At 39.9% G+C, this 144,179-nt stretch overlaps 2 protein-coding genes and 2 pseudogenes across 6 annotated transcripts; 2 read left to right on the top strand and 2 right to left on the bottom strand.

Annotated features, from left to right (window-relative positions):
• The first annotated feature begins 25,372 nt into the window (after positions 1-25,372).
• Positions 25,373-26,746, top strand: LOC122123133 (annotated as a pseudogene).
• Positions 26,747-30,388: 3,642 nt separating this feature from the next.
• Positions 30,389-40,659, bottom strand: LOC122123117 (integrator complex subunit 6-like). The gene is made up of 5 exons (XM_042697516.1): positions 40,590-40,659; positions 33,696-33,885; positions 31,794-31,919; positions 31,304-31,397; positions 30,389-30,665 (listed from the first exon to the last, which is right to left on the bottom strand). The coding sequence occupies exons 2-5, from the start codon at positions 33,877-33,879 to the stop codon at positions 30,575-30,577; spliced, it is 495 nt and encodes a 164-aa protein (XP_042553450.1). The 5' UTR covers positions 33,880-33,885; positions 40,590-40,659; the 3' UTR covers positions 30,389-30,574.
• Positions 40,660-43,787: 3,128 nt separating this feature from the next.
• On the top strand, positions 43,788-44,147 carry LOC122123118 (annotated as a pseudogene).
• Positions 44,148-50,908: 6,761 nt separating this feature from the next.
• Sage1 (sarcoma antigen 1) lies at positions 50,909-115,378 on the bottom strand. 5 transcript variants are annotated; one of them, XM_042697514.1, is made up of 19 exons: positions 115,356-115,378; positions 114,945-115,030; positions 114,737-114,814; positions 92,842-92,991; positions 91,983-92,072; positions 91,599-91,782; positions 90,973-91,101; positions 87,792-87,955; positions 85,169-85,321; positions 82,146-82,278; positions 75,702-75,796; positions 74,601-74,711; positions 72,172-72,390; positions 71,143-71,266; positions 68,700-68,842; positions 66,465-66,696; positions 62,581-62,952; positions 62,224-62,317; positions 60,914-61,870 (listed from the first exon to the last, which is right to left on the bottom strand). In XM_042697514.1, exons 2-19 carry the CDS (start codon positions 115,014-115,016, stop codon positions 61,771-61,773), a joined length of 2,643 nt encoding a protein of 880 aa, XP_042553448.1. In that variant the 5' UTR covers positions 115,017-115,030; positions 115,356-115,378; the 3' UTR covers positions 60,914-61,770. The 5 variants fall into 5 exon arrangements, with proteins under 5 accessions (XP_042553446.1, XP_042553448.1, XP_042553447.1 ...); XM_042697513.1 differs by lacking the exon at positions 115,356-115,378 and adding an exon at positions 115,314-115,330; XM_042697512.1 differs by lacking the exons at positions 60,914-61,870; positions 115,356-115,378 and adding an exon at positions 50,909-51,067 and having other exon boundaries at positions 114,945-115,267.
• Between the last annotated feature and the right edge of the window lie 28,801 nt (positions 115,379-144,179).

Here is a 144,179-nt window from a genome sequence, read left to right as displayed (position 1 = left end):
TAGTCAAAAAACACTTCCATAGGTGACTTTAATCTCTTATGAATTATAGAATGAGAAGAACTAAACAATCTGAGCAAGCTGCAGAGGTCAAATATCCATATAACCAAAACAGAGAGGGGGTAAGAGGAAAAAGACCGTAACTCCTGGTGTATGGGGAAGCTTTGATTAGATTAGATTAGCTTCAGACTTTCAGAAAGAAACCTTGGAAGTGAGATGGTAGGAATAAAAAAAAAAAAACCCTGCCAATCAAGAGTGTGGTATGTTGTAAGGTGAATCCAAGCAGTGAGATACAGAGAAGCCACATTTTGAGAAGTCTAATTAGGAGTCTTTATTAGAAAGCTGGCATCTGCAAGTGGACTATTGTCACAAAGTAATGTGGCCACGTGAATACACTCAACACTGTTAGAAAACTGAGCCATGAGCGCAGGAGAGGAAAAGAAGAGCAGAAAAACAATACCAACAACCCAGATCAACCCTAGTGAAGAGCTGAAGTGGAATGCCAGGATGACCAGAGTCTTGCCAGGAGACAGGACCCAGCACAGGAGGCCTGGAGTAAAGGCCTCTGCTTTTACTGATCTGACCCTAAAATCTGGTCAGCTCCGAGAGCAGGGTCACAGGAGTCTCCCAAGTTCTAGGTACTGGACTGACAGGCCCAGGAACCTATCATCCAAGCCCCTGCCTCTCAGGATTCAGGCACGCCCATTGCCTGGGAGGGGCTTTTCCCTGGGGCTTGGTACATTCACATATGCACTCTGGGTCTATCTGTAATTGAAAGGATGGCTTGTCTCCCCTCCAGGCCTTGGAAGCTGGGTGGGCATCCCCCATCACTTGGTTAGGGGCCAGGATGGCTGTGAAAACAACGTGACTTACTTAGACCAACTGGAAATTACTCAGGTAAACACAAACTGAGGACATTCATAGCCACTGCAATTTTTGTTCTTTAAAATTCTGGAAAAAAATTGAAAATAGAGAAAAAGATCTTAAAAGGCCTTCAAGTTGAGTCATGAATCTGACCTAGTGTACTGACTGTTCCTAAACCTGCCTAAGACTTTGTGTCCTTGACCTTGGAGTGAGAGTTACACTGCCCCTGAAATCACATACAAAGGCTGAGCCTTTTGACCAGAGCTACTAGGGCTGTATCTTGCAGTGGCCTTCTATGTGACTTTTCAGCCTCCATAGTCAAGGCAACTGTTTCCCTAAGTAAATCTCTCTTCATATCTCACTCTGTATACATTCCATGTAGTTCCTGTTTCTGGAGAAATGTGAGCAAAACAGAGAAAGCCAGCTTTCAAAGTGAATCTAATTGGCATGCTTACAATTTGAGCATTTGGGAAACTGAAGCAGGCGATTATAAATTCCAGGATCTTCTAGAATACAAAAAGAACAAAAATGAAAGGGGAAGGGAGAATGAGAGCATAGGAGTTGGAAGGGAGGAGAGGAGAAGGGAAGGGGTAAGGAGATGGGAAGGGAGGGGGAAAGGAGAATAGAAGATAAGAGAAGACTGGAGAGGAGAGGAAGAGTAAAGGAACAGGGATAGGGAAGGGAAATTGAATGAAAGGAAAGGAAGCAAGGAAAAGGATAGAAAAAGAAGATAAAGACAAATGAAAAGGAAAAAGAAAGGGTAAACTGGAGAGTAGAGCAGGGGAGAGGGGATGAAAAAATAAGAAAATAGACTTAAGCCCAGCGCTGGTGGCTCAAACCTATAATCCTAACTACTCAGGGGGCTGAGATCTAAGGATCACTGTTTGAAGCCAGTCTGGGCAGGAAAGTCCATGAGACTCTTACCTCCAATTAACCACCAGAATACTGGAAGTGGCACTGTGGCTCAAAGTGTTAGAGTACTAGCCTTGAGCAAAAAATGCTCAGGGATAGTGCCGAGGCCTGAATTCAAGCCCCAAGACCAGAAAAAAAGAAAAAGAAACAGAGGAAAAAAGCAGAGAAGAGAAAAAAAAAGAAAAGACACTTAAAGCAAATAAGATGAAAAAAGATAGTCTTGTACTGTTAGTTAAAAGAAATGAAAGGATAAAAGAAAGTAAAAAGAAAAAAATACCTGTTTTGCAGTTCATTAGTAATGTGAACTTGTCATAGACTTTGCTAAGCTCCTAGGAACCCCGTACCTCCTTAGATGCACCATTTTATCTCCTATGAAGTAATAGTACATTAAGTTGGGGAAATAGGTAAATAGAGGCCCAGAACATGAACTTATATTTGCCAAGACCAGTGCTGTCATAGTCATTGTCAACTCTCTGATCTGCCACAAGTATAGACACCATATTGAACACTCAGTATGGCACCATATGCCAAAATATGTAGTGAGCTTCCAGGAGGCAGGCAGAATATTTTGGTGTGTTTCCATTGGGAAAAGGGCACTTCTGTTTGAACTGAGTAGAACTGATTGTAGATATAAATTTTAAATGCTACCCGCTGTGCTTTGGGAGAATCTTTAGTAGTCTTAAGAAGGGCCATGATCACTAACATGGTATTCTGCGGGGACCCTAGGGGCTTACAAGAACTATGACTGGGCGTAGGAAGTATAAGTGCATGGAGAATGCCTGATCCCAGCAGATTGAGTGATTGCCTTACTTTAAGTAGCAATCCTACCAAAAGAAGGTACTTAGCACACTGCTTCTTGATATCCTGTTATCTCCACCTTCTTAATCTATCATAGGAACTGCCTCAGGCAAGTCCCTGTAACTCCTTAAAAGGAAATGGGAAAGACTCCTTCAGTTTAATCATGTTTGTCTAAATCATTCTTTGCCTCATGGTGGTATTAGAATAAATACGAATTAAAGATCTGACTGCATGGTCAATCCTTCATTTGTCATCACAGTATCTGCTGGATGAAACCCAAAGTATTCCACATTTATATCACTTCTAAACAGGACACTGTCTTCCAGGAAATTAAGTAGAACACTGGGTTTATACAAATACTTTCACCAACTTGTCATACAGTGGCATGGTTGTTTGAAGGTTCAATGATAGTTCTAGCTTTTTCAGGACTGGGGTCTGACCCCAACGCCTTATGCTTTTAGGTAAGTACTCGACCACTTGAACCACATCTCCAGCTTGTTCTAGTTTGTAATATAACTGCTTTTGACAGAATTACAACAATCTAGAATGTGTCCATGTTCTTACTATGCATCATGTGCAACTGCTTCTTTATAGTCCAGTTTGCATTTTTAGCAAAGAAGGGGTAATGTGCAAGTTTTCTTTCACTATTATTCTTTCATATTCAGTAGCAAAACTTTGGGTCCATTCTCAGAAACTTTGACTGTGGGCTCACAATTCCTTATATCAGGAGAAAGAGATTCAAGAGAAGTACAAATTACTTCACTAAGTGATAGCAATTTGAGGCCACTAGGGTAAAAAGGAATGTGAGAGTTCTCATCTCAATCAATGCCTGAGTATTTTGATGTGCCAAGCATCCCAGTAGGAAGGAAAGCACAATTGATGGGCAAAATTGGTATATAAATGCCATGGCCAATGACACAGGGAAGCATATCTGCAGGATCACATAGCAAGCCAGCCACGCTTAAAGGGAGATCTTCTCAGGAAAATAACCAATGCAAAGAGAAACTATAGGCATGGGAGGAAAAGAGTTCCTGCCTAGCAAGCACTAGGACTTGAAATGAGCCCATAGTACTATGGGGGAAAACATACCATCATAGTATTGGAACCAAGCAAATTTGGGTGTGACCTTAATCTAACATTCAGGAGGCTGAGGGAGGAAGATGGTGAGTTCATGGCCAGGGTGGGCTCCAAAGAAACTTCCATGTCAGCCTTGCCTCAACAGCAATACTAAGATTGGAAAGAAAACTATTGCACTAATAACTTTTCCTTACTCATAAGCAATTATAGGCAAAGTAATTTACTATACACTGCACTAATGACCTCTGGCTCTCAAAGGAATTGGGAACTCAGTACAAGGACAGAGAGTAGCATATCTGAAGCTTTTTAATGGAAAATTTCAGCAGCTCAATTCAGGCAGGACATGTAATGGCTTGGACCCTCCCATAAAAACTGAATAATTGCATTGTGCACTATGGCCTGCTGCGGGCATTAGTGGGGCAATGGGGATACCAATGGGAAGTCAGGCATGATGAATCACATTTATAATTACAGCACTTAAGAAGCAGAGGCAAGAGCAACATAGATTCCAAACTAGCAGTGACTATACATTGAGTTCAAGGTCAGTTGAGATACACAAGGAGAATTTTGTCTCAGGAATTACTAGAAAACGTCTCGCCTGTAAATCCTAATTATTCTGGAGGCTGAGATCTGAAGATTGCAGTTCCAAGCAAATCTAGGCAGGAAAGTCTTTGTTACTCATCTCAATCACCAAAAAGCTAGATATGGTGCTGTGGCTCAAGTGGTAGAGCATCAGCTTTGAGTGAAAAATCTAAGAAACAGCACCTAGTCCTTGAATTCAAGTCCTTATACCAACAATACACACACAAAAGTACTAGGAAAAAGTAATGATGTTGCCACATGCTGCAGAGATCAGTAAGATAATAAGTTTTCCCTTTAATACGTTGTCCCTAATAATTCCCCCAACACAGGTGATAAACAAAATACAACAAAAAGATGTCCTTTCAAGATAAACACATAGGGCCAAAGTAGAAATTCATTGCACTCCTAAAGGTCCACTCCTCTTTCTTATCTGCTAGAAGGTAATTCTCTTAATGATACCAGGCTTCAGCATTAACTTTCTATACTCTCTAGCAAAGCAATTAGGGGCTGGGAAGATGGCTCAGTGGTAGAGTGCTTGCCTTGCATGCCTGAGGCCCTGGGTTTAATTCCTCAGCACCACATAAGTAAAAAGTAAAAAGCTGGAAGTGGCGTTGTGGCTCAAGTGGTAGAGTGCTGAAGAGCTGAGGGACAGCGCCCAGGCCCAGAGTTCAGGCCCCACGACCGGACCCCCAAAAAAAATGGGGCTAGAAAGTTGGCTCAGTGGTAGACTGCTTGCCTCGCAAGCATGAGGCCCTGGGTTCGATTCCTCAGCACCACATAAGCAGAAAAAAGCCAGAAGTGGTGCTGTGGCTCGGTGGTAGAGCACTAGCCTTGAGCTGAAGAGCTGAGGGACAGTGCCCAGAGTTCAGGCCCCACAAAAACCCCCACAAAAAACCCCAACAAACAAAGAAATTAATTTATTGCTTCTAACTGGTCTATTTCATAACAAGATTATATATTTAAGATTCCATTTTCTTTGAGGCAGATGTCCACTTTTTCAGCTTTCTCAAGGCACCAAATTAAATTGCAATTTTCATCCTGAAAAAGAAAACAATCATTAACCAGACAATCAAAGAAACAATGATTTGGGGGTATTGTGAGAGACAGAGAAAGGAGATCACCATTTACATAGATGTAGTTAGATTATCTCCATAGTAAAATTCATTAAAGCAAGGGCAAAGACTGTCAACTGAAAATCAGTGCAGGGCTTGGTTTAAACTGCAGTGAGGTAAAAGGGTTGAATATCCCTGAAAAGCTGAGTCAGGCTCAGAAGACAGTAGCATAAACATCAGTGGAATCAGAACTTAACCATAAATGAGCATCAGGAATTGAGAAGCTAGTGGTAGGGGCTGTTCACGAACTCTCAATCCCATGCTTAGATAAGCCTGATGGCTAAAGAACATGGATAAATTCTAACAGCACCCACCTTTAGTGTATATTTATTCCTTTGTTGTTTCCAGAGTCTCTTCCAACTTGTCAAGTGACTGGAAGATCTTTTCATATCCTGCAAAGACAAAAATCCCTTAATGGTTCTCAAAAATGAAGAGAAAGTGGAGATTTGGCTGAAGCAATAGAGTACCAGCCTTGATTGAAGAAACAAAGCAACTGCACATGACCCAGAATTTAAGCTCCAGTACTGGTGCCAAAAAGTGAAGAACCATAAGTCAATCTTGGTGTATGCCTGTCTTAGTAACTATGCATCATAGCATAAAATGTTACATACTGTATGTGTGTGCATGTTAATTACTTTGAGATACTGGCCCACATCTAACAAGCAAATTCTTATAAATAATGATCAAGGAAGATTGTCACTGGGACACTTTAAGACCAGTAAAGAGAAACCTTCAAAAATTATGTAATATAATGAAATTCTGCAAAATATCTCCCTCTCATGATACAGTTGCAAGTATTCAACAGGATAAAATAAGAGTCACCCATGGTTTTTATCATTAGCCATTCTCCCCCTACTTACGCTGTTTCAACAGCTTAATTTCCTTCCAGAGCTCATGTTCTACCTCAGCATAGACTTCCTCAGACATTGCAGGAAACAAGCCAGCTACCCCAGGAGATGCAGGCATTGCTTCAACTTTGGAGTCGCTCACATCTTTGCCCTCAACAGTGTTATCATCAGGTGTGAGAAGCACCTCAGCTCCACAGCTAGCAGTCCAGTCTTCACCCACAGAATCCAGTGAGCCTGGAGAAGCACTGCATCCTGCCACCTGCATAACTTTTGACAAGTAGCCTACATGTGAACCCTGACCTTTCTCCATAATCTGTGCATGGGAGTCTTGACTGACAGCAGCATCTGCAAACCAAATTGAGAGGATAAACTGATGTGGGAGAGTATCTTTATTTCCTCATGTTACACAAACATCTGAGTACTTCTTACATGTTAATTTATTTCAGAACAAGAGGGTTTTCCAGAGTCAAATCAAGCTTGATAAATTGACCTCAGGCCATGGCAAAATAACTCCCTAGATACATAAAAATCAAACCAGGTTATAGAGAATTCTTTTCAGTTTCCCTTCTATGTCACAGTAGGGTGCTTTTGTTGCCAGTTTTGGGGGCTTAAACTCAGAACAATGTCCCTGAGCTCTTTTGCTCAAGGCTACTGCTCTATCACTTTGAGTTACGGTTTCACTGCTGGTTTTTGAGTAGTTAATTGGAGATAAGCATCTCATGGGGCTGGCTTCAAACCATGGTCCTCAGCCTTCTGAGAAGCTAGGAATTCAGGTGTGAGCAAATGGTGCCTGGCTAGTAGGGTGTTTTTTTGCTCGAAATATGACACCGCTGTGTCATTTAAACCTATTCTGTTTGTCTCTTTACAGGGTGAGAAACTGGGGATTAGCAGTGAGCCAGAAAAGAAATCACTACCTGCCCTTATTCAGTTTACATAGTCAGGGGAGGCCATCACACACTGACATACATAACTGGATTCATGCTGTTGAAAAGTAAGCTGGGATGTGAAAGGGAGCAGTAGAATGAATGTAAACACTTGCCATATAGTGCTGGGTCATACAGGAAGGTGTCCTCAAAGCAGAAAACAAGGAGACAGACCTAGTTTGAACACAATCAGAGGAAGAGTGCTTATGTGTGGTGAGGATAAGAATCAGAGATTACAGAGTACAGATCAGGATGAAAGAGAGGGATAAAGATTATTTGAAGCTTTGGTGTGGACAGCATGGTAGGCCCAGGAGATGCCCAGCCTATGGACCACAATGAAGATGAGGATTCAAATCATGTTGGTGACCTGTTGAGGTCATCAGCAGCAAGATGAGAGTAGAGTTGGGGCAGGGGCAGGAACTGAAATCAGATTTATTAGAAAAGGACTGTTCCAGCTAACTGGTGGTGATACGTCATGCCAGAGTGAGCAGAAAATAGAGAAAAATATGTGGTTCCAGAATGATTAAAATTAGGTTAGAGGAGAAGAGAAATGAAAGGCAGAAAAAGTCTGTGACATACATTTCTCAATAAAAAGAAAACAAGAAAATGGAAATCCTAGACAGTTGCCACTGAGGAAGACATGGACAGCTGAGCCAAACACTGCTGAGAAATGAATGGCGATGTCAGGTTAAACTGTGTGCCTTGACTATAACAGTGTGTGGAAAGAAGAGGCAGGATAAAGGATCCCCTGTATTATATCAGGAAGGAGAGGTGAGGTCGGGGGATGGTGAAGAATGAGGAATGAGATTGTACTGGCATCTCGTGTGAAAACTGTTCCTGGTCCTTATGAAGGAAGCTCTTTAGACATGCAGTAACTCACAACGCTTTCATCACTTCAGAGAGTTTTTCTTCCTTGCACACATGCAGGAGTCTGCTGACCTACCAAATACATGATTACCGTCTCTCATTTTCTCCGATGAGGTGTCAAAATTGGATTTGCCCCCTCCTGCTGCTTTCAGGACCTTATACTGCCTCTTCTTAGGTGGTGGTGAAGGATCCATGACTTCTTCATCTGAGTTCACTTCCCTTTTAAGCTTTTCAGAGTTCTCACCTGCATCATCAGCCATCATTTCCTGGAAAACAGCAATGAACCTTTTCCAGTCATGACAAAATTCAACCATCATAGAACTGCAAGTGAACTGAAATTTTCCATATCAACATGGAGAATGAAAAGTTTCCTCTCTATGGGTGCATTATTGAGCAGTCAGGAATCCAAAGAACCACACAACATGTTGTAGAGCAAGGCAAAGTCAATTGTTTGAAAGTCTGTAATTCCTGTTTAAGAGAATGCAGATAGATGCTTGGGCATAAAGAAGAAAAGAAGAAGAAAATTATATCAGTGGCAGGAAAATACATGGAAGTGGAGATCATCAGCTTAAGTGAAATAAGCCAGTTTTACAAAGAAAATTCTAAATATTTTCTCATATGTTCAGGAAATGGGTGAAACAAAAAGACATGAAACTAAAAGGGGAATTATCTGAGTTGTAGAAGGAAAAAGAACAAGAATAGGGTGCTATGCCTATGTGGAAATCACATCATTTAGTCTATTATAATGTAAAATTAATATACCCTGATTAATATCAGGGTATATTATGTATATGCTAGTATTAGGAAAATAGTCTGAACATTTTTTTTTTCTTTTTGGGTCCGGTCATGGAGCCTGAACTCCGGGGCTGGGCACTGTCCCTCAGCTCTTCAGCTCAAGGCTAGCGCTCTACCACTTGAGCCACAGCGCCATTTCCGGCTTTTTTCTTTTTGCTTATGTGGTGCTGAGGAATCGAACCCAGGGCCTCTGGCATGCAAGGCATGCGCTCTACCACTGAGCCACCTTCCCAGCCAGTCTGAACACTTTAATAAGCTCTGTGGTCTTAGGAATGCAGAATAAAAGCATAGCAAATCAAAACCCAAAGGAAACAAAAGGATGGAAATTCAATTTACTTTTGCAGATTCGCAGATTGCTGCATGTCGCTTGGTGTTTAATCCTTGGTCTACAATTTCATCCGAGTTACTTCTCACATGATGGTAAACTAATATGGTGATAGTAGCGTTAAGGACAAAGTTGGTCTGTGTGTGTGTATGTGTGTGTGTGCTGGTCCTAGGGCTTGAACTCAGGGTCCAAGTGCTTTCCCTGAGTATTTTACTCAAGGGTAGTATTCTACCACTGGAGCTGCAGCTCCACTTCTGGCTTTTTGATGATTAATTGGAGAAAATAGTCTCATGGACTTTCTTGCCCAGATTGGCTTTGAACCAAGATGCTGATTCTGAGATCTTAGCCTCCTGTGAATCTTGGATTACATATGTGAGCCACCAGTGCCTGAAAAAAGTTGGTCTTTTGAAATCTGAATTACCATTTGGCCAAAATTTTGGCAGAATAATCAAGGAAATTATTATCTGAAAATTAATAATATTAAGAATGAAAAGGAAGACATATAAGTAATCAAAGAGGTATAAATAAGGGAACAAAGTCTTAAGAAAAAGGATTGCTTTTGGTATAAAATTGGTCTAAAAGGTAGCGCAATAGTGACTTGTGGCTAAAATGCTAGCTACTCAGGAGGCTCATATATGAGAATGGAGGTTCAAAGTCATCCCAAATAAAACCCAGGAATGGAGGTGTGGCTCAAGTAGTAGAGCACATTATCAGCTAAAGGCCAGGGCCTAAAATTCAATACCTAAGACTGGCACAAACTAAAAGAAAATACTAACATAGATTAAAATATGAATTAAATATGAAATTTGTGGAGGTGAACAGAAAATCTGAATGTTCTTGCATCTGATCAAATATTTAACCCAAAGTAACAATGAAACTTTCTGAATCTCAAAGAAACCTATTGATGAACAGTAGGTTGGAGGACAGGAAGGTAAAAAAAGATAGGTATAATTTATGAAAATAAAATATATGCATGTCTGAAAGACCAAGTGGAAATAGAAACCATCCTTTCTTTTTTTTTTTTTTTTTTTTAATTTAATTTTATTTTATTTGTGAACATACTGTACAGAGGAGTTACAGTTACATGGGCAGGATAATGTGTACATTTCTTACCAAGCATTGCAGCCTCCTCCTTTGTTTATCCTTCACATCCCTTCCCAGCCTCCCCCCTCCCCCCCTAATCCCAATCCTTCTCCTTCCTCCCTCCCCCCAGCCCCCCCCCCCCACCAACATTGTAAAGTTCGTTTTGGACATGACAACTTGTACTTCTCATTGTTGCAACAGGTCCACCTGTATCCTTAAACAACTGGTTTTTCCCCATCTCCTCCACAAGTTATACTGACATCAAATATAGTGAAAGCAAGGGTTATACTGTGGGGGAGGGACATACAAAGCAACAAAGAGATAATCTTATAAATGTGTTAGAAACACATGCATGAAAGAAAAAAACATTAAAATACACATCTAAGGGTTCATTTTCCTGACATCACATTATCTGACCTTTTCCGCTTGACTCATACATATACTAGATATTACAAATAAGGGAAACCATGGGACCTACGTTTCTTTGGGCCTGGCTTACTTCACTTAATATAATTTTTTCCAAGTTTTTCCATTTCCTAACAAATGGGGCAATGTCATTCTTTCTGATGGAGGCATAGAATTCCATTGTGTATATATACCACATTTTCTTGATCCATTCATCTACTGAGGGGCATCTGGGTTGGTTCCATATCTTAGCTATGGTAAATAATGCTGCAATAAACATAGTTGTGCTGGTAGCTTTAGTGTGGTCTTGTTTGTAAACATTAGGGTAAATGCCCAAAAGTGGGATTGCTGGGTCATAGGGGAGCTCTATGTGGAGTCTTTTGAGGAACCTCCATACAGAAACCATCCTTTCTTGAAGACCTCTACTAGGAGCGTTGGAAATATTCAGGTCATGCACAAATTCCACCATGAGCCATAATGTGTACTGAAAGTAGAGACAAACACCTTGAAAAAAATAAATGACTCTGAAGGCAGTGGCACTGTAGCTCAAGTGGTAGAGTGCTCACCTTGAGCTGAAGAGCTGAGGGACAGCGCCCAGGCTCAGAGTTCAAGCCCCACGACCGACTGAAAAAAAAAAAAAAGGATAAATGATTCTCAAGCAGAAATCAAAGGGTAGATTTTGGGGGGAAAAAGCTGACAGATATGGTTCAGGCCTATAATCGTCAGGAGTCTGAGTTTGGGAAGATAGAATTTTGATGCAGATTTAGGTAAGCTTAGTTAACATTTGCAAGTCAATCAATCCAACTGAACCACATCCACAACAAAAGAAAGGAAATAACACCATTCTTTAGAAAAGAATGTCATTCGCATACACATACAAGAAGGCGGTCTGTTTGAGAAATTTCCATTATATGTCTAATATATTCCAATCACTTTCATAACCTCTATGCCTCTCACAATAACACTCTTTTTGAGGCTGGACCACAGTGTAACACCTTTTCTTGCCTTAAATAGAGCAGCAGCTTGAAAACGGAGGAAAGTGCCTCAACTTTCTAAAAATAAATTTGGAAGGCAAGTTTTTTTTGTTTTCCAATTTGGGGATTTGCACTCAGTACCTCATACTTGCTGGTCTCTCTGGCTCATTCATACCTGGCACTCTGCCACTTGAGCCAAGGCTTTATGCTGCTTATTTTAATGATTAGAGTCTTTCAGACCTTTTGGCTTCTAAACATAATCCTCTTGATGTCAGTCTTCAGAGAAACTCTGACAATAGGCATGAAACATGATGGTCTGGACCAAATAGGGGGGAAGTTGAAAAAACTATGACAAATGAAAAACAGGTAAAAATACTTAGCAAGCCTTTCCCCAAAATTTATTTAGTAAATGACATAGCGATAATAGTCTCCCCTTGCTGATACAGCCATTCCATCTTCCTGATTAATGCCACCTCAGGAGGCAGAATGACAGGCATATGCCACTAGGAACTGGCTGAATTCTTATAAAAAAATGACAAACCTATGTATATAATATCTGGAGAGATAGGCCTTGCACAGTGTCTCCCACCTGTGATCCCAGGTAGTGGAGAGGCACAGGTCAAAAGAATCACAGTTGAGGGCCGGGAAGGTGGCTTAGTGGTAGAGTGCTTGCCTTGCATGCCTGAGGCCCTGGGTTTGACTCCTCAGCACCACATAAGCAGAAAAAAGCCGGAAGTGGCACTGTGGCTCAAGAGGTAGAGCACTCGCCTTGAGCTGAAGAGCTGAGGGACAGCGTCCAGGCCCAGAATTCAGGCCCTATGACTGACAAAAAAAAGAAAAAAGGGAGAGAAAGAAAGAGAAAAAGAAGAATCACAGTTGAGCCAAAAAGGCAAACTTTCAGCCGGACTTCATCTCAGCCAATAATCATGGCAACACTAACATTGCTTATCTGACAGAAATAGTTATGAGAGCTTCAGTCTCAAATTCGAACCAGGAAAAAGTAAAAAAAAAAAACTCTCTGGAAAAAAAATAATGATAAAGTAAACAAGAAATAAGGCGGAAAGAGGATAGCTAAAGTGCTAAGAGCACCTGCATTGCAGTATTCAGGCCCTGAGATTAAAGGGCTCCACCCAAATAATCTGAAAAACATTAAAAAATGTCCAGTGTTAAACTAAACAGAAAAAAAAAGGCAATTCTTGTGCAATGACAGTGACCACTGGTTATCCAACACTGCCTGGTGAATCAGGTAAGCATGTGGAAGTGTCCATTGTTGCGGTTTCCATTCAAACCTAGGCTCCAGCATCATTGCAGAAATGTTGGCTTATGCCCTCAAGAAAGATGTGTTCTGTGGATGAGGCTAAGTCAAGGAAGCCAAGAAATAGCCACATCCAGGGCTGAGATAGACCCCGCCCACAACTGAGCCAATTTACCCCCAGGCTACAGGACTAGACTCACCTAAAACGCCCCTCTAAGTACACCCTAAAAACCTGGTCTCTGACCAGTGAGGCTGTGGAAGTCACATGTGGGTCTTCTCCAATGTAGCTGCCGCTTGAGAAAACATGCTCCCTTCCTCCACTGTCTCCTTGGAGACATTGCCAGGGAATTCCCTGACAAGATCAGAGAAAGGGAGCTCAACACCGAAGAAGCCCTTCAGTGCCAAATAACTCCAGTAGAGCAATAGCCTACTCGACCAGGAGAGAGCCGCTTCCTCCTAACTGGGTGAAACCCAGCCAGGTAAGGTATGAGGAAGAGCAAGCAAAAAGGACTCCCCCATGGTAGGTCACAATTGAGACATCTGGGACACTGGGTGTCCTCCATGATGGGCTAAGCCCCTACAGAATGTTCCCTCCAAGCAACCAAGGCATAAAGTTGGGAAAGACACACAGATTTGAGGACAGACCCTTTCCCCTCAACCACAGCCCCATGGCTTCCACAGCACAAACAATATTCACGGCCTACGCAAAAGTCTTCTTCTGGGCTGAGTGCAGCTACCGCAGAGACACCACAATATCTCCAGAGAGTAGGACCCTGACGCTGACTAGGAATACCTGAGACAGCCATACCTAATGCCTGGGTGACACCCCAGGAAGTAGGTTCTACCCCCCTCTACCCTCCCAAGTCTGAAATACCGATCCTTACTATGGAGCACATGAGCACCTCCAAAATGACAGGCCAGCTGTGTGAGTCTCCCACTGCGGGATTTCTAGGACCCGCCTCCACAGTGGAAGGTGAGGCCGCCCATGTCCTCCCTCTAGTGGAATGGAATGGAAGTGCAGGTCTACTATCTCTAGAGCTCTTTCCTACATCTAATGCGTGAGAATGAGGGGTCCTGGAATCTAGGCACTGCCAATAGCACCTGACTGGCCTCAGCTGACCAGGAGAAAGTTGAGACAGTATACCAAGATCTTGATATTCAAGAGGTTAATGAGCCTAGAGAGCCTCAGGAAGCTTAGCTATTGTCATTCACTCTGTCTGGTACCACCTTATAGGCATATGTACTCTGTTGTGACAACCAGCACAGATAGGTCTAGGTCTATATTTTGTGATGTAACCAAATGGTAGGGCTCTTGTCAGTATGTGCAAAGCCCTGTGTAGAATATACATCCCTCATGTGTGGAGGACCTTTAAATCAATCCAAGCCCCTTTCTTTTCTCCTCAACAAAACAAAGGGGGTAAATTGTGTCTGGCAGGAAATACAGCCTGCATATTACCAAAAAGGTACACTGATAGTCTTAATAAATGCCAAAACTATGTGATCAAATACCTTTACAATGTCTCTTATGAAAATCTGACCCAAACCTACAGTTTGCTTTGTTCCTAAGTGAGATCTCAGATTCTATTCAAATTTGCAATGTGAGGTTTCCTGGCTGTTATATACTAGTAATGGAGCTCTTTGAGGCCAACAACTGGAGCACAATTTTATTTTCTTTCTTTCTTTCTTTCTTTTTGTCAGTCGTGGGGCCTGAACTCTGGGCCTGGGTGCTGTCCCTCAGCTCTTCAGCTCAAGGCTAGTGCTCTACCACTTGAGCCAAAGCACCACTTCCAGCTTTTTCTGCTTATGTGGTGCTGAGGAATCAAACCCAGGGCCTCATGCATGCAAGGCAAGCGCTCTACCACTGAGCCACCTTCCCAGCCCCTGGAGTACAATTTTCCTGTGGACTGGAAACCTGAAATGTTCGAGGTGATTGCCTCTTCAATCACTGACAACAGTTCTGAAAGCATAGGCTACTTGTTTTTTCTTTTACTTCAAAAGATGTTTTGGGAGGTGTAGGCATGTTTGCTATATACTCTAGTATTATATATGAGACAACAACCTTACAAGGATGATCTTCAAATATTTTCTCAGGCCTAATTCATGTTAGAAATCATCTGTATGTGTCTCTAGCATTATATGTTATATTATATATGTTATATAACATATATGCAATATAAATAAATGCATGTATATATGCACACATGAGTGTATATATATATATGAGAATGCTTCATGTGGATTATATATATTCCTAAAACTTATAATGAAATGTTTATTAAAGCTTCCAATGTTTACAAAACTAGCTTTCTCGAAAACTCAGTTTTATAATATTGTAGTAATAACAGTCTTTACAGATCTTATTATTTTCTCCTACACCAGGAATTGTTCTTCTTTTGAACTGTTGACAATGTGTTGATTGAGAAAGAAGTAGGAGCTAATCTAGAAATATTATTAGAGTGTGTTAATTCGCATAAAAATTAAGGGTCTTGCAGCTTAGTGAAATTTTATTGGTCAAGTACTATCTGGGCACTTACAAGGAACTTGAGCAAGAGAGGCACATCCCAGCTTTTTTTATTAACCTGCAAAGAGGAACACAGGAAAGGGTAGTCTTCCTTAGGATTAGCGCACAGGTGCTGCTATGACTTATTTTCCAATGACTTAAGAAACCTGTTCATTGAGTGGAATTGAGAACACAAAAAACAGCCTGGCTAGACAATCAGGACACAGGTCCCCTCCCTTAGAGGTTCTGCATCCCTCACATGGTTTTGAGCAGTCTGTATACTGGCTAATAGACATCACATCCTCATGACCTTTAGTATCCCCTATATGGGGGCCCTCCAGGGCACCATATCATGACCTCATTGTCCCTGGACAGGAACAATGGATTGGAACCCAGAGTTGTATACTGAAACAGGAACTCAGGAGGGCTATATGATGCATGGAGAGTTCATGCAGACTGGATGAAGCTTTTGTGTCTTAAGACTGATAGGACCCTCAGGCTGTCCAATAATCTTGACAATCACATAGTCCTAGAGACCCAATGCACAATCAGCACATGTGGTGCCTTGTTACAGACCCCTCATTTTCAGCTCTGCATATCTTTTCTTCCATAAATCTTTACCATGTTATTTCTCCTTCAGTGTCCCTAGACTCATTCTTTGAGACCACAGGGAGATAGAACCCGATTCAGGTGTTGTTGTTTTTTGGTATCAGAGTCTAGAAACAAAAACCCCCTGAATATGTGCAAATGAACTCATAGGAAACCTCCTATGAGGCCTTAACAAGGAAAATAACATTGGGCCTGCATTGTAGCTGGGTCAGCAAAATGGGTAGGCATCACTTGTAGTTTTTTTTGTATTTCTGAATAATAATTACCACAAATTAAAATAATTACAAAACCAGACAGTGCAATTGGTATCTCTTCTGGTTCTGTTACAAGGACAAAGTGTCAAGAAGATGGGGGACTTTATCTAGAATCTGTGGGATAATCTACCTGGAAGCTCATCTTCAAAGTGGAAGTTTAATCAGACAGGAGCTGTTCTAAACTACCAAAGCCATACCTGTGGTTGCCCAGAAACACTGCTTTACCCTCAAAATGACCTACTGTATATCTTACTTCTTGCACTTTGACTCTGCAACCTCCTCTTCTGTTTCCTTGAGGAAAAGCAGTCTGCTTTGCAGGAATTCCGCTGAGGAGGGTCTATCTTATACACATCATCTCTATGGTTTTGAGCTAACTGATTTAGTAGCTATAATCCTGTCTTTTATTTTTGGTTTTTGTCGGTTGTGGGCTTGAACTCTGGGCCTGGGCGCTGTCCATCAGCGATTCAGCTCAAGGCTAGCGCTCTACCACAAGAGCCTGTGCCACTTAAGGTTTTCTGGTAGTTTATTTGAGATAAGCGTCTCACAAACTTTCCTGCCCCACTGGCTTTGAACTGTGATCCTCAAATCTCAGCCTCCTGAATAGCCAGGATTATAGACATGAGCCACCAGCACCCAGCTTGCTGTTTGGTTTTTACTGGGGGTCTGAACTAGGGGCCTTATGTTTACTAAGTAAATGCCATTGAAAATTCCATCTGAACCATGTCTCCAGATTGGTCTTGCTTTGGGGAAGTTCCTTTTGTGGCGGGACTGAAATAATCCATAAAGTGGCAATTCTGTCTCTTAAGCCTGCATCGTCTTCAGCAAGAAAAGTGCAATGTGGGAGACACCTTTCACTATTATTCTTCCATACATATCATGGAAGAATATCCTATTTGTTCCCAACACCTTTTTTTCTGTGTGATTATAGGTCTCTGTTTCAATGGGAAATTTTTCCAGCTGAGGACTTAAAATTACTCCATTTGGGAATGGTAATTTGAGGCCACTGAGGAAAAATGATGTTTATAAGACTCTATCTCAGTGAATTGCTGGGTGAAGTGTTGTACACTTGTTATTTGAAAAGGAGGAAGAACTGCTCTGCAAAGTGGGTTTTATCTGTCATCTCCAGTGACCCAGCACTGTAGGAGAATCTTTGCTTATGCTATCTCAGGCAAAAGCATGATCGTACCTTAAAAATAACCAATGTAAAAAAGGGGTGGAAATGTAGCTAGAGTGGTAGAGCACCTTCCAAATAAGCAGTACACTGAGTTCAACACCCACTATTGAAAAATATCACAATACACAGATGGAACCAGATGTAAAGTACATTGGTAAGCCAAGCATTAGAAACCAAGACACCAGGATTGTTACGTTCAATCTCAGCCTGGGCCTCATAACAAATTCTCCACCAGCATGAGTTGCATAGCAGGACTAAGTCTCGAAGAAGATGCCTGCAAATGTGGGGAAAGATGGAGAACTGAAAGAATTCACTATTTTTGCTACATGTGAAGGATCTAGTGATACAAAACTAAGCATAGTCTCAAGAGGGAAAATCATAAAGCTCTGAGTTCAGACTCCAGTTCTGACAAGTTGGAACTACCAGTGATGCTTCAAACAATCATGCTACTGTTTGTGGCAGCTGTTCCACGGGTACTTGGGAAATTATAAAGAAGACATCCAAGTAGGAGAAAAGGTACACGTAGTTTAGTAAAAGCAAACACCTTCCTTGGCTAAGGGTAGGGTATTGAGAACAGCAGCACCACAGAAAACTACATGTTGCTGCCAACAGACCACTAAATTCAAGTGTAGGAAAAGCATATAGAACCCACAAAATTTATCACTAGCCCAAGACCTCAGAAGGTTGAAACTAATCTGTGAGGGGCTCCACTATAGGAACTAAAATACTTTGTACCCCATATCCCAGAGAATGATATAGAATCATCATCTTGAGAAGGTTGTACTAGAAGCCCATGGGAAAAGAGCAATCACAACTTAATAGCCCAAAGAGAACTTTACCACAGAACTGGGGTACAAATCGGTTATAATCATGGAAGGAAGGGTAGACCAGCTGTCAGGGAATAGCGAGAGTTGAAGCTGAAGGACAGTAAACTGCAGCCAGGATGGCAGGACGACAGAAACTTGATGGAGATTTGGAAGTATCTTTCAAGCTAGAAAGCATAGGCACCTAGGTGGCAACTGTGCAGAAATTTTTGTGGTACCTCAGAAACCTAGCATGCACCCAATATGCACCAAGCTATTGGAGCTAAAATAATCTCTCACAGGGCTGGGAAGTTGGCTCAGTGGTAGAGCACTTGCCTTGCATGCATGAGGCCCTGGGTTCAATTCCTCAGCACCACGTAAGCAGAAAAAAAAAAGCCGGAAGTGGCGCTGTGGCTCAAGTGGTAGAGCGCTAGCCTTGAGCTGAAGAGCTGAGGGACAGCGCCCAGGCCCAGAGTTCAGGCCCCACGACCGGACCCCCCAAAAAAAAATAGTCTCTCACAGTTCTATCATTAATTACAATAGCTGTGCTATGCATGGCAAAACTACACCTGACAACAAAATAGCCCTGAAATTCCCTGCTAAGAAAGCAAGGGAGGCATTCAGATAACATCTTGCATTCTTAAGCCCTTCCCCCCAAGTATTGTGTCCAATTGAAAGAGTCTCCACTCTTCACATTTAAAATAGACTTTTTTTAACATATATATTTTTAATATACCTATGTTGACAGGCAAGAATAAGCAATCAAAGTGCATATATGTTGTCCGTGTTCCTGTATTTGTTCAAATATTATGAGAGTTGTATTTGTTTAACTGCATAGTTTTTCTCCTCTCTAAATCAGATCAAGGTCATTTACCTTTTCACTTATACATGTTAGCACAGATTTATCATCCTCTCCCATTTAGTCTTGTGGTTTGTTCCTCCTCTTCCTTTTATCTGAGACCATCATATCTGAATCGCATTCCCTATCATTTAGTAGATTTTTAAAATCATAACTCCATTCCCTTCCTATATGCCAATTTATCCCAATTTATAGCCTTCTTACAACTATCAGTGGATCTCTTCTCTACTCAGACCCTACCTACACTGATCCCTATCCTTAAATTTTCCATAGTACCCAAACACATACTTGCTAACAAGATCCCTGTGTTTTGTTTCTTGTTTTCTTCTTCTCTTTTTTTGCTTTCTGTATTTCTTTCTTTCTTTATTGTGAAAATGCTGTACAGAGGGCTTATGATTACATGGGCAAGATAATGAGTACATTTCTTATCAAGCATTGTAGCCTCCTCCTTTGTTTCCCCTTCCCATCCCATCCCCCCCCCCCCCCCCCCCCCCCCCCCCCCCCCCCCCCCCGCAGCAAAGTTGTAAAGTTCATTTTCGACATAAGACTTGTACTTCTCATTGTTGCAATGGGTCCACCTGTATCCCTATTTAAACGATGTGTTTTTTCCCTTCCCCTCCACAAATTATAACAACATCAAATACAGTGAAAGCAGGGGTTATACTGTGGGGGAGGAACATACAAAGCAACAAAGAAATAATCTTATAAATTCTTAACTTGTTTGTTTTCATTTATTTTTTTCTTTCTTTTCTCCTAATCTTTAGTGTTGTTTGATTTTTAACTATTATGTGTGCATACACATCTATCCATTTCCCCTCACTTCAGTTGTACCACTCCCTAACCCAACAAAACATTAATAATTTTTTCTATTTACCTCACTTCACATTTCCATTAAGTTCTCACATAAAACTATGCTTCCACATCTCTTTCTACCCTATCTAATATCTAATCAAATAACTAGTATACTCCAATAGGACTATGCCCTCTATCTTCTTTGTACTACCACCCTATAATCATCTAAAATAGCAGACTAGTAGCAGGGACCCATCTTCAGTAAAACTTACCACAAATATAAGACCATGGTTTACTACCTATAATAACCTTGAAAAGAGGCTGGGAAGTTGGCTCAGTGGTAGAGCGCTTGCCTTGCATGACTGAGGCCCTGGGTTCGATTCCTCAGCACAACATAAGAAAAAAGCCGGAAGTGGCGCTGTAGCTCAAGTGGTAGAGCGCTAGCCTTGAGCTGAAGAGCTGAGGGACAGCGCCCAGGCCCAGAGTTCAGGCCCCACGACTGGAACCAAAAAAAAAAAAAACCTTGAAAAAGCCGGGTGCCGGTGGCTCACGCCTGTAATCCTAGCTACTCACGAGGCTGAGATCTGAGAATCACAACTCAAAGTCAGCCGGGGCAGGAAACTCCATGAGACTCTTATCTCCAATAAACCACTAGAAAACCGGAAGTGCCTCAAGACGTAGACCACTTGCCTTGAGCTGAAGAGTGGAAGGACAGTATCCAAGCCCAGAGTTCAAGCCCCACGACCAACAACAACAAAAAAACCTTGAAAAGATTTTCAAAGTTGCTTTACTCTGAGTGGAGAACTGACTCATATTTTTTGTTGCAAACACTGCAATGGACTATCAACAGAGACCACATTCAATATACTACCACCCAGACATCACCTCATCTTAATGAGACTACAAGGAACAACAAACTGAGAAAATACAGATGAATGCCACTGCAAATCCTGAACTCAGGATTTGCCAAGGATCATTTATGAATAAATAAGGTAGCATGCTTCTCCCAAAAGCCAGGAACACTACAATAAAGAATATAAGTGATAATAATTTAAGTGATAAGAATTATCAATGAAATAAAGGAATAGATGTTGAAAAACTGGATGAATTCCAAGAAGATTCTAAAAATAAGAAGACACAATTAAACAACTGAAGGTAGAGTATGAAACAGGAATTCAATAAAGAAATAGAAGCTGTGAAAAAATTAATGATAATGAACTCAGTTTACCAAGTTAAAAAAACAAAGTCAAAATCCTAAGTAAGAACAGAGGGTGAAAACAGGTAAGGGTGAAGATAAAGCAGAGGAATTAGATAAACTAGTGAACAATTTTGAAAAGCCAGTTAAAAGATATCAAAAGGAATTACAAGACCCCTTGGATTCTTTTAAAAGATCAAACCTATATATAACAGGAAAAAGTAAATAAAAAGAAATATAAACTACAAGCATTAAGCCAGATGGCAGTGGCTCACATCTATAATCCTAGCTACTCCAGACCCTGAGATGTGATCAAATTTCAAAGCCAGACAAGCAGGAAAAAATCCATGTGACTCTATTTTCAACTTACTAGCAAAAATCCAGAATTAGAAAATTGTAGACCTAAAGCTGTGAACAAAAAAAAGTTGAGTGAAAGCATGAGGCCCTGGTCCGAGCCCTAGTATTAGCACACCACACACACACACACACACACACACACACACACACACACACACAAATATAAAGCACTGAGAATATATTTAATTGAATAATGGCAGAAAACTTTCCAATTACAAGAAAGAGATTATCATGCATTTGACAGAATTTGAAACACAGATCAGAGAAGAAAGACCTGTAAACACATTATAATATAAGCACTAAATACATAAAAAATATTGAAATCTAAGAGTGAGGAAGCAAGTAACTTACAATGGCAAGCTCATTACAATAAGAGCAGATTTCTTGACCCAGACACTAAATGCATGGGGCATGTAGAAAGACTATTGTACTCTGATTACTGTCCCCAGTGAAATTATATAGAGAAATAAAAACCTTCCATAATACACCAAAGCTAGAGAATTAATAACTAAAAGCTAGGTGGAAATCCTACCCACATAAAAAAGTAAAAACAGAAAGACTAGGTCCTGCTAGAGAATAGATTAAAGCAGGGAGATGAAAAAACTAAGAATCATAAAAACAATAAACTGACAGGAAATAGAGTATATCTCTCATATTGTTAAAATATCAAAAGGATGAATGACTCAATCAAAACTCATAGAATAACCTGGGTGTTGGTGGCTCATGCCTGTAATCCTAGCTACTCAGGAGGCTGAGATATGAGGATCATGGTTCAAAGCCCATCTGAGCAGGAAAGTCTGTGAGACTCTTATCTCCAATAAATCACTAGAAAACTGGAAGTGGCACTGTGGCTCAAGTGGTAGAGCGCTCACCTTGAGCTAAAGAGCTGAGGGATAGCTCCCAAGCCGAGTTCAAGCCTCACAACTGGCAAAAAAAATTACAGAATAGCAGCTAGGATCCAATAACTTGCTGCCTAAAAAAAACATATCTCACTGACTCTTCTCCCCCTAAAATATACAAGGAAAAGGTGAATGAACAAAAACCTTCTAAGAAATGGACTCCAAAGCCAGGTAGAGTAGCCATGCTTATATCTGATAAAAGATGTAAAGCTAAGTATCAGTGAAAAGAGGCAAAAATGCCACTTCATATTAATATAGTGACTAATTCATGAAGAGGAAATTTTAGATGTAAAAATGTGTGCACCAAATAGGAGCATATTCATATTCATTAAACAAATATTGGATTTATAAACATTGATAGACTATCAACACAATAACAGAGAAATACCTCAGTACCCTCACACACCAATAGATAGATCACCTAAAACAAAAATTTCAACAAAGAAGCTAGAATTGTATGACATCATAGACCAAATGCACATCTGCAGTGTTTCACTCTGTAACTACATAGTACACATTATTATGACCAGCCCATGAACTTTCTCCAAAATAAATCATATTCTAGGACATATAGTAAGTCTCAGTAAATACAAAATAATTCAAATAACTCCATGTATTATATCAAGCCATAATGTAATTAGACAAGAGCTCAATGGCAATAGATACTATAGAAAATATTCAAATACATGGAAACTGAACAACACACTGTTGAATGACATGTAGGTCACTGAAAAAAAAGACAGGTCAACAAGACCCTGGAAACTGGGGCTGGGAAGGTGACTCAGTGGTAGAGTGCTTGCCTTGCATGCATGAGGCCCTGGTTCGATTCCTCAGCACCACATAAGCAAAAAAGAAAAAGGCCGGAAGTGGCGCTGTGGCTCAAGTGGTAGAGTGCTAGCCTTGAGCTGAAGAGCTGAGTGACAGCGTCCAGTGGTAGAGTGCTAGCCTTGAGCTGAAGAGCTAAGTGACAGCGTCCAGTGGTAGAGTGCTAGCCTTGAGCTGAAGAGCTGAGGGACAGCGTCCAGGCCCAGAGTTCAGGTCCCACGACCGGACCCCCCCCCAAAAAAAAAAAGATCCTGGAAACTAATGACAGTGAAAAGCCATCCCACTAGAATATCTGATAGATACAGAAAGGCAATGTTGAGAAGAAAATCCATATCCCTGAGTGCTTTCATCTAAAAGAAAGAAATAACTAGAATATTATTAAATAATGGTATATATTGCATCTCAAAATTCTAGAGAAACAGAAACAATCAAACCCAAAACTAGAATATGGAAAGAAATAGTCATTGCCCCATTTGTTAGGAAATGGAAAGACTTAAAAAAACTTGTACTAAGTGAAATAAGCTAGGCCCAAAGAAACATAGGACTCATGGTTTCCCATATTTGCAATAACTAGTATATGTCTGAGACAAGCAGAAACAGTCAGATAAATGATGTTAGGTGAAATGAACCCCAAGATAGGAACTCAAATGGTTTTTCTTTCTTGTTACTGTTTCTAACATATTTATAAGATGATATTTTTGTTGCTTTGTATGTCCCTCCCCCACGGTATAACCCCTGTTTTCACTGTATTTGATGCTGGTATAATTTGTGGAGGGGAAGGAAAAAACAAATTGTTTAAATAGGGATTCAGGTGGACCCATTGCAACAATGAGAAGTACAAGACGTTATGTCGAAAAACGAACTTTACAACTTTGGCGGGGGAGGGGGGGAGATGAGAGGGCAGGGATGGTAAGGGGAAGCAAAGGAGGAGGCAACGATGCTTGATAAGAAATGTACTCATTTCCTTGCTCGTGTAATTGTAACCCCTCTGTACGGTATTTTCACAATAAAAAAAACTTATTAATATTAAAAATAAAAAGTAAGGCAGAAATTAATGACATGCAGAGAAAATAAGTTAGATAAAGAAGCAATGAAATAAAAAGATGGATCTTTGAACAAATAAAGAAGTTTGATAAGCCCCTAGGCTAATTCAATGAAAAGAAGAGATTCAAATAAAAGTTAAGAGTTTGAAAAAAGGAAGAATACAACAAGTACCAAAGAAATTCAAAGATCATAAGGGAGTGCTTTCAATGCCAATATTAAAATAAGATGGAGAATCTAAAATGAAATAGATACAATTGACCTACTAAAAATGAACAAAAAGAATCTAACATTTAGACATCTAACAATCAATGAGACTGAAACAATAACTGTCTCCCACAAAAGAAAAGCCCAGCAAGTCGGGCACTGGTGGCTCACACCTGTAACCCTAGCTACTTAGGAGGCTGAGATCTGAGGATCGAGGTTCAAAGCCAGCCTGGGCAGGAAAGCCTGTGAGACTTATCTCCAATAAACCACCAGAAAAACAGAAGTGACGCAGTGGCTCAAGTGGTAGAGCGCTTGCCTTGAGCTGAAGAGCTGAGGGACAGTGTTCAGGCCCAGAGTTCAAGCCCCATGATCCACAAGAAAAAAGAAAAGCCCAGGGTCAGATGGATTTATAGCCAAATTCTATAAGACTTTCAAAGAACTAATATCGACATTTCTCAAACTTTTCCCTGAAACAAAAAAGGAATGCTATTGAACTCTTTGAAGCAGGTATTACACACATTCCAAAGCAGGAAAGAGATGCAACAAAGAAACGTAATCATAGACCTATCTCATTGATGAACATTGATGCAAAAATTCTCAATAAAATCCTTGGAAATAGGATTCAACAACCCATTTTTTAGAGCACAGACCCTGTCGAGCACTAGTGGCTCACTAATCTTAGGACCACAGTTCTAAGCCAGCCTGGGAAGGGAAGTTGGTGAGACTCTTATCTCCAATTTATCACCAAAAAAGAAACCAGAAGTGGAGCTTTGGCTCCAGGGATTGAGTGTTAGCTTTGCGCACAAAAGCAAATGAAAGATTGCACAGGCCTAAGTTTAAGTCCCAGGACCTGCACACACACACACACACACACACACACACACACACACACACACACACACACACTACCAACAACAACAAAAAACACTATAATCAAATCTTTTTTGACCTGGGAATGCAAGGATGGTTCAACATACACAAATCAATAAATCTAATACATTACATAAAGATAAACAAAACACACATGACCACCTCAATTAATGCATAAAAATCCTTTGACAAAATTCAACATCCCAGACACTGCTTTGGCTGGGCCTACCTCACAATCACCATCTCCGGGAAGTTGGAGTGGCACTGTATCAATATTACACAGCCAAAAAATTCAAGGAATTGGATTTGGAGATATTTATAAAGAAGGCTCAATGAAACTAAGAACAAGAACATCCACTAGTGAAACTGAAGAGAGAAAAAAAACACAGAAAAGATGCCTTTAATCATACAGCTACAGTGATCCAAAACAGTGTGGAAATGATAACAACAGACACTGAAGCTAAAGAATATTATAGAACATTATTTGCCTATGAAGGTAGTAATGAAGATGAGCTTACTTTTAAAGAGTGAAAATTAATCCATTTGATAATAAAGAGACTGGTGAACCTGGCTGGTGGAAGGAAGAACCTAATGGTAAAGAAGGGGTATTTCCAGACAATTACACTATTTAGATAACTGTGCTGGATAAAGACTTTCCAAATCCAAAGAAACCACCACCTCCTAAGGGTCCAGCTCCAAAGCCTGACCTGTTAAGCTGCAGAGAACTTTTCTCCACTGAAGCCTGAAGAAAAAGATGAAAAATCACTACTGGGTCAGAAACGTTCTAAACCAATTGCTCCATAGTCCCACCCAAAAAGCAGACTCCACCAATGATTTATTGAAATTTCCTGCAGCAGCATATCCAAAGCGACCCGAAAAACCAGTTCCCCCACAACCACACACAGCCAAAATTAATGGAGAAGTTAATATTTCATCAAAGTTTGAAATGCAGCCAGTATCAAAACCAAAGCTGTATTCTGGAGAGTTGCCATTTAGACCCAAAACAGTAGACTTTGGTTCATTTATAGAAAGGAGATCTAGAGAAACTGATATTGTAAATTTTGATAACATAGCTTCCTCAGAAAACTTGCTGTACCTCACTGCAAATAAATCACAGAAGCTGGGAAAAGGCTGCCCCGCTATTTTAATGGTGGATATTTACCAACTGAAAGCCCAGATAAAAACTTTGAAGTTGCCAAGAAGATAATGCCAATTTAAAATGATTTGAGTTTAAAAAGGATACAAGCTACTCCACAAAGCCACCTCTTCCACCACTTTCAACTGCTTCTAAGGCAAATACAATTGCTTTCTTACCTCCATAAGAAATAAAAGCAAAAGTAGAAACAGATGATAGGAAGTAAAATTCCTTGATTCAGCTTAGAGGCCAGAGTATTGAATTGCTGTCTTGTGGAAACACTAAAAAAAGGATATTGTAGAAACACTGGGAAAGAACTGGAAAAACTAGAAAGAGATAGAAGAAGACAATGAAGAGTAATATGGAGGTAGAAATAGAGAAGCTGAAGAAGAATGTCCTATCTTCTTGAGGTGGCATGAACCCAGTGTTCTTAGTGCTCCAGGGAGTCAGAAATAACACTGAATATCTTACCTGACTCCATACTTGTGCTGAAGAAACAAAATAGCAAAAGCAATCCAAAGTAAATGGAGAATCAGAATAACAGACTTCAAATTATACTACAGAGCAGTAGTACCATTTGGTACTGACACAAAAACAGACACAAAGCTCTTTGTCTGGAACAGTACAGAAGACCCAGGGAAAAATTCACATACAATCTACAAAGTTTCTGACAAATGAGCCAAATTATACAATGAAGAAAGACAGTTTCTTCAACAAATTGTGCTGAGGCTGCAGGAGAGTAAAAACTGTATGTCTGTTTCTCAACATGTATACAAATCAACTCCAACTGGATCAGAGAACTAAAAGCACAATCTGAAACTTTAAGTCTTCTGTAGGAAAAACCTTAGAAACGTACAGGCAAGGGGATTTTTTTCTGAAAAAACTACAGGTGCACAGATGATGGAAGCAAGAATTAAGAAATGGGACTATATCAATTTAAAGAGTTTCTGTACATGAACAGAAACAATCATGGAACCAAGTAACAAACCTTAGAATAGATAAAATCTTTGTCAGCTATTCAACAAGTAAAGAGTTAAAATCCAGAATATACAAAGGACTCAAGAATTTAAACGAGCAAATAATCCAATTAATAATCAGGCAAACTAAACAATTCTCAGAAGTGCAAACAGCTAATAGACACATTAAAAATATTCAACATAGCCTGGCGCTGGTAGCTAATGACTGTAATCCTAGCTACTCAGGAGGCTGAGATCTGAGGATCTTGGTTCAAAGCCAGCCCGAGCAGGAAAGTCCATGAGACTCTTATCTCCAATAAAAACCACTAGAAAACCAGAAGTGGTGCAGTGGCTCAAGTGGTAGAGCACTCGCCTTGAGCTGAAGAGTGCAGGGACAGCACCCAAGCCCAGAGTTCAAGCGCCACGACCGACCAAAAAAAAAAAAAAAAAATCAACATCCTCAGTCATAAAGTAAATGCAAATCAAAATCAAACTAAGATTCTACCTAACCCTAGAAAGAATGACATCCTTCAAGAAAACAAAAACAGCTGGGCGCTGGTGGCTCATGCCTGTAATCCTAGCTACTCAAGAGGCTGATATCTGAGGATCGTAGTTCAAAGCCAGCCAGGGCAGGAAAGTCCATGAGATTCTTATCTCCAATGTATCACTCAGAAAACCAGAAGTGGTGCTGTGGCTCAAGTGGTAGTGCGCTAGCCTTGAGCTGCAGAGCTGAGGGACAGTGCCCAAGGCCAGAGTTCAAGCCTCATGACTGATAAAAAAGAAAAAAGAAAACAAAAACAATGCTAGTGAACATAGAAAAAAGAAATCTTCATATGCTGTTGGTGGAAATGTATACTAGTATAACCACGAAGACATCAGAATGGAAGTACCATTAAAGACAGAAAATAGATCTTTCCTATGACTTCACTATATCTATTGGGTATTTATGCCAAGGACAGTATATATACCAGATTATCTCTGCATATTTATGGTAGCATATGGTAGCCTTGTTCACACAGCCAAACAATAGAATCAGTGCCCAACAAAAGATGAGCAGATAAAGAAGATATGGTAGGGGGCTGGGAGGATGGCTCAGTGGTAGAGTGCTTGCTTTGCAAGCATGAGGCCCTGGGTTCTATTCCTCAGCACCACATAAGCAGAAAAAGCCATAAGTGGAGCTGTGGCTCAAGTGGTAGAGCTCTAGACTTGAACTGAAGAGCTGAGGGACAGCACACATGCCCTCCTACAGACCAAAAAAAGAAGATACGGTATACATAAACTATGGAATATTACATAGCCATGAAAAAGTAAAGCACGCCATTTGCAGAAAAATGGATGAATATAATTGGAAGACAGGTTGAGTAAGACAAGATTATATATAATATACATATTATAAACTATGTATATTTTCACTTACATGTGAAAGCTCGACCTAAAAAAGATACATAGTCATATATATGCACACACATATATGTATATATATGCATGTATATGTATGTATATATATGACTATATATATGTATACTCAAAATACATAATTACATATACCCATAAACACAGCGCATGAACCTAAGGGAATACTTAGTAAGAGAAGAAGGGAGTAAAGAAAAAGATAGAAGGTGAATAATTCTGAAATACATTGTTAGTGTGTATAAAAACAGCATGGAAAAACCTCCATGAAAAAAATCTCAGTGAAAGCTCTTGGTCAATAGGGAAACTGGAGGTAAAGGAAAATATACTCTGTCTGGAGTAGGTTCTAGTTAGAGGGCTGGGTTAATGAGGATGAAGGAGTGTTCCAATTATCAAAATGTATCATTTTCAACTATGAAACTAGAAATTGTTCTAGGAAGAGGGCAGAGTGACCGTAGGAATGAGATTGATTGGAATTCATTTTAAACGTGTGGAAATGGAAAAAGTAAAGCACCCCTGAGCAACTTTTAGTTCATATATGTATGTATATGTATGTATATATGCATATATATTGGTTATGGGGCTTGAACTCAGGGCCTTGGCACTGTTCCTAAGCATCTGTGTTCAAGACTTTGAGCCACATCTCAAAACTTCTAGTTTTCTGGTGGTTAATTGGAGATGAGTCTCACATACTTTCCTGCTCAGGCTTCCTTTGGACCATGATCCTCAGATCTCAGCCTCCCAAGTGACTAGGATAAAAGGTGTGAGTCACTAGCACCTAGCATGAAATTATTTTTTAAAAAGACAAAACAAACCTAGAAAACAACTCTACTTGGGTGGAAGTTGAAGGACCCACAAGGGCACTTTGGTTCCTAATAGGCAATCAATCAATAGGCAAAGTAGGTTATTACACAGTCTGCACTGAAGATCTGGGCTTCAAAGGAAACTGGGATTCAATACAAGAGCTGAGCAGAACGGTGGCTGTTGTGTCTTCTTCGTTTTCCTGAGTTTTGTGGGAGTTTTAATGGAAAATTTGACCCAAATTAGGTAGCACATATAATGGTCCAAACCTTTCAGCATAGGGAATGTGGTTCATCAAGTGTCACACCAAGGGCTGGGAAGTTGCCTCAGTGGTAGAGCCCTTGCCTTGCATGCCTGAGGCCCTGGGTTCGATTCCTCAGCACCACATAAGCAAAAAGAAAAAAAGCTGGAAGTGGCGCTGTGGCTCAAGAGGTAGAGCGCTAGCCTTGAGCTGAAGAGCTGAGGGACAGCGCTCAGGCCCAGAGTTCAGGCCCCACAACTGGACCCAAAAAAAAAAAAATGGTGTCACACCAAGCACCATGTTCTGCTGAAGTCTGTCTTGGGACAATAGAGATAAGGTATGTATAGTGAAGCCAGGCTGAGACAAGAGGATCACAAGTTCCATACTGGCCTGCTTTCCATAGTGAGTTTGATGTCACTTGGGATTCACAGGGTGGGGTGAACATTTCTCAAAAAAAAAAACATGAAAAATAAACAAAAAGCTATGAACAATACTGAAAAAAGTTATAAATACTTCCTATAACTGCCATCTGCTCTGAAGACCAGGAGTGTAATAGTATGTCTCTAATGATGTAATAATATCCTTAACACAAGCAGGAAAATAAATGAACACACAAACAAAAATTTGTCCATTCGAAGCAAACACCAAGAGCAAGAACCCAACTTTTACTAACAGAAATTCAAAACATTCAAAGGTTCCAATGCTTTTTCTAAGCCTTTGAAGGTTATTCACTACACTAAGGCATGCTACAAGGCTTCTGAATTATCCTGTCATATTCTGAAATATAACAGATAGTGCTTGCTTCTTATTGATCATGTCAAAAACAGAATTATATATCTGGAGAGCCATCTCTGTTGAGATAGTAGTTGATTTTTTTCAGTGCACTCTCAAGGTGTACAGTTAAATCCTGGCAATTGAATCTGAAAAATACAAAGAAGGGTAATTACGTACAAGACAACCAAACAACAAATTACTTGGGAAGCAGTGTGGGACATGAGGAAGGGGACCACTACCTATATGTTCAAACAGTACCAGTCATCCAAGAAAATAAAAAGACTGTTAACTGAGAATTAATGCTCAGTCTAGCTCAGACTGCAGTAAGGTCAGACAGCTTAGTGGGTCTGGAAAGCTAAGTCAGGTTTAGAAGACACCAACATAAATATCATTCAAGTCAACCTCAACTCTGTGTGAGAGCCAGGGATTTGAGCAGCTCAGAGTAGGATCTGTTCTTATACTTTTCATGCCTAGCATGGTATCATTCCGGTGGCTAAAAGAAAAACGGATAGCTGGACACCAGTTACTGATACTTATAATTCTAGCTGCTCAGGAGGCTAAGATCTGAGACTCACAGTTCAAAGCTAGCCTAGAAAGACAAACCTATAAAACTTTTTTCTTCAATTAAGCACCAAAAAAGTCAGAAATACAGGTATGGGTCAAGTGGTAGAGTACCTGCCTTGAAAAAAAAAGCTCAAGGACAGTACCCAGGTCCTGAGATCAAGCCCCAGGACAGGTACAAAAAAAAGGAAAAGGAAGATGTACAATTCCTACTACTACCCACCTTGCTGCTTCTCTGATAGCATGTAGCACAATTTCTCTTTTCATTTCCAGAGGTCCCTGCACTTCATCAAGCAACTGGAAGATATACTGATATCCTGCAGAAATAGAAAACCGTTAGTGGTTCTCAGAAATAAAAAGAAACACAAGTCAATCTTGTTAAGGGCCTGTCTCAGTAACTATGATGAAGAATATTACACTGTGTGTATATGCTCATGTGAATGTATTTGTATGCATGTTTTAAACGCTTATATTGAGGTACTGTCCCATAGCTAATTACCTAGTCTTGTCAACAATAACCAAGTAAAATCAGAATGGACAGAAAAAAAATCACTTTCCATTGAAACATTTTTAGTGACAATAAAGAACATAAAATTGTATGAAAAATGTACTCTGGCAGACTCTCTCCTGAGGCAGTAGCAAACTAGCCTACATAATAAAATGATAGAGTTTCCCAAAGTTTTTAAATCATGAGCCATTGTCCCCCTACTTACCATATCCCAAGTTCTGAATTTCCTTCTTGAGTTCACGTTTTATACTAGCATTGAGTTCCTCATTTTCTGCTGTCAATGGATCAGGAACCACTGTCAGTTCAGGCATCATTTCAACTTCTGAGTCACCTGTGGAGTGGTCTTGAGTCAAATATCCTCCCTAATATCTATATAACCTGGTGATGCCATGTTACAGAAGCAACCCATCTCCACTGCTACTAGGGGAGTGTCCACATACAGAATTCAATCGACTGGGGGGAGCACTACCTCCTGCCACCTGCTTAAGCTTTGATGGAACACTTAACCACAAAGAGCCTTCATGTAGGCCCTCACCTCTCTCCATGAGCTGCTCATGGGTATCTTGGCTACCAGCAGCACCTGCAGACTGAATGGAGAGGATGGGCTGTGAGGTGGGAGGGTTTCATGGCACCACCGGCACCTTGGGCATGTCCCTCATGGGTTTGCACAGAAAATGCTCATGCTTGAAAGTTGACCTCAGCACAGAGATTAAACTAAATCCTCCTGATGCCCTTTGGCTCCATGGATACATGCAGAAACACAGGTGGACAGAAGTAAGAAATCAACCCCTCAAAGATCTCTGGAATCTATTAACTGTTGTCCTGACACAATTTGATGCAAAAAAGCTTAAATCTCACATGATGTCCAAATGCCAGTTATTTGCATCCCATTACCCCAAATTCCATGGTGTAAATGATTCTGCTCCTGCTTTTCTTCTGTTTTAAAGTGGGGATTTTTTTCAGTCCAAGTCTGACATCACTATTCCATTTACATATATTCTGCTGTTCCTGGGATCACGCTAGAAGCTGGGATCAACAGTGAGCAACAAAGGCAGGAAGCTACTGTGACCCCTACCTTAATGCCACATCTACTGTCATCGTGGGAAAGTTGAAATGAAGTGCAGTACCTAGCAGCACACTTGTAGCTGGACTTATGCTAGTGTGAGAAGTGAGAAGTGAGAAGAGACATGGATAAGAGCAGAATTTATGTTCACAGCTGCCAATGAGTGGTAGGGCCTGATTGGAGATGTCCTCAAAACAGAGTCCCAGGATGAGACACAACTGAACACATGCAGAGGAAGGGGGCTAGGATGTGGTGATGGCCAGGGTAGCAGCCATAGTGGAAAGAAGCAGGGACCACAGAATATAGGTGAGAGGCAAACTAAAGAAGGATATTGCCAGGATTCAGGGAAGAATGGATGATAGGCCCAGGAGGTTCATAATCTATAGACCATAGTGAGGATTCAGCTAGTGTTGTGAATACTTAGAAGCATGGAGGATGAATATTGTATATGATAGGATCTGATATGGTCTCATCACATCCTTATTTCATTATTCTAGCAGAAGGATAAGAGAAACAAATAGGAACAGATTGGTCAGACAACTATTGTTCCAGATAATTAGTGAAAAGTCCTGCTAGAGTGGGCAGAAAATAGAGAAAAATGTGTCATTTGTAAATCACTACCATTAGATTAGAGGTGAAGAAAAAGTGGAAAGCAAGAAAAGACGAAGACATATGAATAACTTAAACAAGGAGGAAGAAGTCTTAGAAAATTGTCACAGAAGTAGGAGTGGACAACTGGGCCAAATACTACTGATAAAAGAATAACAATGTCAGTTCAAACTGTGAGCCTTGTGCACAATAGGTGCTTTGTGAAGGAGCTAGATTACACCGGGCAGGAGAGGTGATGATGCGGGGGAGATGAAGTAGAGAAGATGACCATGGGCTGAAGAGAAATGCACTGCTTTCTTGTGTGAAAGCAATCCCTGTCCCACATGCAGAAATCTCTTTATGTTTACAGCATGACTCAAGTCTTTCATTATATCAGAGGTTTTTCTCCTTTTGCAGACATGCAAGCATCTACCCACCCACCAAAGATATATTTACCTTCTGTCTTTTCCTTAGCTGAGGTCTCAGGCTGGACTTCTACTTCTACTCCCTGTTTATTCTTGAATATCAGCTCTTTGGTTTGTTTCTCTTTAGTAGATGATAGAGGAACCATGACTTCTTCATTCACTGGATTCACTTCACTTGTGAGCATTTTAGGATTGTTATCTGCTTTATCAGCCATTATTTCCTGGAAAATAGTAATGGACATATTCCATTCATAATAACATTAAACTATCAGGAAACCACAGAGACACAAAAACATGGCAGAACAGGGCAAAGTGACTCAAAGTTCTTAACTCTTATGTAAGAGAATGAAGAAAGATTGTTCAGAAAATATCGTAAATATACACAAATGAGTTTTATTCAGTCATAAAGAAGAAAGTGGATGTAACTGTAGATCATCAGCCTAAGTGAAATGAGCCAGTTTCACAAAGCAAATACTGAATTTTTTTCACATAGACAGAATTTGGGGGAAGCAAAAAGTCACAAGAGTCAAAAGGGAATTATTAGGGTGTAGAAGGAGAAAGGGGTCCAGGACAAGGTGATATATCTCTGGAAATGACATAGTGGAACCCATTATGTGAGTGTAATATACACTGATAGATATAAGGAAAACAAAAGAAGCTCAAGTTAAATAGACACCTATGCCTACCAATGGAAATATAAATGCAATTGAAGGTTAAATGCAAAAACTTAACCATGGTCTTAACCCTGGAAATATTTATTATCTCAGAGACCACGTTTTCTACAATGAACAAGACTACCACCAAAAACAGAAAGCCATCCAAAATAAGACAACACTTCTAAATGAATTCAACTGGGAGCTTGGTGCAGTAGTATTTACACATACCACAGTTCCTAGCTGCTCCAGACACTAAAGCAGGAGGACTGTTTGAGTTCAGTTGTTAGAAACAAGCCAGGCAACAATTCTCTTTTGTTAATCTATAAAAGGAATCTAAGTTAAAATCAGAATATGCAATTGTGCATGAGAAAATATTGCAGCACTGAGCTGTTACTGCCATTAAAGTAGAAAGTATAAGTTAGAAGACATTTTATGTATTACATGCCAATATTGGAAAGGAAGCAGTCTGAAAATCAGTATGCTCTAGAGCCTTAGGAGTACAGATTAAAAAGAGTATATCAGTCCCAAATAGAAGGAAAGTGGAGGGATGGACCTTCATTTTGTTTTTTGTCTTGTTCTATTCGTTTTTGCAGTGCCTGAGATCAAAGTCACAAACTACAGCATGTAGGCTAGTGTTTTATCCCTGAATCCATTTCATCCTAGTTATTGCTAATGTGATGGCAAACTAACGAGGTGAAGGGAAGAAAGAATAGTTCAACAGGACAAAGTGGGTCTTCTGAAACCTGAACGTGGTCAAACTGGGGGCAAGATTAATCAAGGAAATGTTGCCCTGAAAATTAATAATATTAGGAAAGAAAGGGGAGACATAGAATGGAACCAAAGAGGTATAAAGGAGGGAAAGAAATCTTAGGGAAAAGAATTCATTTCTGTTTAAAAGTGGCCAAAAATGAGTCCAGGCACCAGTGGCTAATGGCAATAATCCTAGCTACTCAGGAGGCTGAAATGTGAGGATGGAGGGTGAAAGTCATCCAACCAACTAATGCAAGAGACTCCTATCTAAAATCATGAAGAAAAAAAACCACATGTGGAGGTGTGGTTCAAATGGTATAGCACAAACAGCGAGCAAGAGTCCACAATGTCCAGAGTACAAGATACAAAAGAGGCACAAAATAAGGGGGAAAAACTCTTAGCATAAAATGGACACACATGGGCTGGGAAGGTGACTCAGTGGTAGAGTGCTTGCCTTGCACGTATGAGGCCCTGGGTTCGATTCCTCAGCACCACATAAGCAGAAAAAGCCGAAAGTGGAGCTGTGGCTCAAGTGGTAGTGCGCTAGCCTTGAGCTGAAAAGCTGAGGGACAGCACCCAGGCCCAAAGTTCAGACCCCACGACTGACCAAAAAAAAATAGACACACATATAGAGAATTAAAATATATGAAATTTACCAGTATAAAACAGAAAATGTAAATATGCTTGTATCCAATTAAATATTTAAAATTAACAATGAAACGTTCTGAATTTCAATGAAATCTGTTGAGGAACAGCAGGCTGGAAGTTGGGAAAGAGAAAGGAATAGATGGGTTTATTTTGATCAAAATAAGTATTACCAAGCAGAAACAGAAGCATTCCTTTCTAGAAAACTTCCACTAAGAAGTCCTGGAAATATTCAGGAATTACACTAAGTTATTTAAAATAGAAAAAAAAAATCATAGAGTTAGCCACACATACTGTGAATACAATCTAAGCATTAACATAGAACAAGGAAGTTTAAAAATCTACCATAGGTCATGATGTGGCTTGAAAAGAGACAAACACTATTTTAAAAGATTAGCAATGAGCCAGGCACCAGTGGCTCATGCTTATAATCTTAGCTACTCAGAAGGCTGAAATCTGAAGATGAGGATCAAAGCCAGACTGGGCAGGAAAGTCCATGAGACTCTTCTTTCCAATAAGCCACTGAAAAACCCAGAAGTGGTGTTGTGACTCAAGTGGTAGAGCACTAGTCTTAAGCTGAAGAACTGAGGGACAGCAACCAGGGCCAGAGTTCAATCCCCATGACAAAAAAAAAAAAAAGATTAGCAATGAAAAATCAGAGAGTATATTTAGAAAAACCTTCTAGTCAAGGGGCTCAACTCTGTAATTCATTTGGGAGAACTAAAGTTTTAGGCAGGTCTGGGAAAAAAAGTTATGAAAACAACAAGTTAATTACAAGCTGGGCCTAGTGGTGCTAACTATGCTTCCAAGTTAAGAGGGATGCTTAAATAAGAGGACTGATATCCAGCCTAGGGAAAAGAAGGGGCATGGCTCAGGTTGCAGAGACCCTACCCAGCAAGGAAGAGGCCTTACGTTCAAAGCCCAGTACCAACAAAAACAAATGAATATATAAATACATAAAGTCATATATATCAAGTCGTGGTGGAGTTTAACTCAGGAGAACAAGGCTGGTTTAACATTCGCATATCAGTCCAAGTTAACTAGATCCACAACAAAAATGCAAGGAAAATAACAGCATTCTTTTTTTATTGTCATTAACATACATGGTAGTTATAACAAGGGGTCTCTCTTTGAGAAGTTTACACATATGCATCTAATGTATTCCAACCAGTCCTACACAGTCTATGCATCTCACAACATCATCAATTACAAAGGTGGATTATATTTCAACTCATATTCATGCTTTAAAGAGATCAGCAACTTGCATAACAGGTAACAGCACCATGTTTCTAAAAGTAAATTTGGATGACAAAATTTTGTATTTGCCAGTACAGGGGTTTGAATTCAGGATCTTACAATTGCTGGTCTCCTTAACTCTTGCCCAGCCCTCAACCACTTGAGCCACACTTCTAGTCCTAGTTTGTGCCACTTATTTTGGTGATGGAGTCTCCAAGATCTTTCTGCTTCCAAACACAGTCTTCCTGATCTCAGTGTTCAATGTAACTATAAATACAGGCCTGCCTCAGGAGCAGTGGGACAAAAGAAAAGTCTAGAAAAATACCAAGGCAAATGCAAACAAGGATATCTAAGATACACAGATATAGATAGATAGATAGATAGATAGATAGATAGACAGATAGATAGATAGATAGATAGATAGATCTGTGTATCGGTGTCCTCCAAGCCCAGCATGTCCAGGGGAATATAAAAGTGCACAGGTTGTAAAAGAAAAAATACATTTTAATTTTTACACGTGGCTAGATAACAATACTCAAAAGGACATAAATCTATATACAAGTGGTAAACTATCTTGCCTAGTTTCTGGACCTAAGGACAGTAATCAAAACCCAACTGCTCTTCTGGGTAATAATGACAAGGCCCTAGAAAATAAAAAAAACACTGAAAATGAAGCCCAAATATTGAAACCCTAGGAGGGAATAAGATGAAAGTGGTGCTATATCCCTCCAAGAAACACATAAGCCATTATACACAGAAACAAGCCTTGGTGGTAAAAGGAGAAATATTTTACCTTGGGTGAAAAGAATCCTTACTAACTCACTCTGGTCAGCCCTCCACCCTGCCCTACAATGATTTTAGGAGTCTATAGTTTACAATCTCACCATTTTAAATTTGTTTCAACATCAGCAACTGAGAATCAAGACTACAGAATTCAAAGAGCTTAGGAAACCCAAAGGATCTTATAAAGAAAACATCACAGTTAGAACATACACCATTAGATATGGTATTAAGTGCAAAAGGCCAAGTAATGTTGATTTTCATTACATTGCATATGTCACTGGAGCCTGGAGAAGTGAACACACAGTAGAACAGAACAGAGATTCTGGGAACAAATACAGAAATACAAAACAGTTAAATTTGTGACCTACAGACCACAAAAGTCATTGTAGGAAGGATGTTTCTTTTCCTTACCAATAGCATAAACATCTTGACCCTTACTTTGTGGTAAAATTAGATTATTAAAGATATTACCTTCATAGATTTAAAGAATTTTAAGAAAATAAAAGCTCTAATCACCAATACCTTCTTTAGTTAAACTAGAGAACTCTCTTTAGAGACTGTAAAAGCAAAATATGTAATTGCAGTTGATATGCAAAAACTCATTTTCGTAGGTTTAAATGTAGTATGGGAATCCAGAATACATGAACAACTACCAACCATTTTTCTTTGACAGTGCTGGAGTTTGTATTTAGACCCTGGCAGGTGCTCTATCATTTAAGACAAGTCATCAGTGGTTATTTTAGATTTGTCTTTCAGATACAATCTTGACATTTTAGCTTACAACTGGCTTCTCACTGCCATGAGTGTATCTAGGTCTTCCTCTACTAGGGTGTCAGGTGTACTCTGCCATATCCAATTTATCTGTTAACATAAAATCTCTCTAATATTATGCCCCAGAAGGTCTGGAACTAAAACCCTTCAAATCTCTGCCTCCCAAGTAGATGGAATTGTAGTCCTGTACCCCCCCACCCCTCCTAGTACTTTACAATACAAAGTGCCAACAAAACTGATGCAAGCTATCATTAAACAAACAGACCTTCTCTATTACTACTTCAGGCCTGGAACCCAGATTGTGAGTAGGCACAGAACAGAAGTTGAGGCGAAATGTTAGGCAGACTCTATGTCAAGTAATAATCATGATGGAACTCATTATTTCACTGAGAGGCACAGGTGGGAACATTACATTCCTTATCTGGCCCAAGAAAAAAGTAAGATCCCTCTGAAAAAGAACTAACACCCAAGCATCAGAGGAATTGTCCTGGGAATAGTTCATATCTTAGAATACCTCCTGCGTGGCTAGCTCCAGACTGTGAGTACTACTTTACCTCCTATCAAAAAAGAAAGAAAGCTGGGTGCCAGTGGGTCATGTCTGTAATCCTAGCTACTCGGGAGGCTGAGATCTGAGGATCACGATTCAAAGCTAGCCCAGGCAGGAAAGTCCTTGAGACTCTTATCTCCAATAAACCACTAGGAAACTGGAAGTGGCACTGTGGCTCCAGAGGTAGAGCACTCGTCGTCTTGAGCTGAAGAGCTGAGGGACAGTGCCCAAGCCCAGAGTTCAAGCCTCACAATGGAGAAAAACAAAAAACAAATAGCCAAAAGATTCACAGTTAGCTGAGTCAGAAAGAACTGCAAATGTAGGCACAGCAAGAGTGACAGCTGCCTAAGCAGGATGTGCTTACAAGTTAGAGGTGATGCCGGAAGTTCTGCATGTTGCTGAACACACATTCACAAGTAGGTGCCAAGAGCCATTGCAGAAATGCTAGACTGAGGGCTGGGAAGGTGGCTCAGTGGTAGAGCGCTTGCCTTGCATGCCTGAGGCCCTGGGTTCGATTTCTCAGCACCACATAAGCAAAAAGAAAAAAGCCGGAAGTGGTGCTGTGGCTCAAGTGGTAGAGCGCTAGCCTTGAGCTGAAGAGCTGAGGGACAGCGCCCAGGCCCAGAGTTCAGGCTCCACGATCGGACCCCCCCTCCCCCAAAAAAAGAAATGCTGGACTGAGTGCCTAGAGAACACATGTCTTGTCACTAAGGGCAAGCAAGCCAGGAAAGTCCCCACCTCCCTGCTAAACCCGAGACCAGGTTCCAACGCAAACATCTGCCCTCTAAGCTACAGTGCTTCATTCTCAAAAATCTTCTAAGATGTCAACACAACCTTGAAAGTCCATTCCCTGGCAGACATAGCTCTGCTGGAAGCATAGGGGTCTTACTCGGCAGCTGCCCCACCAGATAAAGCTCTCCCAACCTCAAACTCACGAAAGATGCATTGCCAAGGATTCGGCAGAAACACGGACTTCAGCACCCTTTTGTGCCAAAATGTAATGGTGGAGGAGCCACGCCCACTTTCCAGGCATTGCCGGATACCAGTAACCACGTGACGGAAGCTAGGGGCCTGAGGAGCCGCCAATATGGAGGAAGAGTCCCAATGGCGGGAATATTTGCAGAACTGTGCCTTGCCTCCCTCCCCCCATGCTCTGAAACCTCAAAGAAGGCATCCCCCCACAAACCAGAGCATCACTCCTGAAAGCCCTAAGAGAACTGAGCCCAGCCCCCGACCACAGCCCCTCAGCCCCCACGACACAAACAAAACCCAGGGCGCATGGGAAACCCTTCTCCTCCTGCATGCGTACACAGGTATATTGGTATTGCAGAAACACTAAGCCGCCAAAAAAACGCCTAAAACATAGGGAACTCCCTTCCCCCTCTAAGGCATAGCGAACTCCCTACCCCCCATCCCCCCCTGCAACCCCTGGCACGTTGTCTGTCTATACCTGAGGCAGACACACCTTAGGACTGGTATCAGAACCCCAGGGAACAGATTCTAACCCCCTCTGCATTCCCAGTGATGAAATACTGACCTAAAGTTAAGAGTCTGTGAGCACCTCTAAAGTGGCCCGGCAGCTATGCACCTCACTTCCAAAATGGCGGGATAGCTTTGTACCTCACTTATAGGCGGACTTTCTAGGACCCACCTTCAGGGTACAGACAAGGCTATGCACTCACACATACCCTCTAGGGGTCTGGGGTAGAAGTGCAGGGCTACTCTCCCAAAATACATTTTTGTTATTGTAAAGATGATGTACAGAGTGGTTACAAGTTATATAAATCAGATAATAGTTACATTTCTTTTCAAAGTCATCCCTTCCCTCACTTTCTCCCAGTTTTTTTTCCTTGTGTCCCCCACACAAGTTGTATAATTTATCTACACCATAGTGTCTACTAAGTTCCACGGCTACATGTTCACACCTTGCCCCACCTTTTCTGTGCTCTCCCCTCACACAAAACAGATACATTTACAAACAAGACAAAAGGTACAGAAAACAAAAACGGGAGAAAAAAGCTTAACAAATAGTGATGTTGTTATGGATAGAGGTTGTGTGTGTGTGTGTGTGTGTGTGTGTATGTTTGTGTGTGTGTGTTTGTCAGTCGTGGGGCCTGAACTCTGGGCTTGGGCACTGTCCCTCAGCTCTTCAGCTCAAGGTGAATGCTCTACCTCTGGAGCCACAGCGCCACTTCCAGTTTCCTAGTGGTTTATTGGAGTCTCACAGGCTTTCCTGCCTGGGCTGGCTTGGAAGCGTGATCCTCAGATCTCAGCCTCCTGAGTAGCTAGCCCAGTGGAGTTTTGAGGAACGCTCCAACTAGGGCACGGCCACTCTCCCCCCCCCCCCCCCCTCAAGTGGCTGGTAGGATACTTATGGTTAAGCTGCCCTAGGGTGAAGTTTTTGGTTTCAAATTTAATTCACAACTGAACACTAGGGTGAGAATAAGGTGAGAATAAGAATTTACAACCTCCATGCTTGCAAGTTTTCTTGTGACTCTCCTAAATTTTATCAGTAAACACTCTTGAAAGTTTTCTACCTTTGTGTCTGTTTATGAACAGTTTTTATGAGAACCAGCTGGGAGGGAAAGCCCGTCCCACGTTGATGTCACACCTGCATGGGCCCCCGCCACTGAAAGGGGTGGAAAGTCCCATCCCATGCTTAGGTCATCACGCCCCCTGCTGGGGGTGCCGGGCATCAAAGGGCGTCAGGTGGCGGGTGTCTGGGAGGGTTGGGCCACGGGATATAGAGAGGCAGGGGGTTCCAGGGAAGAGAGAAAAGAGAGAGACGGGGTTCTGGGGAAGAAAGAGAAGAGAGACAAAGATAGAGGGGAGAGGAGAGCAAGAGGGGAGAGGGAGAAAGACAAAACCCCTGAGGAGCAGGAAGCTGACATCACTTCTATGCATGCCAGGACACTGGAGGGCAGAGCATCAAAAAGGCGGCTTTTGGGTGCGGGCCACTGGATATAGAGAGCATAGAGAGAGGAAATTCTGGGGAGGAGATAAAGAAGATGAATCAACACAAGAGACAGGCAGCAAGGGACGTGCCTCGAGGACCAGAACAGTGCCAGGCTGAGGGGAGATCTGGGCCAGCAGAGTGACTGGAGGACAGGCCTGGGAATTCCCGGCTGGCTAAGAGGCCTGAGAAAGCCCAGGCTGACCTGAAGGGACACCTGGGCTGGCAGAGAGGTCTGCTCAGAGCTGAGAAGCCTGAGGGGCCCTGGGCTGGCTGAAAGGCCTATGGAAAAGCTTGTGAAGAGCCAAGAGGCCTGCAGAGATTGGAGAGAGGCCTGTGGAGAGGTCGAGAAGCCTGCACAGGGCCAAGAGGCCTGCGGAAAGGCCTGAAGAAGGGCAAGAGGCAGAAGGGTGTAGAGGCGAGAGGCCCACTGACAATTGGAGAGGTCCGCAGAGAGTCTTAGAGGCCTGCAGAGAGTCATAGAGGGCTGCAGAGAGTCCAAGAAGCCCACAGAGGATCAGAGAGTCCGTCAGAGAGTTGGAAGAGGCCCGTGAAGTAGAGATGCCTGTAGAGAATGGAGAAGCGAGGCTTCTAGGAAGGAAGAAAAAAAGGGAAAAAATACGTACCCTTGGAGGTTGCGGCTGCTCCTAGTACTGAGACAACCTAGGATAGGGTTGCAGACCAACTAATAAAACTCCTTTGTCACCTTTAACTGTGCCTTCATGGATTTTCTCATTTACAGGTTATTACAGAAGGGAGGAAAGGAAAGAAAAAGAGAGAGATGGGGGGGAGGGAAGTGAAGAGGAAAGTGGCAACAGGTGCCTCCCAGAGCAGAGAGGCCCACAAAGGCATGCAAGGCCTGTGAACAGCTGAGAGACCTGCAGAAAGCAGAGGCCTATGAAGAATAAAGACCTGTGGGAAGGAGGAAGGAAGGAAAGGAAAAAAAGAACTCGCCCCCTTGGAGGCTGCAGCTGTTCCTGATTATGAGGTTGGACAGAGCAGTTGCAGACCGACTAATAAAACTTTTTTTTAATTGTGAAAATACTGTACAGAGGGGTTACAATTACATGAGCAAGGTAATGAGTACATTTCTTATCAAGCGTTGTTGCCTCCTCCCTTCCCATCTAACCCCCCCTTAATAAAACTTTTAACCATGCCTCCATGGATTTTCTTGCTCCCAGGTCATTACATTTTCTTGTTATATTCTCTAACATATGAGACAAGATTGTCTTGAAAATTCCCAGATTCATATAATCCTCCTGTTGTGCTGTTTAAAACTACTTATATTGTGATAACTTGTTATAGTAGCAAAAGGAAAGATTAGCACAAAGAGGAAAGATGATACCATTTTAGCCAAAGCCCAAAGAGCTGCTTTCAACTGTAGGAAAACCCAATATTGGCCAACAGACACCTCCAGAAGCAATTTCAATCTATTTTGAATGATGGAATAAGGACTTTCATTTCCAATCAATCTGATCATCTTGGAGGTACAAAAAGAAACCTTGGTGCTCATGGGGGGGGGGGGAGGGAAGGGCGTAAGGAGAGGAGAGAAGGGAGGGGAGAGGGAAAGGGAGATGAGAGTCACAAGAAGAGGGAACAGCCTCCCTGGGTTTGGACTGCCACTGCAGAGGCATGGCATCCTAGTCACCATGAAAACAGGCCCTGCCCCAGCCCCTCAGGCCTGTCTGACCACTGGGTAGGTGCACAGCCCCCTCCATGCATGAGCAGTGCTCCTCTGAGCCAGTCAGCCCGAGTCTCTGTGCCATTGATGCAGCTGTCACTATGGCCCATTACAAAGCCACCAAACTGAAGTGTGAGCAGTTCTGGAGATACTTGAAGTCAGAGGTGCTGGACACACTGACCAGGGTGTTAGTAGTCTTATATGAAGAACTAGAGGAACCTAATAGTGCTTTGGATTTTTTAAAGCATCGCTTAGGAGTTGCCACCCGAGAAAATACAGAAATAGAGCTGCTTTGCTCATTTCTGCTCATTGGCAGAAATGAAAGTAAAATATGAAGCTTCTGTAGAAGAAAATAAAAAACTGAAAGCAAAGCTTGCTCAGTATGAACCACCTCAGGAGGAGAAGCAGGCTGAATAGGATTCTTCTCAGTTGAAAAGACACTGAAAAATGGTTTTGTATGACTTGAATAGTTTGCATAGTATATACAAAGTAGTTTGTATAGTATATAAACTTCTAATATGTTAAGTTCACTTATCAGAGTTTGTTATTAAAACATATTTAGAATCATTCATAAAAACTCAATATTACATCCATTGGGTCTTAAAGCAGGAGAACCCAAAGGAAATTCTGAAGGAAACCTAAATGCCAACCAACTAATTACCTTAAAGGACATTCTGTTTTATTAATCTGGTTGAGAATTATGGTACTGGTTATGGTTTAGCCAAGGAATTTTAGCAGAGAGATAGATTTCTTGGTTTGGTTCAGGATGTGAGCATAGATACAATCATTCTTTACAATGATGATGACAGTGATTATATTCCTTTACGCAGCTGTAAAGTTGTGTGATGTAAGATGCTTTTGCATGAGTTTCAAGGAGTCTTCTGCTGTTTATATAATGCAGAACGAATAACTCCTTTGCCACCACTTTGCCTTAGAGAATGTATGTCAATGTGAACTTTGACATGTTTCCCTTGTATGCAATCATGCTCTGTCACAAATGTTGCCTTTGCTCTGTGTTTTAGTGAGTCCTAGCTGTACATTAGCCTTGTTTGCTTAATGATGCAGTTATCATGATTGCAGTTTACATAATTTTAAACAGGATCACATTGATATGCTGCCTTACCTAACTGCTAAGTTGAGCACAAAACAAAGTTAATAGAATTGGGGGCCCAGGCACAAACTGGGATGGGAAGGGAAATGAGCCATATATAACGGAAAACTATAGGCTGTGAATTTTTTAAAAAGAAGAGTGAGAGGGACCTTGTGTTTTAAGAAATATTTGATTAGATTATCTTCACATTTCTGAAAGAGGTTTTCTGGACTACAGGGAAGTAACATGATAGGAAGAAAATAAAATTGCCTATCCATTGAGTGTTGTGTTGAGACACCACTGTTCCTTAGAAACAAAGGAACAACTAAAATTACTTAAACACAAACTGAGAGAGCTTCACCACTGGAACCTGTGTATAAAAACATTCTGAAAAGCCCTTCAAGTTGACCAGTGTTCCTGGAGTGCACCTAACACCAACACAAGCCTTTGTGTCCATGACCCTGAAGTGAGAGTTACCTCATTGACATCCCTGTCTCTGAAGTGTCAGATTTGAGCTAAACTACTTTTCTTCATGGGTTTGCATCTAGCATAGGTTTTCTTAGGAGTGTTTTCACACTTGAGTCAAGTGAGCTACTTTCCTAAATAAATCCCTTTTTGTCTTTGTCTGTATATATCCCATGTAGGACAAGTCCCTAGAGACATGGCTAAAATAGAACCAGCTTTTGAGCTGGGTCTCATGGCCATTGCTATAATTCCAACATTCAGGTGAGACTGTCACAGATGATAGCTGGCTCCAGAACAACTTTGAACAGAAAGAGAAAACACAGAGTGGAAGGAAATGAAATGAGGGAGGAGAAGGGAGGAAGGTAGAGAGGAAAGGGTGAAGAGGGGGGAAAGGAGACAAGAATGCAAGAAGAGAAAAGGTCAGAAAAGAAGAGGAAAAAAAGAAATGGAAACCAGAAAGGTGATAAAAAGAAGCCTTGAGAGGAGAAAAGAACAGGGAAGTGAAAAAAGGAATGGGTTGAAGACAAGAAAGTGAAGAAAATGATAAGAAAGTAATGATAAGAAAAGTAATTTTTCATGTGTCACTTTGGTACCATATCCCAGAGTGCTTAATCAACTTCCAAGGGGCAGATTGTTTTGCTCTGCTTCCATCAGAGAAAGGTACTTTGTTATATACTTGAATAGACAGCTACTCATAGTGGATTTAAATTTTCATTGCCATTCATTATGCTTTGGAAAAATCATTTGTCATCTTAAGAAGGGCCAGGATGACCAGCATAGTATCTCATATTACTTCTCTTCTAAACATGGTACTTTCTTCCAGGAAATGTGCAGTGATAGACTCATGGAAACACTGTCATACTTCCCACTGTCCTGAAATAGCTGCCTCAAACAGTAGCATGATTGTTTGAAGCTTCACCAACAGTCCTAGCTTTGTCAATTCTAGGGTCTGACCTTGGGGCCATATGTTCCCTAAGCAGGTGCTCTACCTCTTAAACTACAACTTCAGTGAGTTCTAGCTTGTGACATCAGTGCTCTGGGCTTCCTGAGTGAGGGAGAAAACTTTCTTATCATGAGCCATGTGGAAGTGCTTCTTCCATAGTCAACAACTTCAGCAAGGAAGGGATAAGGTAGAGGGATTCCTTTTGATATTATTCTTCCATATCCTCTAGCAAAACTTTCATTTTCAGCAACTTTTGCCTGTGAGCTCACAGGCCCTTATTTTGATGTACTATTACAATTTGTACTATTACAATAGGGGCAAAAAAAGAGTTGTGAATACTCTGTTTCAATAACTGGGCATAGTGTCATTCCTGTATTCCTATCCAGTGGAAGGACAATGACTGAGATAAAGTAATATGTACTTGTAATCCCAAGTTGCACAGAGAAACACAGTAGAATGATCTCATCCCAGAACAGTAATACATAAAACTAGATAAACGTTGAAAATAACCAAAGCACAATTGGACTACAAGTGTTGCTTGAGTAATACAGCACCTTCCTTCAAAGTCCAAAGTCCTTAGTGAAATCTCCAGTATGGTAAAAAAAAAAAAATGCTGCTTGGTGTGTGAGTCATATTTATGTATGCCCTAGTGTAGCAGTCAGAGGCTGAGGTGGAAAGATGGCGAGTTGGGGCCAGAATGGGTTTGATGACAGCTTCCTTGCCAGGATGACCTCCCTAGCAGAATCAAGTCACGTACACAGAAAAATAGTTACTGCCTCTGTGTGGATACTGAACATCTTACCTGGGCACTTTGGGTTACTCATAGACAATCATGAACAAAATGGTTTACAATGGAGTCTGCATTAAAAACTCCTGGCTTGAAAGAAACTGACTCCAAACAAGGTTGTGCTTGCAAACACAGTGCCAAAGCAACTTTTATTAACAGAAATTCACAACAGTTATAGGTTCTACTTCTTTTCCTTAGTCTCTGTAATACAATTATCATAACATGCTAAGAAGTTTCAGTATTACCTTGCTACTTTCTCTAACACAGCCAATTACTTCTGCCTTTTTACTGATCAACTTTATAACAGGGTTATATATTTTGGTTCTCATTATCCCTGCTGGACAGGAAGACCATTAGTTCCATAGCTTTCTTAGAGTTGTTAATAAAGTGTTCATTTCTGAATCTGAAAATAAAGAGAGAGATCATCAACCAAAAGACCTAAGGAAAGAACCAATGAGTCTGTAAGCACTGTGGGACCTGGGGCAGAGAAACCACCACAGACATGGAAGTAAGGAGTCTTGTTGACACAGTAAATGTCACAAAAGCAATGACAAAGACTTATTTAAGAATAAATGCCAAACTCAGGTCAGCTCTGGAACCCAGCAAAACCAGACAGCTGTATGAGTGAGGGTCACCGACTGAGAAGCTCAGTGAAAAGGGCTGTTCTATATACCTCTCACCTGGCCCAGCTGCAAAAAGAATATAGACAGTTCCTATTGCCGCCCACCTCATTGCTTCATAGATGGCATATTCAACAACTTCCTCCTTGACTCTTGTAGGTCCTTCCACTTCCTCAAGCAACTGGAAGATTCTTTTATAAGCTGAAGAGACAAAAAAAACAAAACAAAACAAAAACCTCAGTGGTTTTCAAACATGAAGAATACAAGACAATCTTGATGAATGCCTGTCTAAATAACATTGCATCCTGGTGTACAATGTTAGTGTGGGGATGGGGGTGTAGGGGTTTAAAAAAGTTCAGTTCATACTAGCCCATACTTAATGAGCAAAGTCAAATGTGATTCAGTAAGATTAAAATAAAAAAGAGCAAGAAAGATCTACTGGGATGCATTAGTCACAGTACAGAGGAACCAATGTGAATTATGTAAATATGCAAATCTGGCCTTCCTCTCCTGAAGCAGTTGACCACATGACTATCTCCCCCAGTTTATCATTAACCATTCTTACTTTTTTCCAGCTGCTGAATTTCCATCGTGAGTTCACTTTTTATAACAGCATTGATTTCCTCAGGTCCTGCCAATAAGAAATTGATAAATATAATGGAAGGGGTAGGTTTACTGGAGGTGAAGATGTTGAAGTGAGGACTCAGCTCAAGATGCACTGTACACATAAACTTCTTTGTTAAATGGCAAAAATACTTCAAAACAATCTAAATTTAAGCTAACTAAGGGAAGGAGTGGGTTGGGAGGGGTAGATAGGAATGTTGAAAGGGGTGACACTGGTCACGATGTATTGTACTCATTAGGCTTTGGTGAGTGGAAACTTGTTTGTACAATTACTTAAAAATAATAAAGATGCTTTAAAAATTCAGGCACTACAGCTGATACAGACATTGCTTCAACTTCTGAGTTACCTGTGGAGAGGTTGCTGCTCAGATCCCCTCCCCAAAATGTTACCACCATCTCTGAGAAGCAAACGGTTTCTGCTGCTACCAGGGATATGTTCACACACAGAGAATCCAGTGGACTAGGGGGAGCACTACCTCCTGGCTACCTGCATAAGTTTTGATAGAAGACTTTTCCACAAGGAGCCTTCATGTGGGCCCTCACCTTCCTCCATGGGCTGCTCATGGGCGTCTTGGTTGCCAGCAGCACCTGGAAACCAAATGGAGAAGATGAGCTGTGAGGTGGGAGAGTTGCATAGCACCACATGCACCTTAAGGTGATCCTCATGGGATAAACTAATTGATTTCAGAAGATGAGTATTCCAAGAGAAAAAACTCATGCTTGAAAGTTTGCCTCAGCTCACAAATTAAAAATAAATCCTCCTGACAGCCTCCGGCTCCACGAATGCATACAGAAACCTAGGTAGACAGGACAACCAAGAATCTACCCTTCACAGATTCCTACGACCCATACTTAACTGTTGCCTTGAGACAATTTGCATGCAGAAATGCTGAAATCTCATATATCTGAAATTAGCATACCATTGCCCCAAATCCTATGGGGACAATTCTTGTCACACTTACTTCTGGGTCAAATTACACCCCTATGTCATTTACACATACCTGCAGTTCCAGACACCCAGTAAGAAGCTGGCAACCAGCAATGAGGAACACAAGACAAGAACTACCTCTTTGTCCTAATGCAGCTTCCATTGTCATGGGGGGTGATATCCAATAGGAAGTGCTCAGTGGGAAGATGCATGCTCATAGCTGGTATCAAGTCGGTTAATAACAGATTATGGATGTGAAAGGAAGCAGTAGAGGGAATGGCCATAGCTTTCTAGTGGTGGCAGTCCTTTCTAGGAAGTGTCCTTGAAAAATCCAAAGAGGAGACAAAGCTGGCTTTACCACATCCAGTGACTGAGTGATAGGATGTGGTGAAGGTCACAATAGAAGCCACCAGACAAAGAAAGAGAGAACCCAGAGTGAAGCTGAGAAGCGAGAGAGAATGGTGGTCCAGGAAGTACACAGTCTGTGGATCTTACTGTGGTCTCAGTTTAGTGCGTGGAGGATTGCTTTCAGCATAGCCTGCAGTAGCATAGTCTAACCACTTGTTTCATCATTGTTGTGGAAGGCTAGAGTATATATCTCAGAGGCAGGATTTGAAAGGAGACTGAGCAGAAGAGAACTGCTGGAGCTAACTGGTGATATGCTCGAATGTGTTAGGAAATAAAGAACAATATGTGATATAGAAGTTATTACAAATTTGGTGCTGGCAGGTCATGCTTGTAATCCTAGCTAATAAGAAGGGTGAACTCTGAGGATCACAGTTCAAAGCTAGCCTGGGCAGGAAAGTCTGTGAAACTTATCTCCAATTAAATCACAGAAAAACCCAGAAGTGGCTCAAGTCATAGAGTGCTATCCTTGAGCAAAAGGAGCACAGGGACAGTGTTTAGGCCTACAGTTCAAGGCTCAGGATCAGCAAAAAAAAGGTTATTAAAATTGCATTAGAAGACAATGGAAAAGTCCAAGACGGACATTTTGGCCAAGATGCCAATTTTATCTTTCCTTATTTTCCACTAAGAAATAAAACAAGGTGAATGGAAGTCTTAGAAAGTTGTCACAGAGGAGGGAGTGGACAACTGGAAAAAATACTGCTGAGAAATGAATGGTAACATCAGCTCAGACTGAGTCTTGTCTGTAAGGTCCGCTCCTGGATGGTGAGCAGACTCCACCCTCCTCGCAGCAAAGTCTCCGCCCAGTACCTGCGTTACCTAGGCAACTGGCACACCTGGAAGAGGTCACATCTGCATCCCCTGAGGTCATATCTGAATTTGATGTGGCCACACCTTTCTCCACCCATACCCTAGATAAGGCTTATCCCAGGGCCAGACTACCTCTTTCCCAGCCGTGTGGAGTGCCAACCTGGCCTGGTCCCAGCAGGTCTACTGAATAAACCTACCCCTTACCTGAATACCATGTGCGTGGTGCTGTTCTTACTCGGCCACCTCTTTTTAAAAACCTAATATGGATTTTGTGTGGTGAATAAAGCAGGATCCCTTGTATTCCACCAGGCAAGAAAGCTAATGATGGGGGAAGGAAAAGTATGAGCAGAAGGTGACCATGGGCTGAAAAGAAATGCACTGGGTTCTTGTGTAAAAACTTAATCTGCGCTATGTTCAGGGAGTTCTTTATGCTCATAGCAACTCCCAGGACTTCCATCCTTTCAGAGAGGTTCTTTCCTGTTACAGACATGCAGGTATCTGCCCACTCATCAAACATATGATTACCTTCTTCCTTTTCCTTGGCCAGGGTCTCAATATGGGGTTCTTCTTCACTTGCAAGTTGATTTTTGAATGGCAGGATATTAGTGCACTTCTTAAGTGGTTGCGAAAGATCCATGACTTTATTCATTGTGTTCCCTTCAGTTTCAGGCTTTCCCAAATTTTTACCTGCTTCATCAGCCATTGTTTCCTGGAAAATAGCAAGTGAGAGTATTCCATTCATGATATCATTCAATTACCATACAACTAGAAACATGACTGAAAGCTTCCAGGGCAAGATGGTGAATGAGAAGTTTCCTCCATGTAGCTGTATCATTACGCAGTAAAAGTGACTTCTCTGAACTGTAGTAATTCCTAAGAGAATGTGTAGAAAGATTGTCCATAAAAACAGGGCAAGGGCTGGGAAGGTGGCTCAGTGGTAGAGCGCTTGCCTTGCATGCATGAGGCCCTGGGTTCGACTCCTCAGCATCACATAAGCAAAAAGATAAAAGCTGGAGGTGGCACTGTGGCTCAAGTGGTAGAGCGCTAGCCTTGAGCTGAAGAGCTGAGGGACAGCGCCCAGGCCCAGAGTTCAGGCCCCACGACCGGACCCAAAAACAAAAAAACAAAAAACAAAACAAAAAAAAAAACAGGGCAAATATTCACAGAGGTATTTTATTGAGCCCCAAAGAAGAATGTTATGTTGTTGGCAGGAAAGTGGATGGAACTGGAGATCATCAGGTTCAAGAAAAATAGCCAGTTTTGCAAAACAAAGTGTTTTCTCATATATGTAGAATTTAGGGAGAATAAAATATGTACATAAAAGAGGAATTATCAGAGGTGTATAGGGAAAAAGGGGGAAGGGCAGGGTGATATACCTATCTGAAAATGTCATAATGACATCCATTACCATGTATAATTAAAACCCCCCAAAAGAAATAGAGAAAGTAAGAGTGAGCTTTGGTCTTAAAACTTATGGCAATCATCAAAATAAAAATTCAATTACGGCCTAAATGGAAAAATAAAATAAAAATAGAGCCTAAATGCAAAAAAATGCGACATATTTAACTATGGAAATATTTATGTTCATGGAGGTCATGTTCTCTATGTATAATACAAATTGGCATAAATGCCACTAAAAATACAGATATTACAAATATATTTTTAAATAAACACAACTGAGAGCCAGGTGTATTGGTGTACACCCAAGTTTCTGCTTGCTGCAAAGGCTGAGGCAGGAGAATTGTTTGAGCCCAGGAGTTGGAAGCCAATTGTGGTGAATAAGATTGAAAAATTTTTAAAACTTCAATTGAAAAAGAGGAACATATTGCATCATCAAACTTGCAGGGTACCGTTTCATGGAAGCAAAAGGTTTTCTTATTGTTTCGGAAAGAAGTCTGAACACTGATAAGCTAGATAGCCTTAGGAAGATAGAAGAGCAGATCAAGCCCAAATCCAAAGAAAAGTGAATGAAGGAACTTCATTTTTTTCTTGGTAGTATTGAATATTAAATCTCATAAGAGATTATTTTAAATGATACTTAAAAAATCCTGGAGCTGAGTGCCAGTGGCTCAGGCCTGTAATCCTAGTTATTCAAGATGCTGAGATTTGAGGATCACAATTCAAAGCCAGCCTGAGCAGGAAAGTCTTGAGGTTCTTTTCTCCTTTTAACCACCAAAAATCCAGAAGTAGAGCTGGGATTCAGGTGTTAGTGCACTAGCCTTAAAAAGCTCAGACACAGTGTCCAGTTCCTGAAGTCAAGCCTCAGGACTAGCACAGAAAAGAAAGAAAAGAAAAGGAAAGAAAAGAAAAGAAGAAAGAAAAGAAAGGAAAAGAAAAGAAAAGAGAAAAGAAAAGAAGAAAAGGAAAGAAAAGAAAGGGAAAGAAAAGAAAAGGGGAGGGGAGGGCAGGGAAGGGCAGGGGGAAGGAGAGGGAAGGCAGGGGGGAAGAGGAGGGGAGGGAAGGGCATTTGAGGGGAGGAAAGGGCAGGAGACCTGAGGGAAGATTGGGGGGAGGGGTGTTAGGGGAGGGGAGGGAAGAGCAGGGAAGGGCAAGGAAGGGAAGAGGAGGGTCCTGGTGCCAGTGGCAAGGGTGTGGAATCTTAGCTACTGCTGAGACTCAGTTGAAGCCAGCTTGGGCAGAATATTCCATGAGAGCTTTTCTCCAACTAACGAACTCAAAGCCAGGCTGTAGGCATAGCATAAGTTGTAGGGTGCCAGTAAGCAAGCAAGCTAAGCAAGCAAGGGGCCCTAGGTTCAAATCTCAGTGCCACTTATAAATAAATAAAATTAATGGGGTCATTGCTCAAATAATACCAAGAGTGAAGCTTGGACGTGAAAAACAGTTCCACAGAAAAATAAAACGTATAAGTAAATAAGTAACCCATATATATATATATATATATATATATATATATATATATATATATATATTCATAGTAAAATTCAAGGCTGGTGGCACAGACTGGTTCAGTATTTGAAGATAAGTCTGTATTCACCTCATCTGGAAAAAAATGCAAGGAATCACACCATCCTTTTTAAAGATATGTTACATCTCAATTCCTATTTGCACCTAAAAATGAACAAAAACTTGGAAAATAAGAAACTTCCCCAGTTTTCTATTTTAAAAAAGTTCAAAGACAATTTTTTTTATTTTCCATATAATAGGATTTGAGCTCAGAGCCTCAAAACCATTTGACTTATTTTCTTGACTGTCAATGTCAATGGCATTGATAGTACTGATCATGTAGACTAAGTCAAAATTATATTTTGCCTATGCTCTTGTGACTCAAGGCTATGTTTTGCTTCTCTAACCTTTCTTGCTTGCTCTTGTAAACATCACCTATGTGAAACCCCTTCTTATAAAAATCCCCCATGAAAAGCAAATGGGGCTGTTCTCCAGCTCTGTGAGCTAGGGACAGATGCCATGTGGCTAATAAAAAGCTTCCAGCCAAATTGACTGAGTGCGGGCGACTCCTTTCATTGAATGTGGTTTTGAGTCCCACTGGCGACAGGGAGCTGGGATATTTTAGGCAGCAGGGAAATACAAGTGTCAGGGCCTTGAAGGAAAAAAAAATGTTTCATTCTTCACAGATTATATTTCTAGGTAGATAAACTACTCAAAACGATATTAATATATTATGGCTAGCAAATGACTATAGCCAAATTTCTGGACCTAGGAATGTTAATTATAACCCACCTATATTTCTGGGTAATAAATGATCACTAAAAGTTAAATTACCATTAAAAATATACCCCAAAATTGAAACCACAGAAGTAAATGGAATAAAAGCTTTGCTACAGCCATCCATGAAAGGGACAAACTGGCAGAGAAACTGAACTGCTGTGTAATTGAAGATGAATATTCTTTCCATGGATGGAAAAAGTCCTTATTGAACCTCACTATGATCATCTCCAAAACCCACCCCAAAATGACTTTACCAATCTAGTTTACAACCCACCATGTTAAATTTGTTTGGACACTGGTAAGCTGACAAGACTTCAGAAGTCAAGACTTCAGAAGTCAAAGATCTTAGAAAACCAGTCTTCAATGAAAACAACAAAGTTAAAAGATGCACACTAAGCTAGGAGCTTGTAGCTCATACCTATAATCCTAGCTACTCAGAAGGCTAAGATCTGAGACTCACAGTTCAAAGCCAGCCTGAGCAGGAAAGTCTGTGAGACTCTTACCTCCAATTAACCACCAAAAAGCCAGAAGTGGAGCTGTGGCTCAAGTTGTAGAGCACTGGCCTTGAGCAAAAAATGCTCAGGGACAGCATTGAACTTAGGACTGGCCCTAAGTTCAAGCCCCAGGAACTGCACAAAAAATAAAAAGACATATATTACCAGATATGGGATTGAATGTAAAAGGCAAATAATGAAAACCATAGGGTAATGGGGAAGGAATAGGTTGAATATACCAATGCAGCTAGACAGAATCTGGAAACAAATATGGAAATAGAATATGGCCAGTTTTGTGAATTTGGGGCCAGAAAATTGTTGCCCTAAGTCCACAGTACAGACACCATTGACCACACTGACCCCTACTTTGTGGGAGAACTAGAATATCCAGATATGATCTTCGTGGATGAATATTCAGGATCTCATCTCCATGGGTTCAGGATAGGAAACTTTTTTTTTCCCATCCTGGAGCTTGAACTCAGGGTCTGGATGCTATTGCTGAACCACTTTGTGCTCAAGGCTAGCACTCTACTACTTGAACCACTATGCCACTTCCAACTTTTTTAGTAGTTTACTGGAGATAAGAGTCTCACAGAGACTTTTCTGCCTGGGCTGGCTTTGAATCGCAATCTCAGATCTCAGCCATCTGAGTAGCTTGGATTACAGGCATGGGCCATCATTGCCCAGCTAGGAAACACTATTTTTAAATAGAAAAAAAGCATGTCAGTCACTGTTGGCTCCTATCTGTAATCCTAGCTGCTCAAAGGCTGAGATCTGAGGATCAAGGCCAGCCTTGACACAAAACTCTGTGAGATGCCTATCTCCAATTAACTAGTAAAAAGCTAAAAGTAGAGCTGTGGCTCACGTGGTAGAGTGCTAGACTTGAGCAAAAAAGCCAAGTGAGAAGGAAAGGCCCTGAGTTAAAGCTCCAGTAGTAACACAAAAGGAAAGAAAGAAAATAAAACTCTAACCACAAAGCATAGATTCTTAAGTTAGAGTTTCTGTTCCAACTATTGGACATTATTAAAACAGTGTGAAAGCAAAACAGGGAATTCTAAAAGATATTCAAAATTCTGTATTTTACATGTGTTCAGTATATTACAGGAATTCAGAACACACTCCCAACTGCAAACCATGTTTGAACTTACAGCAAGAATTTGCTGTGTAGTACTACATCACTTGAGCCAAATCTTCTGTCCTTTATTTTTCCTTTAGTTGTTTTTTCAAATAAGGTCTTTTGTTTAAATTAGGGCTGGCCTGTCACTTCCATCTCCCAATCTATTTCTCATCTAACTAGGATTAAAAAGTGTAACCGAGGGGCGGGGAAGGTGGCTCAGTGGTAGAGTGCTTGCCTTGCATGCCAGAGGCCCTGGGTTCGATTCCTCAGCACCACATAAGCAAAAAGAAAAAAGCCGGAAGTGGTGCTGTGGCTCAAGTGGTAGAGCGCTAGCCTTGAGCTGAAGAGCTGAGGGACAGCGCCCAGGCCCAGAGTTCAGACCCCACAACCGGACCCAAAAAAAAAAAAAAAAAAAGAAGTGCAACCAACTGTATCCATTTTGTTTAGATGTACTCTGTTTATTTTTATTATCTTTAAGTAGTTGTCCAAAGGAGTTGCCATTTAACAAAGCAGTTTATGACTATAATGCATTTTGATCAATGTCACCCTTTTCAATATTCTCACCTATCTTTCTAACTGGACTCTTCTGTCACTCTTCTTAATTTTGTAAGATATACATTGCATTCTTGACTACATTCTCCCCTCTCCTACTTTTTATTCATCTACCCCTTCTCCTTGCCTCACCCCGTTCAAGTACCTGTTTCCTGGTGTTCATTTTATTAAACTTTGTTTTTTTCTTAGGAATTACACTATTTGAGTTCGCCCTTGAATCTACCATATTCCAATTTATATATTTGTATAGTTGTATACCACCTAATGTATCTATTAGTTTGTATGTTAACTGTAGCACATATGAGAAACAACTTGTAGCCTTTGTCTCCCTGGGCTTCACTTACTTCACTTATGGCAAGTGAAGTGTTTCTGTTTTTATCCAAGTGTTTCTGTTTTTATCCAAGCTGGCTTGAAGTATAAATCTCGATCTCTTCCTGAAGTAGTTGAATTACATTAGCGCACCACACAAAACAAGTTCAATTTTTTTTTGTTGTTGTTGTTGGTCATGAGACTTGAACTCTGGGCTTGGGTGCTGTCCTTGCGCTCTTCAGGTAAAAGCGAGCACTCTACCAATTGAGCCACAGTGTCACTTCTGGTTTTCCAGTGGTTTATTGGACATAAGAGTCTCACGGACTTTCCTGCCCGGGCTGGCTTTGAACCGCGAATCTCAGATCTTAGCCTCCTGAGTAGCTAGGATTACAGGTGTAAGCCACCGGCCCTTGGCTCAAGTTCAATTTTTTTTTTTTTTGGTCCGGTCATGGACCTGAACTCTGGGCCTGGGCGCTGTCCCTCAGCTCTTTAGCTCAAGGCTAGTGCTCTACCACTTGAGCCACAGTGCCACTTCCAGCTTTTTTCTTTTTGCTTATGTGGTGCTGAGGAATCGAACTCAGGGCCTCAGGCATGCAAGGCAAGCACTCTACCACTGAGCCACCTTCCCAGCCCCTCAAGTTCAATTTTTTAAATACAATATACCAACAAAATTTGTGTAAGTGATTTGAAAAAATAAGCATTGTACAAGGAATCATGTTTATATTCCCAACTACTTGGGAGGCATACATGAGAAGAAACTTGGTTCCAAATCAGCAGGGTCAAAACAGCAAGACCCCATCTAAACCAATAAGCTGTGTGGCACTAACACTAGCTACCTAAGAAGCATAGACAGGCCAGGTGCCAGTGGCTCATGCTTATAATCCTAGCTACTCAGGAGGCCGAGATCTGAGGAACATGGTTCAAAGCCAGTCCAGGCAAGTAAGTATGTGAGATTCTTATCGCCAATGAACCACTAGAAAATTGGAAGTGGAGCTATGGTTGAAAGAGGTAAAGTGCTATCTTCGAATGAAAAGGCTCAGGACAGCGCGTAGGCTCTGAGTTGAAGACCCACAACCAACCAAAAAAAAAAGGCATAGATAAGAGGATTTCAGTCACTAGCTGGACACAACAAAAATGAAAAACCCAGTCTAAGATATTGTAATAACCAGCGGGGCCCCACAGCCTGGCCCTCTGGAGGGGCGAAGTGTCCAGTGGCTGACGTCACTGCCCTGCTTGCCAGCTGCTGGAGATAAAACTAAAACAAAAAAATAAGAGGGCAGTTTTTGGGAATGTCTTCATTGGTAGGGCACCTCACTAGCAAGCTCCAGGTCCTTTATTCTACTTACTCCCCTCAATGTGAAAAACTGGGGAAAAAACGTATGTTTTCTGTGTCCAGTACCATTGAATAAATGTTGGATAGAGCAACCAGGGAAGAGAGATGTGGAGGTGAGGCCAACCAAGCCAGGAAAAATCCCTATTCCAGGACTAATATATAGTCCTAGGTCACAACTGAGCCCGCCCTCCAAAGCTGCAGGACTGAACTCACCTGAAACTTTTCTGTAGGAATCAGACATATACTAAAAACTCCATCCCTGCTGTGAGTGTCTCTGGGAGACACTTACATGGACCTCCCAATGCAGCTGCTTTCTCGAAATTGGTATCCTAGTCCACTATCACAAAGGGGACATGGCCAAGGATTTGCCCTCACTAGGGCAGGGAAAGTGAGGTCACAATTGAAGACCTAGTCCCGTGCTAAGATGGAACTATGAGCCCCAATGCCCAAGAGGCAGCTGGATCTGAGCCATAAGGAAGAGTGCCACTGCCAGGGCACACACAGAAATCTGGGTATCGAGTTCCCCACCAAAAGCTCCTATAGAAGGTGCCAACCCAGAAACCAGGACGTCTCTCCTTAAAGACCCTCACGAAACTAAACACAGCCAGCCGACCACAGTCCCACAACTCCCACTGCACAAACAATAGGGCCTATGAGAAAGTCTGTCCCCTTCAAGGTATGGGCGAAACACTGAGTGCTACAAGAGTTCCAAGAAAAGAAGACTCCCATCTTGTTTAGTAAAATATATGACAGGTACAATAGGGCTTGGTAAAGGCACATTTTGCCTGCTTATACTTCCCCAGGGCTGAAATACTGACCTAAAGTTTGGAGGCCCTGAGCACCTCAAACCCACGGGTTAATTACACACCTCACTTCCAAAACGGTCTGTAACCGCACGAGTCAGGTCCAAAATGGCGGGCATGACTCAGGTCCAAAATGGTGGGAAGCAGCGTGCCTTGAGTCCAGGAGGACTTTCTAGGCCCACCTGCAGGGTGCAGATGAGACTGCACATGTGTGCCCTCTGTGGCCTGGGGTGGAAGTGCAGGGCAGGTTTTTCTCCCACAGGTCTTTCCTATATTGTCCGAGGATAGAGGGAGGGATCATGGGATGTAGGCACTGGCCAGCAGCACCGGTTTGGTCCCAGCCAGCCTGATGAAGCTGAAGGTTTTTACACATCCAGAGCCTGGAGTGCAGGAGGCTGATGACCAGCACAACTGCTGCTCTGCCAGCCCACAGAAACCTAGGAAGCCTGACTCACGCTATTCACTATGCCTGTCACCCTACCCACCAGTTTTCTGTTTCAACAAGCACAGTCAGATAACACTAGCATGAAGCCAAGAGGTAGGGAAACCCCTCCATGGCATCCACAGCTTGGAAAGGGGGGGCACTTTTAAAAGAACCAAAGCCCCCCCCCCTTTTTTTCACTCAGCGAGACAAAGGCATAAATTGAAACTGACAAATACAACTTGCACTTCTCCCCACCTCTGGTCCTCAGCTCCACCCACACCTGAGCTCCTCCCAGCCCTGGAGTTCCTGCTTTATAGCTGGCCACTCCCTCTCTCCGCCTGGGCACTCACTTACCTCATTTCATCCCACCCAGAACTGCCCACCATTGGGATAGGGCAGATGCTATGTGCTTTCCTGCGGAGATATGGCACCTCTAATAAACCTTACAATAATCTTTCTCCTGTGCTTACCTGCCTCTGCATGGTCCCGAGATGGTGGCGACGGATTCCGACATACTTTATTACCCAAAAGGTGCAATGATGTTCCTAATAAATGGCAAAACCACATCATAGAATTTAGCAACTATTCCCAGGGAAAACTTTCACAACATTTCTTAGGAAATTCTCTGATACAAACCCACAGTTATCATTATTCCTAAGGGAGACATGTTTGCTACAGTTCCTGTAAATCAAACAAGGTTCATGGAGTGGCCATTTCAACTAAGCCTACACTATAGGGTGTCCTGACTGACAGGTGTTGGTAATGACAGAGCTATTTGTGGCCAGATGTTCCACGACATTTCTGGACCAACACCAAGATTATAGGTGTGAGCCACTGGCATCCAATAACAGCAGCTTTATAAAGCCTTAGGAACTACACTTCACAATTACACAAGGCCAATTTTCTGTAATAGTTGCAGCAATGATAACATATCTTTATTTGGCAGTCATGGGACTTGAACTCTGGGCCTGGGCACTGTCCCTCAGCTCTTCAGCTCAAGGCAAGTGCTCTACCAACTGAACCACAGAGCCACTTCCTGTTTTCTGATGGTTTCTTGGAGATAAGAGTCTCACAGAGTTTCTTGCCTGGGCTGTCTTTGAACCAGGATCCTCAGATCTCAGCCTCCTGAGTAGCTAGAATTACAGGTGTGAGCCACCAGCACCAGTCAATGTATCTTTTACTATCCCTACTGAGTTGCTATAGGAAGGAAGATGACTAAACATTGTTAAGCCCAATATTGTTACTTGCCTGTAAAGTTTGTTAACTTTACGTTTTGGAGTTCTTTTAAAATTTCTTTTTGTTCAAATCAATATTATTGAACACTAAATAAATACTAATGATTATTACTCATGCTTAATGACTCCGTGAAGATGTTATTACTAGGCTGGAGGTGTGGATCTAGTGAAAGCATACATGCTTACCAATCACAGGACCATGAGTTCAAATCCAAGTATTACCACAAAAGAGATATTATATCTCATGTTTTCTATATGTAGAATTTTAGTGAAGCACTACTAGACCATGCCTGTAATCCTAGCTAGTCATTTCCTGCTGGTACTGAGTACATCGTTTAGACAGAGGTGAAAGATTATGGCTTTCAGATCTTGGATTCCTGAGTAGGTAGGTAGGATTATAGGGTGAGCCACAGGCACCTGGTTATGCTATATATACTTAAAGGGACTTTAGCATTTTTGTGAAGGACTAACACCCACAGTCCTTTCCACTAACATCACACAGTCCTATGAGTACTGTTTAGCTCCTTATTTTAATATCATTTGTTTTTTTCTGAAAGGAATGACAAATCACAAGACACACAACTAGAGATTTCTCTATCATAAATCAACTTATAAAAAAATCAATAAAATTATTTATTTCATATATGTGAAGTCAAAATCTCTTTGAATGCTTACATTTTTACAAATTAATATAAACATAACAACACTGCTCTATATAAATTTTCATATAAACATTAAAGGAAATATACATATTTTTTAAGTGCTTCCAAAGCACAGAATGCATAAGTCCACCTGAACATTCCCTGTTGTCATAGGCAAGAACAAATGTCAGAGGTTAACATAGCCTCAGGTGCACTTTATAATATCTCTAGACAAAACGAAGAGAAATGGAGGTAGAGTCTCCCTGCCCATTCCCAGAGAGAAATAAGTTACCTAAATAGCAGCTTTTTATTTTTTGATTCAAACTATCCTGAATATTGCATGGTTTAAAAGGCACAATAAGGAATCATTGAAAATTTTGTTCAGCACATGAGATTTCAACTTTGATTCTATATGTTCACTCTAGAGGACATAAAACCAAGTAGGCTCCACTTACAGGTAGCCCTAGTCACTTTGAAAATGCCCAGAATGGTGAGGTTTGAATATGTGAACCCTTATTACTTACAGTAGGGGCAGCAACGTTTTATGGATTTAGCCTACTGAATTAATTAACATCACTTTCCCCAATTAGAAAAAGAAATGACAAAACCAAAAATTAATGCTTAACAATTCTTAAGGCAGAGCCCAACTTTTACTACTGGATAACCATATATAACAAGAAGCTCTAATGCTTTCTCCCAGTTTCTGGAAGGCCATTCCCATTCGCTTGATGAACGTATTTCAAAGGCTCCGAAACATCCTTTTTCATCCTACAGTTCAGAACAGTTGTCATTTTTCTCACTGGTCTTTACATTCACACAATCATCTTCTGCTGATGTGATTCACATTGCTGATAAAGTTATAGGAATCTATTTTTTCCAATACCTTCTCAAGGTACTGAATTAAGACTCGTTTTTTAAATCTGAAAATAAAGAGAAAGTTTATTAACCAAAAGATACTTAGAGCACTTAAAAGGTAAAAGAAAGTGGGCAGGATATGAAAGCAGAGCATACTATCTAAATGGAACTAGAAGTTTGTCCTCCTGGGTAGAAATGCTTTAGTAAATACTATGAGTGTAAGTGAGGTCCATTAGTCTAGGATTGATATTATCTGAATTCAACTCATCTATTCTTTCAATCTAAAGCCCTCTAGAAACAGCCTTAACTATGAGCGAGGAGCACAGCTTGAGAAAATGAAGGCATAGTCTATCCTTCTTTCTCTTGTGTTGGGTCCTACTGCTGAAACAAAATAAAACAAATCTTGGGGAACACCCACCTTGAAGCTTCTTTGATTGCAAATTCAACAAACTGTCTCTTCATCTCCAGAGGTCCTTGTACTTGTTCAAGCAAAGTGAAAATTCTTTCATACTCTGAAGACATTTTTAAATAATAAGTTAGTGTTCTTTCAAACTACAAATATTGGAATAATTTCTTATAGCAACAAAAGAATATTGCAGCACAAAGGAAGGGAAATATAATTTTATCACATTAACTAAAGGCAAAGGACCTGCTTTCAACTATAAAAATAAAAATACTGCTAAAAATATACAAGTGACAGATTTAAATCTATCTGAATCATAGAATGAGAGTGACTTCTCATTATATTATTGGGAGGCGGGTCTTTACTACTTACTTCGTCCAAACTTTCGAACTTCCTTCATTAATTGATGTCTGATATCAGCGTTGATTCCTTGTGCCATTGCAGGAGTGATCTGCAATGAATTTGACATAGTTTCCAAAGTAGATGCTATTGTGGGTTTTCGGTCATCTACAATGAGATTGCCATTCTTGGTTCCTTCTACAAGTACATTATTGCTAGGTTTGTGAATTAGCTCATTTTTCCCAAGACCAATCAAATCATCAGACAGAGAATCCAAATGATTCGATAAAATACCATCTCTTGCCACATTCTTAAGTTCTAGTGGAATAGACTTTGACAAGCCATCCAATGGACTTTGCCCATTTTCCATCTTCTCCTCACATACATCAGGAATAATACTGGCATCTGAAAAGCAAAGTAAGAGGCAGCTGTGAGGCAGGTGCATTATGTCAACCCACAGGTACATACGGTGCGCTCCTCAAGTCTTGAGGAAATTACTTATTTCATAATACAGAAAAATGAACCAGGCAGAGATGAGACTTCTCAAACTAAAATAGGAAGATAACACAAGACCACCTTCTTCCCTCTTGTCACTTATTAAAACATAAAGAAATCACGATGACAGCACAATTGAGAAACATTTACACAGTTTCCAAAGTAGATGCTATTGTGGCTTTTTGGTCATCTACAATGAGATTGCCATTCTTAGTTCCTTCTACAAGTACATTATTTCTAGGTTTGTGAATTAGCTCATCTTTCCCACAGTACACTCGTGGTTTACTGTCACCTTGCTTTGCTTAGCAAGTTTCACTTAATGTCATGATTTCTTATAGTAGCATACAAACTACCATGTTTTACTGAGCTTGAAGCCAGATAGATTTTTGTATGTGACATTCAACTTCTTGTCTCCACCAAGTATTCTGAGAAAACACAGGAACCCAATGGGATGGAAACCTCTGTAATTTCCACATCATCACCATATATTACTATGTATGATACCAAGTAGAGCACTTTTCACTCCAAGTCTGACACTTCTACATTATTTACTCATGCTTGCTATGCCAGGCACAAGGCCGGAAGCTGGCAATTGGCAGTGAGCAAGACAGACAGGAACCACTACTGCAGCTTACATAGTCATGTGTGGGAGATCACACTGGAAGTGCAGAATGGGCAGCAGCACACTCACAACTAGACTTGTATTGGTGAAGAGGCAGGTATGTAAGAAGGAGCAGTAGAATGTCCAATTTGCCAGGTGGTGGTAAGCCCTTCTAGGAGGAATTCTCTCAATCAGAATCTAAGGAGGCGACAGAACTGGCTTGAGTGCATGCAAAGGGAGAGTGCCAGGATGTGGTGGGGGTCAAGGCAGCAACCACACTGGAAAGAATCAGGAACTACACAATGAAGGTCAGAGGCAAAGGAGGTTTCCAGGGTTTACTGTAAAGACCATGATGTGTGACTAGAAGGTACCTAACTGGTGGACAACCATGGGGATGCAGGTGGTGCTCTGAGTGCTTAGGAACATGAAGGATGGTTTTTAGCAGGTCAAGGACATGGCATGATCTCATTTCCCTACTGACCTCATCATTGTTCACAGAGCAAAAATTGAGTTAGGAGCAAGAAGTGATCAGAAAAGAAGCTCTCATGGTTTGTACATGAGAGATCATGGCAGCACGGTGTGAAAGGATGGAGAGAACTAGTGAAATACAGGGATTATACTAAATGTTAAGTTTAAATGGATGTAAGGAAGAAAAGAATAAAAGAAAAATCATACCTACTCTTGGGATTGGTCAACTGTGCAGGAACTAGTATACTTCTAGTATGGGTATGCAGAAAGTACTAGACTACTAGTGTGGGAATGCAAGAACTAGTGCACTACTTGCTCTGAAGAGTGGATTTGCCCAATTCTCACTATGATTCAGGTATCTCAGATACCTTGGTGTCGGTAATATTAGCATTATTTACACTATGGGAATCTGCAAACATTGTATCTGGAGTTCTATATTACCTACCCACCCACTGCCATAGCTTTCCCCGTACATCACTGGATGATGTTATTAATGGCCTGCAGAAAGATGTGTGCAGAGTTGTTTTGGGGGAGGTGTAAGGATGGAAATTTTGTTGGAGCACATGAAACCTACTGAGTTTTATAAGTGAATTAGATACTTAAGTGGAAATGCTATTCAGTCTAGAGGTGGGAGTTGTTGAAACCAATCAAATTAAAAACCTACATGGGATGACTTAGGGAGATGGTGCAGGGAGGAATGGATGTCCTGATATTGAACTTTGGACACCTACAATATCTAAATGTGAGAAAGAAAAGGGAGAAAACATGGGCTGGGAAGGTGGCTCAGTGGTAGAGTTCTTGCCTTGCATGCATGAGGCCCTGGGATCAATGCCTCAGCACCACATACACAGAAAAAGCCAGGAGTGGCGCTATGGCTCAAGTGGTAGAGCTCTAGCCTTGAGCTGAAGAGCTGAGGGACAGTGCCCAGGCCCAGAGTTCAGGCCCACAACTGACAAAACAAAACAAAACAAAACAAACAAACAAAAAGAAAAGGGAGAAAACACGAAGGAGTCATATTAAAGGGAAAAAGGAACTACACATATAAGGACCAGAGGTTTCTACAGAGGAAGGAACAAACAAGTGTGCCAAGTGCTGTGGAGAAGGAATATCCATGTGCAGCACACATTGATGATATTAAGAATGGTTTGGGTGGGAATAAGAAGACAGACATCAGCCTAGACTGTGTTAGAGCATGAATAGGAGGCACAGTGAATAAGAATTGATCCAGCCTTATAATTAGCCCACCTAGTTTTATCACCTCAGAATCCTGCTTTATCCCTGGGTGCCAATGGCTCATGTCTATAATCCTAGCTACTTAGAAGGCTGAGATCTAAGGATTGCAGTTCAAAGCCAGCCTGGGCAGGAAAGTCCAGGAGACTCTTATCTCCAATAAACCACCAGAAAACCAGAAGTGGTGCTGTGGCTCAAGTGGTAAAGTGTTGACCTTGAGCTGAAGAGCTGAGGGACAGCACCCAGGCCCAGAGTTCAAGCCCCATAGCTGACAAAAGAAAAAGAGTAAAAGAATCCTATTATCTTCTTAACTCTCCAATTCCAAATGATTGCAACCAACACACTCATAAGACTTCATTTCTCTATCACTTATTGTGTTATTACATCAGGTACTATTACTAATTACTATGTGATTACAGTGTGCTTACTATGTAATGATAAGACTTTTTCCCCTTCATATAAACTGAGATTTTTTTCACTTTTTGTTTTGGTTGGTTGTGGGGCCTGGTACTGTCCCTGAGCATTTCAGCTGAAGGCAAGTATTCTACTACTTGAGCCACTTCTGGTTTTCTGGTGGTTAATTGGAGATGAGTCTCACGGACTTTCCAGCCAAAGCTAGCTTTGAACCACAATCCTTAGATCTCAGCCTCTTGAGTAGCTTGGATTACAGGCGTGAGCCACCAGTGCCTGGCTCTTTCAAATATTTTTGCCAATCCTGGGGCTTGAATTCAGGGCATGGGTGCTTTCCCTGAGCCTCTTTGTGCTCAAGGCTAGTGCTCTGCCACTTGAGCCACAGCACCACTTCCAGCCTTTTGTGGATAGTTTACTGGAGATAAATGTCTCACATACTTTCCTGCGGGGCTGGCTTCAAACCATGATCCCCAGATCTCATCCTCCTGAGTAGCTAGGATTATAGGCATGAGCCATTGGTGACTAGCTTAAACTGAGATTCTTGAAGCACGGTCTGTTCCTGATGGAGCCTGTTGTATTAACCACCTACACAGTTTCATAATGTTCTACTTAATGAACAAAAACTGAAGACAAAAAAAAAATACAAAGAAGAATAAAACTGGTATCTTAGTCCTCTAGGAACCATAAGGATATTTCAACTACTACTCTATACCTGGATATATAACAGTGGGTTTTTTGAAGTTTGTATAAGATGAGAAACACGAGGCTGAGAGTGGCCCCTTTCCATCATCATGGTTAGTTACAATAGGTGGTGCATGTGGTCTCCACAGCAGGGACATATTCCTCCTTCTCTTGGGTGACACAGGATTGCTGAATTCTCCAGGCCGTTTCACTTTGTTTTGTGGCCCTGCTACAAACTCATCTGCTTCATCAACCATCATTCCCTAAAAAAAATCAATTAACATATTCCAGTTAACACAAATTCAATTATCAAAAAATGATACTCTTCACATGAACCAATAACCATACATTATATCATTAACATATGTTCTAATCATTAGCCAATGCTCAACGATCAGAAAATGCAACTTAATTTTAATCCAGTCTGAAGGAAGAAGAAGGAAGTTAGCAAGGAGGAAGTTTGACCTGTCAAAAGCCAATTGTACTAATAATGATTAATCAGAAAGTCCAAGGAATGAGAAGTTCTAATCAGCCCAAATGGGATAAACCTACAGTCACATTTTTGGAGAAGTTTAAGCTAGTTTGCATTAGCCCTTAGTAAAGGAAAGATGTTCGCCTTGTGGTGCTTTTATGCTTTAAGTTCATTATTAAGAAACATCATTATTGCTGTGCAGAACACTAAATGCAGATGATGAATGGCAGGCAAATGGAAAATGTAATTCCCTTACACCTCAAATACTGATATGAATGAGGCAGTGAGAATGATTTTTATTTTGGGGGGTATATAAAAGATGGGAACCAAAAGTATACAAAGTTGGCTAAAAGCTGCTCTCATCTTAGGATAATCAAAGAATGTTTGATCAAAATTATGGTAAATGACTTTTCTAAGGATTTCTTCAACATTAGCCATAGAGAAAAGGTAAAAATATTTTCATTGAGCATTTACTACATTCTCAGTAATATTCTAAGCAATGTAACAGCACTAGCTTGATAATCCACAAAGCTCTGTCAGGTATAATTATTTATTGTTACATATGAAGAAATAAAGCTCAGAAAGACAAAAAACTCAAATTATTTGAGGACTAGAGTGAGTTGGTATACTTTTGAGCTCTTTTGTTATGAAGAAGATATTGCATGGCTTATGACTTTTCATGCTGAAATGGTGGTCAGAATAAAACACACACACACATACAAACACACACACCATATTTAGATCTCTGGTTGGATAATTGAAAAAAAGTGAGATTAACTTGTACTTCGCATTTTAAGAGGCACACTCATCACTATCTTAACAGCACTACCGACCTGACTAATGGAAACAGGAAATAACTGGTGATCTACATATTAAAGGAATTAGTGTACAGTGGTGGGAATGCATATAGATTGTAGAACCAGGAAAATGTGGGTTCAGGTCTTGGCTCTATCAGTTATGTCAGTGTTTCAACATTTGACCACTTTAAGCCTTGCAGAAACTATTGTAAACAAAAAATATAATCACTGAAAATACAACCTCCGTCAGATACAGTGTTTCATACCTATAATCCAAGGTACTAAGGAAGCAGAGATTGGGAGAATTACAGTTCAAAACTAGTCCAGGAAAAATAACCAACGAGACCTAATCTCAACCAAAAGGTGAAGTCTTTCATCTGGATTAAAAATACAACAGTCAGATCGGTGCCGGTGGCTCATTCCTGCAATCCTAGTTACTGAGGAGGCTGACATCTGACGATTGTGGTACAAAGGCAGCCCAAGCAGGAAAGTCTATAAGACTTTTATCTCCTATAAACTCAGAAAAATCCAGAAGTGGTGCTGTGGCTCAAGTGGTAGAGAGCTAGTCTTGAGCACCAAGAGGCTAAGGGACAGTGCCTGGGCTCAAAGTTCAAGCCCCAGGATCAGCAAAACAGTGCAAGACTCTAACTAATATATTAGAGGGCTAGGGTGTGGCTCAGGGTATAGATCACTTGCCTTACAAGCATGAGGCCCTAAATTCAAATCCCAGCACCACAAGAAAACCAAACCTAAAACAAAAGAAGAAACAACAACAACAACAACAAAAAACTCACCAAACACCAGTTCCTATTAGGCACTCAATAAATAGAAGTTATTATTTTATTCAACTAACACAGTCTTGTATCAGGAAGCTCTCATTTCCCATCCACAAAGAGACTTAGTGTTATATTTGCTTATTATTTGTATTCATCCTCACAAAAGAGAATTTATAGCAAGAACATCATCATTTAGGAAGAAATAGACATAAGTATCCTACCTTCTTATCTTGTTTAAATGGATTGCCAAACGTATGTTGTCTTTTTGGTTGATCTGAATCAATCTCTCGTAGTGGAGAAGCCAACATCTTTAGATATTCTTGATAGTTACCCATTTGTGCAATTGGAACACTATGAAGGGAATCTGTAAAAATCACCAGCAAAGAAATTGATGTTGTTCAGTTTAAGTATTTAGTCCTTTTGAGAGAACATGGTCATCATCTGGCTTAGCAATGTGTATCATGGCTACAAATAGTCTAAAATTTCAAATCCAGTATTTGGAATTGAGTATCAATAAGAGCCTAGGTTCCATAGTGTTTGCTTGTCATGCAGAGAGGAAACCTTTGTTAGTGGGTTTTCAACTCTGAGAATTTGATTAAGAATGTAGGATTTGTTCCTTTAAAAGACAATCTATGCATCAAGAGAACCAGCAAGGCTAAAATTGTCTAATTTTAGTGACTAGGTGATCCCATTAAAAATTAACAAAGAGAAATTATAGTTATAATTCTCCTGGATATTATTTGGCTTATCTAACTTCCATATAAATGAAATATTCTCTATTAATCTTCCCCAAGTAGGCTGGGTAGTATAGTGTTTGGTTGTGTAGGTTCAGAAATCTGACCTAGTTTTTGTCATTTTCCAATTGAATGAATGTGGGCAAACTAATAAAATGCTCACTCATAGTTTCAGTGGGTATAAAGTGGATATAGAAACAGTATCCCCTGGGGCTGTTAGAGGCTTATTAGAACTGAAGTACAAGGAGATGAAATCCATGGGCCTACAGTATAAAGATGTATAGAGATATAACAATGAAGTCATCTCCTCACTCCCCATCATCTCTCTACCCTCAGTGTAACTAATATAAGCCAATTTTAAAAAGAACTAAAATAGAGGCTGTGGTGGCACTCCTGTAACCCTAGGAACCTGGTGTCTGACACAGGAAGATCAAGTGTAAAAGGCCTTTCTGGGTTGCACAGAGACCATAACTCCAATACAACAGACAGACCTGGGGTTGAACTCTGCAATGAAGCACCAATACATACTATATCCTTTCTTCTATATCCAACCTCCAGATCTGCTAATCAGATGACCCTCCAAATTCTAGCCACTTGGAGTGGCTAGAAAATCAGGAAATAGTGAGTCCCTTTAAGAGAACAGTGAAATTGTCTTCTGATATTTCTGGGTTTCCTAGAAGAATTTCCAGACTGCATGAAACACAGATGTATGCTGAAAGCCAAATCACCTGCCTTCTGGACCTTTTGGCACAAGGTCAACTTATTTTTTTGTCCTTGCTTTGGGCCAACTTTCCCATCACTGGCACCAAAAACAGTTTAATGGGTACAGAGTATAAACTGATGTAGCTTTTGTTAGGTAATTGGTGTCCTAAAAAGTTCTCATCCAGGTTCCAGTGGCTCATGCCTATAATCCTAGCCACTGAGGAAGCTGAGATCTGAGAATTGCAATCTGAAGCCAGCCTAGGCAGCAAAAAAGTCAGAAGTGGCTCAAGAAAGGCATGGCTCAAGAAAGAAAACTTCAAACGTCAGTACTGATAGACACAAAAAAAGTTTTCAAGTACATAACTCAGGAGGGTGAGATTTGAGGATCTTGGTTTGAAGACAGTCAGAGCAAGAAAATCTGTGAAATTCTTACCTCCAATTAACTACCAAAAAAGGCAAGAAATGGAGCTGTGACTCAAGTGGTGGAATGCTAACCTTGAGCGAATAAAAAAAAAATCCTCAGGAAAAGCATCCAGGCCCTGACTTCAAGCCACAGGACCAACACAGAAAAAAGTTTTATTTCTCAGAAATACTCTTAAAATATAAAGATAGATGGATAGATAGATAGATAGATAGATAGATAGATAGATAGATAGAGTATATACAATCAAGAAATTCATTAAAGTATTGTTTGTTAAACAACAATAACAATAGAAAAACCAGGCACCAGCAGCTCCTTCCTGTAATCCTAGCTATTCAGGAGACTGAAAACTGAGAATCTTGGTTCAAAATCAACTGGTTCAGGAAAGTCCATGAGACTTATCTCCAATTAACCACCAAAAAGCTGGAAGTAGAGCTGTGGCTCAAGTGGTTGAGTGCTAGTCTACAGCCAAAATGGCTCAATGACAGTGTCCAGGCCCTGAGTTCAATCCCTAGGTCCAGCACACACACACACACACACACACACACACACATAAATCCATAAAAATATATTTTAAAAATTCACTAAAGTACAACTCTCTGGTGTGTGTTGTATTTGCTGATTCATGCACAATTGCCTTAAAACTTGAGAAAAATAAGTGTGACCAAGAAGACATGGGGATCCAATGAAAACAGGCATTCTGAACATTAGAATATTATAATATAACAAACTCATTATGCAACGAGCATTTTCTTGTAAGCCATGCTTGCCATTTTCCTGGTGAAAAGTACTCCATTGCTCATTTACCTTGATCTTGTCCAACAATAGATTTGTGTGTTTTCAGCAGATTGGATCTCATTCTGGTTAACTGGTCTAAGAGACTTCTACGTGGAATATCATATGCATTTCTGTATGTCTGAGGTTTCAAATCCTATTTGGAATGAAATAAACCATTTCAATTACTCTCAAAACTTATTAAAATCTTATTGAAGTGAGTGATGTTTTTCTTTCCTTTCTTTACTTTGGAGTTTCTATTTTCATAAATGTATATAATGTATTTTGATCAAAAGAGCAATACTTAATACAACTATCAACAGCAGAATTTTCCCAAAGTGAAATTTCTATTCATTGCTCTGAATTCTAACACACATCCACAAGTTGTTAAAGGCACTGGGAGCACTGTTTTTCTAGAAGGATATTTGCAACTCGGAATCCCGAGATTTATACGTGTGGTGGTCTTGCACTGCTTGTCACCTAGATTTAGTCTTCTGGCAGCCATGGAGGTGGGCTGCTGAGATGGATCTACAGGAGAGCGATGGTGACCCTTCACCGAGGGCAGCTGGCTGAGAGTCTGATCAGTGCCACAGGGCTGTCCTGTACCCTAACCTGGGACCCGTCCTCCCAGGCTGCCTGTGCCTGGACTGAGAAGAGCAGGTGGTAGGCCCCAGCCTACGTGGATCTATCTCCTCCAGGAGGAAGGTTGGTGCGAGAGGTGCCCATGGGCCTGGGCTCAACTTGCTCCAAGCTGCACCAATGGCTGAGCCTCTGCAGCCCTGGCCCTCCTCCTCTCACATGCGCTAGGGGAACACAGCAGCCTGGAGGTCCTCCCTCACCACGCAGCTCCCCCTCCCCTTTGTCGTTCATGAACGTCATCCCCAACCATATCTTGTACATTTAATTGTATGTTGTCATGCTGGCAGGACAGTTCCAAAATGGCTCCTTTAATACCTTTAACTCCAAAATAAGCTTATCATTATTTCAAAACTGAAGAATGTAAGTAATACAAATGCATCAGATAAGTTCAAACAAATACAGCCCCTTTATGATATAATTTACCTTGTTTAAGAGCCCTACTTGGAAACCGGCCAATTCTTTGGGATTCAATTCTGTCAGTTTCAGTACAGTGTCCCCTGTGATTTCTTTCAATAGTTTTCTAAAATTTTTACTTTGAGCCAAAGGAACACCAACTCCAGATTGATTTTTCACTTTGATACCAATTTCCTGGGGAGGTTTCTTCCCCATTGATGCTAGAATTCGTTCTGACTCTAGTTTGGTCTAAAATGAAAGTATACAGTATGTTATGAGAGTATCTTGTCAATTGTTGTCATTTTATTATTTAAGAAAAATAATACTTTTAGAACAATTTTCACTTGTTAATCATAGAAATACATATTATGCATTTTCCTAGAATTCTCTGTACTACCACAGCAAACACAAAAGGGGCTGAAAAGACAAGTAAATTTTACACAAATTTCTCTTGTCCAGTGTTAAAACTGTGATTGATACATGAAGAGAATGGAAAATGTAGATAAGAATTTCATTCATAGATATTTAAAAGCACATTTTGTTACTGTAAAATCTACCTTAAATCAACATATTCATTTTGGACCCAGACATACAGGTTATTTTGTATGTATACATGCAAAGTAGTGTTAAAATTCAGACTGACATTCCATCTGAAATATTAAACTGTTGATTTTGACTATTGGACTATATAAAGTCATAAAAATAAAGCTTAATTTTATGACTACTACCATGTAAATATTTTGTAAGTTTCTCACTAATTTCAAAAAATCCTCTTAATAGACATTCTTATAACATTAATTAACTTTGTAGCAGGGTAGTTGGCAAATTTTGTATCTTAGAAACATCTGAAATAGTTCAAGGAATTACTACTGACATGGCTATCAAATTAGTTAATAAATTAATCATTAGAGAAATTATGTTTGCAATGATTCTTGGGTGGAATTCCACCAGTATCCATTTAGCCCCAAATAATTTTTGATTTCTTATGGTTTGGTTAGACATATTTATTTCCTCTAATTATTGGAATTATATATAGACTTATGTGTGTGTGTGTGTGTGTGTGTGTGTGTGTGTATGTGTGTGTGTGTATGCTCTAAACAATTCTTAAGCCATGAGATACAACACAAGAGCAAACAAAGGGTTTGTTTCTTTAAACAACCTTGAAAGCTCATTTATTAAAAAGCATACAAGTTATGTGCCCCTGAAGATCTCAGAACTTGCATTTTGTTACAACTCTCCTCATTTTTCTTCCTGTGGCCAGACCCTGCTGACACAGCCTTAAAGGCCTAAGGTAAACATGAAAGAAAAATAATAAATCAATAGACAAATAAATAATCAAATCAAAGCTTTTACAAAAATAAAACCCTACAAGTAGAGAAAAATAGGGATTAGTGAGATACTTGGTCCATCTGAAATCTGGGTTTGGCTTTACTTTTTTCCCATATATACGCATACCAGGTGAATGAGAGCTAGTAAGCTCCAGACCTTATTTAAGATTTCACCCAGCAATGTATATCAGTGCCCCAACTGTGGAGCCCTTTAGGTCCTTTAGCAATACCTAACACTTTTACTACTCTTGGTTTCCTAAAGGCCAAATTTCTAAGCATAGCCAACTTGAAATACCATGGTCACTGATTTTATGCGACTGTTGTTCCCTATCTATGAATACATTTGTGCATAAAAGAATAAAGTTGGTGCATTAATTTGTCACACAATACAATTGTATGGTAGTAGTTTCCCAAACATTTGCATCCTACAAGAATGGGCTCGGTAGAGGTGAAAAGTATGATACGGATGGGTGAGTGGAGGATGAGGTACTAGTAGAGAGGGGCAGGCAAGGGACAAGGTGAATAATGGTGAATGAGGTGCGGTATAAAGGTACAGATGAGGGCAAGAAGAGAGGAGGCTGAACCTCACTCTCCAGGTCCCTTTGGGGCTTATTACCCTCCAAGTTGAGGAAACACTGGTCGCAACACCTCCCACCCCCCAGGGAAAAGCAAATATCTATTTACCCAAGGGCTAGCATATGAATGTAGGTCTTTCACTGGTACTTGAAAATAAATTTCACACAAGCCCTTTAATCATACCAGGCTAGTAGGTCAGTTTGCTGACCTACAAAAGGGATTTGAAGAGAAACTAGGTTGAGGACAGACAAAAATGTGACCCATGAGAGAATTCTATTAAGCCTCTGCCCCTCTTAGGCCACAAATATCAGCCAGTTGTGGGCAGGGCAAACTGCAGGCAGAAGGAGAGATGGCACAGTATCAAATGATACTGACAGACCCTCAACTGCAGTTTAATGGTGAAGCTAGAAGTCATAGAGAATCACATTATTACTAATTCATAAAGTGTAGAGATATATACACATTTAATTTGAAAAATTACAATTACACTAAAGAATAAGGAAATGCACTTCTGAGGGCAAAGGAGTTTTGTTTGTTTGTTTTTACCAATACTACCTGTTGGCTGAGTTTTTTAAGGTAAGAGATAACACTGTAACTAAGTCCACAATCTAAATTATCTGATATCAGATTTGGAGCTCCCATCATCCTTAGTGCTTTCTTTAATGGCTATAAGGAAACAAAATACACAACAGTAAGAATAGAATAAATCTTAAAATACTCAAAGTTCAGTTATAAGGGGCAAAGGGACATGATTCATTTCTTAGAAGTCAAGGTGCTGCACATAAAACCAAACATGGAACATTAAAAAGTGGCAATGAAAATAGTAGAGAAGTAGCAGAACGTAAAAAAAAAAAATCAGAAGACAGTGGAAAAGAAAAGCATGTAACAGCAAATTCAAACAAGTAAATTGCTTTCAGTCTTAATCCCCAATTGACAAAATTATTTCAAATTGTGTTTTGTAGTGTATCCCATTCCTGCCATGATAAAATATGAACACACCCCAATTTCTCCTCTAGTAATAATATTGAGCCCATGGAAGATTCTGCCTTTTGCTTTGTGAAACTTGGCATTTAATTACAACCTCAATCTCTGAAAGGACTGATAATCTTGACTCAGGCTTTATTATCAATTCACAAGTATCATAAATACTTTTCTCAAACTATTACAAGTAAAATGAGTCCAAGTAACATTTTAGTCTTTTTGGATTTCCCCCAGTTCCAATGCTTCTATTTCATGATGTATTTAGAACAGATTTAACAGGTACTTAAGAACTGCAATATCATTAGAATTTTGTTTACTGAGGAAAATCTATTGACAATGTCTAGAGTTAAAAAGGGAGGTGGGTGTAACACACAAATTGAGACCTATTTATTTTCAAATTCTCAACTTACAATTTCATAAGATTAATTTTAATAAGCAAAACATGATGAGTTTTATAAGAATAACCATGGCAGTTAAAAAAAAGAAAATTGAGAAAACGGCTTTTGTGTTGTCGTAATATCTATAAACTCTTATACATGGCTTGAGAAGACAGTGACAGCACAAATATCTGTAAAATAAAAATATAACTATCCTGTTGCAAGAGAAAAGCTTTTGATTCATTTTTATAACAAGAATAATCATTGGCACAGTACATATATACACATAAATACATACTAATGAGTAGTATGGAGGCACGGTTTTTAAGTAGCTGTCAAAAGCCTGTCGCCACTTCAGATTTGGCTTAAGTTTGTGAACTTTAAACAATTCATCTGAAACAGAAAATCAAATAAACCATTACATTATTCTAACTCTAAATTCCAAGATCTAAATCAAACTACTCACATCTATAAATCTCAAGCTTTATTTACATTACATCAACATTTTATTGCTTATTTGTCTTTCTTGGTAGCAGTAAATTACCAAAATTACATTCAGGTGGTCTTTGGCTCACAATAGTCCAACTTATTACTTTTCTGATTTCTCATAGAAATTGATGTACATTCAGTCAAAAACAAACTTTAAATTCTGAAATGCCTCCTTTTCCCAATCTAGTGATATGTAGCAGTGTACTTTCTCCTACTGGTAGGTGGCAGTAGTGAGGTGCACGCCCAGATAACCCTGCAAGCTATGAAGCTAGCTGTGAAAGGGTGCAGTTTTTTGTTTTTTTGTTTTTTTACTTATATTAGGTTTATCAGACTTAACCTGATGTCATCTGTGTTGTACCTTTCTACAAAATCAAATAAAATTTTGAGTTACATATTCTTCCATCTGCAAAGCTACATAAAATCCAACAATAAAATAAAATGCTGATTGTGATCTACTTGAAATATTTTCCTGATCTATGACACATTAGCAATGACACTGTAGTACTTTTCATCAGAAGAGACACCAATAGTCACTGATACTGCAACCTTTCTTACATTTAAACCTAGGGACAGTTATCATTTCTGCTGAAAGGTTAGGGCAAAGGGACATAATAAAGTGTATGAAATTTAAAAAAAAGCTAAGTCTCTAATTTCTAGGCAATGAAGGGCACGCTCTAATTACATTTGGATTCTCCTTAATTTGCTCATACTTTGTTTAGCCAAAATTCCTGCCTATTTCATTTCTTTGATTTTGTGTTTGAGCAATTTGAGCTAGATTTTGCATAACTAAAACATAAGTTGTTAGGTATTGGGTAACAGTAAAAGCATGTAGAGATGGTAGGCTGAAGTTTAAAATTCTGTATAGCTAAACATGTTTCTTCAAATACCAGGTTTTGTCAATATACTTGAAGATATTTACCTTAAATAGAAAGGCCATTTTCTGTCTTTTTGCATTTAAATTTTAATTAATTTAGCAATCTAAATACATTAAATAAGAAGTGGAGCTGTGGCTCAGGGGTAGAGCACTAGCCATGAGTGAAAATGCTCAAGGATAGCGCCCAAACCCTGAGTTCAAGCCCCACATCTGTTCCAGAAACATTTTTAGCTATATAAATACATTAACTTTCCTGCATGAAAATTTCCCAAAGAACTCATTTGGTTCATCTTATTATGCTCTTCCAAGTGTAAGAAAATATTAATAATTCAAAATTGTTATCCCCGGCCATCATCAGAGTTCTGCCACAATACTATAAATACCAAAGACAGTATAAATTCACCCTCTGTTTCTTTCTCTCTCTCTCTCTTTTTTTTTGTCGGTCATGGGGCTTGAACTCTGGACCTGAGCCTTGTCCCTCAGCTCTTCAGCTCAATGCTAGCCTCTAACACTTGAGCGACAGCGCCACTTCCGGTTTTCTGGTGGTTTATTGGAGATAAGAGTTTCACGGACTTTCCTGCCCGGGCTGGCTTTGAACCATGATCCTCAGATCTCAGCCTGCTAAGTAGCTAGGATTACAGGCATGAGCCACGAGCGTAGGGCAACCCTCTGTTTCTTAAAGTTTTACAAATTAATATTTACTTCCAGAGATGAAGCCATATATAAGTTCTCTGTAAATAGTGCTATTCTTTGGAATTTTGAATTAGTTAAGCAAAGCAACGATGTATTTTCCTTCTTTTACTGCAATAATAAATTATTCAGTCCTATTGGAATACAATTAGATGAATTACAGAGTCATAGAATGTAAGTTCTTGGTTCTTTAGATTTTTTTTCTTCTAAGGATGAAAACAAAAGAGATCTGAAGAGATCTTCAGTTCATTGCAGCATACAGGTCCTTTATAGACCATTTGAATCTTGAGAAGAAATGAGATTCTGGGGAAATATCCTTCTACAACTGTGCCTATATGGATTTTTGGAAACTGTCAAATGTAAATACTGAAAACGCTTTTAGATATAAATGCATTTGTAACCACAGTTAATAATACTCCTAATATTTCTATGTCAAGTGCTGTGATTTTTACTATGAGCTTTCTGACTCATAATAAGAGAAACTTAAATAAAGTTGGATGCTAGTGGTTCATGCCAATAACCTTAGCTACTCAGGACGCTGACATATGGAGGGTGGTGGTTCAAAGCCAATGTAGGCACACAAATCTGAGAAACTCATCTCCAGTTAACCAGTAAAAGCTTGAAAGTGGAGACATGGCTGAAGTTGTGGTGTGCAAGCTATGAGCAAAATAAGAGGGCGAGAGTGCAAGGCAGTATGTCAAAAAGACATCTTCACTCTTATAATAGCCAAAACATGGAAACAAGCAGTGTCCCATCAACTGATGAATGGATAGAGAAACTCAAGTGTATGATGTTAAGTAAAATAAGCCAGAGGCATAGTAAGCCAAGCACTGAATGATCTCATTCATAAGTGAACTCTACAAAAGTTGACTTCATAGAAGTTGAGATGAAGAATGATGGTTATCAGAAACTAGGGAAGATAAAAGGGAGGGAGCAATGTGGGAAGGTTAATAAATAAGTACTAAGTCATAGACAAACAGGATTAAGAAATTCTGGTGTGCTATTACACTATACCATAACGAGAATAACCACAATGTATTATGTACTTAGAAAAATGAGCATATTTTGAATGGTTTTTACTATAAATAAATAATCAGTGTTCAAGGAGATGGATATAAGCGCCCTGATTTAAACATTAGAATATATGTATATGAATGGTAATATCACAATATCCCATGTCTATGTATATATATATATATAAAGCTGTATATATGTAGATGTGTATATGTGTGTAAATATATATGTGTAATTTTATGTATTAGTTTAAAACACATTAAAAGTAAAACTAAGAGCCAGGCAATAGTGGCGCATGCCTGTAATCCTAGTTACTCAGGAAGCTGAGATCTGAGGATTGCAGTTTGAAGCTAGCCTGGGCAAGAAAGTCCATGAGACTCTTATCTCCAGTTAATCAGCAGAAGAAGCCAGAAGTGGAGCTATGGATGAAGTAGCAGAGCACTAGCCTTGAACACAAAAGCTCAGGGACAGTGCTCCGACCCTGAATTCAAGCCCCAGGACCAGCATAAGTAAGTAAGTAAGTAAGGTTGTCAGGCTACAGTGGCACATGCTTGTAATCCTAGTTTCTCAGGAGGCTGAGATCTGAGGATCACAGTTCAAAGCCACTCAAGGCAGGAAAGTTGGTCAGATTCATATCTGGACAGTGTTCTGGCCCTGAGTTCAAGACCTAGGACCAGCACAAAAAGACAAACTAAAATAAAAATATTATGAATGAGAAAACTGTATAGATTATATGCAAATGATATATTATTTCATATTAATAAGCATGCATAGATTTTAGTATGGGGATTGCTGGAAGCAAATCCTTGTGAGTACTGAAGGATAATTTTATTACTCTGATGCAGAAGGAAAACAATTTAAAAACCATAGACTAATATATTTCATGAAATAACATATTTAACCAAATATTACCAAATAAAGCTAAACAAAGTTATCAAAGCTTTATACATCAGGATTCTGTGAGGTTTATTTCAAGGATACAAAGCTCGTCTAATACCTGAGAAACTAATCTAGGTAATCAGTACATCAACAGGCTAAGAAATAAAAATCATGTGGTTATATTGATTGGTGCAGATAAAGTATTTGATGAATTTCAACACTTATTCATGATTTTTTTTAACTCAAAAAATATGACTTGAGGCAGGCATGGTGGCACATGCCAATAATCCTTACTTCACAGGAGGCAGAAGTTAGTATAATCATGGTTTGAGGCCAGCCAGGAAAGAAATTAATTTATGAGACTCCATCTCAACCAACAGTTGGGCATGGTAGCACATGCCTGTCATCCCAGCTACACAGGAAACTGGCAGATACTGTGGTTCCAAGCTAGTTCTAGCAGAAAGGTTCGCAAGATCCCTATCTCAACAGAAAAGGCTAAGCATGGTGGCATGTCCCTGTCATGTCAGTCGGAAGTCTAAGTAGAAAGATCACAGTTTAGGCCAGACGGGGCATAAACTAACCAGAGAAAAAAGGATTAGATATATGGCTCATGCAGTAGAGCACCTACCTAGCAAGTGTGAGACCCTAAATTCAAGCCCTTGTACAGGAAAGAAATATATGCATACACACACACACACACACACACACACACACACACAGGCTAGATAAAATAGTGTGTGCCTGTGATCCCAGCTATTCTGAAAGTGTAAGTAGGATAGATGATCACAATTCAGGTCAGTTTGGTCAAAAAGGCTGAATTTTTGTTGTTGTTGCTCAGGGGCTTAAACTTGGGACCTGGGAGCTGTCCCTGAGCTCTTTTGCTGAAGGCTGTTTTGAACCATAATCCTCAGATCTCAGCCTCCTGAGTAGTTAGGATGACAGACATGAGCCATTGGCACCCGATAAAGCTAAAATATTTTAAAAAGCAACATCCTGGATGAATTTCTAGAAAATTATTCTGGGCAAAAAGAGCAAGTCTTAAATGGTTACATACTGATTCTATTTATATAATAATCCTGATATGATAAAAATATAGAAATGTGTTTCTGGGTCTCTATTAAGAAAATTTCACCTGTAGAAAGGTTGGACAAATGGGATTGCATGAAATTGCAGAGCTTTTGCATGGCAAAGGACATAGCTAGCAAAATCAATAAAAAGCTCACGAATTGGGAGAAGATCTTCACTAGCCATATAACAGACAAGGGTCTCATACCTAAAATATACTTAGAACTCAAAAAATTAAATCCCCAACAACAAATCCTCAAAGAAACAACTGCCCAATAAATAAGTGGGCTAAAGACTTAAAGAGAAACTTCTCTGAAGAGGAAAGAAGGATGGCCAATAGACACATGAAGAAATGCTCAACCTCCCTAGCCATAAAAGAAATGCAAATCAAAACAACATTGAGATACCACCTCACCCCAGTTAGAATGGCTATAATCAAGAACTCTAATAACAACAGATGCTGGAGGGGATGTGGACAGAAGGGAACCTTACTGCATTGTTGGTGGGAGTGTAAACTTGTTCAACCACTTTGCAATGTAGTATGGAGGTTCCTCAAAAGACTCCACATAGAGCTCCTCTATGATCCAACAATCCCACTTTTGGGCATTTACCCAAATGATCACAAACAAGACCACACTAAAGCTACCAGCACAACTATGTTTATTGCATCATTATTTACCATAGCTAAGATATGGAACCAACCCAGATGGCCCTCAGTAGATGAATGGATCAAGAAAATGTGGTATATATACACAATGGAATTCTATGCCTCCATCATAAAGAATGACATTGCCCCATTTGTTAGGAAATGGAAAGACTTGGAAACAATTATATTAAGTGGAGTAAGCCAGGCCCAAAGAAACATAGGTCCTATGGTTTCCCTTATTTGCAATAACTAGTATATGTCTGAGACAAGCAGAAAAGTTCAGATAAGTTGATGTTAGGTGAAATGTACCCCAAGATAATTATTCAAATGTTTTTTCTTTCTTGCTATTGTTTTAACATATTTATAAGATGATTTCTTTGTTGCTTTGTATGTTCCTCCCCCACGATATAACCCCTGCTTTCACTGTTTATGATGTTGGTATAATTTGTGGAAGGGAAGGGAAAAAACGAATCATTTAAATAGGGATACAGGTGGACCCATTGCAACAATGAGATGTACGAGTCATTATCTCAAAAAATGAACTATACAACTTTGGCCGGGGGTGGGGCGGGGGTGGGGGGGAGGAAGGGATGGGAAGGGGAAGGGGAAACAAAGGAGGAGGCTACAATGCTTGATAAGAAATGTACTCATTACCTTGCCCATGTAATTGTAACCCCTCTGTATGGTATTTTCACAATTAAAATGTAAACCTGATGTCTTAAGAGCATTTTAAAATTCTAGGGACAAAGGGCAACACTCCCATAAAGTTCTAATTCCTGAGGGAAGGCATTAAATTACTAGAAAGTTAACTGCACCAAACCTCTATAAGGAGGACCCAAATTGATCTACGAAAAAGCCAAGTATAAGAACAAGAGAAGAATCACACACCAGAGGTTAAGTGTGTCTATTGTTTGATGTTCAAACAGTAAAAATAAGTACAAAAATAGGTAAATTGTATAGTTCCTAATCAGTTGTTATACTTTTATGTATTCTACTATCAAATATCTCTAGATTATGTTTGAACTGCTAAATCCATTATTTGCTTTTTGTTTTTGTTATAATTAAGTGGCACACATTTTACTTACCTAAAAGAGGAAGTAACACTGGGTAGTTGTAAGGCATCACAAAAAGGTTTACACAAGTTAAAGTTGTACTGGCTTTTAAATAACCAAATGGATATCCAAGTTCATTATATTTTCCACTACTAGCCACAAATACCTAGAAAGCCAGGAAGTAACATGTAGATACAGTAATGATTTTATGTGAAATCAGAATCACACTATCATTCTATAGTAACTTTTTGGCACAATTTAATTGTAATTTAAAAAATAAGAACAGTGGTAAATATTATTTGAACACTAAGTATGATTTGCTTACATTTTAATTTTTCCATATTAAAAAAGAAATTTCATAAACCACAGGTAACATCAACAGTACTAAAATATGTAATTGGTTAGCACAGTGGAAAATAAGTTTATAATACCATTAAATGATACCAACCATTAAAACAAATTAACTTCTCAAAGGAACAAGGGGTGGCTCATGCCTGTAACCGTAGCTACTCAAGAGTTTGAGATCTAAGGATCACAGTATAAAGCCAGCCTAGGCAGTAACATTTGTGAGACCCTTATCTTCAATGAACTACCAGAAAACCAGAAGTGGCAGTGTAGCTAAAAGTGGTAGAGTGCTAGCTTTGAGCAAAAGAGCTCCGGCACAATGCCCAAGCCCTTAGTTCAAGCCCCACCACCCACCAAAAAAGAGGAAGAGGAAGAAGAAGAGGAAGAAGAAGAAGAGGAAGAAGAAGAGGAAGAAGAAGAAGAAGAAGAGGAAGAAGAAGAAGAAGAAGAAGAGGAAGAGGAAGAGGAAGAGGAAGAGGAAGAGGAAGAGGAAGAAGAAGAAGAAGAAGAAGAAGAAGAAGGAGGAGGGCATAAACTTAGGAAAACAGCACATAATTACATTAGCAAAGACCATTTAACAGATTATGTCATCAGGCATCATATGTACTTATGTCTCACTAGATTTCCCCTTGTTTTCCTATTCTCCTTCCCGTTTATTAATTTTCAACTAAATAAATATTTACTGAACAATGTATATGTCAAAAACTATAGTAAATTATTTAAATTTTTTGCAGTATTAGGGTTTCAATTCAGGACTTCATGCTTGGTAGGCAGGTTCTCTACCACTTGAACCATACCTCTATGCCAACAAACTATTCATTTTTTCCAGGTGTGAGGCCTGAACTAGGGGCCTGGGCACAGTCTCTGAGCTCTTTTGCTCAAGGCTAGAGATCTACCACTTTGAGCCAGAGCTCTACTTCTGATTTTTGAGTGGTTAATTGAAGATAAGAGTCTCACAGGGACTTTTCTACTCCAGCTGTCTTTGAACAATGATCCTCAGATTTCAGTCTCCTATGAGTAGCTAGGATTACAGGCATAAACTACCTGTGCCCAGATTCCAACAAACTATTCTGAAGTAGCAAGTAGATGCTTTAGTTCCATTTGGAAGATTTTTTTTGTAGGGCACGTTGGTATAGCAAAGAGTATTTTCTTAGTCCTATTGCCATTCCTGAATTTATATATGTGAATGTATGTGTGTGAATATACATGTGTTTGAAAACATAGTATATATGTATATATGGGGGTGTATACACATAACCTTACCCCTCACATATACATATAATATACTCAGTGCTACACTGATCTACTCTGCTGGAGTTCACCAGTCACCATGTTTTCTTTGTTTTCCATATTGACACTCGTTGGTCCAAATTAGAACACCAGTATATTTTTGGAGACATAGATTTTTATTTTTTCAAAGTCCTCTGGAAGGACTACTTAAAATAAAAGCTGAACTCAGTGTTTAATGACATTCGTTTTAATTTGCTAGTTCTTGGTCTCATCAATATCACAAAATTCTTTTTATATTTAGTTATTATTAAGAATGAAATTTTCTATGTAATATATTACTCTATAAAACATGAGTCTACTAGATTTTGAGTTACCTTTTCCATCTTCTCTAGTGGTATCTGATTTTGAACTCAGAGCCTTGGGCTTGCTAAAGTAGGCACTCTACTGTTTGAACTACTCCATGGGCCTTTTTCCTTTAGCATACTTGAACAATTAAGGTATATTCCAAACAGCTAATAACAATAATCTGTCAATTTTAGGATGGCTAATTATAAAAGTCTTCCTTGTATTATTAGAACCTAACAATTACTAACTGCTATTTGGTCTTGGAGATTAGAAATAGAATAAACATTCTTTCTATTGTAATCCAAATAAAAAAGGCTTTGACTGCCATGTCTGGATGTTTATAAATCAAACTCCACATATGACTCTATTAGCCAATCAACAAGTCCTCTTAGCTGAATCTTATGACATCTCTGCATCTGCCTCCTCCAGGTAAAATCCCACTATGTGTATCAGCATAGTTCATACTATAGAAAGAACATTTTTATTGCACTACACTAATACAGAAGTTAGTTTGAGGGCTTATAGTTCCTTGCCCAACATATCTTCAACTTCCAATCTGTCAAGTTTAAAGTAACTCCTGAGAACCTTCTTCATCTGCAAAAGCTGTATCTAAATAAAATTATATCCTTTGGTTAAGGATTGGTGTTTGTCTGTTCGTTTTTGTTGGTCATGAGGCTTGAACCCGGCCTGGGTGCTGTTCCTGAGTTCTTTCACTCAAGGCTAGTGCTCTACCACTCTGAGCCACAGCTCGAGTTTCGGTTTTACTGGTGGTTAATTGGAGATAAGAGTCTCACAGACTTTCAAGTCCTGTCTGGCTTTGAAACATGATCCTCAGATCTCAGCCTCCTCAGTAGCTAAAATTACAGGCATGAGCTACCAGCACCTGGCACTAGTTAAGGATTCTTAACCTGTGGTCCATGGATAAGTTTTAGGTAGTCCTTCTAAATCCTCTAAGGTAATGTATAGTAAGTTAATTATTCATATAAATATAAAATTACTTATTGCTTATTTGATAGCATTTATAAGAAAAAGACATGGTCTATCTTTGTAGATTAACCTTTGAGACATCTTAAAAACAATTCCCATATCCTAAGTAATTACAAACATTTGGTTAATAAATAGGGAAGGATAAGTACCTGCCAACAGGTATGGGGAGACTTTCTTTCCAGAATGTACTGAGTTAAGGGAGAAGGTTCAAGTTCATATTTGTCGAAGGGCAATTTGTCTATTACAAGTGGCTCACAATCCACACAGGAGAACCTCACAATTGGATGAGAGGTTCGTGGAGGCTAAGAAAAAAAAAGAAAAGAGAGGAAAAGTATGATTATCAAGCAAACTTACATTCTGACAGTTCCTTCAGTCCTTCTATACATTGTGAAATCATCACTAAGGTATAGACTAGTGCTTTTAGTTACTGCATCTCTAGAAAGCATCCATGAGATTGTTTGGGGAATGTAAGTTCAGGTTCTTCAGATCAGACACATCCATACCAGGGGACCACACAGAGGCAGGCACATGGCCTCCGTCACCATCCAGGTAGCAGGAGGGTCTGGGGGATAGGAAGTGAGGCAGATGGGAGTTCAGGTGGGTCTGGGCGGAGAGAGGGAGGGGCCAGCTGTATGGAGGGAACTCCAGGAATGGGAGGGGACCCAGGTGTGGGTGCAGCTGAGGACCAAATGTGAGCATAATGCTAACATTTCATCTATACCATCTACTTAGCATTGGGAAAAGGACCAGTAAATTACAACACTCGTAACTAGAATTTCAATGAAGTAAAAAAGAACTGCTCTGAATATGTTGAAGTCATAGAATGATGATCAAGTTGATGATCTATATGATGAACTCCAGATTTCAGATTGTTTTTGCAACTTCCAAGCACTGCCTGCACTTCTTTTCTATGTATCACAAAACTAGATAATCCAGGTACTGCTGGGGAAGAAGACTCTTGAAACTTTCTAATGTGGTGACAATAGAGCTTGAGCCACTAATAAGCAAGATGAAAACAAGTAAAGGTATAAAAAGGGCAAGAGACAGACTGATAATAAGCCAGTCATAAGTCCAGGGCCTAGATAGAGTTTTATGACATTGCATATACCCACATGCTTGGCCTGAATAGCTGGTGGTAAGGATGCTTTGGTGGGGTTGCAAAGGTTTATATGCCTGGGACACCACCATAGTTTAATGGAAAAGCCACTGTATTGCATTTTTAGCTTTGTGATTGGAAAGCAACAGAGAAAGGCAGTCAGCAAAAGATGACAGATCTAGGAGATGAATAATGAATACCACAAAATATCTTTGCATCCATTTTTCCAGTGCTAGAGATGGAAATTAGGGCCTTGCAGATACTAGGCAAGCATTATTACCACTGAGTTATATTCCATCTTTCTCTGCATCCTTTATTAAAGGAAAAACACATCTATTTGTCTTTGTCATTTCAAAACCTACAAGACTGTTTTTAGTGATATTTAGGTTTAGAATCAGGGCTTAAAGTGTGCTAGATAGGAACTCTACCTCTTAAAGCACAACACCAGCAAAACTTACATGATGTCTGAGGGTTGAGAAAATTAGCTCTCAAATGAGTTGTGTGTGTGTGTGTGTGTGTGTGTGCGCACGCGCACGCACATGCACGTGCGTGCTTCAGTTTTGTTTTAATTTTATATTATTTTTACTTCATTATTATAAGCTTTTAAAGAAGGACTTGCATCAGGTATGGTGGTTTCATACCTGTATAACTACTTGAGAGACAGAGATCAAGAAAATCATGGTTCTAAGCTAGTCCAGGCAGAAAGTTAGTAACATCCTCATCTACAAACAAACTGGATGCCCTCACCCACAACAAAGGGTTCGAAGGGCTCTTTGGTTCTTACATTCTAGACTTCTAAGGACATTCCTGGAAAAAAAATTTCAAGAAGCTAAAAACACTGGAGAAAATGGTGTTTACTGTGGAAATTTCTAGAAATTAGAATATAGATTAACAGAAAAAATGTTACACTAGAGGAACAGTGATATGTTTGTGACCCCCCAACCCCTGCACCAGCCCACACATAAGGGATTAATTAGGCCTTCACTAGCTCCTGAATAAACAATTCATCTGTTACTAGGAGCAGTAACCATGAAGTGGCGCTGTGGAACAAAATGGCAGAGTGCCAGCCTTGAGCAGAAAAGTTACGCCTGAGTTCAAGGGCCATGACTGACGAAATATGCAGTGACCAAAAAAACCCAAGTCTTTACTGAGAGATTATTTTTTAAATATTTCTTAGTTAACTATATTTGAAAATTGAACTGCAACAGAAAATTATTGATTAAAACAGATGAAAAATATGTCCACCAGATTCCATTGGTGTCTAAGGACTCCATAGGAGGAGAGATATTTTGAATCTGTTTCTAGAACCTATACAAGGTATTAACTAGGAGCAAATTCCCTGAGCATGAAAATCAATGCTGGTACTTTTTAAACAAACAGAACAAGTCTGAATTCTGAAATGAAAACCAAATCACAGATTATGACAGTGCTGAAAATACCTATGCATGAACATCCAAGTGGTAAAAGCAACTTAAAGAATAAAAAGTGCCCTAACATAAAGGAAGTCTTCTTCATTACTTCAAGGCACAAGCTAGAGTTCCAGTAGCAAATGAAAGGTACAGTAGGGAAGATATGTAAACTTGCCTACGGGGCAGCATAAAAACCTAAAAAGGTTCACTATAATCAGCAAAATGAAAACAAGAACAATGCTGATTTCTGGATTTTATGACACTTACTAGTGAAGATAAATTCTGTTCTGGCCAAAAAGATTCTGGAATTGGCCAATGTCCAACAGGAACACCAGTTTTGGAGTTAGGCCGCACATAAATGAGTTTATGACAACTATGCCACAGTTGAGGGGTAAATGAATTGACTGACCTAGATGAATCCACAAATCCATCTAAAAATAAAACAAAAGACAAAGGCATCAGTTTCTTCTTACAGCTGCTAATCTTCTTAGACAAATTTTCAGCTAAATGCAAAGTGCAAAACAAAAGTGGTTCAGGCAAAAAGAAATGACAGTACTCAGATTGTTAAATGTTCCCTCTAGTGACTCTTTTACCTAATCCATCCCCTCTAATTTAACACCTCTACCATCCTTCACCTACTAAGAGGATACAGTTAGGTGGGAAAATATTGTAAAACTAGTTTTCAACTTTATGAGACATATTAATTTAACATACCAAAACAGTACAGTCATCTCTCAAGAATTCAATTACCAAATTAGGCAAATGAAATCATTTTTTGTCCTTGGTATAGTTTTTACACTTTTGGAATTTGACAAAATACATCATAAATTCCATTTGTATATACTTTCTGTGCAAATTAAATCTTAAAAATGTATTTTTTACTCAACAGTGCCAATAATCACAAGACAAAATAAAACTATCCAAGTTAACTTGAAGGTAAAAAGCATGCTAATGATATGATGTATTTATGTAGTCGGGGATGGGGAACATAAAACAAATGCACTAAGGTTATTATAAGCTAACTCTTTCTAGTTTCCCTATCTACCAATGAAACTACATGGAAATGGACATTGTGTAATGCTCAATAATGTACTGTGAATGCATTTTAATTATTTAAATTACTTTACTTTAAAAAAGGTAGAATGACACTGCTTTGTGCCATGATTTGTTAGTGTAAATTTTATTTGTAAGAGATAACAATTATCTGAATGTCACTTTTCTTAAATTACAGGTCATTTGCTTACTTATTTTAGCATTATTTTAAACAAGTAATTACTTTAGAACAGGAGAATTACTGAGGTTCACTGGGCTCTAGGAAAAACAGAAAATAGATTTTGATGATCACTCTGCAGTTGAGCTCACAAGGCTGGGATGTGTACTTTTCTTAGGAAAGTGTCCTTTGTTTTCATCAGAATCTGAAAGGTTAAGAACACTAGACAAGGGGGAGGGAACTGGAGCTGGATATAAAATCTGAGCTATTTACATGACACCAAGTGCCACTACAATTGTACTCAGTTCACATTAAGTAGGAAACACAAAATTATGCACTGGGCATTCACTGCCAGCAGGTCCTTCTTATAACTTATTTTTTGCCAGTCATGAGGCCTGAACTCTGTGCCTGGGTGCTGTCCTTCAGCTCTTCAGCTCTTCAGCGCTTCAGCTCAAGGCTAGCGCTCTACCACTTGAGCCACAGCGCCACTTCCAGCTTTTTCTGCTTACATGATGCTGAGGAATCGAACCCAGGGCCTCATGCATGCAAGGCAAGCACTCTGCCACTGAGACACCTTCCCAACCCTCTTAAAACTCTTATAACTCTTTTAAACTATGCTGTGAGGATTCAGTCTTCTATATTAGGTGTTCTTTTAGGTTAGTACTAGGATTTGAACTCAGAGTCTCAGATTTGCTAGCCTGGCATTTTACCACTGAGCTGTAGCTCTAGCCCTGCTTGTTGCTGGTTTTTAGGTTAGAGTGTTGCTTTAGGCCTGGCCATGCTTTTGGACCACAGTCTGCCCACTTTAGGCTTCCTGAAGTTGCTGGGGATCACAGGTGTGCCATCTTGTCCAGCTTCCTTCCATGGAGATGGAGTCTCATAGACTTTTCTGCCAGGGATGGCCTGAAACGGTGATCCTCCAAATCTTGGCCTCCCACATAGCTTGGAATGAGAGGAGCTTACTAATGCACCCACCTATGGTTTAAGAAGTGGTTTCAGGAACTTTTCTGCCAAGGCTGGCTTTGAACTGCAATATTCCCAACCTCAACCTCCCAAGTAGTAGATAGCAGGTATTCTTAATTTTGGACTCCAAGAAACTCCTTAAATTATACATAAGATTGTATGTCTTGTCTTTATCGTTTTTCTTAGAGAAAGGAATCTATTTTTTTCCCCAGGAATTTGTCAAAGACCCGGGAACTAAAAAAAAGTCAGGAATCATAGGAACTGCTAGTTTAAACAGAAATGTGTATTTCTACCCTGAGTACTTAGCTCTTTGGACATTAGCCAAAATATATAGATCATATCACACAAAGCAACATGGTCATAATGTACTCTGTGTGTGTGTGTGTGTGTGTGTGTGTGTGTGTGTGTGTGTGTATAATAACAGAAATGAGAAGCAGCAACATAGAACTTTGTTCTAAGGAAGTCTGGCATCTTGAAATGCATTACTACAGTGCCACTTAGTTCCCTAGACTCCTGTTTAAAATTAATTTGCATTTGATAAGTTATAAACATGCACTCAAAAACACAGAAGTATGAAAATGTCATGATGAAATCCCTTACTATGGACAATTTAATATATGCTAATATATAAATATACATATATATGCCATCAGACCAAAGGGGAAAATAAAAACCACAAACAAAAATCCAACCACACCTAGGCATTTACTATAGTTTAACTTCCCCTATGCAAAAATAGTTCTGTCTTTGTTTATTTTTAGATGTCAAACTTTCTGTAGAGTTCATTTGGATAGAAAAGGTTCCTCAGTTTAAAAGTAACCAGCAAAACACCAATGTACTGTTAAGTTCCTGAATAAGCAGTCACAATCTTTTGTTGTGGGGTGGTAATTAATACAGATTTTGTAAAGATAATTTAGCATATTTGGGGCTCACAAGCCCCAAAAGAGATCAGTACTCCAATGTCTCATCACAGTAAACGTTTTGTGCACATAGAGGTGAACCAATCCAGTGTAATCCCAATATTGGCATCAGGATACACAAAATGGGCCAGGGAATGGAAGACTTTCCTTAAGAACATTCAACATGAAAATAAAGCTGCTAGAATTCTGACAAATATACATAGACAGTGATCAGTTGTTCGTATAGGTGTTTGCAACTATGTGTTACATGGAGGGAAAAAACACTGTCTCTATTATTACTTGTTTAATGTCTTCCAAATTTAAGATCATCCTTCCACATGTAACATTTTAGGACTAAAATTGTTATCTACTGTACCTTCGCCAACAGGAAGTGGATCTGGTCCTGTTTTTTCAAAATTAATAACTACACCACTCTGAACTTTCTGGACTAGAGATTCTAAACATTGATTCAACATTCTTTGTGTTCTAACACAGTAGGAACGACCTATACCAAAGAGAAAAACAAAGATATGGATCAACAAACACTATTTTATAATACAAGCAGCATTGGAAATCCTAAATATAATGTGGAATTATTCTAACTACACTGACAAGGATATAGTACCATTTATGAGCTTAAAAATCAGAAGTATATTACAGGTGGCTCACACCTGTAGTCCTAGCTACTCAGGAGGCTGAGATCTGAGGATTGTGGTTCAAAGCCAGCCCTGGCAGGAAAGTCTGTGAGACTCTTATCTCCAGTAAACCACCAGAAAACCGGAAGTGGCGCTGTGGCTCAAGTGGTAGAGCGCTAGCCTCGAGCTGAAGAGCTGAGGGACAGCGCCCAGGCCCAGAGTTCAAGACCCATGACTGACCGAAAAAAAACAAACAAAAAAACAGAAGTAGAATACTAAGTAAAATAAAGACTAGATACAGTATCTAATCAGAACTATACTCTGCAGCCATATATTCTTCCTTCAGAAGCATAAAATATCATTATACCGCCTGTGACTTCACACATTTGTGTGATGGCTGATTCATCAGTTGGTACACTCCCTAGTTGCTCTGGTTCGGTAGAAGCCACTCCAGGCAAACGCAACACCAGGGCAAATAACCTTTGATCCCAACGAAAAGGTTCTTTGGTTAGTTCACTTCCAGGCAGAGGAGAATTCAAAGGAAGATGAAGCTGATAAGGCAAAATTTGAAAAGATTTATCATAACAACACGATAAGAATGAAGAAAGAGTAAAGGACTAACTTTTCTTTCAGGAAACTAAAATTAAGCCATTTCTCAAAGATTACCAAGATGAGAAGTTTGTCCAACTTTATTGTTAATTGGAAATGCATGCCTCCCACAGAAATATTTTTTAAAAAAATTAAATCTCACCTCTTCTTGAATGCTAGTGGTACTTGTTAACTTGTTTCCATCTGTGATGGTTATTAAAATAGACGGTTCTAAAAAAAATGGATTTCTCCCCTAAAATATATTTGAAAAGTATTAGAGCTGTATACAGTAATACAATTATATTTAAACTTTTGCAATTGCCTTGTCAATTATCTCTTACATAAATGATAAAAAGTTTCCTGGTTAAATAAAAAGATTTCAGACTGAAACGTGTAGGAATCAAAATAATCCTCAGTGATAGCATTTGTACAAAATGAGAAATTCCTCTAATTCAGGAACTCACACTAGGTCATTCAAAGTAACTTTCTCCTCTTGCTTTCCAAGTAATCACAAATGGTAATATTAAAAAATAAAAGAATGGCAGTATCACCCACATCCATAAATGCATTCACATGAGTCACAATCCTGGCACAGATTGGGAACTACTAAAGATATTTCTGAGCCCTGTGGATGACTCTGGAAATTGGGAGTAGAATTTTAAAGCAGTTAAAGACAATGATATCCATAACAAAGGGATGTCTGCCTTCCTCTTTTTCTGTAGGCTTTTCATCAGATTAATGTTTCTCTCCAATTGCATTGTTTTACATTTCTTAACAAGTTACTTATTCCATTCTTAGATATCTGGCTGATCTGATGGTAGGCAGGTTAACATTTTTAAAATCTAACCACAATACAAAGACCAAAAAGGGGGAGAGGGTGTTAGAGTTTGAATTTAAAAGGAACATTAACCTTTTGGAGGAGGCTGTGAAAAGCAATTGAAATGTTGGTAACCATACCCAATTTTGAATTCTTGCCCCGTCACCAAAATAAATTATCTGTACTCACTCAAAGTTTTTTTTACCTGTCCATAATTGTCTATTCCAGATATTAATCTATTGAGATTTAATAAATCAAATGAGGATCTTAGAGCCTGACCAAGAGTAGTCAATCCAGAAGCCTGAAGATTTTTTAGTTCGCTCATGAATGTAGCGTGGTTTTCCTTCCAACCAGCCTGAAAACCAAACATTTACAAAGAAATTCCTGATTACACAATGACTGTATGTAAAGTGCAAACAAGCACTGAAAACTAAGCATCAAGCTGACAAAAATCAATCATTCTTTAACCTAATTCCATTCTGACCTTGACTGATGGAGTCAACCAAAGCAAACAGTCAGTATCAGAAAGATCTGCTGGTTTTAATGATCAAACTCAATCAACGAAGTCAAGCAACTGGCACATTTGTACATTATAGCAAGAGGGCTTTTTCACACAAGGTCCAGTTTTTCCAGTCCACATCAACCAAAACTACAAAAATACTTCTGTTACCTTAGCTTGTCAATGACAACAAGCATAGAGAAAGGGGGAAAGTGACGACCAATTATTTGTTAAATGTACTATCATGGAGACAAATGATTGGCTATTGAGTGTCTAGTTTACATACATTACATTCTTTCTTCCTAGTAATATATTTTCACTTTAAATGAAAGTAAAGGGGGGGCGGCGCTGAAGGCATGGCTCAGTTGGTAGCTTGCCAGCTACTGAGTTCCAGTTCAGGTCTTAGACCAAAAAAGAAAACGAAAAGAAAGTAAAAGGGATAAGACCACTTATATAGAAACAACCCTTCTGGTACCATCAAGCCTCAAGAAAGCCCCAAATCTAGAAGAAAAAGAAAAAGGAAAGAATCAAAAAGCACCATCAAAGAAGTAGCACCCTTTAGGTATCCCCAGCAGAGAACCAAAGACTTGAGGTCAATAGACAACATGTTGTGACTGATTGGTTTGTAGACCAGAAGGAAGCAAAACATGGTGCTGCCTGCTTACTGATGGCTATAAAAACAAAGCTGCACAAAATCTCAAGGAGAGAAGTCAAAAGAAGGGGGCACGGGCTGGGAAGGTGGCTCAGTGGTAGAGCACTTGCCTTGCATGCACGAGGCCCTGGGTTCGATTCCTCAGCACCACATAAGCAGAAAAAGCTGGAAGTGGCACTATGGCTCAAGTGGTAGAGCACTAGCCTTGAGGTGAAGAGCTGAGGGACAGCGCCCCGGCCCAGAGTTCAGCCCCCATGACCAACCAAAAAAAAAAAAAAAAAGAAGAAGACGGCAGCTGTCAGTAGGTCACAGAGGAGTGGACTGACAAGGGTGAAGACAGATGACACTTCCAGGCAACATGGCAGATGGACAACCACCTGAGCCTCAGGACTACAAGTGATACGTTGAAGGCTGAAGGTAAGGTGCCAACTAGGCCAGTACAGCTGGAAGCAGAAAGCAAGAGTAAATAATACAGAGATAAGCTAAATGATGTAAACTTCATGAAGGCGTATATTGGTTCATTACCCATCGTACCATATCATGTGTCAAAAGCATCATGAGAAATGGAGGCTGAAAGAAAAAGTAATTCAAGAGTACGAGCATTTGAAAAAGTTTGAAGACAATGCCTCCCTGATAGGAAGGATGAAGTACCATTCCAGAAAACAGAGTTCATAGAAGGATAAGACTTACTGGAGAACCTTGACTAATCAGATTATCATTGCTCTAGGTATATGGCAAGAGGCAAAGCTAAATAGATAATGGGGGTTCTGACTGGAAAATACTTTGTGCATCATGCTCAGTAATGTGGCTTGTATCTATTGGTTCTGGGAATAACTCGGTGTTTTGTTTTGTTTTAATTAGAGGAGTGGTGTGATCCGATCCACGTTTGTGCAAGATCATTCTCCTGGGAGTTGGATTGCAGCGTGGAGGGGAGGCTCTGACTTGAGGCAGGGAAACTGGTTTGGACACTGTTGCAATACCTCATGAGAAAAGTGATGAAAGCCTGAGCTAGGACAGTGAGGATGGAGAGGAGGCTGCAAATTCAAGAATTATGTCATGCAATATGTCTAGGATGATCTTACCAGACAAGTAGAAAAGGTCAAAAGCTATGTACATATGACCATGTAAGATGACACTAATAGAAATGAACCCCAAGATAGGGACACTAGAGGGTTTTTTTTGTCACTGTTGTTTCTTAATGTACTATGTGATTTTTTTTGTTTCTTTTGTATGTTCTTCCCCCATGGTATAACCCCTGTTATCAATGTATGTGATTCTGGTGTCTTGCATCTTCCTTATACATTTTTCTAATTTGGGGAGGGGAAGAGAAATATCAAAATGCTGAAATAAGGATACAGGTTGACCCATTGTGTGTTCAAGACACTATGTTGAAAATGAACTTTACAACTTTGGTAGGGGGGGCAAAGAGGGGGAGGAACTGGGGAGGTGGGGAGGGAAGGGATAGTGGGATAGTAGGAAAAAAATAGAGGAGGTAACAACGCTCGATAGGAAATATATTCATTACCTTACTCACATAACTGTAACTCCTCTGTACAGTCTCTTCACAATAAAAAAATGAATTATTTCAAGAGGTGGAATTGTAAGAATTCAGTAGCTAATTAGAAGGATGGGTGAAGAAGAAAGGGTCATGCCTTTGGTTAGGGTTTGTGGCTTGGGGAAACTTGTAACTTGTGACTACAGGCCACTTTATAAAGTTAATCTTTTATTTGGTGTCACTTCATTTAGCAATCTTACTTCAAAATTATAATCTTGGTTATAGCTATATTTGAAGGGCCATGAAAGAGTTCATAGTATAAAGAAAAATGAGTAGACTATTTGTTAAATAGCTGGGATGAGATTTGGGGAATCGCTTTACGATGAACACCAGTGGCTCACACCTGTAATCCTAGCCATTCAAGAGGCTGAGATCTGAGGACTGCAGTTGAAAACCAGCCTGGGAAGGAAAGTCTGTGAAACTCTTCTCCAATTAACCACCAAAAAGCCAGAAGTGGAACTATGTTATCCTTGAGTGAAAAAGCTCAGGGACAGTTAATAAAAGAATTTTATTAATATAAAATTTTCAACCCAAAATGCCATTATAAAGAGAAAGAGCAGGAGAAAGTACATATTAATACTCTCCATTTGTTGCTGAAGTACATTTTTCACAAATGTATTCAGAGAGCTAATGTGCCCTTTGTTAGCACTAACGATTCAATCAAACCCATGGCCTCATACATGCCAAACTCTCTTCATATATACCCTATATTCACCTATCCCATATATTCATCTATGGACATACCCTGTTAGATTAGCTTAAAACTTAAGTTTAATGGAGCTTCCAAATTTCATTTTATTTAAGGCTACTTTTCATGACAGATAAATACAGAATGGGGGAAGAAGAATAATGAAAAGAGTGACTCTGACCAAGCTCTTTTATACACATAAATGGACATGTTACCCTGAAACCTCAATGTATAACTATTTGAAGATAATAAAAAATAAAATACAGAAAAATTGGGTAGGGGGAGGGCAGTGAATTCTGAATTAAAAGATTCTGATCTATTCCTAGCTATCATACTAACTTGGCAAATGGTCCAGATTGTCACTTAACCTTTCAGTATCTCTGTTTCCTCATTGAACAAATGAAAGGGCTGGAAAATAAAAAAACACTTGTAAGGTCTCTTCCACGTTTTATATCCTGTAATCCATATCTCATAACAATCTTTTATATAAATTGGATTTATGTACCCTATAATTCTTCTACACTTTGTAATAACACTTTAAATAAAACCGACTTACAGGGGTGGGGAATCCTGTTTTAGAATATGTTAATTCAGACTTGGTTTACATTTGCATATTCACACCAAAAGAAGAACGTGAGACTTCAGGCTATCAATGACCTGGCTTCTACTCTCAGCCCTGTGTAGCAGCCTGCTAGCTAGCTACTTATACCTCAATCAGATCATCATACAATGGGAGAGAATTTTCATTCCTCTCCTCAGAAGAGTACAGCCTAGAATATTTCCAGCTATCACCTGCACCCACATCCCTACCTTGTAACCTGTCTGGCTGGTTTGGAAACTGGAAGCTGGCATGCCCTCTCTAGTCCTGTTGCCAAAGTACTTTTTAACTGTCTGTTATGTTTCTGCCATACAATGCCTAAGATGTAGTTTCTGCCCCTACAATTGATCGACAAGGGAGGCCTGTAAGTATGTAAACTACTAGGAAGATTTTCATGAAGACACAGCTAGACTTTATTTTCAGATCTAGCTTTTATCAGAAGTGAAGTTACTAAGAACTCTGGCTGGTTCTTGTGTCCTATTTCTTCATTATTCTCAAGTGGAGTAGAGAAATAAGAAGGTATTATTTAGTGGCTCCGCCAAATCTCAGCATTTCAGTACTTATCCTTGTGGCTTCATCCCTTGTTGGCCAGATCATTTCTCTGATTTACAGATTGTGTGTGTGTGTGTGTGTGTGTGTGTGTGTGTGTGTGTGTGTGTGTGTGTGTGTGTGTGTGTGTGTGTGTGTGTGTGTGTGTGTGTGTGTGTGTGTGTGTGTGTGTGTGTGTGTGTGTGTGTGTGTGTGTGTGTGCTGGAGCTTGACCTCAGGTCCTGGGCACTGTCCCTTAGCTTTTTTTACTAAAAGCTGGTGCTCTACCACCTAAGCCACAGCTCCACTTCCAGCTTTTTGCTAGCTAATTAGAGATAAGAATCTCATGGACTTTTCTGCACAGGCGGACTTCAAATCCTCATACTCAGATCTCAGGGTAGCTAGGATTACAGGTGTGAGCCACTTGCACAAGGCTGATTTACTAATCTATATTTATCTATAGTTTTTAAAATAGAAGACCTCTGGTCTTCTATCAGTATCTTGCCAGGAAGTCTAAACAAGTAAAAGAGATAAAAGCAGATCAGCTGTCCTGGAAGTGGGTGCAGGAGCAGTGTTAGACCTTTTGCTGAAAGCGCTCTCTCTCTCTCTCTCTCTCTCTCTCTCTCTCTCTCTCTCTCTCTCTCAAGGCCATTTGTAATCCTTTTGCAAAATACTAGTAACCTTGCTTGACTTAGTGTAATATGCAAGTTTATTCAACACAGTACTAATTTCCCCATTGAAGATAAGTGATAAAGACATTTACAGCAGCTATACCTAACTTTCCACATGGAAGTGCCCCTTACATAGATTGAATATTTGTAAATAAAAAATTACTGAAATAATAGCTGGGCACTGGTGGCTCATAACTGTAATCTTGGCTATTCAGGAGGCTGATATCTGGGGATCTCAGTTCAAAGCAAGCCCGGGCAGTAAAGTCTGTGAGATTCTTATCTCCAATTAACCACCAGAAAACCGGAAGTGGCACTGTGGCTCAAGTGGTAGAGAGCTGGCCTTCAGCTGAAGAGCTGAGGGACAGCACCCAGGACCAGAGTCAAGCCCCATGACTGACCAAAAAAAATTATTGAAATTATTAACATTATTTAGTGTGGTAGCTTTTTAAATGGACTAGCAGTTAAGTCTTTTCAAAAAGCAAAATTAATTATATTACAGTGTCACAAACCAGACTATCTCACACAGCACAAAACTTTTCATTGAAAGGCACCACTTCCTGTGTCACAGAAGGCTCACCTTGATACCCAACCACTGCACTGACCCATTTGAGGCCCACTCAACCCTCAACCTATTTGTGCATTTTCCTGAACAGTACTGAAACCCAGACCAAGTCTTCCTAGCCTGCTAGCAAGCCCCTCACAATGAATGAGACAATACATGTTGTTGTCCCTCCTCTGTAGCTCTTTTATTAAAGGAAATGAAATCAGCCTGATAATATCTGTCCTCATAAGTTCATGTTAGAGGGCTATTCTGGACCTTGGGCTTCTTTGTAGATGTTACAAAGTAGATGATTAACGGATTTGAGTATTTTCCCAGATGTCCCAAGTTAAAGCCAGAGTCTAAATTTAGCAGAGCCATCAATTCTCTTGTTGAAAGATAAACTATTTTCTTTCTTTTTCCATCTGTTCTCTATAAGTTTGAGGAAAAAATGCTGTGCAACCACCTAGACAATTGAAATAAATCAATTTCAACCATATTTGTAGCCAACTTACTTCTTCGATTTAGCATTCCATCAATCGGCTTTGTCTTTACCAACTTCCTGTGTTGGTAAACTGACTAGTATGTTGGAATGATGTGAAAAACAAGCACTGTTTTAACAATCAACTCTGTCTGCTTCACAGACAAATGACTTTTCTCTTGGCCAATTGCCTTTATCCTTATATGAGTGTTTATGCAAGCTAAACCTTTTCAGTGTCAAGGATTTTCTTCTCACCATTAGAATGGACTTCAAGTCTGAAAGATACATCTATCCATCAATAATGCATACCATGGGCTGGGAAGGTGGCTCAGTGGTAGAGCGCTTGCCTTGCATGCATGAGGCCCTGGGTTCGATTCCTCAGCACTACATAAGCAAAAAGAAAAAAAAAAGCCGGAAGTGACGCTGTGGTTCAAGTGGTAGAGCACTAGCCTTGAGGTGAAGACCTGAGGGACAGCGCCCAGGCCCAGAGTTCAGGCCCACGACTGGACTCTTCCCCCCAAATAAAAATGCATACCATGACATTTGGATCACAAAATGTTAAAATCTTTTTAAACCATATTTAGAAATAGAAAGGAAGCTGTTAAAATTAGGCAGTATACATTAGGAAGATGCTACACCATTATAAGAATGAAATTGTCTTGCTTCTTAATCCTCCTTTTTTTTTTTTTTTTTTTTTTATCAGTCTGGGGCTTGAACTCTGGGCCTGAACGCGGTCCCTCAGCTCTTCAGCTCAAGGCAAGTGCTCTACCACTTGAGCCACTTCCGGTTATCTGAGTAGTTTATTGGAGATAAGAGTCTCACGGACTTTCCTACCTGGGCTGGCTTTGAACTATGATTCTAGATCTCAGCCTCCTGAGTAGCTAGGATTACAAGCGTGAGCCACCGGCACCCAGCTAATCCTCCTTCTAAAACTTTCTTACATTGTATTTTCAGACCCTGATTGATTATTTCCCTTAATATTGTCATAATTTGGCTTGGTTTCCTGTTTGTGGCTTTCTCACTTGATTCACTGTATTTATGCACTTAAAACTTACACTGAAAGGACATTTTTTTTTTGGTAATTTATATGTACTAGCATAGCTTTTTCCTTACAAAATACTTGTTCTAAAAATAGGCAGATCTAGGCTCCTTTTCATTAAAATTACTTCCCAAGGGCCCTTCTTAGTGGCCTTAAGTCGCTAAAACTTGTGAAAGCCATTTTACTTCATTAAATAACTTCTCTCCTGAGAACACTTAATGCTTCCTTCAGTCTACCAATTTTTACCCACATGCTTCAGGAAATATTACCTTGTCAGGATCACATAAAGAAGTCTAGTTTATTTGAATGCCCTACTTTGAAACAAAGTTGTTAAGAAATTGTCTCCCTAATACATTACAGAAACTACAGCCTATGACCTGCTGAATAGTTTATGAATTTAATGACTCACAGGGCCATATTTTAAGTGAACTGAGCAAAACAAAATAAAACAAATACCAAACGTTTTGTTTCCACTGATGTGCTCTCCATTTTACATTATTAGTCCCTTTAAAATACTTCATATGGCTTTTTTAGGAAGCTAAACAATCATAAGGATGAATTCAGAAAATCGGCAAAATACATTAATGAAGTTTTTAATTCTAACCCCAGGGAATTAAGATAAAATTAGGAAAGCAGTACACCTCTTAAGAGTTCACTGGAGGGCTGAAGGTGTCCTTAGTAGTAGAACACTTTGCCTAGCACAAGATGCAAGGGAAGAAGCTGTTAGATCTCCAATGCCTTGAGCAAAAAGAAGAAAAAGTTCATTGACAAGTATTACAAGATCAAAAGAAGTTTGATCTTTGTCAGTAGAAACTACTTTGTCCAAGTAGGCTGTAACAATATCTAAAAATTCAATCTAACTCTGATATTTAAATGTTAAAAGCTTCCTTTGCCCAGGGCTGGAGAGATGCGCAACAGTGACAGAACACTGAAGGCCTCCGGTTAGATTTCTCAGAACAAAGGCTGAAAGAGTTTCCTTTCCCAGGCTCAAGTCATTGCAACTGTAGCTATCAATCAATATTTGTAATCAGACAAAAATGTTATTCAGTAGATCACATGTGCCTTTGTTTATGTTTTACCTCTTTTTTATTTTATTGTAAAGATGCTGTACAGAAGGTTACAGTTAGATGAGTAAGGCAATGAGTACATTACTTGTTGATCATTGTTAACCCTTCCCTTGCTGAGGTCTATATTGTTCCTGTTTTAAATGTACCATGTGATTTTATTTATTTTTGTTGTTGTTGTTTCCTTTGTATGTTCTTTCCCCTATGACATATACCCTGTTTTCACTGTATTTGATTTTAGTACCCTGCATCTTGTATGCACATTTGTCTAATCTGTGGAGGGGAAGGGGAATAACAAAACACTGAAACAAGGGCACAGGATGACCCGTTGCAACAAGGAGACCCACAGGACAGTATGGGAAGGGATAGTGGGACAACATTTTGCCTCTTTTTTGATGCAGGATCTCATCATATAATCCAAACTATATAGCCAAGGCTGGCCTCAATCTCATGCCCCTGCCTCCCAGATGCTGGGATCTCAGGCATGTGCTACCATGTCTACCCTAGGGAGACATATTATGGACCCCTATACAAAATAAAAAGTAAGGAAGATGGCCTAGGAGACAACACTTGTGGACAGAAATAAAAGGCAGCCACTCAAATAATGCAAAAAAGCAATTGAACACATGTAGTTGAATGGCCGTTTATGACTTTGTAAATATTATATAGCATCTCCTTCCCACAGGCTAATTCTTTTTTTAAAATTATGAGCTGCTTTTACATGATAGAAATAATACATTAATTGCTGAAAATCCCAACATAAATATAAAAGTAGTTTATCAGTTTACCAAATTCTCATTGCTAGTATTCCCAACAAACCACTGAAAGGACTCTTAGGAACAGTAAACTGTTAGCCCCAAACAGAAATAATAGCACATGGTTTCCCTTATTTGCAATAATTAGTATATGTCTAAGATGATCTTATCAAATGAGCAGAGAAGCTCAAAAGCTATGTACATATGACCATATAAGATGATGCTAAGTGAAATGAACCCCAAGATATGGTCACAAGAGGTTTTTCTTTGTTGTTGTTGTTTTAAATGTACAAAGATTTTTTTTTTAGTTTCTTTTGTATGTTCTTCCTCCTAGGGTATATCTTTGTTGTCATTATATTTGATTTTGGTATCTTGCATCTTGTATATACATTTATCTAATTTAGGGAGGGGAAGGGGAATAACAAAATGGTGAAACAAGGACACAGGATGACCCATTGCAACAGTGATACTCATAAGACACTATGTTGAAAACGAGCTTTACAACTTTGGGAGGAGGGGAAGGAGTGGAAGCAGGTGGGGGAAAGAAGGAATGGTAGGAGAAAAACAAAGGAGGGGGTAACGATGCTCCACAAGAAATGTACTCTTCTCCTTACTGATATAACTGTAACCCTTCTGTATAGCATCTTTACAAGAAAATAAAAATTTTAAAAATAACAGCAATAATGGCATGCCATTTACCAATTAAGCCACTGTGTGATTTATATAGCATGTTAAGTGCACCTAGGAACTGTTTTCTAACTGTTAATAGTAATTTTGAGGTCACCCTGCATTTCATTCTTCATATTTCCCACTTCCTGCCTTTCAGTTATACACTTCTGTTGTATACTTTTTCTGGAATGAACCCTGAAAAAAATTCAGTCTAAATCTTTCATTTTAACAGATGAGGAAACTGACACCATAAAAGGTTAAGTAGCTTGCCCGATGTAATGTGTGTAATTAATAGCAGACTGGGGGATGAAGAACCTGGTCTCCAGCTTTCTAGTCTAGCACTTTACAGAACTACTAAAGTGACACATCTTGCCATATGACACAGCAGGTGGTAGAAGGTGTGATCTAGCCAACAGGATGTAGTATGGCCACTTTTAAAAATCTGATTCTTATAAAAGTACCAAACAGTTGTTCAAATTCACTTCTAACACACAGCTCAAAAAAAAAAAAAAAAAAAACAAACAACATTGTGACATGGCGTTTACAATGTTTGTACATCTATGTAAGATTTCAAGAAAATTGAAAAGCTTTGCTTTAAACATCATCAGCATTGGTTGTTCAAGCAATAAATCAGGAGGGAGCCCTAGCTTTCCAGTGCTATGGCCATATTAAAGGCTCCATATTCTTCACAGAATCCTACAGGCTACTGCCTATTTATGTGAGCTCTCTTTAGTGGAGACAGAAATGCTGAGACAGAGGCTTCTCATTAAACAGCGTGCCTCTGGGCAACTTCAGACTAATTTAAATCAAACTGCCTTGGTCTGGTTCATGCTAATCAACTATTAAAGTCCTATACCAGCTCTCCCACCACACACACACACACACACACACACACACACACACACACACACACACACACACACGCACACAAAATCAACTATTAAAGGTCATATTCCAGCTCTCCCAACACACACACACACACACACACACACACACACACACAGAGTCTCACAACTTCTCATCACTATAATAGCATTTTAAAGTACTTTCTGTCACATCATTTCCCTCAAGTTACACCCTTAATGGGGTGCTTTCCGTTTACTTCCTCCCCTCCCTCTTCAACTGCCTGGCTCTGGAAATCTTCCTTTGTTAAAGGATGTTCTGAGGCCTGTCATCAGGAGTGGGGAGACACAGTCAGCAAGTAAAAAGGCCAGAAATGATGGGGCATAAGTTTATTGGGAAGCTGGAGCAGGTCCCTGAGAGCTCTGAATGGCTAGCTGAGTAATTTCGACTTGACACCATAGGCATGGAAAGCCTTTGAAAGTTTGTGGGGAGGGTGATGTGAGGAAACTAGCTTTTGAAGAAAGTGAACACTTGGTGTGAGTGCAGAGCAGGAATTTGAGAGGTACTTGGGAAATCAATTAGAATGGTCAAAGCATAAAAGCCAATTAGAATGGTCAGAGCATAAAAAACTTGAGGACCTAAACTGAAGTAATGGCAGTAGAAAATGGGTTGAAGGTATTTCAAGAATGACAGATGGGCTTTAGAAGAATATGGAAAGAAAGAATAAAAGCTAAATAACAACTAATTTTTAATCTAGGTGACTAAAAGATGGAGAACACTGCACAGGTGACAGGTTGTAGAGACACTGAAGGTCTGACTGAATTGATGTTACAATAGACAACAAGGGGAGTTGGCCTGTAGTCAGCTGAAATGCCTCCATGAAAAGCTAAAGGTGGTAAAGCAGGTAGATTATTGAAGGGAGGATGCATTGAAAAGAAACAGGAAGCAATTAGAAAATATGGCAAGAATTGTAAGAGAGAGTTGGGATACAGAGCAGAGGACGTTTCTGGAAGCAGGGGTAGTTACTTTCAAATCTAAGAGAAGATCCACTAGTAAATTATTCTGAGTACTTCTACAGTAACTCTTGAGACTTTAATAAATCGTATCTACTTTTCTGAATAGCACTGTTCTTCATTTGCACAAATGAAACAGTTTCAAGTCTGTTGTATTCAAATCCAGAGTGTAGCTATGCACTGAATTATCTGAATCACAGGGCAGGATATAAGTTAATGCAAGAGCAGTGAGAATTAATGAATAATATAATCAGATAAATATGGTTTAAGATACAGAGTTTTACAGGTCACTTATTATCACGAATGTCTTCATGAAGTATTTCTCTAGATAGGAACTAGCAACATTTCCATTTCTTCTCTGAAACTAACTCACTCTTCTATTCCAGGCCATCTAACTAAACAGAATAGACTGCTACTGCACCACCACTTAAGAACAGGATAGAGGGGCTGGGAAGGTGGCTCAGTGGTAGAGCGCTTGCCTTGCATGCATGAGGCCCTGGGTTGGATTCCCCAGCACCACATAAGCAAAAAAGAAAAAAGCCGGAAGTGGCGCTGTGGCTCAAGTGGTAGAGTGCTAGCCTTGAGCTGAAGAGCTGAGGGACAGCACCCAGGCCCAGAGTTCAGGCCCCACAACCGGACCCCCCCCCCCAAAAAAAAAGAACAGGATAGAATGAGGCACAAACTGATCTACAAAATTCAAAAGGGAACCAGGCGTCAGTGGCTCACGCCTATCATCCTAGCTACTCAGGAGGCTGAGATCTGAGGACTGCGGTTCAAAGCCAGCCAGGGCAGGAAAATCCATGAGACTCTTATCTCCAATAAACCACTAGAAAACCAGAAGTGGTGCTGTGGCTCAAGCTGTAGAGCGCTTGCCTTGAGCTGAAGAGCACAGGGACAGCACCCAGGCCCAGAGTTCAAGCCCCACAGCGACCAAAAGGGCAATATGGGACATCTAAGCCCTTTGGGAAAAATTTCTGCCTCTGTTGTGGGTTGTAGATTAGAAGAAAACAAATAGCTACCAAAGAGGATATTGAATGCCTTTCTTTTCTCTTTAGGACAAACAAGAGACTGGTAAAGGGAAGAGTACACAGCAGTTTCTGGTGGCCATTAGGTAAGACAAGGACTACTGTATTATTTTTATGAGCTTTGCCACTGCTCCAACAGGGCCTCCTTAGCCTAGCCACCAGGCTGCATCCTCCACTCCCCAACACATATCTACTATCTTAAGCTCCATTAGCTCACAATCTCAATTCCACATCTGTCTCCAGGAGAGGCCTCATAGTAGGATATCAATGGCAGAAGAGTTTTACAAACAAATGCATAATAAGTTCACCCAGAAACAGCCATGGAAATAGTAACAATAACATTAGCAAGCTGGGTGCCGGGTGCTGGTGGCTCACACCTCTAATCCTAGCTTCTCAGGAGGCTGAGATCTGAGGATCATGGTTCAAAGGCAGCCCAGGCAGGAAAGCCTGTGAAACTCCTATCTCCAATAAACCACTAGAAAACTGGAAGTGGTGCTGTGGCTCAAGTGGTAGAGCACTCATCTTGAGCTGAAATGCTCAGGGACAGCACCCAGGCCCAGAGTTCAAGCCCCACGACCAACCAACATAAATAAATAAATAAATAAATAACATTAGCAGTAATAATTTTCATTCATTGGATTTATTCTAGCAAACACTATTATATGAAAAAGTAGCTATAGCCGGCCGTGGTGGCACACGCCAGTAATCAACAAGGAGGATGAGGCAGGAGGATCATGAGTTCGAGACCAGCCTGGGCCTACACCTTGGGCTGGGATGTAGCTCAGTGGCAAAGCGCTTGCCTAGCAAGTGCAACGTCCTGGGTTCGATCCCCAGTACCAAAAAAGAAAAAGACAAAAAGAACAGAAAAAGCAGCTATAAATAGCACAATAATTCTGTCTGGAAAAATATGGTTCAGGACATATATCATAAATAGAAATTGTGAAGTTATCAAAAGGAGTGTCCTGCCACAACTGATAGAAAAGGAACTTGTTAACTTCATAAGATTGTGGAATAGAGACTTACCAGGGTTGCTATCAGCTCTGTTATTTAACCTCTCTGGGCCCCAGATAAGGCCCTTTACTTATCTATTAAATAGCAATAATAATAGTACCTATGACATAGGCTGACTGGAAAGATAAGCTAAATAAATACATTATATTCATTGGCACACTTCCTTGCACATAAGCATTAGTCACTAAATGTCAGCTACTATTATTAGAAAGCAACTGTGTGATTGCCCATTAGTACAAAGCAGCAGATATGTCAACTCCTATCTAAAATATAGGATATGCTATAAAAGCCAGATAATACCTTTGACTGTAAGAAAGGATTTAGGAAGATCCAACACTAAAGCTATGAAACTGAAACATTTCTTTTATTCTAGTCCTAGCTTCTATTATATACTATTAATTAGCCTATCTGTACTTCCATGCAGCTTCATAACTAGATACTGGTATTTGTTCCTTCAACTGGACCCATTCTTGGTAACAGAACCCATAACTAGACACATCTGGAAGCCCCATTGAAAGGTGACTACAGCCAGCCGCAAGAACCCTGTGAGCATTGCTATCACATGGACCTCCCCTCATTTTAATGATACTGATGACTTTCTAAGATAAGACAGGGGCCCAGCTAGGGAAGCAGAGGAAGAGGTAGAGGAGAGAGGGAGAAGGATGAGGAGGAGAAGGAGGGAAGGAGGAGGAAGAAAAAACTAGGAGGAAGTGAAAGAGTAGAGGAGGAGGAGGGGGAGAAGAAAGAAGGAGGAGGAGGAGAAGAAAGAAGGAGGAGGAAGAGAAGTTGTTTAGTAAGAGCAGGAATACAAACTCTTTTTTGTTTCCTAGGTTTTAACAAGCTAGATAATTTCTTCTTTATCCTACTTTTTCTGCAGAAAACTGGTTCTTGAAAATTCTGGGGAAAAGAGCCATATAAATCTAAGAAGGGGCATGATGCATATCATTAATAATACTGCAAGCTTGCAACATTACAGCCGTAAATGATCCCTGTTTAAAAGAAATTCTGAATTACTGCAGTTAGATTAGCCCTCATATATATTCTGTTGTACTTAGTCCAGGAAAAACAGAAAAACACCAAAAAACAAAAAACAAAAAATCCCCCCACAACTTCTAACCTAACTAGTTAGATTGGCAACTGCATCCAAAAGTCTAAGCAACCAATACATACAATACAAACAAGAATGTGATGCTTTCACATTTTGCTTGAGGGCCAAGGGTTATCAAGCCATCAATTCTGAACTGAATGATAACCTTTCATGAATAAATGAGTTCATTATGATAGTGTGCATTTTAAACAGAACTTTGACAGACCTCCTTCAAAAACAATTTCTAAGACATGAACAACTGAAAATATCTTCAGAGAGAATTTAGACTAACCCTGCTAAAAGAACTACAGTGCAAGCTACATATATAACCTTGTATTTCCAAGCAGTCACGTTAAAAAAAAAAAAAAACAGTTATGGTAATTTATACCTATAGGCCCAGCTACTGAGAAAGCAGTGGCAGGAGGATCATTTGGGTTGAGGAGTCTGAGGCCAATCTGGACAACATAGGGAAACAGTAGCTTTAAAAAGGGGGGAGGTGGGGCTAAGGAAGGTGGCTCAGTGGTAGAGCGCTTGGCTTGCATGCCTGAGGCCCTGGGTTCGATTCCTCAGCACCACATAAGCAAAAAGAATAAAAGCCAGAAGTGGTGCTGTGGCTCAAGTGGTAGAGCGCTAGCCTTGAGCTGAAGAGCTGAGGGACAGCGCCCAGGCCCAGAGTTCAGGCCCCACGACTGGACCGAAAAAAAAGGGGGGGGGGGCAAAAATACAATTTATTTAACCAAATATACCAAAAATATTCTATTTTGTACTGTTTGGTACACTTAATAGACCAGCCACAAGTACTTGTCTCAAGTGCTCAGTAACCATACATGGCTTGTAGATGCTGGCTGAACAGTATAATGTGGCCAATCTGCAGATATGAATAACTGACATCTTGGAAGTCACACAACTTCCATTGCCACCTCAGGCCCTGACTTCCGCTTTGCTGAAGCCCTTTGGGTGTCCTCATCTCTCTCACTGAAAGTAGCTGGTCACTGGGAGTTGTAAGGAAGGAGAGGAGAGGCTGTATATTTTTAAACATCAAGTTGGAAACCCAAACCCATTTGCCAGTGGAAACAATAGTTCATGGCTAAGTGACCACTCTGAGTTATAAAGGCTTCCCTGGAAAGGAAGGAGGACTGGGGAGTTAATTATCATTCCCAACCTTCATCCAAGGGAACGTGTACATAGTCCAAGCTCCCAATATTCATTATCTCTCTCTCCCTCCCTCTCTCCCTTCCTCCCTCCCTCCCTCTCTCTTCTCTTTCTCTCTCTCACACACACATGCACACACACACACACACACACACACACACACACACAGAGGGTGTGATTGGCCCTCTCATTTACACTCTTTTGTGAGGCCATAATCTTTTGAGAAGTTCTTAAAACTAGTAAGGTCCTTTCTTTACACTCCTACCCTGCACGCACCATTGAGGGGTCATCAATCTAGTCCTTCCCTAGAAAGCACATTTCTTCTTCCTTATCTGGTCATCTGAAACTGAGACCCTCATGTTCTAAATAGTTCAAATTATCTTCCTCAAGCAAAGGCAAACTTGAAAATATCTGTCCTTTCCTCACCTGTACCCTATACCCCTTCCCTCATCTCAATACCAAAGCCAAGCACTTTCAAGTAACCAGCACTAATGCAAAACTACACAATTTCACTACATCTCCTGTGTTGCCCTCTCTTTCAAGTACCCTTTCCAGCAGCCCACATCAAGGAATGCTGTGTAATAATAACGAAATGAGCACACAGACGATCCTTGCTTACCCTATGTCTCTCCAGGTCTGTCTCACAGTTCTTCATGTCAGAAGAAATGTACAAACTTCAGCTTAATTTCAAAGCTCTGTGATTGCCTTGACCACATAAACTGAATTCTCAAACTTCTATGCACTCTCCCTCCCTCATTTCCAGTCCTTTGCTTGAGTTCACTGCTCTTGACAACTCTACTTACCTTCTCTAGCCATTTTGTGATGGGACTGGGATTTGAATTCAGGGCACGGTCCTTGTACTTGCTAGACAGGCATGCTACCATTTGAGTCACAACTCCAGCTCTCTAGTCATCTTTTCCAGAGACAATTCTCAAGGCTCCTGGTTGCTAGGGCCATTCTCTTTTTTGATGGAGTGCTAAGGAACAAACCCAGGCAGGGCCTTGCAAACCCTAGACAAGCATTCAACCACTGAGCGACAACCCCACCGACTCCTAAGGGTTGTAAATTTTGCTATTCTACTTCCTCCTTAAGCTGGGTGTTTCTTAGGGTCATTTCAGGTCCCTTTAACAAAGCAGGTACACAGGAAATGCTCACTCACCATATAGTAAATGAATGCCTAGAAGGCTGCAGTAGCAATCCACTGTCAGCCTATCCTTAGAAACCATTCTGATTCTATCAGCACAATGGTGGTAAATGTGGGAGCAATATATATGTGTGTATACACACATACACACGTGTATATATACATAAATACATATATATATACATATATGTGTATATATGCAGTGGGAAGGGGTAGATTACAGGAAGATGCAAGAAGCATTTTCTAGGTTGATGGAAATGTTTTCTACCTTAGTCTAGGATGGTGAGTATGTGAATGCATAAGTATAAAAATGTATAAATCTATCCAGATTCATGTATTCTACTATACATAAAGCATACTGATTAGTAAATGGATGAATGGGGAGGTGAACACATTTCTCTTGTAAAAAAACCCCACAATTATAATATATTATTAACCAGAACCTTTATCTATATGAAAATTCTAGCTGTAATAAATATTAACTAGTGAAGAGTCATGGAAATCAAGGTACTAAGTAGCTTTGGCACTTACACAGTTTTTGACATCTTTTTTTCCTGTTAGTAAATACCTAAAATACTAAGATCTAGGCACTCCTTTCGATACTAGAAGTACAAATATAGAGATGTTCAAATATATGCCCTTAGAATTGGGTGCACAGTTCAAGTGATAGATTGCCACCCTTGAGCAAAAAAGACAAGCAAGAACTCAAGGCCCTGAGTTTAATTGACAAAGAAAATGCCTTTGAAGCCTGACTCCATGAGAAGAGAAGAAAATGGAGAGACACTGTTGGAAAGTTAACCCAGGTCTAGATCATGAAGTATCTTGCAGGCTAGGAAAAGTAGTAAAGCAGTTTCCTAGCAAGGGCAAGGCCTCGAGCGCATACCTCAGCACCACAAAGAAAAGTTGGAGCAAATAAATAAAAAGCTTAAGTTACTTCCCCAGTCTGTAAGCCCAAATCTGCTTTTTTCCTGCCTTTTTCTTTAACGAAGGCCATGCAGACGCCAGAAAGCAAATCTAGCCACAGAATGTGAAAAGGCAGCATTCAAGGAGATAATTTACTTGTTTCAAATGTATGTTTTCCTAGTGCTGGTTTACAAGATTGCTTTGAGCTGCACTCTCCTCCTGTTTATAACAAACTAAAAATAAAAGTAAACTCCTGACCACCATACATTTCTCAACTATTTCTAGAAAAGTGCTTCTGTATTATACTAAAAAAGAATGATTTTTTTTTTAGTAACTTTGAAGGTAAAATCATTTTCAATATTTTTTCTAGTATATGTTTCCTGGTCTATTGCCTAGCTTTCTTCCAGACTTGCTTTTCCTAGTAACTGAATAAAAGGAAGTTATGATTCATAACAAAACAAAACATAGACAGCAGAACCTCAGCCAAGACTATGATGAACTATTTATCAGTCTTACAGGGGTACACTGGAAATTATAAATATTATTATTATTTATTAATCAGAGTTTCATACTAGCTGTGTACAATAAAGATGTTTTGCATAATTGCAGTGTTATCACTTGTCTACAAAACAACACTGAAAACAGATGTAACACACAAAAGTTGCACTTAATAAACTTTTTATATGGTTCCCCATATCAAGCTTAATTCTATCCATGCAAAGCTAATTCTTTAAAAAATACTCAGTTATGTGCTAAGAGGTATGTAGTACAAAATTTACTAAGTCCTCAGTGAAATACTATACTTATATATATTACAGTATACATTAGTGAAAAATTCCAATCACAATAACTTTTTGCAAGATTTATTGTGAACACTTGTAAGTAGATCTGCTGGGAACTGCTGCATGCCTGTTAAGAGAAAAAAACTTTCCAACGAAATGCATAACTCATGCCTGTTACAATACAAATAGTATTTAGAGTTGGACATAACCAAGACCTGAGAAGTAAAAAAAAATCACAATGGCTATGTGTGGAAATGTTTCAATGAAGTCCAACTTGTTATAAGTAATATAAACGAATTAAAAAAGTTATAAAGATTCTCCAACTTCAGAGAAGTTACAAAACACACTCATTGTTCTGCAGAATAGGCTACCAACAAAGCCATACTTAACATCACTTTGCTGAAAGGATCTCATGCTCCTAATGAATAAAGTTTTAAGCAGGAGCTGAGATGCCTACTAACAATCACAGAAAGATCTATTTGATAATCAGTGCAGAACCATACTTTTATGGCACCTAGCTATTAGCAAGTGAAAGACTACACTAAATTTTAAGAAATAAGTCACCAGATGCTCTAAAGTTTCCTGACCTCATAAGCAAGCTAGATACTGGAAGCAAAAGAACAAATAGACATCAAATGCTGAGAGGAAGTTGTACCCCGATGGAAGAGAATGACCAAAAAAGAGTAAAAAAAGGAAAAATATTATCAAAATATGGCCTATCATTAGAAATTCTGTATAGAGAATAAAATGATATGGTCATTAGAACACTAACCTTTCCCTAGAATACATTGGTATTACCTAAGAGTAAAGTGAAGAACCAGAGAAACTCTTTGAAAAAGACAATTACTACCATTTAAACGGATTACACCAAGGATCTTTGTGTAATAAGTTTATGTGTTTAATATGTATATACCCAATATACATAGGAAAATAGTCAAATACGGAAGAATAGCTTTTGCTTTAGATTTTTAAAAATGCAGTACATGAGGAGGCAGGACAAAAAAAAGGTAACATGAAATTGCCACTACAAACAAAATCCAGTATTTTTCTGTCTTCTAGAGATCTGAAGCTTTCCAAATAAATGTGGATGAGATACAGTTACTAAAAATGATGTTAAGATTTTGTGGCAACCTAGAATAATTAGTGAATAAAATAAATGGAAAAGAAAGACTACAAAGTAGTGCATGCACAGGGGCTTTGGTATACCTCAGTGGGACAGCAAATGTGTAGTGTGCTGGAAAGCCTGGGTTGATTTCCAGAAATGTAGTAAAGAAAGAAAGAGAAAGATAGAGGGAAAGAGAGCAAAAGAAAGAGAGAGAAAGGAAGTAATATGGTTTGTGAGATTACAATGGTAGGCTTAAAGATATAATGATTGTTAAAAGTGAGGTAAAATAGTTCTTTAACCTTTCAAAGAAAAACGATTCTGTAAATGCTGTCATGTAATTCTTATAGATCCAAAACTGTTTTAAAACTGTGTTAGTATTTGAAAAAAATGTTAAATGAAATTTATTTTTTAAAGACAAAGCATGCTGCTTTGTAGTTGTCTTTTCACTACTTCAAATTAAAAGAGGATGTGTCCAAATAACCACACTACAAATAGTGGATTATGGAATTATAGGTCAAAGGGGTAAGGAAATTCAAATTGTGGACCTTTCTGGTGTGTGTATGTGTGTGTGTGTGTGTGTGTGTGTGTGTGTGTGTCTGTCTGTCTGTCTGTCTGTGTCTGTGTGTGTAGTGATGATGGAACCCAAGGCCTCATGCATTGTAGACAAGCTCTACACCACTCAACTGTATCCCTAGCCTGAGGTTTCTTGAAATCTTGGATGTGTAGCTCAGGCTGGCCTTGAACTCACCATCCTCCAGTGTTTGACCCAAAGATCTTTTCTATGCACCAAAAATAGTGATCAAACTTAGGCTCAATTTCTCTAAATAGACTTTTTTTAATAAAACAAAAAGTCTGAAAGCAAATCAAGTCAAGTAGAACAATGTTAAGGGGAACCAGCTAATCACAGTTACTGGAAACTACAAGTTACTAAAGTAAACTCTCCATTTAGTTTCCTTATGTCTGTAGAAATGCTTTGGCCAACTACTCAGTGTGGTAGGTACCTTTAAGTAAAACATTTCACTTCCCAAATGAACTGCAGCACATTCAGACTGTGCCTCTCAAGCATTAGTAAGAGAGAATTTTAAGGAGAAAACACGGGAAGATAATGCACAATAACCTTTTTTAAAAAATTGTAAATGCGAGTACGATTCTTAATGACCAGTGCAGGCAAAGCAATTCTTTATCTGTTCACTATGGGAATATAAATGAATTCGACACAGAGGCTACATTCTCCTTTTTCTCCGGTGGGTGAGGTGCTGTGAATCTAATCATGGAATTTGGGTTTTGTGTCAGCTCACAGTCGAATCTTCCCCTGCCTTACGTTCTTGCCTCTAGGCAATCAGGCCAGGAGTCTAAGATGCTGTGCCATTTTTAGGCGAAGTGCCTAAAAAGGTTCTGTTTCCGAATCCCCCCCACCCCCTACATGCGCCCAGTTCCTCCTCCCTACTCCGCATGGTTCCAGTCACATAGGGAGGATAGCAGAGATAGTTGACACCCGAGCTGAACCTGATCTCCAGCGTTTCTGGGTCTGGTGGGGGGTGCGCCTTGGGCGCACAAATTTCCGATTAGGTGGGGCGGGTTCGAGGCCATGGAGTGCAAAAGAAGGAGTGTGGCCTTTGAAGGAGGGCTGACGCTGCCATGATCTTGGCAGGAAGGCGAGGGGAGGGAGAGGAAGAGGCTAAGAAGGAGAAGCGGAGAAGAGCCAGCTGAGAGGGGCGGGGGAAGGGTGGGACGGAGTGGGGTAGGAGACTGGGGGCGGGGCAAGGCGGAGGAAGGAGGAGCCTAGGCTCTAAAAAAGTTCGTGCACCCAGCCCCAAGCCCCTCCCCTGAGGAGCCGACGGCTCCGCCCACCACGAAATGCATCCACGCGCGGCGCACCCCGTAGGGCGGCTCCTGACCGCCTCCCTAAGGGACTGGGCACCTCCTTCCTTCTCCTCCCTTCCCTCCCTCCTTGCGATCTCAGCAGCGCCCTCAATCTCCCTCTCTAGCTCATACAAAAGCAAAATGTCCGCCATCTTCTATGGCAGCTGCCACTTTAGAGCCACGAGCTCAGCCTTTTATTACGCTTTTCCCCCCCGAGGTTTCTCCTCCCTTGTCTCCTTTCGCCGAACCCGCGGCGCTGCGCTGCAGCCGCCTCCCCCCCAAGAAGCCGCGGACGGCCCCGCTCCGTGCGCGCCTGCTGTGCCCCTCTCCCCCGCCCCCACGCCCCGCCGGACGACGCTGGACCTCCGTGGGAAGAAGATAGGGGACGATCAGCCCAGTGGATTGGCCCCACCATTGCCCGAACAGGCCACTTACCTTGATGCAGTATGGGGGTTCATCGTAGGTGACCAGCATGTACCTGTCTCCACGGCTGGCCGGATCCCTGGCACGCAGCTGCGGGGCGAGGCATGACGGAGGGGTCGCATAGGAAAAGAGGGGGAGCGATACAGACGTTACAGAAGCACCGAAGTCCACCTCCCAGTCCCTGGAGAGCCAGCTTTTACCTCCCCTCCCCTCCCTTTACCTTCAAGAATAACTCCACAGCGCCTTTGGCAATATCCAAATAAGAGGTGCCTAGATCTGTGCGCTGGTTCATGGAGGCGGACGTGTCTATGAGGAACAGCAGGATGGGCATCTTCTCCTGCACCCCGGTTCTGCTGCCCACTGTCCTGGCCCTCTTGCCCTCAGTGCCACGTACGGCTACCCGAACCCTCAACTCTCAGAACCACGGAGCAGAGAGCAAGAGGACGAGGGGGAGACGGGATGGACCGATGGGACCGCTCCTGGCGTTCTCGTTTAGCAGCTCTAACTGCTTTGCTGCCAAGGCAACTTGAAAGAGTAAGTGTAGCCCCCCCCCCCGGACCTGCCCCCACCCCCTCACTCGTGCCCTCACCAGCCACCACTACTGCTCCAGCCTCCAGGACTACAGTCTCACCATCCTGTCGCGCTCACAGGAGCGCTTGTCTCAGAGTGAGACGCTATGTTCACTGACACACAACTTCAGTTGGCTCACCTACGGTTGGCACCACGTGATCAGAACCCACGCCATTGGCTGCCAATTATGTATATTTGCATATTCGTTAGATGACAGTGCGAAAGGAGGACTTGAGCAAAGCCTGGGAGTTGAAGTTTGAACCCAGGCAGGGAGTCAGGAGGAATGCTAAAGGACCCTCCTATGGCTTGAATTCTGGTGGGGATTTTTTTTTCCTTTTCGTTTTATTATCTTTAAGTAGTTGTACAAAGGAGTTGCCATTTAACAAAGCAGTTTATGAATACAGGAAGGCATTAGAATAATTCCTTTGGCTGTTTTGGGTAGATTTTTCTCCTGCTTTTCAAAGATGGTGACGTGACAGGAAGAGAGAAAAATGAATTGGGCAATAATTGCACAGAAGTATAGAAACAAATGCTTGGATAGGCTGTGCAGAAAATGCTTTGCTAACTGTAATCCATCAGCCCTGCTAGTGGCTAAGACCAAAACATTTCAGAAGCAGGAAATTTCTTTCCTGGCGAGACTTACTTGCATTCCTTCAGATTCCTCCCTTCCGTGATCAGTATTTCTCCATGGTTTGCTCTCTTGTATTTCACACACTGTATATGTACTTAGAAGAGAAACTGAAGTTTAAACAGTTACCCTAAACTGGACCTCCACGTATCATTGAACTCTTTGAAGCATTGGCAACATGCAGTAAATGCACCGCTATTGGGTATGTGCAGCCTTTACAAATGGGAAGTATGCCAACCTGTATCCTTCAAATCACATGTACTGAGTAGCCATGAACTGCCAGATACCCATGGCAGACTCACTTCATCCTTGAAATAATTGTAGTAGATGGTGTTGTACTCGGTTTTGATAAGAAAATTCCTGCTACCCTGTGGTTAGGATAGAAATGTTATTATGTATGGCTCCATGTAAGAGCTCAATAACTGATCAACCATGCTTGATTGACTACTTCATGTGACCCAGATTTTAAATGCACTCTATTTCTGGATTAAGGCTATAGTTTGAGGATAGAGTGCTTGCCTACCCTACTAAAAATTAGGTTCAATACCCAGCACCACAAAAATTAATAATAATGATGCAGAATATTTCTAGCAATATGCTTTATCCAACTTAAAATCCTGGACTTCAATGAGTTTACCATTCCAACGAGGAATGATCATATATATATATATATATATATATGATCATGTTTATATATTCTATGTAGACATCCTATGTATGTGTCCTATGTGTATATATATCATATACAGCTGATTCAAACAACTCATTCCGTATTTTCAGAGAAATAAAATTTCAAAACGAGTCACATGGTAGTCTATGAAATCAAGGACAATAAGTAATGCAAATAAGTACAAAAGAAGCAATAATCCTCTGACCTCGAGAACCTTTCGTGAACGAGGGACAAAAGGATAAAGAACGGAATTTTGGTTTTAAAAAAATGCTGTGAACAAAAGCTTCAGCTAAAGGACAGGCTCTGGTAGCTCACATCTGTAAGCCTAGCTACTTAGGAGATTGAGATCCAGAGCAGAGAGTTTAGAAGCCAGGCAGAAAAGTCTATGAGACTCCATCTCCAAAATAACAACCAAAAAGCCAGGCTGAAATGGTAGAAGTGGCTGAAGTGGCTGAAGGCTCAAGTGGTAGAAACTAGCCCTGAGCAAACAAGCGAAGGGAAGCTGAGGTCTAGAATTCAAGCCCTGGTAACAGTAAAAATTAATTATTTAGGTCAACCAAACATATTATTATCCATGATGCCTTTCAGGGCAGTTTGAACAGAATTAATGGGGAAGGATGAAAAAGATGTTCAAATCCCCATTTTCATTCTGATATAAATATGATTGGAGAAGGATCATATGTGTGCAAACTAGGGTGATGAAAGTTTAGGAGCCTTGGGCACTTGTATATTTGTTTTCAATTGCTGTGTAGCAAAATGCCAAAAAAACCAATGCCACAGATTAAAACACACTCTATTTAAGGCTGGGACATAGCTCAGTGGCAAAGCGCTTGACTAGCAAGTGCAACATCCTAGGTGCAATTCCCAGAACGAAAAAAGAAAAGACAAAAATAAATATATAAAACGCACCCATTTATTATGTCATGGTTTGCAGGGTTTAGCTAGTTCTCTACTCACTCTCCTAAGACTGCAGTCAAGGTATATGGGCCAGCCTGTGTTTTCATGTGAGGGCTCAATTGAGAAACAATCGACTTGAAACTCATACAGGCTAGTGTCAGAATTCCTTTCCTTGTGGCAATATGTATGCAGGCTGTACCACCCACACTTTCAATGGTTGTTGCAGTTCCCTGCTATATGGTCCTGTCTATTGACTGTTCACAATATGACTGCTTCTTGAGGGTCAGCAAAGAAATTTCTCACTGTAAGTTTCTAACATTGTGGCAAGTCACCAGTCTCACCTATACTTAAAGGAGAGATTATATGGGACAGGTGCACTGTAGATGCCTGAAAACATTGACTAACATTAGATGTGGAAGGGATTATTTTCTAGAAACAAACTTCCTTATTCATATATAACACATGCTAAGCTGTAATATGGCTCAGTCCATCAATATTTTCTTTGCCAAGGTTTGGACTCAGGGTCTTGCCCTTGCTCAACTTAGGTTACTCAATGGTGCTCTACCACTTCAGCCACTCATTCTGGCTTTTGGTTGATTACTTTGGAGATGGAGTCTTGTGGCATTTTCTGCTTACGCTGGCTTCAAACTTCCATCTTCTGGATCTCAGCCTCCTGAATAGCTAGGATTACAGGTGGGAGCCCAAGAACAAATGGTCTTTTAAAGATGACTTCCAAAATCTCATTTATACTTTCTTCCACCCTTTTTTACGAGTATGCTTTACTTCTATAACCATAAAAAAGAAACTATATTCAAAATTGTGTATAACATATTCAAAAAGTCCTTTCAAGTTGAATGCTATGAGAACAGTTTTCAAAAGTGATTTATCAGCATTAGAGAAGCACAAATAGTTTTAATTCCACAGTTCTCTAGTGATTAAGGACATACAGGCCCCACAGGGTAGAACTCTGGAGGAAAGATACTCTCCCCCAAATGGGCAAATGCCTTTGAATGTATTATGCTGTTTTTCCCTAACAAGGCATGCTATTTAATCTTTTTGGCATAAGCCCAAATGAATGTAACTAAGATGTATACATCGAATCTGAAAAGTATCCACATTTCATTATAAAATACATAAGTGACAATATACCAAAAAAATAACAATTTGGTAGATGCATGTACTTATTCAGATCAACCAAACCCCAAGTGACTTCCTCACAACAAAACCACTCTTCTTCCTTTTCTGAAGCAAAGTAAACTTTGTACTAAGTTTCTTTGGTACATATCAATAGTAAAACTCAAGAGTTCTTTCTACAACTTTCTCTAATTCAGAACAGTAGCTCCCTTGTGCTGCAAGTTATTTGGGCCTTGAATGGACTTGTTTTCTCTTACTAGAATATAAACTCTTGAGAGTACTCAGCCTGTAATCAATGTTTGGTGCAAAGTACTTGCTCACTACATGGTTGTTCAAAGAAATTATTGAATATACTGTGGTCTTCATTCTTTCATTATCTTCTCCTGTGCTTGGGTATAAGGATACCCAGCCTTTCCTTTTTGCCCCCTGTCTGCCATTCCTTACCTGAGCAAAGTAATATACTCATTGTCCTAGTAGATCCAGTACCTTCTACATTTGCATTCTAGTAGGCCCTTTTAGACCAAGCTCTTGAATTAACTACCTCCCCCAAGCCCTGGCAACTTTCATTATGTTCTATTGGTGCTTCCTTATAAAGTATTTTTCTGGGGAGAAACACTGCTCAATATTTCTCTTCCTCAGTCAAATCTTCCCATCTGCTCCCATATGTAAGGCTTGATTTTACTGCCTTGCCTCTGACCAGTAAATGCATTTTTTTAAAAAATTGTAGCTCTATTACCTTTGCCTTGCCTTGTTTCTGGGCCTCTTGTGATGCTTGAACTTGTGAACTGTTGAGAACAGTTTTCTCTTTTTCACTCTTTACCTGCTTTTCATTTACAAAAAGGGCCTAAATCAGTTCATTTTCCTATCTCATCATATGACCCTATTTTGAAGCTTCTACCCCACATCTGGGGCCACCACTTGCCTCTTAGGAAACTATTTCTACCAAGTGGGTGCTCTCCTGGTCTTCACTAAATTCACAGAATTATTAGTTTATAGTTTATGTATTTGGCCATGGTGTGGCCCACTACCATATAGGATTCCATTTTTATGAAAGCCAGTTCTTACCATCCAAAGATTTGTTTCCTTTTGCCTTTAAGCCAATGTTGATCACCACATCTTGACCAAAAGACCTTACTTAGCCTCACCCTGCCCCCCTCCCGACATACATACATAAAAATCCTTCCTTTCATGGCTCAGAGGGGAGCTCAATCTTCCTACTTATTTTCTTCACCAGCCTGATTCCCTCAAGCCTATGGAACCTTTCCCCAACCGACCATGGAAACTGTGTGGACAACCCCAGTGCCCTGCTCTTGGCCAAATCTAGGGGTCTGTTCTACATTTTCTTATGTTCACTAAAGGCTATTTGTCTTTTGCCTTCTGAGATCCACCTGCCATCTTCCTCCTGCTGTCTACTTACCTTGCCTTTCATCACTTGCCATTTCTTCTGAGTCTTTCTACCCCTTGGATCATGTTTTTTCACTTTCATTGCATCCTAATCATAATCTCTGTATTACTCTACTTTTTCCCCCTCTTATCGCATCTGAGGATTGTGTTATTTATACAATCTTTATCTATTTGGTCATTCTATATTTGTTTTATTCAAATATTTCTTGAGTGAACCATTTGTATTACAAGAAATGAGGATACATTGTGGGGAGAGGGGAAGAGAGAAAACAACATATTGTAGTGGTTAAGAGCTTGGATTTGGAATTGCAAGTTTCCACTCTTGCTGAGGATGTAGGTTGGTGTAGAATGCTTGGGTAGCCAGCTTTACCATTTACCAGCCTGTGTCCTTAGGTAGGTTAAATTCCCTCTACCTTAGCTTCATCATCTGAAACAATAGTAATAGTAGTTGCACCTCCATAGGATTTTTATTGGAATTATGTAAATTAATATTCATAAACATCTTATAGAAGTGCTTAAGCCAGAGTAAGCTAGTAAACTCTGCACAATTGTTAGATAAAAGCAGGCAATGATATAACCCATGCCTTCATGAAGTTTATATTTCTCATGGAGAAATAAGCAAAAACGCAAATAAAATACCATGAAATGCTATAGGAGAGGAAAGAAGATTTATGGAAATTCTGAGAAACAGCCTATATTTCAGAGAGAGTGAAAGGGTGGGAGTGTTACATATGGAGGTTTCTTGAAGGATCTGACTTTGAGCCTGTTATGTGCAGGAACTCATGAATAAAACTGGGTAATGAAGGTTGGTAGAAGGTGAGAGATGGAGCAAGGTAGGAAGGAGATTTCTAGACAGGAAATTGTGAAATAAGTAAGACAGTGAGGGAGACTGAAAAGGATACCTTAGAAAAGAGAAAGTTGTTATCGAATGTAGTGACTCACACCTGTAATCCTAGTTAGTCTGGAGGCAGAGATCAGGAGGATCATGGTTCAAGGCCATCCTAAGCAGAAAGTTCACACGACGAACATCTCAATCAGTGAGATGTCAGCCTAGCCATGAAGGAGGTATAAATAGGAGAATTGTGGTCCATCCACTCTGGGTTACATAAAAAGACACTATTCAAAAAAATGAAAAAAAGAGAAAAGAGGGGGTATGGGCATGACTCACATAGTCGAACGTCTGTCTGACAAGTGTGAGGCCCTGAATCCAAACCCCAGTGCTGCTAAACATACAAAAAAGAAAGTTTCTGTATGGCTCGAGTATAAAGGAACTAAAATGAGGGAGGATGATGGGAAGTGGGGCTAGAGATGAGTGTGGAGAGATGAGCAGCAGCTGAGTAAGGTCATGACCTAACTAGTCTCCAAGGCATTGAATTTTATCCTGTGTACAATAAGGAGTCACTGAAAGACTCAACAGGCCATGCTTTGATAGCATTACTCTATCTGTGGCATGGAGAATGAGTTAGAAAACGGCAAAAGAGAATCTAGAAAACAAGTCAGGAGTATATTCCTGCAGTCTAGGTAGATTGAATTGTAGAGATGATGAGAAGATAGAAAAAAAAGTGTGTGGATGCCAAATGAGTACTCAGGCAGGAAAATAGTCAAGTCCTTGCTGTGGACTGAACATGGGATGTAAGGAAAAAGGAGGACTAAAGGACAGCCAGTATTCTGGCTTGAACAATAGGGAAATTGTGAGCTGAGAAGGAAAGTGAGGGAAGAGATGCATGTGAAAAGGGATTCATTCAACTATGTGTCAGTCATTGTTCTAGAAACTAGACATAAATCAGAAAACAAAGCAAGCCAAAAGCCTTGCCTTTGGACACTATAAATAAATAAGAAGATCTCTAGTATGTCAGATGGTGATAAATCTAGAGAAAAAGTAAAGTTTGAGTTGTCTGTGGGACACTTGGTAGAAATAACTTGGAAGTAAACTTGGTACAGTAAAGCATAAATATAAGTCTTAGAAGGGGAGAAACTCTCTGAGGAAGATTGTTGGGCATACACCAGAGTGGTAAACACTTTGTTTCTGAGACATTACTATGTACAAGAGGTTTGCACTTTGTTCTTCTTATCTCAGGTGAATAGTCCTGTGAGGTTGGCCTGTTCTTCTTCCCAATGAATATGAGGAGACTGAAGTCCCTCACCTGGCCAGCAGTCTAACTCCAAGACTAGATTCTCTTGCTCCATATTGCAGGAACAACATCAGAATAAAAGAGCATGGGATAGGGTCCTGAGAGTCCAGCATGGAGCCAGGTCACCAGTAGAGAAGTGGGGGAGGGGAGAGTATAGCAGGATGCAGAGGGATCTGGGAGCAGAAGGCATGAGTCAAACAGCACCAAGTGGCCCAAGAGGCTGGAGATTGCCCTCCTGCCTTCCCTAAAGCATTGACCTTGGGTGATGTAAGCAAAGAAAAAGAGCAGAAAAGCTAGCTGATGGTCCCAACAGGTTTCATTAGGGAGGAGAACCTGGGAAGGGCAACAAAGTCTCCTTCAGCCTGGCTGAAGGGGAAATGGCTCATCCCTTTACAACTAGTGCTCCAGGAAATATTAGGCAGAAAAGTGAAGTCAGGGGGACAGATGGAAGTGGGGGTAGGAGGAGATGGAGGCGGGGTAGGAGAGCAATCTTATCTTGAGTGGAAGGTTTCAAGGTTTCAACAGCATCTGTATCCACCAGGGTGTCAGCATCAGATGTGGCCTTAGGTGTGGGCTCTCTTCCAAGACCACTGGGTATGTTGGTTCAGAGGGAAGGGGAGGAGAGATGATTCATTGGGGCAGCAAGGACAGTTCTAAGATATGGCTGTGGGAGGGGGGGGCGGAAGGTGAGGGCTTTCAGTTTAAGTTATTTTCCACTAGGTGATTCATCCTGTAGGTTATTATGGTACTTGGGGTTTGCTGTGACCTGCTGACTGACACCCGTTGATCTGCTTGTATTCAGGGAACTATTTTTCTGAAACCTAATGGGAGGAGACCAGGAGAAGGGTGATGCTGGTGATGGGACATGGAGAAAACTGAAGTAAGTTCCAGGCATCTGTTGATCAAGGGCAGCCAAGTACTCAGCACAAGGCCTAGCCCAGTCCTTTTTTAGCTGTTCCCTTTGGGGCCCAGGCACAGCAAGCTATGTGGACATTTATAGACCTGGTTACTCTGAGAGGTGGCATAAGCTAAAAATAAAAATAGCTGGTGATGAAACTTGGCCCCACAGCAGCCCCAACACAAGCTCTTCGGTGGGTCTTGCCACTTGGGTAACTTCCTGTCACAAGTCAGGGTGCAGGAACCTCTGGACTGAAGCTCTGGAATCTCCATCTTTCCCCTTTCTGTCTTCTATAGTATTCTCCTCCTATCACTTCACCACCCTGAAGACAATACTCCATGTCCCCTGTGGGCTGGAATGGCAGGAGCTCACAAGGCAAGAGCGTCATTATTCTTTGGGTGGGGCCCAAGGGTGCAAGTGGCACAGAAAGTGATTGTGAGCACAGGGCTTGGGGAAACCTGTTACCCAGAACTTCAGCCTCAGCCTGCCCTACCTCCAGAAACCTAGGACATTCTTCCAACTCTCCTCCATATCCACCAAGCCATCAAGTTCTATCAGGTTTTTACCTTTTAAGTATTGCTGAATTTACCTCCTCCCTGCTTTTACATGACAAAATACTTGAGAGAAGTCAACGTAAAGGAGCAAGGGTTTATTTGGGCTCACAGTTTCAGATGTTTCAGTCCATGGTCACTTGGCATGATTCCCTTTGGCCACCATGGTGAGACAGAACATAATAGCAAGAGTTTGTGGTAGAGGAAATCTGCTCTGCCCTTGATGGTCAGGAAGCAGAGTGAGCAGACTTTTATAACAAAGCCCTTTTCCCTAAACCTGGCACACTGTGAATCCGTAAGTGGATTAATCCATTCATGAGGGTAGAGACCCTCTGATCCAATCACCTTTAAACATTACCTTATTGGGGACCAAGCTTTTAACATATGACCTTTGGGGAACATTTGAGATCCAAACCATGACATTTGGTTTGAACCTTTTGCATTTTATTTGGCCCAGTGTTGACACAGCCTTGGATTCCATTTTAACTTCTGGGAAGGATCAGTGTTGTGAAAAACCCTTAACCAGCTTTTATACCAAGCCATGTCCACTAATAAATAAAAGAGGTATTTTAATTCCTTCTAAAGTATAGGTTTCATTATTTTTCCTCTTCTCCTTAAGGCTACTTAAAAACTGCCAACATTGAAACTATGTTAGAACATGTCTTGTAAAATTAACAACAGTAGAATTTTTACTTAGGTCTAGTCAGAACCTCCGTCAGTTTGTCATAAATCACTTCGTTTGTCCTGAATGTCTTGCTAGCCTTTTCATTTTCTCTCTTCCCCCATGCAGATGGAAGATCTCATCAGCAGAGCTCGCTGTCCTTTTGTGGCCACAGAGTTTGCACTTGGTGTTCAGTTCATCGGCTATTTACTTAGGCCTGCTTTGCTTGGCATTTTCCTACATGCCTGAGGTAAAAAAGACAAACAGGACATGGTTCCTGTCTTGGTGAGCTTCTACTCTGCTGGGGAAGGTTGATATAGAGACACATGTTTTCAATATATTGTGGTAAATGGAAAAAGAGTGAAGGGGAGGGGATGGAGAGTGAGGGGGAGAGGGAGAGGGAGAACGTTCTATGTGAGCACAAAGTGGTCGGGCATAATTGACTAGTTATCAGGCACAGACTCCTAGAACTGGTACTTGAACTTGATCTGAGATGAATATAATTTTCTCAGAAAAAGAGACAATCATTCAGGATAAAGAATTAACAGGAGTCAGGATTCGAGGCTTTGAAACTGATTCATAGGTACAATGGCCCCTGCTGGCCAGTGCATCTATCTCCAACCTTGTACCTGCTAGAAATGCGGGATGCTTCCTCTTTTCTGGAAAATTGCTCTCAGGAATAGGAGACACATGGAGAGCCTGTTTCTTCCCCTGACCCAAGTTGCAGCCCCCTTGCTTAGAGTGATGTCACCTCTTTCTCTGGAGCCCCATATCAGGGCTTAAACTCAGGGCCTCATGCTTTTACTTGGCTTTCTGGCTCGTGCCTGGGTCTCTACTCTTTCAGCCATGCCTACACTTTGGCTTTTTACTGGTTGATTGGAAATGGAGTTTCATGGACTTTACTGCCAGAGCTGGCTTTCAAAACGTGATCAGTCTCCCAGGTTGCTACAAGGATGAGCCACCTTTGTGGTGGTATTCTTGCTTCACAGATTTGGGAATCAGACTCAAGTTTAAATTCAAAGGAGCCCACATCCTTCTTCGGCTCTACTTTCCACCCTATCACATTTCTTTCACTCATTTCTCCTTGAAGGAGCTCCTGAAGTACATTACAAGGGCCTCAAATCTCTGCCTCCCGCTCTACTTCTAGAACAGCTGACCTAAGAGAGTGTGTTCAATAAACTTCTAGACATGTGGCATTCCTTGGAATCGAGGTGTGAATTAAGGGATAGATTGAAGATTAATCCCAAGAAATAGGCAAAATCCATACCATAGAGAACCTTGTACGACATTTTAAGTACTTTTCAGTCTTTCAAATTTTTATATTTAAAATATATAATGAGTCATTTAAAGACTAAAGCACTCTTCTTCAAATCATGTTCCTCACCTTGATTGAAATAGCCTCCCTACCTTTATCAATTCATTCATTTACATTAAGGAATTATAGGCTATTGGGGTCTTGTCTCTAGGTAAACCTGTGTGGAAGTAATCATCTATGGAGCTGTTAATTTGTTTAGTTCATTTTAACACTTAATGAGTTGTGATAAAATTGCCACACCTATGCATTTGTCTAACACATATGACCTGACAATGTTATACTCACCTAACTGGGAAGTGAGGTCTAGGTGTATCAACATTGTATCTGGAGACAGGGACTTGTGACTTCCCTGGCTAATGAATATAATAGAGATAATGCTGTGCAACAGCTAGGCAAGGTCTTGAAAGGTCATATGGCTTCCACATGGATATCCAACTGCCCCTCTCTCTGTCTCACTCTGTGTCTCTGTCTCTCTTTCTCTGCCTGTTGGTCTCTGTCTCTCTGACTGTATGTCTCTGTCTCAGAACCCAGTCATCACATGTTGATGTTTTACCAACACTCATAGTTAGACCCCTAGAGAAGACCAGTCATCAATTTGGCATCAGTTGTCAGACATGTGAGCATAGCTGCCACCAGATGATTCCAGTCCCCAGTTTTTTGGATCTTCCAGCAGAGAGCACAAAAATCATGGAGCTGAAACAACTTTTCTTTCAGTGCCTAGCTTCCAATTCTTTCTTCACAAAAACAGTATAGAAATTATAAGCCACTAACTTGGAGAGTAATTTGTACCAAAATGTAATTCATCACCTAGACTCTGTAGTTCCTCAAAATCACTTCTAGAACTTTGCTACACAGATTAATTCTATCTGTGAAGTTATTTTCTGTGTCCCTGCTTCTTGTTGTTGAACTTGAAGCCTGACAAGCCTCACCCTTTGCCTCCCTTTTTTGCTTTAGTTATTCTTTCAGGTAGGGTATCATTTTGTTTTTGGCCATGAGGCCACTTTCAGTCCTAAATCCTCCCAAATCTACACCATTCCAGTATCTGGAATACAGATGTGAGCTACCATTCCTAGCCTGCCTAAGCTATTTTTAACTCATTTTTATATTTCCACTTACAGTAATTAGTTATCAGGTCCATGGAGTTTACTTTTCTAGTGTCTGTGCCATCTCTCCTTATCTTTGATACTTGGCTCTCTATATTAAACTAATGCCTACCTCTATCATGTTTTTATTCACATTCTCAAATAGTCAGTTTTCACAAAAAAAAACAATTCTCAGATGAAATTTTTTGTTTTATGTATAAATTGTATCCTAAATATATTTACAAAAATAATGTAAATTTATATCTGTAACAATATGGAATATTTCTGACAAGTATGGAAAAATTAAATGCCTGTCTCACCTAAGGTACCTGAGGTAGTTTCTGTTAACATTTGGTGTTATCATGAAGACATTATCTTTCTAGGGAAGAGTGTGTGTGTGTGTATGTGTGACAGAGAGACACAAAGACACAGAGAGACAGAAAGAAATTAATACAAAGAGCTTATATATAGCAGTACATAACAATAGATAGAGATAAGAAACTTTTTTATATATAAAAATAGGATCAAGCTAGGCACTGGTGACTCATGTCTGTAATCCTAGCTACTCCAGAAGCTGAGATCTGGGGATTGTAGTTCAAAACTAGCCCAGGCATGAAAGTCTATGGAAATCATATCTCCAACTTCCAAAAAAAGCGAGAAGTGGGGCTGTGGCTTACGTGGTAGAATGCTAGCCTTGAGCAAAAAAGCTCAAAGAGAGTACCAAGGCCCAAGGTTCAAGACTCAGAGCAGGCACACAAAAAATACCATCATAGACCATGTATTTCTTCATTTTTAACTTAATATTACTTCCTGGATATATTTTCATCATAACACATGCAGATCTGCTTCACTTGGTTTAAAAGTTGTATAATATTGAACCAATATTAACCATTTCTCTGTATACTTTGCTAGCAAACATAGCTGCAAGAATTATTATCATGAATGTTTTTATACACTCAAGTCATTTCTGAAAGTTAGAACCCTAAAAATGCAAAGTGTGAACATTTCAAATAGCTGCAGAGACTGGGCAATGATGGCTCCCCCCTGTAATCCTAGTTGCTCAGGAGGCTGAGATCTGAGAATTGTGGTGCAAAGCCAGCCCAGGCAGGAAAGTCCATGAGACTCTTATCTCCAATTAACCACCAGAACACCAGAAATGGAGCTGTGGTTCAAAGTGATAGCATGGAGCAAAAGAGTTCAAGGACAGCATTCAGGCTCCAAGTTTAAGCCTTACTACCTAACAAAAAAAAATAGCTGCAGGGAATGAAATTTCTTATTTTAATGTGGTTGTATCAATTTTCAACCCCCTAATAATGAGTCCCCATTTTCCCACACTCAAGTCCAAACAAGGTATGATTAATTACTTTTAATTTTTGCAACACTAACTAGAAAAAGTACTATTGCATTGTTGTTTTCATTTGTACTTATTTAATTAGTGAAGTTGAACAGCTTTTTATGGTTCATAAGCTGCTTGTATTTCATTTGCTACTGAAGTTTGAATTTTTCTTAATACTTTCCATGAGTCTGTTGTACAGTAATACTATTACCTTTGTCATGCACTGTAGCTATTTAATCCAATCTGTTAATACATATTTAATCCAATCTGTTAATACATATTTTACTTCAATAATGGAGCCAGCTAAACTTTCTGCCATCAAGTTTGATTGGCATATTCTTTATGGTTTCTGGTTTCTTGCTGTGGTTTAAGAAGCACTCTTTAATCCAGGTCATAAATATGTTCTCATAAATATATTCATGGTTTTATTTTTTATTTTTTTTGGGGGGGGGTCTGGTCATAGGGCCTGAACTCTGGGCCTGGGTGCTGTCCCTCAGCTCTTCAGCTCAAGGCTAGCACTCTACCACTTGAGCCACAGCGCCACTTCCGGCTTTTTTCTTTTTGCTTATGTGGTGCTGAGGAATCGAGCCCAGGGCCTCAGGCATGCAAGGCAAGCGCTCTACCACTGAGCCACCTTCCCATCCCCTGGTTTTATTTTTATATGTTTAAATCTTTATTCCAAAAGCTAAAGAACATGGCAGCAACAAACTGGATTATAGCTTAAGTATTTCAAAAAAGTACTGATTACATAAATTACGAAGTATCACACAGTCAAGATAAACAAAGTTGATTTTTGAAACACTGAAATAAAATGATGTTAATCCGATTAAGTGAAAATACAGAATCTATATAGTAATTACATTTTGTACATATGTAGAAAATATCTGAAAGTATGCATAATTCACTCATTACAGAAGTTAATTCTGGAAAGAGAATCTATGTAGAGCTTTGCCTTTTTTTCTTTATTATTTGAATTTTTTAAATACTGTCAAAAGGAAAGAAATTTTCCATCTTGAAAGACATTGCACAAATAATGTAGATGTTAGGAATGTGCCATGTGTGAACAAAAGAAAAAAGGAATAAAATGGGGAAAACAATGAGAAAACACTTAGAAATAGCTGACACAAATTCCCATCTGTTAACTGTGGGAACCAGCTACAGAGACATAATTAGAGTTAACATCAAATGGAATTGACAAATACACAGATAATTTCCCATTGTTTAAAACAACTCAAACATAAGGACACTTAATTGCTCTTTGACAAACATGTATGATAAATTCAGATTCGGATTAAATTAACCATATTCTAAGAAGCCACCAAAACATTTCAGGAAATACAAGTTTCATTTGCAAGACAAAGGCTTGGAGTTTGGTAGTTCCCCCATCCCCTTAAACTTGCTGAAACATCAAAATCACTCCAGGTAATATTAAAGAATATATAATAGGCACCATTCTAGTACCAGATACTAGAATATGTTGAATATCAACTGATAAGCAGTTTTCATTGATATAGAATTCAGATCATAAAATTCACCCTTTTTGTGATGCTAGGGTTGAAACCCAGGGTCACATGCATGCTAGGCAAATACTCTACACTGAGCTACACCCCCACCCTACAATTCATCATTCTACACAGTAAAATACAATGGTATCCAATATATATTCACAGAATTAAACAGCTATCACAACTCTAGATCCAGAACACTATAACTCCCAAAAGGAAATCATACAGCCATTAGCAACGATTATTTACTTTTCTCAGACTTTGCTACATGTATCAACCCCTAAGTTCTGGTTCTATACACTTCACAATTATAGGCATCTTATATAAATAGCTTCTCTCACTTCACATAGTATTTTGAGGTTCATCCACATTGTAGCATGTATTGGTATTTCATTCCTCTCTACAAATGAATATCATTCCATTGTCTGGAGTTATAATATTGCATTCACCATTAGATTTTTCCCACTTTGAGGTCTATTATGAATGATTCTGTTCATAATATTTATGTCTGGGAAGGTTGTTCTTTCTTTATTGACTATACTGAGATTTGACTTTAGAGTCTTGGTGTTTTTGTGCTGCACAGCTCCCCAGATAATTCCAGTGTGCAGCCATGTCATGGCTGGAAACCACAGTACAAACAGAAAAGGCAATGACCTAATCAGAATTCTATCAATAATAGAGAGAAGACAGAGAAATGTGATTAGCTTAGGGTGGTGCTCTTGGTAGTTGCTGGACTTTATGCATTGGAGTGGAAATGAATATGTAGACTCACTGCTACAGAATGATTCCTAGATTATCATTGCAAACTTGATATTATATTACAGCACTTTGTTTTATTTATTTTCTCCATTAAAATATGAACTCCATAAAGGCAGGGACTACTTGACATGTTCCCTACTGTCTCCTAACATCCAGTGCTAAGTACTTGCAGCATGAACCAAAGAGTGATACCCATTTTGGAGCCATCTGCTTCAAAATCACCTGGGGCATTCATTCAACGAACAGCTGCCTTCTTTCTACTCTTTGTAGTCTAGTAGTTTCAGTACTATTTTCTCTTCTTCCTCATTATGCCAGTCTTCACAGCATCCTTCGAAATATTCCATTTATAAAACCCTTTCAAGCTACTTAGCAAGATGAGCCCATACATTGCTAAGTAGTTATTGGTGAACAAGTGCTAGACCCTGGAGAAATAGCATGTTAGTAGGGAACAAAAACAATAAGTGAGTGAACACCCTAATAAGTATATAACTAGAAATCAATTACATTCAAGAAATCAACTACATTCAATGAAAAAAAAAAGTAATGGTGTGCTATAAGAATAAATAACAGATGCACCTAATAAACTGGAGAAACTGGAAAGCTATCTCTAAGGAAAAAATATTCTAGCATATTTACAGGATGAGTGAGTATTAATCAATTGAAGAAGGGCATGAAATTGCCTTCCTGGTAGTCAGCACCCAAAATTAGGAAGAACTTCGATGCTTTTTGAACTGAAAGAAGGCCAGAGTAGCCACAAAATAGGAAAAAGTGGCAGAGTGGCTGGTGAGAAGAGCAGGACCTGCTCATACAGAGCTTTGTAGGCAGAGGAAAGAAGTGCATTTCTTTCTAAATGCACTAGGAAAGCATTGGAAGGCTTAAGCACAGAAATGCCATGAACTGGTTGTCAATGCAGCAAAGCAGACAAAGGATTGCAGCAGGGCTTGACCAGAAGTAGGGAGGCCACATGGGAAAATTTCGTGAAATAGGAGAGATTGGGAAGAAGGAGGAGTTTCAGGATATTTTTGCTAAAGAAATGAAGAGTTTTTCCACGATAGGTGGTGATAATCACTCTCACTTTTTCATTTCAGTTGTGGGTATTCAGGTGTCTCTACTATATGCTGACTTTAATTTGTTAGGCATATATCCAGGAATGAAATGGCTCCAAATTAAGATCCTAAATAACTGCTAGAGAAACATAGGCCTTTAAAATCATATAAAGGGAGTCAAATCTGTAACATAATTAAATGATACTATACCACTCATGTTTCAAAAAACTAATCTTGATCATTGCGTATCACCTTACTTCTTTGACCTCCAATGTCCTTATCTGTGAAAAACTAAATATAAAAACATGAGAATGTTGAGTAAATCCTAGCAATTGCAGCATAGAATAAACTAGATTAGAAGATCTAGAAATAAACCCACGTAACTATAGCCACCAGATTTTTGACAAGGAGCCAAAAGCATACGTTTAAGAAAAGAGTCTCTTCAAAAAATGATGCTGAGAAAATCAAATAGCCACATGTAGAAAACTATAACTAAGTTGCTGTTTTCCCCTGTACGAAAATTATATGAATTTAAATTAGAGTGAATTTACCCTGAAACATTGAAACTGCTACATAAAGACATAAAGAAAACACTGGAAGATATAGGCATAGGCAACAATTTCCTGAATATAACTCCAATTACCCAAGAAATAAGAGCAAGAATTAACAAATGGGATGACATCAAATTACAAACTTCTGCACATCAAAGAAAACAATTCCCAGAATGAAGGGACAATCTATAGAATGGGAGGGAAATGTGTACATGCTATTCATCAGACAAGTGATTAAAATTCAGAGCCTATAAAGAGCTCAAATATTAAGCAGTAAAAGGACAAATAATGAGTGAACAAATGATTTGAACAATTTTCAAAAGAAGACCTACAAATAGCTAATAGATGCATAAAGAAATATTCAATATCCTTATCCATAAAGGAAGTGAACATTATAACTGCTCTGAGTCCATCTCACTCTAGTCAAAATAGCTAAGAAGAGAAACAACAAATGCTTTCAAGGGTGTGGGACAAAATAGAACCCTCATACACTGATGGAAGGAATGTAAATTAGTCTAGCCACTATGGAAATCAGTAAGTAGATTGCTCAGGAAACTAAGAACAGAACTACCATATGGTCTTTCTGTACCACTCTTAGGCATGAATCCAAAGAAATATAGATCAACATGCATGATACCTGCACCCCATGTTTATAGAAGCACCATTTATAATAGCCAAGCTATGGGACCAGGCTAGTTCTACAACAACCAGTGATTGGAAAAAGAAAATGTGGTACATAGATACAGTGGTATCTTGTTCATTTAAAAAAGAATTAAATCATGTCACTTGCAGGAAACTGGATGAAATTGGAGATCATCATCTTAAGCAAGATATACTAAACTCACAAAGACAAATATGGCATGTTTTTGCTCATATGCAGATTCTAAACTATTTGGGGGGGTCTATCAGGTAGAGAGAGAGGGAAAATTGAGGATGACAATGGATGAATGCTATAGAATTATGTTACATATGTGTATGTGTGTGTGTATGTCGTGTGTGTGTGAAATCCACCAAACAAACACTCATACAAGGATGGGGGAGCCAGGTTTTGGTGGCTCATGTAATCCTTGCTAAGGGGGCTGAGATCTGAGCATCCTGCTTCAAAGCACACCAGGGCAGGAAAGTTCCTGAGACTCTTATGTCCAGTTAACTACCAAATAAACCAGAACTGGAGCTGTGGCTCAACTGCTAGAATGCTAGCCTTAAGAAAAAAGAAACAAACAACCCACAACTCAGAACAGCACCCAGGCCCTGAGTTCAAGCCCTAGCACCTGCACCAAAAAAAAAAAAAAAAAGATGGGAGAGGAGGGTGAGTGAATAAAAAAGACTAATATAGATGGGGTAAATTTGATCAAAGCATATTCTTTGCATGTTGTAATATTACAATGAAGCCCTTTGTACAACTAATTTGTGCTAATAAAAATTAAACTGTCAGCTACTATGCCAATAGTTTAATTCCTTGTATGGTTTCAATATATTCTGCAGTAGGAAAATACTGAAATTTGTTCTGGCCTTGCCATAAATTCTAGTAGCTCGGACAACTCTAGAAGATAGATAGTATTTATGGGATTGAAAATGTTACTTACTTTACAATCAGTGCTGTCCGAGACTTCAACCAAGTCAGGGGTGCTCAGCCTTGGCCATATTGACATTTAGACTGCATGATTCTTTCCCCCATTTTTGGTTTCTCTTTCTCTTTTGTGTAAGCTGTATAATTCTTTAATGTGTATACACCACGCATTGTAAAGTGTTTGGGAGCATCCCTGACCTTTCAACAGTAGATATTAATAGCACCTTCCTTCTGAGATGTGGGAATCAGAAATGTTTCCAGATGTGGTCAAATATTGCCTAGTGGGCAAAGTTGCTCTAAGTTCAGAATCACTGAACCAGGCATTAAAGCAAGATCTGTCTGGCTAGACCAAACAATATAGAAACAGAGTTGTATAAGGAAGATGTTTTGTAGATAAATTACTTAAATATTTTTGCTGAAAATAACCACAATAATAGCTGTCATTTGCTAAGTGTTGCTGGTTCCTGGCAAGCCTCAATCCTTAGAGCAACACTATGAGGAAAGCAATATTCATAAAGGTCAAGATGCATGCCCAAGAGAAGAGCAGTGCTAGGATTAGCATTTGATCTAATTGACTTCTAAGCTTATCCTCCGAACTGCTGCAGAGTTTATTAGTTTTGTTGGAAATATAGTTTGTTCTGTGGGATATTAATAGCTGGCACACATTGTATGATCCTGTCTGTTGGCTCTTTGGGATCACTGAGTTGATCTTTATTTTCGATGATGGAATAGGAGGTGACTTCTTGACCTAGTACCTAGGATAGCCTTGGGATACAGTTAATTGAAGTATTATTTTGATGGATTACAGAGACTTCTGAAGCAAGATCAAAGAGACATTTGTATAAGGCCTTGAGGGACCAAATCATCCACTTCATGGGCTCTAGAAGCCATGGCAGTAATTAGTCTAGGAGCCTTGGAAAGAACTTCTTCGATGATACATCTGATTATCTTTCTCAAGAGGGAAAAATACTACCTCAGATTGACCCCAATCATGGCTGGTTTACTGTGGCGAAAAATGTTTAGGGGAATGTTAACCATGTGCTCTACCTTCTAAGGCTGTGCTTTGCCAATTGCCTGTCCCAACCCATATGAGCTTTAGAGGTCATGAAATCAATTTAGTGGATCATGAATATTTAAAAACAGAGATGACCACAGTAAAAAAGAAGTATCAGGAATCTCATGCATTATAAGCAGGACCAGCTATAAAATTTGCAGGGCCTTGTGCAAAATGGAAATGTGGAGTCCCTTAATCAAAAAAGAAAAAAGAATTGGGAAACCAAATATTAAACTTTTTCCTTCTTGTGATGTCTTTCTTGACTTGAAATAGTGTTTTTATTTGCAATTTATTATCACAGTAAGTTAAAATGTAACCTTATTAACATGCATTTTACTATTTGTGTTTTTATATTTTGCAAGGCCTGTTTTGAATGCAAATATAAGAGCATTTCATTTCCATGCAGACTCCTCCAATGTGTGCTATTAGTATTTTGTGGCTCTTACCAGAACATTGGAGAGAATACTGAACACTACTACAACCATTTATCACCTTTTGACAAACAATCTACTAATGTTTGATGTCTTCAGTTTACTGCTGGGTAAGGAAAGAGGAGAGGGAAAAGGCTGCTTTCTTTTTCTCTTTTCTTCTATAACATCATGTCTAGTTTATAGAAGTCATCCTTATCCTCAGGAGATGCATTCCAAGGTCCTTAGTGGATGCCTGAAACCAAAGTAATACAGAATCATACATAAAACCCTGTTTTCTTTTTGACAGACACACATAACAATGTTTAATTTATAAATTAGGCACCATATAAAATGAGTAATGATAAAAATAGAGCAGTTACAAAAAGTATGGTAATAAAATCAGTATCATCAGTCTTGTGTTTGGGGACAGTTAAATGGCAACAAACAGTATGGATACCGTGAGATTTGTTCTGATAACCAAGAAGGCTGTTAAGTGACTAATGAGCAGGTAGCTAGATAAAGGGATAGCTTCCTTTTGGAGAAGATGGAGCCGAAAAATGAAAGATTTAATCCCGCTATTCAAAATGCTGCACAATTTAAAACTTAAGAATTGTTTATTTCTGGAAATATCTACTTGACATTTTTAGATCATAGTTGAATGCTAGTAATTAAAGGAACCTTACTGTAACTTGGTTTCACATTTCTCAGAACTCTGCTGCATTCTTTCTACTTTGGAAAGAGGTTCTGGGTCAAAAGGAAAGTGTGGTTTCTTTGGTGTATTACCACCACCACTACCCTGACCTCTACCTTCCTTCCTCAGTAGTCCATAGGACTCACTAACATTATTCCGTTTCAGTCTAGCTGAGTTCCAAGATCCATTGGAGTTCTGCATGCCTGAAGCATCAAAATCACTGTACACAAATGGGAGTGGCAAGAAACAACAACTCATACATATATTTCTCCTATTTCTGTGTATACTCAACTGCTGTATCTGACTTCACTTAAAAAATAGGAGTTGAGGGCTGGGAAGGTGGCTCAGTGGTACAGTGCTTGCCTCACATGCATGAGGCCATGGGTTTGATTCCTCAGCACCACATAAACAGAAAAGAAAAAGCTGGAAGTGGTGTTGTGGCTCAAGTGGTAGAGCACTAGCCTTGAGCTGAAGAGCTGAGGGACAGTGCCCATCCCCCAAGTTCAGGCCCCAGGACCGACAAAAAAATATATGAGTTCACAAATGAAATTATTATTTTTGAACACTAACATCAGGACTATATAACTTATGAGTGAGGTTGGAGGGAAAAACTGGCAGAGAGTGAGGGAAGGGGTGACATTGTTCAAAAACAAGTGTACTCTTTTATCTGACTTATGTAACTGTAAACATCACCTTTATAATAACAATTTTTAAAAACCCACTAAATACCTAGAAAGCAGGCTCTGACTAAGCTGTTGTTTATAAAAAGTCTATTTGGGATGTGTACAGAGTATTTGGTATGTTTGTCTGGGGTTGTCATCAAAGTGTGAGAAATTCTGCCCTAGGGTATAAGGCCAGATTTCTCTTCCTACTAGCACTTTCTCTGGGAAGAGCAAAGGGATTTGAGTTAGAACAGGAATTGAGACTAATCTCTGTGGGTGAGATGATGTGAGTTCTATGTTCTCCATTAACCCCTGCATCTCATGTGGCTAGTGTAACAAGACAGCCCAGGGCCCCTTGGCCTTTCCAAAAAGGGAACCAAGTTGAAAAAAAGTCTGCCTCTATTCTAAGAATCTTTAAGCTCAAGGGGCAACTAGGTCCTTTCATCCCACATATAGTACAGTCTGTTTATCCCTAAGGACTTAAGGATTCTGTCACAAGTAGCTTGTTTACTGAGCGTTTTTGGAATTGTATCTTTCTCTTAGGAATCTGAGGATGGGGTAAAGAGGAGGAGGTGAGCTGCAAAGTTCCAGAGAAACTTAACCATACCTATTTTTTTCATGATTAATTTCATAGGCCTTGACATTAATTTTTCTTTCTACATTATAAAGTTCTATACAATCCACAGAAAACTGAGAAGATAAAGAGAATTATACAGAAGAAAATAAGTTTATTCCTTATAATTCTGTGAATTGGTTTTGTATATTATCTTTCATTTTTTATGTATATAGATTTCAAATACTAGATCATGTGAATTTATAGCGATTTAATATGGTTTAATAATGTAACACTATCATATTAGATTCATTTCCTTTCCCTAAGTTCTATATAGACACAAACAAAAATCTTTTTTTCCTCTTTGTGTATGTGTGTGCATGTGTGTTACACAGACATGTGTACTTTAGAGGTATTAATATCATTCATTTAGCTAAGGTGAAGTCCTTCTAATATGAAACATTATCTCACCCTATTAGTTTTTCTCTTATAAGAGATTCCTATTTCAAATTGCATTATTATTTTTCTTATAACTTAAACTCCAATACTAAAAAATAGGGAAAAAGTAAAGATGTTCCACTGATAACCTTTTTATGGTGTGTGCTGGTACTAGGGATTGAACTCTTGGCCCAGGCACTGTCCTTCAACTTTTTTTGCTCAAGGTTGGTACTCTTCCATTTGAGCCACAGGTCTACTTCTAGCTTTCTCATTCTTAAAAATTGGAGATGAGTCTTATGGAATTTCCTGCCTGGCTGGCTTCAGGCTGAGATCCTTTCAGCCTGCTGAATACCTGGATTTATAGGCATGAGCCACAGGCTCCTGGCCTATTATTGACCTCTTAAAGTAATATTATCCCATCCAAGAGTAGTGGTGAATGCCTGTAATCTCAGCACTTGGGATTCTGATATAAGAGGATCATGAGTTCTAGACCAACCTGGTCTACATAGCAAGTTGCAGGCCAGCATGAGGGACGTATTGATGATCAGTGAGATCCTTCTATCTCAAAATCTAGAAAGAAATCTTTCAGCCACTTCAACACCCCAATTGTAGTGTAATACCCATTATATCTGTAAGCAAATATAAGTCCCTAGCTATGTACATTTTTTCCAAGTAACCTGCAGCCTTTTGTCCACTCTTGATTATAAAACTTGACATAGACAGTAAGAATTTCTCTTCTCCTTGTGCCTGCCTGATCTTACCCTGGTTGCTAAACCTTGACTGTGCCATTTGGCTCCAGTTTCTGGCTTTTTGATGCCCTTTCCTTGATGAAGAGCCATCTCTCCTCAGCTGTTCATCACCCAACTGGGAGGTCCCGGACAAGTGTTTCATTGACAATGACAGAACTTGGGGTTACAAATGGCTAAGTGGCTAAATTATCATACTAACTATAAAAGTAACTATTCATTTCCCCAGAATACAACTTTTTTTTTGGGGGGGGGTCCGGTCGTGGGGCCTGAACTCTGGGCCTGGGCGCTGTCCCTCAGCTCTTCAACTCAAGGCTAGCGCTCTACCACTTGAGCCACAGCGCGACTTCCGGCTTTTTTCTTTCTGCTTATGTGGTGCTGAGGAATTGAACCCAGGGCCTCGAGCATGCAAGGCAAGCGCTCTACCACTGAGCCACCTTCCCAGCCCCCAGAATACAACTTTTAAAGACATTTGTGCGAAAGGAAAACATTAGTTTCGAGGTAAGCAGGATGCATTCAGCCTTCCCATGGTTCTTGAACTAGATTTCTGAAATTATTCTTCTTCTCCTCTTCCCCTCACCTCTAAAGATCACTACTCAACTTTCTCATGAGAGTCAAGACTAGTCAGAAAAAAAAGAGAAGGTAAAGGGAGGGAGAGGGAGACAGAGAAGGAAGGATAGAGAGAAGGAGGGAAAGGGAAAGGGATCAAAAGGGAGAGACTGGGAGAGAGAGGGAGAGGGGGAGAGAGAGAGAGAGAGAGAGAGAGAGAGAGAGAGAGAGAACACAGAGAGAAACAGAGAGTGTTATAATTGACATGACTAAGGCCTTGGTGTGTGGGAAAAAATTTGAAGAGAATTTCTAAAACAATACCTCTTTCCATGTTATTATCACAAGTACACCTTAAAAAGATGAGAAATGATGGTTGCAACCAGCCAAGGATCTTACGCATCTATTTCTCTTGAGCTTGTGGAGTATGAAGTTCATATAACATCAGGCTCTAGAAATCATCCCATCCAGTTCTTCACTTTCCAGACTGGCAAATCTGGAGCAAAAAGCCTGGGTTACCTGACTCTGACTTCAGCACTTTTAGTTCTAGCAATGTTCCTTAAATTGGGAATTACAGCATGATTTCAGGCTCTAAAGACTGTGCTGGGTAGTACAAGAGGCAAAGGAAACTACTGCCACTTGCTGGTGACATTTGTAAATTGGCAGAGCAGTTATTCAAAGGAAAAATAATTTGCTCACTTCTTCATTCAATTCTGTAAATGGGGCTGACATTTTAGTAACATGATCATGCAAAAACAAGCTATTTAGAAAGAGTGTCACAATAGCAGCATAGACACAGTTACTTGAGAGTTGAGAGGAAAGACAGTTCAACTTTTCTAATAAGAATAAGGAGAATGGACAGCTAAAATTGACCTTACGGACAAATATTTCAGGATTTGTGGAAATGCAGATGAAGCAGGGTTTAATCATAGGTTTAGTAAAGGAGGTAAATGGAATTCTGCTACTTTATTTTCACAAAACCTTTTGAGTACACTAGGATTGAGAGTTGAGAACTAGCATAGAGGTCTTGTATGCTATAGTAAATTATTAGATTTATTCTGTAGGCAAGTGGTTGGTTTTACAGATAATGATCTGATGAGAACTATGCTCTCACCCCCAAATCACAAAGCACTTTGAATATTTGGTCTCAAGAGCAGAACAAAGATTGAATTGGAAAAGACATGGCTTCATCAGGAGCTCTGATGGCTGGTAATTATTTTGTAGTTCTAATTACTCAGTCTTTTGCTAAGCCCCATTCTGTTACACTTGGATGGTCAAGTTAAGAGCTGTCACATCTATTCCCTGAACTATAGAATACACCAAAACCTTCTCAAAGTTAGCCTTTATGCAAAGAATCTCATTGTATATTTCTTAGAGCCAGATTTTACTTTTATCCTGAGTTTACTTTTTTCCTAATTTAATAATAATTTAATGTCATTTCCTGGTCTAAAATTTTTAATATTACAGAACTCTACTAGGGTATGAAGGTTTCCCTCAATGTTTATACATTGGAAATTTAATTGCTTGTGTGATCGTTATTAACAGATAGGGACTTTAGGAGGTGATTCAAGCTTCAGGACAGAGCGCTCCTGAATGGAGTAAGTGACCTCAGAAAAGTGCCAAAGGGAATTAGTGAAGCAAGTTTTTACTCTTAGGTCTCTTCTGCCATTTGAGGACTCAGTGAGATGAGAGTCCTCACTAGAATCTGAACCTGCTGGTTCCTTGACCTGGGATTTCTAAGCCTCCAAAGAAATAAGTTCTATTGCTTATAAATTACCTACATTAGGATAATTTGTTATAGACATTGGAATAGACTAGATAATTATTGTAGGAAATGGAAGCGGTGCATAATTCCATCCCTTTTGAGATCATTGTTTTTGAATTGTATTCTTTTAGATATACTTTCCATAATGTTTCAGATAGCATTTATTAAGACAAAACAATTTTTAAAGCAAACTACCCAGACTATTTATTTTTAGTCTCAGTATGTAACTCAGGCTGACCTCAGTGTCCCAAGTGCATGCTATTTTAAAACATGCTTTCTTTACTGATGCATATACCACAAGTCACCTTTCCATACCAGCACATGTAGATATACTCACTTTTAACAACTAATGTGCCACACTATATTTTCTCCGTGACAAAACTACTGTATTGTTTCCTTTTTATCCTGTCACAAACAACATTGCAATAAATATCTTTGTATACAAATCTGCACATTTCTGAAATTATTTCTACTATAGGATAAACTAGAAATGTTGAATTATAGTGTCTGAAAACTTGTTTTTTAATAGACACTGAGAAACTGCCTATTGAAAATGTTATATCCATTTAAGCTTAAAGGGAAAGTATGCTGACATCCACATCCACGGAACTTTTTGTTTGTTTGTTTTTGCCGGTCGTGGGCCCTGTCAGCCTGGGTGCTGTCCCTCAGTTCTTCAGCTCAAGGATTGAGCCACAGCACCACTTCCGGCCTTTTCTGCTTATGTGGTGCTGAGGAATTAAACCCAGGCCCTCATGCATGCAAGACAAGCACTCTTCCACTGAGCCACCTTCCCAGCCCCCCACGGAACTTTTTAAACAATTTAAACTATAATGAATAAAAAATATTTTACTGTTTCAATAATTAGTATATATTAACTATTCGTATTTGGGGTAAAATAGAAAGCTAATATTAACCAGCCTTTATCATTCTTTCCTATATCTGGCAGTGGGGTGGGAGAGTTAGGGAGGTGGGGAAGTGATGGTAGGGAAAAACAAAGGAGGGGCTAAGAATACTTAATAGGAAATGGACTCATTACCTTACTCATATAACTGTAACCACTTTGTACAGTATCTTTACAATAATATATATATTTATATATAAAGAAAACAATTGCAGCCATTTCTCTAGACCTGGTATGCTAGATAGACAGTCCAATAGCACTTATTAGGACATATATCTGACATATAATTTTGTAGAGTCTAGGTAAAAGTGATACTAACCTAAAATAGGGAAACCAGAGAAATAGACAACATTACCCATCAAAGAACACAGAGGAAGATCATCTGGAACAGATCTACATTGGGTATAGGATCTGTCATGGGATAAGCCACTTGGTTGTAGGGCTCATTTTATTCACACCATGTATAAGCCACATTTTCTAAATAGTGACAACAGCATTGTTAATCCAGTGGCTCAACTAATGTAATCATCTTGTCAGATGATTTAGTATTCTTGGTTCAAACCCAAGAACAGATGATGGCATAGTTCCCTGTCAGGAAAAGCAACAACTGTAACATAACTATTTCAGCCATTGTGTCTCTCTGAACACAATAGCCAACAGTCCAACTTAGCTCCAAAACAAAACCTAAAAACTCATTGTTTTAGTCCATTTGAGTTGCCATGAAAAACTACTTTAGATTGGTAATTGAGTCCATAGCATAAATGACTCAATTTAAGAGAAATCTCAAACTCATCTAGCTGATATGAGTTTAAGAAGACTGTTGAAAAATTATGTATATATGTGTAAACACACACACACACACACACACACACATATACATACACACACATACATGAAGTACTGGAGTTTGAACTCAGAGCCTTACACTTGCTAGGTAGACCACTGCCACTTGAGACACACACACAGTTAATTATCTTCAAATGGTTGTACAAAGGAGTTACAATTCAACATGGCAGTTTATGAGTACATCTTGATATCATTTTTTCATTATTCTCCCCTATCCTTCCCAACTCCACTCATCCACTCAATTCTTCTAGTTTTACAGTATATACATTGAATATTATGACTGCATTCACACATTTTTCTCTTTATTCATCAGTCCTCCTTCCTTTGACATTTTCTTTATTAGTACATATGAACATTTCATTTCTTTTTTTAACCTTACTTTGAAAACTCTCTATTGTTTATTATTATTCTATTTTATTGTGAGAATACCATACAGAGGAGTTACAATTACATGGGCAAGATAACAGTACATTTCTGATCAAGCATTGTTGCCTCCTCTTTGTTTCCCCTTCCCATCCCTTCCCATCTCCCCTCCCCCAACCCGATCCTCCCCTCACCCCCCACCAAAGTTGTTAAGTTCGTTTTTTGACATAACGACTTGTACATCTCATTGTTGCTATGGGTCCACCTGTATCCCTAGTTAAATGAAAACTTTAAAAACCTGACAAAGGAAATCAAAACAGAACTTAGAAAGTGGCAAAAACTCCCATGCTCCTGGATTGGAAAGATCAACATCCTGAAAACGGCAATACTCCCCAAGGCTATCTACAAATTCAATGCGATACCTATCAATATTCCAACCTCATTCTTCAAGGAAATAGAAGAAGCAATCCAAAAATTCATATGGAACAATAAAAGACCCTGAATAGCAAAAACAATCCTTAACAGAAAGAACAGTGCTGGAGGAATATCAATACCAAATTTGAAACTCTACTACAAAGCCATGGTATCAAAACAGCTTGGTACTGGCACAAGAACAGACCTCAGGACCAATGGAATAGAATTGAAAACCCAGAAATGAACCTAAAGACCTATAGCCATCTAATCTTAGATAAAGGAGCTAAAAAAATAGAATGGAAGAATGAGCATTTCATTTCTAATTCCCCTTTACTGTTGGGATGGGCCATATGACTTGTTCTGGCCAATGAGTTTTGAGACAAAACAACATAGTTTATGGGTAAAGTTTCTTTTTTGCTGTTTGTTTTTTGCATTGAGGTAAATAGCCTACCACTGAGTAAAAAAAAAATAAGAAATAGCTAATATCTTAGCTTTTTCCCGTCTTTTATTCTTTATGTTGAGGATGGAACCCAGATGCTCATACATGTTAGACAGCTCTGTATTGCTGCTGTACTCACAGCCCTTGTGATTAGAGTATTTAATTACCTGAGGCCCTCCACTCTGTCTTCCTGCTTCCATGGTGATTTGCAGAAGCATGTATGGAGATGTAGGTGCCACAAAACCAGAACAGTAGATATCACTGAACCAGCACATGGGAGAGAATACCCCAAAGTGTCACCTGGACCTGCAGCAGATTTTATGATAGTAAGAAATTAAATTTTTAAGGACTTTCCATCAGTGTGTAGGGGGAGGGTGGCAGAATATGCACGTGCTCAAATTCAAGATCTGGGTACTGACCCTGAGCTTTTGTGCTCAAGGATAGCACTCTACCACTTTCAGCTTTTTGCTGGTTAATTGGAGATAAGAGGCTCATAGACTTTCCTGTCAGGGCTGGCTTTAAAGCATGATCCTCGGATCTCATCCTCCTGAGTAGCTAGGATTAAAGGCATGAGCCACCAGCACCCAGATTCAATAATTTAAAAAAAAATAATTTTATTAAAACATATTAGTTGTACAATGGAAAGTTCATTGTGGCATTTCCATATATGTACGTGTGTGTGTGTGTGTGTGTGTGTGTGTGTGTGTGTGTGTGTGTGTATTCAATAGGCTCTTATTAAACTCATTTCTCTCCCTTATTCCTTTCACTCCCTCACTGTTTTTTCCCCAGTACTGGAATTGAATTCAAGGCCTCATACTCAGGGCACTCTACCATGTGAGTTAGTCCCCAGTCCCTATTTGCCTTGGTTATTTGAGAGGCGAAGTCTCACTTTATGCCTGGGTTGGCCTAAGCTGCAAT

The sequence above is a fragment of the Dipodomys spectabilis genome, unplaced genomic scaffold, assembly GCF_019054845.1.
Source record: "Dipodomys spectabilis isolate Male_0828 unplaced genomic scaffold, ASM1905484v1 ptg000221l, whole genome shotgun sequence".
Lineage (NCBI taxonomy): Eukaryota > Metazoa > Chordata > Mammalia > Rodentia > Heteromyidae > Dipodomys > Dipodomys spectabilis.
The sequence above is the reverse complement of the archived record's forward strand: the minus strand, read 5'-3'. Positions and strand labels throughout refer to the sequence as shown.

Coding starts and splice junctions, on each gene's coding strand:
- LOC122123117 (XM_042697516.1), bottom strand. CDS start 33,879: ATGGCTGATAAAGCAGATAACAATCCTAAAATGCTCACAAGTGAAGTG. Junction 31,920..33,695: donor AGCTAAGGAAAAGACAGAAG/GTAAATATATCT, acceptor ACCACTCCACAG/GTGACTCAGAAGTTGAAATG. Junction 31,398..31,793: donor AATTCAGAACTTGGGATATG/GTAAGTAGGGGG, acceptor CTATTTCTGCAG/GATATCAGTATATCTTCCAG.
- Sage1 (XM_042697510.1), bottom strand. CDS start 115,055: ATGCCCATCCTGCTGTTCCTCATAGACACGTCCGCCTCCATGAACCAG. Junction 91,783..91,982: donor CCACTAGCATTCAAGAAGAG/GTGAGATTTAAT, acceptor TTGCCTTATCAG/CTTCATCTTCCTTTGAATTC. Junction 62,318..62,580: donor AGTTCGAAAGTTTGGACGAA/GTAAGTAGTAAA, acceptor AAATGTCTTCAG/AGTATGAAAGAATTTTCACT.